Source organism: Hyperoodon ampullatus, assembly GCF_949752795.1.
Source record: "Hyperoodon ampullatus genome assembly, chromosome: 18".
In the NCBI taxonomy this organism is placed as follows: Eukaryota; Metazoa; Chordata; class Mammalia; order Artiodactyla; family Ziphiidae; genus Hyperoodon; species Hyperoodon ampullatus.
Genome location: NC_136931.1, coordinates 28,137,337 through 28,262,056, shown reverse-complemented (window position 1 = coordinate 28,262,056; position 124,720 = coordinate 28,137,337). Strand labels below are relative to the sequence as shown.

The 124,720-nt window shown below is 44.8% G+C and overlaps 3 protein-coding genes and 1 pseudogene across 4 annotated transcripts; 2 read left to right on the top strand and 2 right to left on the bottom strand.

Annotated features, from left to right (window-relative positions):
- Positions 1–12,694: 12,694 nt before the first annotated feature.
- RSPRY1 (ring finger and SPRY domain containing 1) lies at positions 12,695–44,400 on the top strand (the record flags this gene model as incomplete). The annotated part of the gene is made up of 14 exons (XM_079724180.1): positions 12,695–13,044; positions 17,425–17,477; positions 18,168–18,280; positions 19,308–19,434; positions 20,225–20,283; positions 22,183–22,249; positions 23,197–23,328; positions 24,228–24,343; positions 25,288–25,431; positions 30,403–30,514; positions 35,000–35,102; positions 35,454–35,606; positions 39,355–39,459; positions 44,002–44,400. The coding sequence occupies 14 exons, from the start codon at positions 12,695–12,697 to the stop codon at positions 44,096–44,098; spliced, it is 1,731 nt and encodes a 576-aa protein (XP_079580306.1). The 3' UTR covers positions 44,099–44,400.
- A 4,984-nt stretch (positions 44,401–49,384) lies between these two features.
- ARL2BP (ARF like GTPase 2 binding protein) lies at positions 49,385–54,849 on the top strand (the record flags this gene model as incomplete). The annotated part of the gene is made up of 6 exons (XM_079723513.1): positions 49,385–49,425; positions 50,162–50,223; positions 52,168–52,274; positions 53,470–53,555; positions 53,777–53,873; positions 54,748–54,849. Exons 1-6 carry the CDS (start codon positions 49,388–49,390, stop codon positions 54,847–54,849), a joined length of 492 nt encoding a protein of 163 aa, XP_079579639.1. The 5' UTR covers positions 49,385–49,387.
- Positions 54,850–58,110: 3,261 nt separating this feature from the next.
- PLLP (plasmolipin) lies at positions 58,111–79,783 on the bottom strand. The gene is made up of 4 exons (XM_079722981.1): positions 79,620–79,783; positions 62,350–62,523; positions 60,208–60,330; positions 58,111–59,077 (listed from the first exon to the last, which is right to left on the bottom strand). Exons 1-4 carry the CDS (start codon positions 79,752–79,754, stop codon positions 58,961–58,963), a joined length of 549 nt encoding a protein of 182 aa, XP_079579107.1. The 5' UTR covers positions 79,755–79,783; the 3' UTR covers positions 58,111–58,960.
- A 20,581-nt stretch (positions 79,784–100,364) lies between these two features.
- On the bottom strand, positions 100,365–100,594 carry LOC307066668 (heat shock factor-binding protein 1-like; annotated as a pseudogene). Its single transcript has one exon. The product of its transcript is annotated as a heat shock factor-binding protein 1-like (transcript).
- Between the last annotated feature and the right edge of the window lie 24,126 nt (positions 100,595–124,720).

The following is a 124,720-nucleotide window of genomic DNA, read 5'->3' as shown; positions in this document are numbered from 1 at the left end:
GGGCCGAGCGGCGATGTCACGTGACATGGTCTCTGAAAGATGATTGGCTTACAGGAAGAGGGATTGCCACCGAGGGAGGGGCGTTTCCTAGGGGACTGAGGGAGGGCCTGGGCGGTACGAAGCGGGGGTGGGCCCCGCACGTAATGGCAGCGCCGTGGCCTCGCGTCCATCTTTACCGCTCTCTCGGACCTGTCACAAAGGAGTTGCGCCGCCGCCGCCGCCGCCTCCTCCCTCGGGTGGGCCCGGGAGCTGGAGAAAGTCAGTGCCGCAGCCCAGTCACGCTGCTCCGGGAAGCGCCTGGGGACGCGGAGCGGGGGGAATCCCAGGGCTGGGGACGTCAGTGAGGGAGGGGAACAGCCGCCCGAGTCTGCGGCGGAGAGACCGGACTGGGGCCGGAGGAGGTTCCGAGAAGGGGCCTGGGAGGGGGTGGCGTTGGGCAGAGCCCAGGAAACAGGCCGGAGGTCCTCCAGCGAGGCCCGTGCTGAACGCGCCCGGAGAGGTTTCTGGAAGAGGGTGTTCCCCCTTTAGGGGGTTCTTGACCGAGGAGGTTGTTGGGGGTCGCCCTTCTGAGGAGGCCGCGGCTAAAGGGGCCCAGGTGAGAAGCAGGTAGCTCCTGGGAGGCTGCTGATATTTAGGAGTGCTCCTCAGGGGTGCCCAGGGTGGAGGAGGTAGGTGGGAGGACGCTTGGGGAGGGTTTCCTTTTGTGGAGTTTGAGGTTTAGGTGGCACGAGTGGGAGGTAGACCATAGCCGGGGAAGCTTAGACGTGCCTTAGGGTCAAGAGACGCCTCAGAGAGAGAGGCTAGGAGTTGGGAGCCAGAGCTAGCGGGTTCTACCTCGGAGGCCCCATGTGACAAATGGGTAAGGGCCTGGAGAGAGGGGATTTGCTGCGCGGTTCCGGGAAGAAAAGACCCCCATGCATAGGAAAGCCTGGGTGGGGAATAGTGAGAGGGAAGCGGGAATGGCAAGCGTTTTCCTCTCAAACACAGGATTCAGCCGCTTCTGGGCATAGTGGAGGTGGAGTGGGGGAAGTCTGTCCCACCAACACGCCCTGCGTGACTCTAGATCAGGCTTTTGTTCTACCTGCTACCTCAGTTTCCCTGTCTTTGAGGGCGGAGGTAGAGGCAGAAATGGTCCACTGAGACTCTGGCGTTCTATCCTGTATAGCTGTCTGAATGAGGTTGCTCCCCCTGGAGTGTTGTACTTTGAACTTCTGAAGGTTAGAAGTGTCTATTTAACTGACTGAATAGAGTCCCTTAGTTGTCCAGGCCCCTTACCTACCATCTCCTCCTCCTTAACCTCCTTGGGTCTCTTCTATAAAATAACACAGTGTGTGAAAGTACTTTACAGACTACAAGCTTTGTGAAAGTAAAGTATTGTGATTCTACCATCAAAGGGGTTGCTGTTGAGAAATGAAAGTGAAGGCACTTTCTAAACTGTAAAGCAGTATGTAGATGTAAGGGATTAGCATTAATACACTTGTTGATCACCTATGGAGTGCTGGGAGCCATATTGTACGGAAAGCTTCAAGGTTTACAGCTTTGTAGGTCATATAATCTTAAACCCATGATTTCAACCCCTGCTTAGATGCGGGTAGAGGGATTTCCAGTTTTGCTCCCAGAGTTTTAATTTACTTTGAACTTCTGATGGTACTGGCAGAAGGTAGCCCTATGATATAATCTTTTCCTTCGGGAATTTTTTTTCTGACAGCTGAAATTTTCTTGTAGTTAATTTGATCTCAATATTGTAAACTACCTCCCCTTTTCCCATATATATGTATTTGTGGCCTTTGGATGTCTACAGGTAGTGAATATCATGTTTCCTCCCTCGGTTGTGATTTTATAAATGAGACCTCCTCTTTTTTCCGTGAATACTATGCCTTCCTGTAGTAGCCCCAAACTATAGATTATGAGGCGCATTAGCAATTGCTTTTATATTTCTCTTCCACAGTGGTTTTTTCTACTTTTCACCATATATAGTTTGCATTTCCTGGGGTGACATCTTGCCTTGTAGCTCCCTCTGTGAGGTTATACATACTGTGCCCATGTCTGACATTTTCCTAATTTTTGGTTAGTTGCATTTGTTAGAGCTGGTTTAACAAATATTTAGTAATTTTTGATTTTTGAAGTTTTTTTTTTTAAACAAAAAGCCGACTTGAACTTCCTGTTTTTCTAACCTTATGTTCCATGAGTCTTTTTTGAAAAAATCACTGTGGTGATTTTGTGAGCTTTCTGGTTCCCAGGGTACATGTCGTCCAGACCTACTGCTTAAGGTCTGTGTCCTGCTTTTGCTGTTTTCATTATTTCTGTACTCCATGATTATTTTTACGTTATTGACTATAGGAAGTGTTCCAGCATACTCTATGTGGACTTTTTCTGCTTTGTCAGCAAAATAACTTTCCAGTTAGTAAATTGGCCAAGAATCAAGAGAAAATAAAAACTTAGCATTTTATGTAGTAGTATGTTATTCTGTAGTGAATAGGGGAAAACAACAACTTTGAGGTATGTTTTGGCAAGAGTATAATCAAAAAAAAATCTGTGTGTTCCTAAAGTGAATTTATTACAGTCTGTTTCAACTCATGAGCTTAATTCAGTCTATCAAGAATTGCCTATGCTTTTCCTAATAATGAAGTAATTTGTTATAATGAAATGAGAAGTCATTTTGCATTCTTTAAAATACAACTCTCTTGGACAATCTAGTACCCATATAGTTTGAAAAATTATTAGGAATTCTTGAGATGGTAATCACTATCACGCTACTTTTTTTTTTAATTAATTAATTTTTGGGGGCTGTGTTGGGTCTTCGTTGCGCACAGTCTTTTCTCTCTTAATTGCGGCAAGCGGGGGCTACTCTTCGTTGCAGGGTGTGGGCTTCTCATTGAGGTGGCTTCTCTTGCTGTGGAGCACAGGCTCTAGGCACGCGGGCTTCAGTAGTTGTGGCACGCGGGCTCTAGAGCACAGGCTCAGTAGTTGTGGCACGCAGGCTTAGTTGCTCCACGGCATGTGGGATCTTCCCGGACCAGGGATCGAACCTGTGTCCCCTGCATCCGCAGGCAGATTCTTAACCACTGCACCACCAGGGAAGTCTTACTATTATGCTACTTTAAATTGGAAATTTTCTGTTTTGTGGTAGGATTCTTGTAAAGTAAGATGTGACCGTCACAGGGTTGCAAAAGTAAGTGAAAAGTCATTAGACATCACAGACAGGAACAACAGTAATCTATTTCAAAAGAGTTATGGCCGGGGAAGGATGGGTAGTAAAGTATCTATTTAGCTTCTCTTCAAATATTTGGGCATTTTTCAAGGCATTTACCATTGAATTTGGAATGTTTTTTCCTGGTATGCAAATTAGAAAATTGAAGAACAGAACAGTTATGAAGTAGTAAATGTCATAATTTGGGCCACCAGCTTAGGAGGAGACTTTCACAACTTTTAGAAATGCAAAAAAGTGAATATGTTCCCTTTGGTTTATCTGTTCAATAAGTTGGCTTTTGATATAGTTTTCTTGCCAACCTTTATGATTAGAAAAAAAGTACATATTTGTTATATTTTACTCTCAGTGTCCCTTCCAGGAGGGAATGCTTGCTGGTTCAGTATGTAAAAACATGTTTAACTGTAGATAACTATGATATATACAAGGCTAAATGAGATAAAGTTATCTAATAAATAGTGATAAGCTCTTAGAGAATATTCCCCTTTCTCCCTCTCTAAGCTTTTGAAAACTAAGAATGCATTTGAGACAGCAAAGGATTGATGCACTCCTTAAGTTTGTTAAGGAATGAACCCTGTATGTAGCTTTTTTATTGCTTGAAATTATAGTTTCCAAGCATCATTTCATGTATATATATATATATATATATACATCAAGTAGAAGGTTTTGAAATACCTTACTTGGCAGGTTTATTATTACCTCAGTTTAATGTTTCAGTGTTAGTTTTTTTTTCTTACCCCTTCTACCTCCTGAAGAATTAAGTTTCCTCTTCTGAGCTCCTTTAATGCAATGATTCTCAAAATATGGCTCCTACCTGGCCCCTCTCCTTTTTTTCAGTTCTTATTGCTTCATAGTTGTTCATACCTACCTATGCCTAAAGGCTACTTATTAATAACCTGCCAAGTAAATTATTAAGGATTACTAAAACATAATATTCATAAACCAAAACTAGCACAACATTAGAGTTTATTGTTATCTCTAATACCTTTTTCTCCCAGGAAGTACTGTCATGGGAAACTTGGCACCAAAGCAAAGCTTCTTACATGTCATATGCAGAATGGGGATTCCTACAATATTCAGGAAGGGATGATGCTTATTTGGGATGCATCATCAGTATTGTCTCAAATTGATCTCGGTTTTTCATCGTGTTTCCTCTTTATTTTTCATTAAAGTTACTGTTAGCTTCATCTTTATCAATTTAATTTATGGACTTTCAGTTAACCTTTCACTGTGTGGTCAGGGATATTTGTACCAACAATATTTTGGCTTATTTAAGACATGAATATGTTGCAGTGCAAATATAAATCCTTCATTCCTCTTTTGCTAATGCTGATTTATACAGTCACCTAAAAACTTTCTCCTATGGAGATACTTGAATGTTACTAAGTTCCTTTTCCACTGGAAGAATGGTGGAGCGAGAGGCCTCCTCCTAGTGAACCTGACACTATATGCATGGGCTTCTGTGGCCGGTGCTATATTATGGGTTGGGCGCTCTGTGTTGTCTGTCCTTCATCCGTTTAAGAAGAGCATGAGGGACCTTTTTTCATCTTTGCTCTGTGCCTGGCATATAAGCATTAGATTCATATTTATTGAGTGATGTTGTCTCAGCTTCTCAAAGAGATAAATTTTTTTTACAGATTTTTTAAAACATTTTTATTGGAGTATAATTGCTTTACAATGGTGTGTTAGTTTCTGCTTTATAACAGAGTGAATCAGTTATACATATACATATATCCCCTTTACAGATTTTAGAATAAACTCACTTAAAATGCTTATTGAATACCTGTTAGGTTCTGGTAGGTATACAGTCGAGAGAGCAATTGAGTGTTTTCAGACACCACTTTAAGTGGATCTCATTAAGGAAAGTGTTGCTATTCATACTGTTTACACATTTTGTTTGCTTTTCTTAATAGCAAAGAGTTTCCTATAACAGAAAAATCCTTTTCCTTCAGATTTGTTAATCATGTATGTGTTTGAATGACACATCTATATTATTTCCTGTTATTTGGTCTCCTGGAAGTGAGAATCCCAAACAGCATGGAGTATTACATTTGTTTTTCTCCTCTGTATGGTAGCCATCATTAGCACTTACCTCAGTTCTTCCTTAGCATTTCCTTTTTTGGGTCCAAGGCACAGTTTTCAACCTTTGAGACCAGACAGGGATTATTCATTTCTCCTTTTTTTTTTTTCCCCCTCTCTTTTTTACTGTTATTTGCTTCTGGAAATCCCTTACTCTGTGCTAGCCGTAAATACTCCTTCTCTAACAGTTTAACCAGAAAAATTATCTACTTTTCCCTCAAAGATGTACTTTCTTAAACCAACTTCAGTGCATAAGAGAAATATCAGAATCATTCAGTGCTTTTCCCAGACAACTTGAAGGTTACAATCCAGGGGATAAGAATACTCTATGTGACTTAAACCTCAAGTGCCCAGTGCCACTGCAGACAGTTTTGGACACCTGGATGACATGTAAAAATATCTTATCAGAGCTGCCTTTCCTTTTGGGGGAAAAGTGAAGTTCCAACCAAATATTTCACAATCTTTCACTTCCCTTTCCCCTGAATATCAGATACCTTAGAGTCTAGAGACAAAAAATGCTCTTGTTAAAATGTCTTTAGGTGGTTTCTGTTTCGACTGGCAAGTGTTCTCTTGATATACAATACACCTTTCTTATCTACTTTGCTACCAAAGAATCTTGTTGCCCTCCAAGTTTTCCCCATTTAAATACAAGAAAATTGTGGTCATTGGGGTGTCCTGCAGGATATTTTAAAAGCAAATATATTTCTGGGTAAGTTTCCCTGTCTTGATAGGGTTTGAGTTATACAGGTATACGCACTAGACAAAGTTCAGCACATACATGGTTAAGACCTGTACATTTTATTACATATAAATATAACCTCAAAACGTATTGAAGTCCAGTTAGTGATATGCATACTGAATTTTTTAGGGGGAAGTATACTGATGCCTTTGAAATGCATCAAAAAAAAATAGGTGGATTGATGATGGATAGAGATATGTAGAGATGTGATAAAGCAAGTATAGTAATATGTAAATGGTAGAATCTAGGTGGTGGGTATATAGGTGTTCACTGTAAAATTCACCTTTGCTATATGTTTGAAATTTTTTATAATAAAATGTCGGAGGGGCATAATGAACATTACACTGGAAGCTATCACTTGTAATGCATTCCCTTTCTTAGGGGAAAAATCCAAAACATTTTCTAAGGAGAGAAAATCATTAATATTTCCAGTGTATTATATATTGTTATTGTTCATGCTATACAATTTAGCCTTTGGGTGGTGGATTGGAAACAAGTGCTGCATCCACTGTTTTGGAACAATGAGGTAAAGATGACAGCAATAGTAATTTTATGCCCAAAGTTTGGTTTTTCTTCCTATGGTCATTCATTTAACCTCTCCTGTCTTGGCAGCACAATCCTGAAGTCTTATTTTCAGAGAACAGAAAGTGTTCTTAAAGTCACTGAGCTGTATTATGATTGAATGCAAGCAAATATTTGAAGAGATGAATCATTGATTCCTGGACCATTTGTTAGAGAGGGTTAGGCCATTTGGCAGATGTCTCTGTGGTGAGCTGTTTATGATGGTAGAGGTCTGTGTTTTGAGAACCAGACCTCACTCCTTTAACACTAAACTTACTGAGAGCCCAAGTTTGTTTTTTCCCCCTCTCAGAGCGGCTTTAAAACATAAGAAATGTAAAATTAATAAATCATAAATGATATAGAAATGGAAAGAATAGTCTTTACTTTCTTTTTTCAAAGGGGGAGGATAAAAATAAATAATACTACACTTCAGAGAAGTAGATTTGCAAAGGAAATGTTTGTAATTATGCCCTTTTAGCAAAATAGTCATGAACAGTGTAATGATTTAAAAAGCATTACCATTTAGATGGTAAGAAAAGTATTTCTTTTTTTAAAATAAATTTATTTATTTTTACTTATTTATTATTTTTGGCTGTGTTGGGTCTTCGTTGCTGCCCGCAGGCTTTCCCTAGTTGCGGCGAGCGGGGGCTACTCTTCGTTGCGGGGCGCGGCTTCTCGTTGACGAACACAGGCTCTAGGCGCCCGGGCTTCAGTAGTTGTGGCTCGCAGGCTCTAGAACGCAGGCTCAGTAGTTGTGGCGCACGAGCTTAGTTCCTCTGCAGCATGTGGGATCTTCGTGGACCAGGGCTCGAACCTTTGTCCCCTGCATTGGCAGGTGGATTCTTAACCACTGTGCCACCAGGGAAGCCCAAGAAAAATATTTCTGCTAAGCAGTGGCATCCAGTGGTATCACTATCATGAAATCAGTTGATGATTGCCACAGCTGCAAATCTGATAATTGTATATATTTAAATTATGTGACTAGCTTTTTTTTTTTTTGGTTTCAAAACTGACTTGACCATCTAATGCTAAGTAGTCTTCAAACTTAAGGTGAAGTATATAGGTATTACAAATGTGTTGCCTTTACATAATCTCTAGTCTTATTCATTTTCCATTCCATTCAGTCTGTCAACCCTTGGATAACATTACCCATAAGCAGGGTACCGTCTAGGTCCAGTATGATGCTTCATAGGATGGATGTGATGGGAAATAATAGGGAGCTGTTTCATTGTGTTAGTATGTACCGTACATAATCACTAATGGATGTAACTGTTTTCTAATGGTTATTTTGGCTAACCTCTCCAAAAGACTATGTTCAGAGATAGTCTCAGTTCATTTTTCTGGAAAAGGAGATTAACTTTTTAGACCCCAGAAGAATCACCCTTTAGTGTTTCAATTTGTCCCTTCATTCAGTCCGGAAGTCCTGCCTACAGTGCCAGTTTCTGTGTTGGGTTCTATAGCACAGTGATTTCCAGACCTGGCCACCATCAGAATCACCTGGGGAGCTTTTAAGAAAACACTTGCTTGGGCCACATCCTAGAAATTCAGATGCTGGCTATTTGCAGTAGAACCAGGAATTTGGATTTTAAGAAGTACCTAAGTGACTCTAATGCCCATCACCTTCTGGATTATTAAGCTACAATCTTTTCCAAGGTTCTTTGTCTAAAAGTATAGTTAGGTAAAAATTATTTCAGTACAGGGTAGATGAGTTCTATAAAAGATGAGTTTGTTAGTTATCTTAGTGCTCTTATATAAGACAGATCTGATTCCAGAGCCCCCACCTCCCAGATTATCTGGTTACTTCTGATTAGCTACCTGCTCATTTTATAATAACATCTTGCATTTGGGGATCCATTTTACATGTTGGGCACTGTGCCATGTGTTTTACATGTACTATTTCATTTAATCCTCATAGAACTACTATGAGGTGTAAGAACTATTACTATATCCATGTTTTTTGTTTTGTTTTTTAAATTTATTTATTTGTTTGTTTATTTTTGGCTGCATTGGGTCTTCGTTGCTGCGTGCGGACTTTCTCTAGTTGTGGTGATATGGGGCTGCTCTTCGTTGTGGTGCGTGGGCTTCGCATTACAGTGCTTGTTGCAGAGCACAGGTTCTAGGTGCACAGGCTTTAGTAGTTACGGCGCACGGGCTTAGTTGCTCCGCGGCATGTGGGATCTTCGTGGACCAGGGCTCAAACCCGTGTCCCCTGCATTAGCAGGCAGATTCTTAACCACTGCGCCACCAGGGAAGCCCTCCATGTTTTAAAGTGTGTCAGTAGTCAGGATAATTAGAATGCATAGCTGGAAATATTGCAGGGCTGGGACCTGTGCCCAAACTGTGTGACTGCAAAGCCAGTGCCCTTGTACTGTAGGTGGCCTCTGGCATCCCGTACAAGATCTGTACACTGAATGTTACTGTCTTAAAACAATGGTCCTTGGAAAGTGGGCCACATAATGCTTTTTCGAATGAGATAAAATGAAGCTGTCTAAAGTGTAATTGTTTAGCTTCACCACCCAGTCTTTTGCCTAAGGTATTCACAATTTAGTCTCTGAGAAGTGTCATAAGTGACAGCCATTTCCAGATGAAAAGCTACATTTTTTAGTGCTGAATAAATCTGAAAGATCATACACTTTGTTCACTTATTTGTCCTGCTTTTGGCTGTAACCCTCAAGAGTACTCTGTATGCTCATTTCAGAAAAAAATTAAAGATAACAGCTCTTATTTTTTCCTTGTATGTTTCATAGTCTTTGCTTTGAAATGCCTCCTGGCTTCTCCCCCCTAATTAACTTATTTATACCTGGTCTTTACAGATAGTCCTTCAAAAAGAGTCTTTAGTTTTAAAATATTGAAAATATTTGTATTTTTTTACTCAGTTTCCTTCTCTGACAAATTTTGTAGTTGACATCATTTTCTAGGTCATTTAAGGAAAATGACTCTTTTGGAAAAAATTGACCTGAACTATACTTGAGTTCAATTTGGAAATAGAAAAAAAAAACAAAAACAAAACAAACAAACAAAAAACCCACTACATTTAATTCTCCTCACCTCCAAATTAGTCAGATTTTTAGAAATACCTGTATTATTGGATATCTTCCATTTGCTTTGAAATGTACTAAATGGAAATCTGCATGGATTTAATAATTCTACATTCAGTTTAAATAAGCCTTAGCAAAAATAATTTGGATAGAATAAAGTTTAAGACTTTGATGAGGACACGGGGAGGGGGAAGGGTAAGCTGGGACAAAGTGAGAGAGTGGCATGGACATATATACACTACCAAGTGTAAAATAGATAGCTAGTGGGAAGCAGCCGCATAGCACAGGGAGATCAGCTCGGTGCTTTGTGACCACCTAGAGGGATGGGATACGGAGGGTGGGAGGGAGACGCAAGAGGGAGGAGATACGGGGATATATGTACACATATAGCTGATTCACTTTGTTATACAGCAGAAACTAACACACCATTGTAAAGCAATTATACTCCAATAAAGATGTTTAAAAAAAATTTGAGATCCAACAAAATTCCTTCCTTTCTTTCTTTCTCTTTCTTATGTATTTATTTTTAAATTTAAAAATTTCATCCGGGCTTCCCTGGTGGCGCAGTGCTTGAGAGTCCGCCTGCCGATGCAGGGGACACGGGTTCGTGCCCCGGTCCGGGAAGATCCCACATGCCGCAGAGCGGCTGGGCCCGTGAGCCATGGCCGCTGAGCCTGCGTGTCCGGAGCCTGCGCTCCATGACGGGAGAGGCCACAGCAGTGAGAGGCCCACGTACCACAAAAAAAAAAAAAAAAAAAAATTCATCCATTTGGAATTTTCAAATATGGCTTGTGATAGGAATCTCATTCCCCTTACATGGATAGTTAGTTGTATCCTAACAGATCATGTATATATCATGACTCACACTTTTCCACTGGTTTTTCAGTGTCTGCAAACCTATTTTTAACCCACTGCTTTCCTCACAATCACTCCCAACATTGTTTCTTGTTAGTTATTCTAAATAGCTCTACAAGTGTTAGCATTAAACTGTAACTTTATAGGATCCCCTGTTCTCTCCCCTTCAGGGCTTTGTTTTCTGAGACTTAATCTCACCTTGACATCCTCAAATCATTGCCGATATTTTTAGTACCTGATTTGTCTCCCTTCCTCAGGTATGCCTTCTCCAATTTAATGTGTCATGTTGGATTGAATCTACTGTTTGCATGTCATGTCCATCCCAACTTCCATACTGATTGCATGGAAAGGTTCTGGAGCTTTAGAGAAGCCAGTGGAATTCCCTCCTGCTCTGATAACATTGAGAGCACCTCCCCAGGAGAAAGAGCGTTCATTCCCAAGTAGAGCTCCCTTGTATCAAATCTTGGACCACTACATTCTGCCATCCGCAAAGTATTAGCTGGTTTAGCTACAGATGTTTATAGACTATTGGTTAAGAAACTATATTAATCCAGAGTATGGATTTCTGTACAGCCTTAAACGAAATGAGGTCATTTTATATATACTGGTATAGAAAGATGTTAAGGGTGGGAAAGCAAATCATAGAAAATATGGTGATGTTCTAATTAATTTTTTTAAAACCAATTTGTAAGTACATAATAATGGTGTGGAAACAGATTCATGAAGCTTTTAGCAGGGGTTACCTCCGGGAAGGGAATGGGCTATGAAGAAAGCCTTTCAGAAAAGAGCAAAAGACCTTTGCAGCATTTAGGTCTTAAAACGAACATGTATTCACCTTTTATGTTTTTTTGGTTTTGTTTGCTTGTTTGTTTGGGCCGCATTTCGGCATGTGGGATCTTAGTTCCCTGACCAGGGATTGAACCTGTGCCCCCTGCAGTGGAAGCACAGAGTCTTAGCCACTGGACCACCAGCGAATTCTCTCTCACTTTTTATTTTTTAAAAATCACCAAATGTAAAATCGATAGCTAGTGGGAAGCAGCCGCATAGCACAGGGAGATCAGCTCAGTGTTTTGTGACCACCTAGAGGTGGGATAGGGAGGGTGGGAGGGAGACACAAGAGGGAGGAGATAGGGGGATATATGTATATGTATAGCTGATTCACTTTGTTATAAAGTAGAAACTAACACACCACTGTAAAGCAATTATACTCCAATAAAGATGTTAAAAAAAATCAATGGGGCTTCCCTGGTGGCGCAGTAGTTGAGAGTCCGCCTGCCGATGCAGGGGATGCGGGTTCGTGCCCCGGTCTGGGAAGATCCCACGTGCCGCGGAGCGGCTGGGCCCATGAGCCATGGCTGCTGAGCCTGCGCGTCCGGAGCCTGTGCTCCACAACGGGAGAGGCCACAACAGTGAGAGGCCCGCGTACCGCAAAAAAAAAAAAAAAAACACAAACCAGAACACTCTATCCTTTTATTATTATTGTTATAAAATGGGTGCTATCACGTTGGTATCATAACTTTTTTTCTGTCCTTTTTTTAACTTTTTATTTTATATTGGAGTATAGCAGATCAACAACATTGTTACAGTTTCAGGTGTACAGCAAAGCGACTCAGCCATACATATACTTGTAACCATCCTTCCCCATATAGACAAACATCTGTAATTAGATATTTTTATTTGAAACATATTAAAATTTCTCATACACTTAAATTAAGAAATGAGACAATTTTTTTTTAATCCACAAAAGGAGCCCTTAAAACAGTTGCACACATTCTTCTCATGTATTTCTGTATGGATATATATATTTTTTAAATCTATGGTAACTCCTGTGGTTTACAGGGATATAGTTTAGCAATCAACTTTATGTTATAATGATAGAAAGGAATCACTGGTTGTTAATTCTTACATAAAGACACCTCTTTGCGTCAGAAACCTATAAAAATAACCAAAGATGATTCTTCATTGTAATCCTAATATCTATAATATCAAACGAGGAAAGTTTGAGTAATTGAGTAGGCGAGAATCTTTTATTCATTTTCCTTTTCATTTTTTCTTTTAGAACTGCCACTGGATGACCAGGATTCCTTGTAATTGATAATGTTGGAGATCAACTCTGCAACTTTCTTCAGCATTCAGTTGTTAAAAACAAATAGGATGCAGGTTCCTCAAATCCAGATTATGACAACAGTACTTGGAAAACTGAAAACTATCTAAATGATTATCTTTGGTTGGGCTGTGTTCTTAGCGAGCAGAAGCCTTGGCCAGGGTCTGCTGTTGACTCTTGAGGAGCACATAGCCCGCTTCCTGGGGACTAGAGGTGCCACTGCTACCATGGGTAATTCCTGTATCTGCCGAGACGACAGTGGAGCAGAAGACAGCGTTGACACCCAGCAGCAGCAGGCCGATAACAGTGCAGTACCCACTGCTGACATGAGGAGCCAACCCCGGGACCCTGTTCGGCCACCAAGGAGGGGCCGAGGACCTCACGAGCCAAGGAGAAAGAAACAAAATGTAGACGGGCTAGTGCTGGACACACTGGCAGTCATACGGACTCTTGTAGATAAGTAAGTATCTGGCTCACGGTCACCTCCTATCTAATGAAAAGCCTTCTGCCAGGAACCATAACTTTTGGACTTCTTCCTTTCATTAGGATATATTTGCCAAGACTTGCTGCTCACAGGGCAAGGGGAGAATATTTTATTTCTCCTCTGATGGCAGAGTAAATTATAAGATGTGATGTTTTTACTTGCTAACATCTACACCGGTCGGGAAATGTGTAAACATTTCTGTAGCAGAAAACACTTTAAAGCTATGATCTTTATTGGGGAACGTAGTCAGTATGGAGTGAGTTTGTGTTGAAGTTACAAGAGGTAATGGTTTCACGAAGAACTCACTCTTATCTTGCTTGACTATCTACTCCACTGACCAGAGATTCAAGATGAATTGTTTTACCAAGAGCATAGCTGCATGCAACTTCCGTTGGCAATGGAAGGACTTAAGTCAAGGAGAGTTTTCATCCTCCTCCCTCTTTTTTATCCCTTAGTTGGCCCTCTTAGATCCATTTGGGAAGCTTTTAAATTAAAAGAAGCTGCAGGACACACCTGTACCTGTTTTGTTTTCCCCTCTGCTTTGTCTAAGTACGAAATCCCAGATTGAATAACAGTGAAATTAAAGGGCATTGTTCAAGTTGAAAAAAATATTTTAACTTAACCCTATAGCACAGTAGTTAGGAGTAAGTTTTAGAATCATGGTGGACAAAGGTTCAAATTCTAGGCCAGCCCCTTAACTAGCTACATGACACTGAGTAAATTACTTCTTTTAAGCCTCAGATTCCTCATCTATAAAAGGAGAATAATACCTTTCTTACAAGGATTATCATGATAAAATATATATAAAGCATCTAGTATGGTGCCTTGCATGTAACAATTGCTCAATAGAAGACAGTATTTTTTTAAAAGTTCTATCTGGGTTCTTTTTGCTTCAGGGTCAGCTAGTATTACATATTTAAGTATCTAAATATTTGATAATCACATTTATAAAAACACAGTGTTGTTTATTCCTGAGAAAGGATAGCATAAAGCAAGGTATGCCTGTGCATATTATTCTGAGGTATTTTTTTCCTCATAGAAATAAATTTATTTTGCACATTTTTCTATCTGCCATAGAGCATGCTGGGGGAAGGTAGTTCTTACAAATATTCACCATAACCAATTCAGAAAGGCCTTCCTAAGTTTACTAAAACCTGCCTTTGAAGTAGTTCTGGTACCTGAATTAATTTAATGTAATCTTTATATGTTTGTGGGAAATATCTCTTGAATATAAATCTATGCCATTTACATCCTCTAAATTCAAGCAAGGGTCTAGAAGCTGTTATGTAAAGTTTCTTAACGGTGACATTTAAAACGTGCTGTGAAATTGTAATGAAAAGTTGTCCTTCCCAGATAAGGAAGTAAACCACAGCAGTGTTATTTAAGCCCATTGGAAAAACAGGTACAGAATAGACTTTGCTGTATTTTTTAAAAGGGTGATTAAGAGAGTGTGGGGGCAAAGCAGGAGGAGCTTTATTTCCAAGCTTCAGGAAAATATTACAAATTATAAGAGAACTTGTTGCTAAAGCACATAATCTACTTATGTGAGGCAAGTAGTGTACACTTGATAACAGCCTAATTACCTTAAACCTGTTTGTACTGAATTATAGTTAAAACTCTTCTGAGAATGGGAAAATTAGGCAGATGCAGAGCAAGTATGAAGGGACATGTTGGAGAATATAATGGCAAAGCGGGGTTCAGACAGTTTGTAAACATAGTTACATAGCTTATTTTTTTTTAACTGCTAAAGAAAAGAATTTCTTAACCTGCGAAGTTTATAAGGCTATTAAAACTAAACGTAAAAGACAGGACAGATGGGCTTAGTAAGAATATATGTAAAAGGGTGTATGCAGATATTACAATGATAAAATGACCTATATTTATTGTTCTCCTCTCTCCTTGTTACTTAGGAGAGGATGACCTTGATTTGAGAGGACAGTACAGTTCTTAATGGCATAGTGAGAGACCTGCTATAGGAAATACACTTGAAATACACTTATTTTAAAATCATTTTGAAGTTTGATTATTTGTTTTTTTTTTTTTTTGGTAGTAACTTTACCCTCAGATTGCTAATGGTATTAATGTTATTCTCATGACTTTGGAATTTTAATTTGCAGGCTTCTCCTGACGGAAGTTTTTTTCCTCACACTGTGTGTGTGTGTGTGTGTGTGTTCCCTGTCTTTTTCTCCCTTTCTTTCTGTCACCTTTGTTGTCTCCATCTGGGTCTCAGGGACCTTCAGTCCACAGCTGAACCTAAAAGTGGTGGTTCTGAGTTCCCATCCCACTGTAAGAAGCCCAGGTCCTGCTGCATGGCTTTCTCTGCCTTTTTCTGTCACCAGAGACTTGCAGGTTTATACCGGTTGCAGCTCAGATTATCATTCAGAGCTTTGCAACTCCTTTCACTGAGAGCGGTACCCTGTTCCCACTTTATTTGGTGAGTTTGCTCCATCACTTGCACAGGTGGGGTTTTGGTCCCCATTACCTGCCTTGCAGGCATAAAGCTCCTGGTGACCTCTGTCTAGTTCTTGACCCAGAGCCCAGTAGTCTTATGACTTTAGCTTTTGTCTTCCACCGGAAGTTTCTGCTCTATTTCTGTTCCACAAAGAATTTTGTCGTGTTTTTTTGAGTGTAGGGATGTGTATGTCCTTTAAGTGTGTCTGTATAGAATTCAGGTGCTCATATTCCTTATTGGTCACTGACCTTGTCATATTTTTATTAGTTTGCCCTTCTTCCCTAATCCCATTGTCCTTTTTACCACCCACCTCCAAATATCAGTAGGTAATCATTCTACTGAATTTAAGGTATGTTCTTCCAATATGCCTGGCATATGTTTGTTTATGTCTGTATAGGAAGTTTATAAATATTGTTTTGTGTATGATTTTAAAATTTAACACAACAGAGAAGTCTCTTTGGTTTTAACTTCTCTCAACGTTATATTTGAGACCTATGTTGCTGTATATAAAGCTACAACTGCTTCTGACCGCTACAGAGTATTCCTTTGTATGCTCAAAAGTACTATATTTTGTTATCATATAATCTGGTGACAGTCACTTAGGTTACTACTTCTAAATTTTTTGTTCCTACAAATAGCATTGCAGCAAATAACCTCATATGCACCTGTGTAATAATTTATCTAGCATTGTTGAGTATATGCATACTTAATTTCATTATTGCCAGATTGCCCCAGAGCAATGTTTGTATCAGTTAGTTATATCATTTAAGACAATTCTTTTAAATAAGAATTTTCCCTTATTATGAAAAGGCAAAGGATGTGTCAAACACCGGCACCTAATGAGTACCTGAAATGAATTTAGTAATTCTCATATTGCAAGGTTATCCTGAGGATTAAAAGATTGAAGACAATAGTTTTTGTTTTTGTTTTTTTTCACAGTGAAACAGAGAGCCACAATAGGTAAACAAATAAGCAGTGAATATACTCCTTAAATAATTAGATTATCATTGTTTGATGGGAAATATTTCATTCATTATTAAAAGTTCCCCTAGGGCTTCCCTGGTGGCGCAGTGGATGAGAGTCCGCCTGACGATGCAGGGAACACGGGTTCGTGCCCCGGTCCAGGAAGATCCTACATGCCACAGAGCGGCTAGGCCCCTGAGCCATGGCCGCTGAGCCTGCGCGTCTGGAGGCTGTGCTCCGCAACGGGAGAGGCCACAACAGTGAGAGGCCCGCGTACTGAAAAAAAAAAAAAGTTCCCCTAAAGTACCTCTTTGGATTCCTGAGATCACAGTTTGAAAATTCACTGAATTAAGGGGAAAATGCCATTTTAGAGCAGTGACTAGAAGATTAAGTAGCTCCTTAATTAAGTTTGGTTTCTTTTTCTTCTAACACCATTTTATGAAGTTTAAGCACATAGTGATATTTACCAAAAGAACACTTAAAAATGAAGATGTTACGTAGGCCCTTGCTTCTGTAAGTCCTCATTTGGGATTGTCATCTCCCTTCCTGGTGATTCTTTGAGGTACATATGAGGAAGATGATGTTGGCCTCCCTGGCTTGTCTCTATTGGCATTGGGCCACTAGAGGTAAAGCTGAAAGTGTGCTCTGGGCTCCAGTATTAGTCTCATGCTTTGACTTCAGGCTACATGGTGGTCCTTTCATGTGCCCTTGTGCCCATTTTATTTGTGGGCCATCATAGACAGTAACCTTGGAAATGAGCACACGTGGTATGCGTTTGTCCTTATAGATTATAGTTCTGGTTGTCTCCTCCGTCTCTTTCTCTATGCTCACTCATGTACATTTCTTTCTCTTCCTACCCCCACACTTCCAGTTTGAACTTTTATTTGAAATTGTCATTTCTTATTTCTTCAAGTTTGATGTCTTGAATGTTTCTTTTTCAGTGATCAGGAACCTCCCTATTCAATGATTACATTGCACGAAATGGCAGAAACAGGTATTTTTAAAGTTTTTTAAAATACTTCCTAATTAATGATCATGAAGAAGTGTAGCCACTTTTTTTTTTTTTAATAAAAGACTTCAAAAATACTTAACACACATGATGAAGAAAAAAACCCTTAGTCTATGGAAATTTTCTTGTATAAGGACAATAATTAATAAGCACTGTATTTTATCCTGAGTATATGCTGCATATTTCAGTAATGGTTTTATCTCACGAAAATTATTAAAATAAAATTATTTTTGGCATTGACAGATCTTCGACTATAACTCTTCTAGAATGGGGAGGATAATTTTTTTGTCCCTCAATTTCCTAAATGTCATTCTGAAAATGGAGCCAACTGTTTCAGATACTTAATCTTCTTAGTTAAATCCTATGTCATAAATAAGATGCTGGAAACTATTTAATCATAATTTGAGAACCCAGAACCATAGCTTAAATTTTCTTCAAATAAAGATACCCCCAAATCACCAGACTCCTGTAAGTTAGGATTCTTTGTCTCTACTGTGATGACTAGCAATTGATGACCATGTCCATGCCAAATACTAGCTGCTTAAAAGCTATAGGATGTTTCTATTTTCCAAGAGTGTTTCTATTTTAATGTGAAGTCATCTTGTGTTGTAAGTTATATATTTTCACATTTTTAAAATATGGCTCCATCGTATAATCTTCTTGATTTGCTCCTAGATGAAGGATGGTTGGACGTTGTCCAGTCTTTAATTAGAGTTATTCCATTGGAAGATCCACTGGGACCAGCTGTTATAACATTATTACTAGATGAATGTCCATTGCCCACTAAAGTAAGTTAATACTTATCTTTTATGAAACTGACATCTACGCTTAAACACAGGATGAATGACCACAAAGAACATTTGATATAATGCATTTCTTTTTATATATTTTGGGTCTGTTTTATTTAATGTTAATTTCATTATGTAAACTTGTTTTTTATTACTAATAAATTGCTACATCCTCTTTCTGTCAATAGCTTACTCTAAAACTTTAGTTTAAAATTTTTAAAATGTTAAAAATGGCAGCATTTATATCTGAAATGGCAATCTTTGAAACTAGAAAAGAATGTTCAGTTGCTGAGCTGATTTTCTTATCTCTCTCCAAACAATTTCCTCATAACAAAAGTTTTTTAAACATTTTCTATTAAGAGAAAACACTGTTATAGCAAAAGCACTTTTGAGTCTTAAACATATTAAATATTGGCATAACTTTGATTATCCCTTATGTAGAACGAAAGTATCTAACTTTCATTGCCTTATTCCATATGGTCTATGGAATCCTTTTTTAAAAGTTTTGGATTCTGGCATCTTTCATTTGTTTAAGCCTCAGACATTTGGGCCTAATATGGAAAACATGGACAGAGGGAAAAGTCTTTGGCCTTGTCACTGGTGAATTGACCTTTGCCTAGTCTTTTAAAGTCTTTGCCTTTAAAATTCTGGTGATATTTGTTCTTGATTGATAAAAAAAAAAATTTGTAAGAAACTTTGTACTTCAGTATCACTAGGCCCTATTGTTATCAATCATACTGGCATTTGGGTGGATTTAGTCTGTTTAACGACTCGAGTATATAGCATATATTTGATACAACTGGTACATTTTGAATGAAATGGAATCTAGCAATTCATTTAAGAAAACCTTCAGGTTGATCAAATAATATTTCCCATCAATAATGGTATCCTGTGACTATATCATTTTTGTATGGTCATTCTGAGTTAATTTAACACGTGGTTATTGCTTCTGTGTCAAAGAATTACCTTGAGAAAAAAAACCTAAGTAATATATTTATCAAATCCGTTTGTACATTTTTGTTTTTAGGATGCACTCCAGAAATTGACTGAAATTCTCAACTTAAATGGAGAAGTAGCTTGCCAGGACTCAGGTCATCCTGCCAAACACAGGAACACATCTGCAGTCCTAGGCTGCTTGGCTGAGAAACTAGCAGGTAACTCTGGGAAGCTCCACCAAGGAAGATCTTAAGTTGTTTAACATCAAGGGGAAGATGGCACTGCAGGTCTTTGATCAAACCTGCTTTACCAGAAAAAAGTGTCTCTAAAAAAATAAAATAAAATTGAGCAACAGGGTCTAACTGGAAAAAAATTACTCAAGGCCACAGAGGTAAATGCAAACTAATTTAGCTTTGAGGACTTTCAGAGGGAAATTTAAAAGAAAAAGTTTTCCTTATTTGCTTTAAAATTAAAAATAAGAGAAAAGGCTAAGCTCATATGATAAAGATTGTATGTAATATACATATACACACACTTTATAAAGTTTAGCTAGGCAATAGAGACATATTCGGTAGGAGAAGAAGAAAAGGAACTTTAAATTGGAGCAATTCCTGAGAAGACAAGCAGATTTTTTACTTGTCTGTGAATGTTACCCATTTTAGGAAAGTTAACATCAAAGTATAGGTGAATAACCCAGCTAGTTGTGTCATTTATGGTGGAAGAAACAATGGATTAGAAATCAAAACATGGGTATTGGTTCAGCCTCTGCCATGTGCTCCCCAAGTGCCCTGGAGTAAGTCACTTCAGGAGTGTGTTTCAGGAGTGGGCTCAGTTGCTCACCTGTGAAATGGGGATAGTACTATTCCCTGCCTTAAGCAGGAGGCTTGAATAAGATAATGCACATGAGAGTACTTTGTAAAAGAGCTCTACAATTTTATTGGTATTAGTTACAAATTCAAAATAATGTAACACATTTAATTATATCCAGTGTTTGTTGTATTCATCTAGGTCCTGCAAGTATAGGTTTACTTAGCCCAGGAATACTGGAATATTTGCTACAGTGTCTGGTAAGTGAGACATCAAAGCTAGTTATTCTTAGTCATCTAGAATTGTGCATTTTTCTAAAATTGCCCACTTAGCCACTGGCACAGAGAATGGAATCAGCTATAAATTTTATTTGCAGGTGTTTCCTGAGTGTTTATCTATTCCTTCCTGTGTTTAAAAAGAAGTAAGGGCAGGATAGGAATTTCTTGCAAGCAAAAACAGCTGAGTTGGTCTGGTTTTAAATTTAGTCATAAGATAGGTGCTATGATTGGCTTTTTTTGTGTGCGTCCTTAGAGTCTGCCAAATGGTAGTAGGAACCTCCACAGTGGAAACAAAATTACACAGCATTCCAAGCCAGGAAACTGTGAGGTCAGATTCCCAGTGTATATAAATCTCTGTTCCTCCATCCCTCCCACCACTACTGCTCTTAAAACTATTGTTGAGTATTTGATATATCGTCTCTGAAGCTTGTGGTTTGCCAAGGCTGTGCTATCGGATCTCTCACACTGCTTGACTGCAGTCTTGACTGGTCTGTGTTTTTTAAAGTTATTTTTGCAGGCCTACTGTGCATTGGCCTTTTTTCAAAATCTGAAGGACCCTATTTTTCAGGACCTATATTATATGTACTTAAAACACTTAACACTATGCTAAGTAAGCACTGTAGGGATACAGAAGTAGTCTAACAGTCCTTTGCCCTCAAGCAGTTTCCTGGTTAGGGGAACAAAACTACTGAGACAAGATAATTAGCCTCCATTTTATGACAGGATATGATCAAGGGCAAAATAGCTTCCTTCAGACCAAGTGCCAAGGGTTCTGAGAAGGTGGTTGGGAGGTGGGAGAAATGGGTGGAGGGGGCTGGGAGTCAGGGGAGGCAGAGTTCCTGATGAAGGTGGGACCTCAGCTGGGTCACACCACAGGGCTAGGATTTGTTTGTGCACACAGGAGGAAGAAATGGGTTTCTTGGCTAAGGGCATATCACCGGCAGAAGCCCAGAGCCAAAAATGGCCATGTTCCCAGCATATTACGGAGAATTATCTGATCAGAAGACAGTGTTCAGAGACAGGAGGACATAGACTTAGTAGCCAGGTGGGGAGGGCTCAGGGCCTGAAAAACCAGACAGAGGGAATGAGAATGGATGTGGCAAGAAGCAGGGCGCTAAACAGGCTTTGCAGCAGGGAAGGGCAGTGGTTACATGAGCTCTGCAGAACCCAGTTGGGCACCAGAAAAGTGAGTGGAAATCATCTGTTGTTCTAGAGCTCTTTTGCAGGCACCTAGCATAGCTGTGGGGAAGGATGGCTGTGAGAAGATATGATGTTAAGCAGATAGACCTTCCTTCAAATGTGAACACATGTGACATGAACTTAAATGTAACTGAAAGAGCTCACTTGTTGCTCTCTCCCACCTACCATCAGCATTTGTAGAATTCCTTTCAGAGAACAGATTGAAAATGAAGCCATGAGTTGTTAATTTCATTATTTATAATTTTGGAACATGGTAGTGATGAATGGCTCCTTTTAGGGTTCTGAAGAAAAAACCATTTTTAGCTATATTTCTGGGCTTCTGTTTGGCTTGCTTAAAGGAATATAAGAATCAGCATGATTTTATTTAACAAAGCTTTAATATATAAATGTTACTAAGTAAAATAACATAGTACATTTAATAAGATACTTTTGAAATTTCCAGATCTATAAACGAACACAGTAACTTCAAGAAAATAATATAAGATTTTAAGAGACTCTATCTTGGTTTATTACTATCAATATTAGCAAATGGATAATCATGGACTTGAATGAGTAAAACTTCCTACTGCTCCCCAAAAAAATCTAGCACATATTGGGTAAGAAGAGGAAATTGATAACTTGCCGCCTCTGCAGGACAATGATTTTTTTTTTTTTTTTTTTTTACCTTTTGTTGTCTTTCAGAAATTACAGTCCCACCCCACAGTCATGCTTTTTGCACTTATCGCATTGGAAAAGTTTGCACAGACAAGTAGGTATAGTGACTTCTTACATTAATGATCTATATTGCTTGTTAAAAATCTTATTTTTCATAGTTACTGGATGAGCTGATGCTTTTGAACCCCATCAAACATGCATACATTCTGGGGAATTCCCTGGTGGCCTGGTGTTTAGGATTCTGGGCTTTCACTGCCGTGGCCCCAGGTTCAATCCCCGGTTGGGGAACTAAGATCCCTCAAGCTGTGTGGCACAGCCAAATAAATAAATAAGAAGCATGCATACATTCTGATTTATCTGGGTAAACATCTCAAAGCCAGTAAGATTTAACAGTGACAAAGGCAAGAGTTTTCTCACCTAAAGAATCAAAACTTGATGGTTCTGAAGAACCTAGGGGCAGGACAGGAATAAAGACGCAGACATAGAGAATGGACTTGAGGACATGGGGAGGGGGAAGGGTAAGCTGGGACGAAGTGAGAGAGTGGCATGGACATATATACACTACAAATGTAAAACAGATAGCTAGAGGGAAGCAGCCACATAGCACAGGGAGATCAGCTTCGTGCTTTGTGACCACCTAGAGGGGTGGGATAGGGAGGGTGGGAGGGAGATGCAAGAGGGAGGAGATATGGGGATATATGTATATGTATAGCTGATTCACTTTGTTATATAGCAGAAACTAACACACCATTGTAAAGCAATTATACTCCAATAAAGATGTTAAAAAAGAATATATATATATATATATATATATATATAAAGAATCAAAACTTGGTGACCGTGATTACCCACTTTTTATAGCTAAAAATTTAGTGATCACATTACTACTTTCTAGAAGATAGAGCTCTTGGGCTTTGTCATTATTATAGTTTCCAGATTCTCTAATTTAATTGTCTCTCCTCACTCTTTCCCTCCATTAATCTACCCAGCAAATCATCCTACTCTTTCATGGTTAATTTAAGGTTTATGTCTTCCCAACAGGTGAAAATAAATTGACTATATCTGAATCCAGTATTAGTGACCGGCTTGTCACATTAGAGTCCTGGGCTGATGATCCTGATTATCTGAAACGTCAAGTTGGTTTCTGTGCCCAGTGGAGCTTAGACAATCTCTGTAAGTAGGAGTTGTCCTTTATTAAAATGCCTGTTTTCATTTCCAAATCCACTTCTTAAGTAGGATCACAGGTCTTTATTTTGTGACAGTGAGTGTGAGTTTTTCCATATAAGTTCCTCTACTGGTGGGTTGGCTATATTCTAGCAGTAAAGTATCCTAGGGACTCTTCAGACTATTAGATGGAATGCTTCTAATTGCAGCACTCTCCTGTTCAAAAACTTTTACTGGTCCCCTGTTTCCTCCTGCATCCAGGCCATCAATCAGATGCCACTGTCTAATCAACTCTTTCCAACACAAACTCTTCTCACTGTCCTACAAGCAGTTCCCAATCATTCCTACCCCTGGGCATGTTCCCCTCACTTGGAATTCCCTCTTTACTCTTCTCTCTGTCCCAACTTTGCTCTTCAAAACTCAAGTCATGTCTTACCTATACCGTGAGAGTTGCTCCCAACTTTTCTTTTTCTCCTCCAAGGGTTGCAAGAACTAAAACTATTTACTGCTCTGTCCTCACTCCCCCTCCCACGGGTAGCGCTGTGCTAAAGCACAGTTGGACATCTGACCCCTCTGCTCCTACTGCAGCATTATGGGGAGCAGCTCAGTGCCCAGCCTGTGTAGTGCCAGTTAAAGAATAATTCTGAAAAAGTACCATTTGGATTTTGCTGCATGCAAAATAATGACTATAGGGAACAGAAATATAAACCTAGCAGTGCTGTCTTTACTAGCATTTGCTTAATTAATCTTCATATGGCAGTGTAGCAGCAAAGCTAAGGTTATAAGTCTACCAATTCTGCCATTTATGAGCACCTCCACTTCTTAACTAGAATGGCAACTAGCGATGACAGTAGCTTTTTTCTCCACAACAGCCTGCCTTAGAAATGTGCCCACTTTTTCTTTTGCAGTTTTAAAAGAAGGTAGGCAGCTGACCTATGAGAAAGTGGACTTGAATAGCATTAAGGCCATGCTAAATAGCAACGATGTCAGCGAGTACCTGAAGATCTCGCCTCATGGCTTGGAGGTAAAGCTTCCATAGACGGACCATTCTGGGGATAAAATCTTGTCCTCATTTTTCTGCACTGGTTCTGAACAAAAGCAATCCTTGCAAAATAGATGGAAATTTTCTACATACTCAAAGAATGTTTAGAGGTAGAAGTGGTGGGAGAGAGCGTGTTTGGGATATTATTTACTCTTTCATATCTAACATGGTCCTATACATATAGTACAAGCTGTAATGTTTATTGACTGGTTTAAATATGTCTGATTTTCATCTCTGCCATTTTATGCAGTTAAAGGTACAAAGACTAGTGTTTCTAAAAGAGGCCCTTCCTTTTTTAAATCCCTGCATAACCAATTGTATTCAGTCTAGAGCTTCACCTTCTCCCTGTATGTTGAAAATGTTGCTGATTTGGGGGTGAAGGTTAATGAAAGAGCCGCTTATATACAGGAAGGTACCGTTAGGCACTAGACATGTCAAGATTAAAGAGCCGTTTGAAGAATGGCTGCAAATAGTTTCTTTGATCTTACATCTTGCCAAATGCTTTACGTAGTTTTCTGCTTTAGATTATTTTTAGGTACTCCATCTTATACACTTCAGTATCCTTCTCTCCCTCATCTCCCTCCCTAACAAGTACAGGTTAAGGCAATGTTTATGCATTTGGAAAAGATTCTACTATAAGAGCAAAGCTCTGTAAGTACTTAAAAATGAAGCCAATAGCCTTCACTAATTCTTACTTTGAGGTCTTCCAGTCCTTTCAATATGGAACTCCCTGGAAATTAAACTATAAAATAGAGTGTCCTTCCTTCGGTTTTGTACTTTTTGTCACTGAGAATGCACAGGGAAGAAGACAGTAGTCCACCAGAAGCTTTAATGAGGAAGAATAGATTCTACCTTCAGAGCAGTTGGTTATCTCTGGTGGTCTTCAGGCATTGATGGTGGACTGCCATGCTCTTTTATTTTGCCAGGCTCGCTGTGATGCCTCTTCTTTTGAAAGTGTGCGCTGCACCTTTTGTGTGGATGCTGGGGTGTGGTACTATGAAGTAACAGTGGTCACTTCTGGTGTCATGCAGATCGGCTGGGCCACACGAGACAGCAAATTTCTCAATCATGTGAGTACCTTGGAGACCTGAGCGGATGAGAGCAGCAGCAGTTTTTTTGGCGAGTGGGTGGCGGATACTCATTTTTCAGATAGTTTTGCACAATAATCGTTCCTTGGGCTGAATCACATGGTGCCAAATCCCTAACAGTGGTTTTCTAAACTGATTTAGAAATAGGAAAACACAGGTGAAATTGCCCCTCAGCTGTTTTTTTCCCCTCAAATTTTAAGTTCATGTTAATCTTCCACCCAGAGTTTAGATGTGTTCTTTTTCCTTTTTTTTTTTTAAATTAATTTATTTATTTTGGTTTTGGCTGCATTGGGTCTTTGTTGCTGTGCGTGGGCTTTTCTCTAGTTGCAGCGGGGGGGCGCTACTCTTCGTTGGGGTGGCTCCTCTTGCTGTGGAGCACGGACTCTAGGCATGCGGGCTTCAGTAGTTGTGGCGCACGGGCTTCAATAGTTGTGGCTCACAGGCTCTAGAGTGCAGGCGCAGTAGCTGTGGCGCGCAGGCTTAGTTGCTCCATGGCATGTGGGATCTTCCCGGACCAGGGGTCGAACCCGTGTCCCCTGCGCTGGCAGGCAGATTCTTGACCACCACGCCACCAGGGAAGCCCCTCTTTTTCTTTTTAGGCTCTGCTCCAGCCCCAGCCACATCTTTGGCTCAGTTTTGTTTTGTTTTTGTTTTGCGGTACGCGGGCTTCTCACTGCTGTGGCCTCTCCCGTTGCGGAGCACAGGCTCCGGACGTGCAGGCTCAGCGGCCATGGCTCACGGGCCCAGCCGCTCCGCGGCATGTGGGATCTTCCCAGACCGGGGCACGAACCTGCGTCCCCTGCATCGGCAGGCGGACTCGCAACCACTGCGCCACCAGGGAAGCCCCTGGCTCAGTTTTTATATTGGGTCCAGTGATGGTTTTTACCTTGCGTTTAAGCTTTAGGAACTTTGTAGGAATGCTATTCCTTTCATAAAATACTAAATGTTGTCTTGACTCCTCTTACTTTACTTTTACCTTGTAATTAGTAGGCACATTTGTTTTCAATATTCCGTATTTATCTTTTGCTATACAACGCTGTAATTTATAAGGGAAAATTAAGTCCACTAGAGGAAGCAGAATTGGGCTGCCTCTACCTGGGTGTGAGAGGTTGGGGTTCTTCGCTTTCCTACAAATGTTAATTTCTTGCCATTTTATACCCTTCTAATGCCCAACCCAAACGGCTTTCTTCTCATAGTCATATTATAAGCTGTTTAGAATTAATCCAGTTTTGATCAGGAATATTTTGTGGACATATGATTTTTACCCTTTGAGCTGGGAAAAGTCCCTTAGATTTTTTTTTTTATGTTAATCTAAATAATAGCCTCCCATCCCATATGTAAGGTCCTGGGATGGGTTTTAGAAGTGATCCAACAAAATCAAACTAAACTTGCCTCCCATAAAGCTAGTTTCTAAAGTGCCCTTTCAACAAGGCAGTACAGCATCCTGGAATTGTTCATGGCATTTTACTAAACTCCTTGCTGGAAAGAGACAAATTGGAGGAAGAGGGCCCAGGGAGAGGTCAGGTCTGGATTTTTGTCCAGGATGGAAAACTGGACCCCAGTCTGCCATTGCTTTGTTGGGAACCTTCCCTGATGCAGCGCCTCCTAGTCCTCTAGGCCTTATTTAAAACCTGGAAGAATGGGGCTTTTTGTGGCACCATGTAGTCAGAAGTAAGTGGGTCTGGAGAACAATGCCAGTTAGTCTTTTAGTGCCCAACTTGGGCACTAATTTAAAGAAGACAGTATCAGTTACACTGACAGCCTGCCCCAAATGATGTCCTCAAGATGATTTTTTAGGACTTAAAAAAAAAAATCTTAATTTCCAGAGCACCTTCATTTTAGAGCCTATCATCCAATTCCCACAACAGTCTTTACTGTCACAGTTTCCATTTCACAGATAAGAAAACTGAGACTAAGACTGGGACAAAAAGAAACTAGGCCTAGAATTCAGTCCCCTTCCTATTCTACAATAGTTGTGTTCTTTGCATTTGAAAATGGAGAGAGTCTCAGAGAAGTAGCTAGTCTCATTCGGAAGTAAAGATTTGTTTTCGAACTAGAAGAAATGTGGATTCCTCTCGGGAGAAAGCTTGGATATAAAATGTGCCTCTCCTAATTTGGCAGCACACTACAGGTCTGAATGTAGTATATTTGAGACTGAATGTTGCAGATTGTTTTTTTTTTAATGGCCAATGAAGCTGGATCATTTTATCTGATGGATGAAACTAATTTCTGCCGTATAGTTGCAAAAACTTTGGCTTCTCAAGTTAAGAGGCTTAACATACTATCTTCCTACCCTCCAGATTGCTTGATAGACTTAATTTCTTTCTTTAAAAAACAAAAATGAAACACTTTTCCCTGATTCAAGTATTGGTTGGTTAGAAATTGGTGAAGTCTGATGTATCTTTCCCCAAATGTAGGATTTTAATGATGTTGCCATACTTAGAACTTTGCTTCACATGGACATTGTTCTGGTGATTCTGAATCTTTTTGCCTGTACAGATAGGGTGTGGTTTTATGGAATAAGTCACTCCTAGAATACACGCAGTTTCTAAAACTTTGAAGTCTGTTCATAGACTTATTTTAACTCCTACTGCTTGGGCTTCGGTTTTGAAAAGATGATCAAAGTGTTGGGCTTGGACATAGATCATTAATCTGAGAAGCTAAAGGATAGTTCTTGTTCAGGTCACTTAGAGAATAGTTATCTTGTATATGTTTATGGGGGTTTGGGAGGAGCAAGTCTCCAAGGGTGCATTTTGACTTATCTAAAATATCTTTTGCCTTTTCATGAGCATCTACCATGTGACAGGTCTTTCACATACTCATCTCTAATCTTTTTGAGAGTTTGGGAAGGTATTATTCTCCCATTTAAAGATGAGAATGAAGTTCAAAGAAATTAATTTAGAAACTTGCCCAAAGTCACCTAGCCTCCAACTGCTGGCGAAGAATTCAAACCCTGGTCAAGGCAGCCTGTGCTTCTTTCCCTGTTGAAGCCTCTTGCCATGGAGAAAATGACTCTGCTCTGCTATCTTAAACAGAAAAAGAATGACTTGGAAGCCTATTGGGGGCTCCCAGACTATTGAGGGGTTTGGGAACCAGACAGGCTCCAAGGCAGCATCAGAGGCCAAGACACAGGAAGTACAACAGCCAGTGTTTTAGGGACCAGGATGCCAACACTGCTGCCACAAGGGTCCTAACCATTCCTCCATGTGGGGTTACAGACACTAGGTGTCTGATGGGAGGGTCCGGTTGGCCAAGGTCACATCTTACCCCTCCATCTCCAGAGCAGGAGGCAGGACACTGTATCTTCATTACATTCCCCATAGCAGGAAGTGGTAGGGATACTGGACAGCAGAAGAAAGGATGGTGTCCACCACATAGGGAAGGAGTCAATATATTCCCTAAACAACAAACTATGGATAAATGCTTTTTTGTTGTTTGTTTTTAGTAATGTTGCCATTACTAAAGTATACGTGACCAGAACATACAGATCAAAATAATCACCCCAAGTACCAAGCTAGCTACACTGTTCTCTCATTTATCTGCCTCAGCTGATGGAGACCATAGTTACAGTTCTGCTGGGAATGTTTTCACGTTGAAAGAGGGTGTAGTACATCTGGACTGCTCTTTGGTATGTGAGCTCAAAGGGCTTTTTAAGGTGTATCTCTGCTTAGCAGAGGCACCTACTTCTTAGCCTGTAGAAGTTGATCTGTGGTTAAAATGATTAGAGTTCCCCCTCTGTCTCCAAATGCCACTTTACTGTGAAATTCATCCAGGCATAGAAGACATTGCATGGTAAAGTCTTCTCTTAACCAATTCTTGGTGGCTGGGAATCTTCTAGGAATTTCTTTCAAGTGTTCAGTGGAGGACTTCCTAGGACATTAGAAAGGAAAGATAGAAAAGAATTGCTTGCCTTTTGCCTATGCCCCAACACCCCACAAATAAAAAGTAAGTTTTTACTTATCTGTTCAGGCTTTGAAAGGAATAGCAAGGTGTTTTTTCTAATGGACTGGTGAATATCTTCTCGGCCTTATGCTGAGAACTTATGCAAGTTCATTTAACTCTTGAGTAGTCTGAATAGTGCATTCAGAAGCTAATTCAGAAGCCTCACTTTGGAGAACACTCATCCGAATTCAGTATGTTGTGGTCCGAGTAGTCAAGGAGCATCTTGGAGCCCTTTTTCCAATCTGTCTCCTCACTGCATTGTCACATAGAATAAGCAGACCATCACCAGGATCTGAGATCTTACTTGGATTCAGCCCACATTTTCAATGCCTTTCTCCACTATAATCTTTCACCATTGAGCCTTAAAGATAGCAGTTGTCTGATACGCATGTTTCCTCTGTATTTTCTATTTTCTTCTTATAAGTGCTCAAAATAATTTCTTAAGATCCCACCTACCCTTTTATGTTAACAATAAAATAATTGTGAAATAATTAAAAGGCAGTAAGTAATAAAAGAAGCTGCCAAGGACCTGTGTGATGTTCAAATATCTCAGAATACCTATTAGCTGATTACCCACTATAACCTTCTGTTGTCTCCAGTTTTGAAATCTCTGAGCATTTGGGTGTTTTGAAGTGTACTACATGAAAGAAAGGTGTTTGCCCACACCAGCCTTGGAATCAGAAAATTCCAAGGTCCAAACTTGACTTTTTTAGTAACATGTCCTTGGGCAAGCTGGTTGACTTCTCTGAGCCTTATTTCCTCTTAAGATGGAATATAATACCACCAGCCTCAAGGTGGTTCATGAGAATTAAATGAACTAACAGACGTGAAACTTGGGAAAAATTTGTTGGTGAAGTCACACTCTATTCTGACTCTGTGTCAGAATTTTGGTATCTTCCAAGAACTGTAGGCTCTCTCCCTTCATCCAAAATGCTTAGAATTCTAGCCACCAGGTTAATGGAACACAGCAGGCAGAGCCTTGCTAATCTTCTGGGCCCTCTCTCCCTCCAGGAAGGCTACGGCATTGGGGACGACGAATACTCCTGTGCATACGATGGCTGCCGGCAGCTGATTTGGTACAACGCCAGAAGTAAGCCTCACCAACACCCCTGCTGGAAAGAAGGTATTCATTCCTCTCCATCATGAATTTATTAATTAGGTTAAGACATCTGGTTATGATGAGGCATTTATTACGTTAGGCTTTAAAATCTTTTAATGGAAAAAGAGTAAATGTGAAAAGGGATATTAGCTTTTGTATCCCCTACCATAGATGTGAACCGTACGCTCCTGATATTCACCTCTGATGGAGCCCTTCCTTTAGCAAAACATTTCAGACTATAAAATTCTTAATTTAGTGGGAAAATGATCATCTTAAGATTAATATGAATTCTAGTTTCCTCTCTGGGTATATGTCTTAAATCAAAGCAGCCGTGGAGATACTGAGGACACTGAAATTATAATGCCAATAAAATAAGGTTATTTTCAGAGAATTGGCACTAGTCAGTGGACACATTCCAGGGCTCTCTAGGGCAGCTTTTAAAGATGACTTGAGTACTGTTAGTCTCAAACACTTTTGCCCAGCCTCATTTCTCCAGACATTGGGCTCAGGATGCTGCAGGGCCAGGACTCTCAATCAAAGCTCTAGGATTTTAGCAAGAATATATCTTATCAACAGTATGATCTTTTTTGCCCCATTCAGTTTTTGTTTCCAACTGCTTTGCAATATCCAATGCCCTAGACCCATGAAAACATTTATTAATGAAAGATTCAAACAGCATAGTTAGAGCCACAGTTGATTTGTTAAACACTTATACCAAAAAATTTAAGGTGAGTGTTTACCCCCAACTAAATACAGTGAAAACAGGGCTTCCCTGCTTCAGCACCACTGCACCGGAGGGTAGTATTCTCAAGGGGCCTCCTGGTGCACTGCCTTGTTCTGAAGCTATAGAGTCATATGGTAGGGGATGAAACCTCTGGAAAAATTTTATTCCCAGCACTGGAGCTAGATGGGGGATATAGCCCAGTTTCTTCTCCAAGCTGCCCTCTCTCTGTTTCCTGCCGCAATCAGCATTATAGATGTAAACTGAATTTTCAGGCATGCTAAGAGAGCAGGAATTTGACCCTTGCTGTGAGGGGACAGCTCCTCTTAATTAACTAATAGCGTGGAAAGGGAAAAAACCTGCAAAGCCCACATAAGCCCTCATTTTAAGGGTTTGCAAGTTAAAGGAACATAACACTTCTTCATTTTTTTTAAAATACTTTTCTGATATTTTTTTGTTGTCGTCGTAAATTTATTTATTTTTGTCTGCATTGGGTCTTCGTTGCTGCGCACGGGCTTTCTCTAGTTGCGGTGAGCGGGGGCTACTCTTCATTGCGGTGCGCAGCCTTCTCATTGTGGTGGCTCCTCTTGTTGCGGAGCATGGACTCTAAGCACGTGGGCTTCAGTAGTTGTGGCACGTGGGCTCAGTAGTTGTGGCCCGTGGGCTCTAGACTGCAGACTCAGTAGTTGTGGCACACTGGTTTAGTTGCTCTGCGGCATGTGCGATGTTCCCTGACCAGGGATCAAGCCCACGTCCCCAGCATTGGCAGGCGGATTCTTAACCACTGCGCCACCAGGGAAGTCCCAACACTTCTTCATTTAACAAAGCATAAGATAGAGGTACTGTCTGCAAAGACTGTCTTGTTTGTTTTTTAAATGATTTTTTAAAAGATTTCTTAAGTTTATTATAAAATTTGGAAAATAGGGGTAAAAAGCAAAATGAAACCAAAATCTCATGTAATTCCTCCATCCAGAGATTTCTTTAAAACACAATCTGGTGTGTATATATAGATATGTATTTTTTTAATTAATTTACCTTTAAAATTTTTTTTAAATTTTTATTGGAGTATAGTTGATTTACAATGTTGTATTAATTTCAGATGTACAGCAAAGCAAATCAGTTATACATATACATATATCCACTCTTTTTTAGATTCTTTTCCCATATAGGCCATTAGAGAGTACTGAGTAGAGTTCCCTGTGCTATACAGTAGGTCCTTATTAGTTATCTATTTTATATATAGTAGTGTGTATGTGTCAATCCCAATCTCCCAATTTGTCCCTCCCCCCACCCTTATCCCCTGGTAACCAGAAGTTTGTTTTCTACATCTATAACTCTATTTCTGTTTTGTAGATAAGTTCATTTGTACCCTTACTTTAGACTCCACATATAAGCGATATCATGTGATATTTGTCTTTCTCTGTCTGACTTACATCACTCAGTATGACAATCTCTAGGTCCATCCATGTTGCTGCAAATGGCATTATTTCATTCTTTTTTATGGCTGAGTAATATTCCATTGTATATATGCACCACATCTTTTTTATCCATTCCTCTCTTGATGGACATTTAGGTTGCTTCCATGTCCTGACTATTGTAAATAGAGCTGCAGTGAACATTGGGATGCATGTATCTTCTCAAATTATGGTTTTCTCCTGATATGCCCAGGAGTGGGATTGCTGGATCATATGGTAGCTCTATTTTTAGTTTTTTAAGGAACCTCCATACTGTTCTTCATAGTGGCTGTACCAATTTACATTCCCACCAATTTACATGTACCAATTTACATTCCCACATTCCCACCAAAAGTGTAGGAAGATTCCCTTTTCTCCCCACCCTCTCCAACATTTATTGTTTGTATATTTTTTGATGATGGCCGTTCTAACTGGTGTGAGTTGATACTTCATTGAAGTTTTGATTTGCATTTCTCTAATAATTAGTGATGTTGAGCATCTTTTTTTTTTTTTTTTTTTTTTTTTGCGGTACGCGGGCCTCTCACTGTTGTGGCCTCTCCCGTTGCGGAGCACAGGCTCCGGACGCGCAGGCTCAGTGGCCATGGCTCACGGGCCCAGCCGCTCCGCAGCATGTGGGATCTTCCCGGACCGGGGCACAAACCCGTGTCCCCTGCATCGGCAGGCAGACTCTCAACCACTGTGCCATCAGGGAAGCCCAAAGCATCTTTTCATATGCTTTTTAGCCATATGTATGTCTTCTTTGGAGAAATGTCTATTTAGATCTTCCACCCATTTTTTAATTGGGTTGTTTGTTTTTTTGATATTGAGCTGCATGAGCTGTTTGTATATTTCGGAGATTAATCCCTTGTTGGTTGCTTTGTTTGCAAATATTTTCTCCCATTCTGAGGGTTGTCTTTTCATTTTGTTTATGGTTTCCTTTGCTGTGCAAGAGCTTTTAAGTTTAATTAGGTCCCATTTGTTTGTTTTTATTTTCATTACTCTAGGAGGTGGATCAAAAAAGATCTTGCTGCGATTTATGTGAAAAAGTGTTCTGCCTGTGTTTTCCCCTAAGAGTTTTATAGTATCCGGTATTACATTTAGGTCTTCAATCTATTTTGAGTTTATTTTTGTGTATGGTGTATATTTTTTGTTGTTACACTTACTATGCCTTGAACAGCTTTCCAGGTTATTAAATAACATTGTTTTTAATGGCTTTTCAATATTCCATTATATAATAGTACTATATTAATCAATGCCTCAAGGTTAGACAGTTACATTTTTGTCTTTTAAAATTATTATATAAAAAAATTATAAACCATTCTGGATTTTCTCAGGATAAATCCTTAGAAGTGAATGTTCTCTGGCAAAGGGTATACAGAATTTCAAGGCTTTTGCCATATATTGCCAGATTTTCTTCCAGTACCACTGAGGGTCAGTTTTTCTTGTGATCACTTTATAATTTCATGTATTTATCTTTGACAATTTATTTATTTATTTTTATAAATTTATTTTTTATTTATTTATTTTTGGCTGCATTGGGTCTTTTTTGCTGCACTCAGGCTTTCTCTAGTTGCGGTGAGCGGGGGCTACTCTTCATTGTGGTGCATGCACTTCTCATTGCGATGGCTTCCTTGTTGCAGAGCAAGGGCTCTAGGCACATAGGCTTCAGTAGTTGTGGCACGTGGGCTCTTCCCAAGCCAGGGATCGAACCCGTATCCCCTGCGTTGGCAGACAGATTCTTAACCACTGCGCCACCAGGGAAGTCCCTTTGACATTTTAAAAAGCAAAAACTTTATGAGTGAATATGAATGCTTTAAAAAAAAAAAACATGTTTGGGGGCAGTTGTTATGTCAGACAGTTTTGTTTTGTTTTGTTTTGTTTTTTTGGCTGTGCCTCACAGCTTGCAGGATCTTAGTTCCTGGACCAGGGATTGAACCCTTTCCCTCGGCAGTGAAAGCACAGAGTCCTAACCACTGGACTGCAAGGGAATTCCCTCTCAGAGAGTTTTAACTCTCACCAGAGAGGCAAAAAAGTTCATGATTTTGATCTTACCATATTTTACTGATCCCAAAATGCACATTTTCGCCACATTTTCACATCTTTGAAATTGGGATGCATCTTACAATTGATGACTTTTCATAGATTAATTGGCAGCATTTTCCTCTTAATGGTACATCCAAATATTGATGTAAACGGGTCAGATCAGTTGCAGGAGAAGCAAAAACGATGAATATGTTGACTACAGGGCTATAAAAACAGACTTAATACAGTGACATTAAAACCCTGAGACAGCAGAATCTCCATATCCTAACAGTGTTTCACTTTATCCTCTAGGAGACACAGTAGGATTTCTGTTAGACTTGAATGAAAAGCAAATGATTTTCTTTTTAAATGGCAACCAGCTGCCTCCTGAGAAGCAAGTCTTTTCATCTACTGTGTAAGTACCTTCTCTCAGTCAAAAATTTGAGCAGATGCATGGAATGTACTTTTCTCCAGAAAAGAAAAACAAAAGAACTGTCCATTTATGTAGTAAGTTGTGATGAGAAATCACTGTATTTCAAGTAATTGGAGGCCCATTTGATCTTACCTAAAACCCTCCCAGAGTTTGATATAGGAAGATAAGAGCAGGATGTTCTCTGGTTCACAGTCCTGTCTAGGTTAATAAACAGAATGTCACCCTTCTTTCTGCCCAGGTATGACTTATTCCCACTTTCTGAATACCACTTTGTGTATGAGCTTTACTTTGTTTTTATGAATTCTCTTGACCTCTGTTCATTTTCATTTGTAGATCTGGATTTTTTGCTGCAGCTAGTTTCATGTCATATCAACAATGTGAGTTCAATTTTGGAGGAAAACCATTCAAATATCCACCATCTATGAAATTTAGCACTTTTAATGACTACGCCTTCCTAACAGCTGAAGAGAAAATCATTTTGCCTAGGTAAGGAATCTGCAGTCAAAGGGACCACACTGGCCATGGCATAACCAGTGCTGGGCCTTTATGGTCTTAAAGGTATCTATAACATAATGTTGTAATCCTAGCTCCTGTTCTGGCTCAAAACGCAGGTTTGTAACGAGCCCTTCTGCGCTATACTTCACCTTGGACTCAGTGTCCCAAGGCTTGAGAGTGGCTCAGTCAACAGTTTCCAGATGAACTAGAAAATGTCACACAGTGACGACAGCCCTGCCTGCAGTGGCAGAGCCTCCATAATATCCCAGGAACAGAAGGGCCACTTGTATCCCAGCTCAGAGATCTGAAGTTCATTCTTAGAACTTCCCTTCACCTTGTCTCGGTGCCTGACAGGAATTCTGAACTTCAGATTCCTCTTAGTGAAAGTGTGAAGTAACACCTTTCTCATCTGTCACACCCCATCATTTTTTTTATGTAGCCTGTCTTCTTGGATGCGGCCCATAAACAAGTCTGCCTTCTCACATACACCCTGAAAGGTAAAATTGATCCATCTAAGAGTTCCCCTGGAGGCTGGCCTTGGTTAAAACTGCTTCAGCATTTAGTTAACCACCCCTGCAGAATTAAACTTTCCAAAAGTCAGATGGCAATAGGCACCAACTGTCGGAAGGTCTTCTTTTATGGGCAGCTTCTCTTGGTACCACATCACTTTGGCGCCCAAAGTGCAGCCTGCCTTGAATAAGAACAGCAGAGTTACAAGCTTGGGCAGTCCTATAATACACTAGACTTTGTTTTTTGTGACAGTGACACCAAGACAGGAGTTGTTGGAGACTGACTGGCCTCCTTAATGCGAAGGGGTCCTTTTTTACTCATAGGAATAGTATTCTTTTCTGACTTCAGGGTAGGAGATCATGGTCCTGTTTCTATCTGGCATTTTGTAAATTGTTATATATTGTAAATCCTCTCTATCTCTTCTTCTATTCATTCTTTTTTTTTCTTCTTAAACTTTTTATTATGGAAAACTTCAGATACACACAAAAGAAAAAAAGAATAGTACAATAAAGCACCGTGTACCCACCTCTCAGCTACAGAAGTCATCTACTCACGACCACCTGCTTCTCTTACAGTTTTCCCTCATCTCTGTTAATAGCTCCATTGTCATTCCAGTTTCCCTGGCTGTAATCCTAGAGTATCCTTGACAAGGCAGGGTATGACTTTCTGCCATTTCCACGACAGATCCCTCAGCAAATCCTGTGGGCTGTGCCTTCAGTATATATCCCAAATCCAACTACTTGTCCCTCTCCCTGCTACCACCATGGTTGAAGCCTCCATCATTTTTCACCTGGATTGTTCTTGCCCTGCCCTTAAACTGTAGTCTCCCTATTCCTGCCTTAACCCGCTTTGGTGTATTCAGCACAACCTCCAGAATGATTTTGTTACAACATAAATCAGATCATGCACTTCTGTGCTGAAAAGACTCTAGTGGCTTCCTCTCACTTAAGGTAAAAGCTTAAATCCTAGCAGACTCTTTTGTCCCCTCCTCTCCTCCATTACTTCTCTGACCTCCGACCCTCTCCCATATGCTCCTGCTCTTTCAGCCATCCTGGCCTCCTTGCTGCTCCTGAAACATACCAGGTCTACTATTGTAGCCCCAGGGCCTTTGCACTAGAATGTTCTGCTGTCGCAGTGCTTCCTGCTACTAGAATGTTCTGATGTGTGTTTTCCAGTACCACTGAGCAGTTAACTCGATTCTGACACTGTCTACCTGGAGATAGCATCAGATCCCACTGGTGAAGGGCTCAGTCCTGCAAAGACTGCCCTTTTCTCCCACTTTAGATGCCAGTCACAAGTCCAGGTTATGACCAACTGGCTGTAAATTGGAGGCTCCCATGACCTCCTCCTTGGGTTTGATTAATTTGCTAGAGCTACCACCACAGAACTCAGGAAAGCAGTTTACTTCTTACTAGGTTACCGGTTTATTATAATAGTATATAACTCAGGAGCAGGCTATCTGTGCATGCCAATCTCCCTGCCTCTCACTTGTTCACCAGCCCTGAAACTCTTTGAACCTTGTCCTTTTGGGTTGGTAGGGAGGCTTCATTACACAGGCCTGGTTCATTAAATTATTGGCCTTTGATGATTGAACTCAGTCTCCAGCCCACTTCCCATCCCAGGAGGTGGGGCAGAGGAGAGAGGAGGGAACTGAAAAGTTCCAACCTTCTAATCACCTGGTTGGTTCCCAGTCCCATCCTTAGGTACCTAGGGGGCTTTTTTTTTTTTTTTTTTTTTTTTTTTTTATTTATTTATTTTGCATTACGCAGGCCTCTCACTGTTGTGGCCTCTCCCGTTGCGGAGCACAGGCTCCGGACGCACAGGCTCAGCGGCCATGGCTCACGGGCCCAGCCGCTCTGTGGCATGTGGGATCTTCCCGGACCGGGGCATGAACCCATGTCCCCTGCATCGGCAGGCGGACTCTCAACCACTGCGCCACCAGGGAAGCCCCCTAGGGGGCTTTTTAAAAGCCGCCTCATTAACAGAACAAAAGACCTTTCTAGCTCTCTTAACTTATGAATCATCGAGGGTTTTAGGAATCTGTGCCAGGAATGCAGATGTAAACAAAATATATTTTTTATCGTAAATCACAATTTCTCTCCAAGATGCCCGCAAGGCTCACTCTCTCACTCCCTTCATGTCTTCACTTAAATGTCATCTTAGTGAGACCTTCCCTAGCTGCCGTATTTAAAATTATAACTCCCTGCCTCTCACATACACACTCCTTATTCTTCTCCCTGCTTTATTTTTCTTCACACTACTCATTAGCATTTAAAATTCTGCATATCTTACTTTTTAATATGATTTATTGTCTGTTTTCCCCCCACTGGAGTGTAAACTCTCTGAAGGCAGGGATATTTTTTTAGTCCTCTCTTCACTGCTGAATCTCCAAAGCTTGGAACAGTGCCTGGCACATAATAAGGCCTTATGTGAATTGAACGAATGTTTCCTGTTTCTCTTGGCCATCCATCAGGCTGTACCTTCAGCAGAGCAGTTCTGCATGTCTGCCTCTCCAGTCCAAGCTGAGTGAAAGTATAATGCGAGGGTTCTAACCCGATGTGTCTGGACTTCCAGGGTGACTATGATGATCTATCATAAACACCTTGAAAATTGTGTGTGTGCATTTTTCTTGGGAAATGCTCTATGCGTTTCCTCAAAATCTTAGAGATGTGTGACTTAAAACGTTAAAAAGGGACTTCCCTGGTGGTCCAGTGGGTAAGACTCTGCACTCCCAATGCAGGGTGCCTGGGTTCAGTCCCTGGTCAGGTAACTAGATCCTGCATGCATGCTGTAACCAAGAATTCTGAGTGCCGAAACTAAGACCCAGCACAGCCGAGATAGACAAGATAGATAGATAGATGATAGATAGATAGATAAACAAAAAAAAATTTTTTTTAATTTGCTGGTAAAATAAAAAGAGCACTGGACTTAGAACCAAGACTTAAATTTGATTCCTGAATCTGTTTACTGTGTCTGACCTATACAAATCATTTCCTGCCCTTTTCTTTGTAAAATGGGAATGACCATGCCTCCTTCATTCTCTATTTTAGAAAATCATTGAAAGATTGAAATGAGATGTGTTGTGTGAAAACTTTACTGAACAAAGCTTAGGGAATACATGGTAGACTCACACGTACAGAGCATTTTCAAGGCACTTCTTATGCATCACTGCTAACAGGCCCCATTTATTTGTTGACAAAATAAGTTTCAAACTGTGTTTTCTACTCAGGCACAGGCGTCTTGCTCTGTTGAAGCAAGTTAGTATCCGGGAAAACTGCTGCTCCCTGTGTTGCGATGAGGTAGCAGACACACAATTGAAGCCATGTGGACACAGGTAAGAGGGTTTGTTTGGTCATTTCCTCTTTTGTACATTATATTAGACAAAGTTTCATCCTGTTCCTGAATTGCTTTTTACAGTGTTACCAGTTCCATAGCTGTTCATCAAGGTTGATAATATCCAAAGTGGGCTGAATGAGGAATTAGAGTTTGCCAAGTAGTACATGGCTGTCTTCCAGAAAGTACCTGAAATAGAAGAAGCTGCTTGATATGGAAGGCCTGTTTTTGTTTTACTTAATTTACTCAACACTATAGATTAAACATAGTTTTTATTCATAAAATGTAAAAGGTTTAATGCTAATTATGAGCCTCTTGGGAAATCCCTTTTAATTTTAGAGCCTTCTCATTTACTTATTATTCACCCTCCTAAGCATTGAGATGGCAGCACCTCCCTGCCATCTAACCAAATTTCAGTTGTCTGAGATAAGGGCAGCCTGGATCCTATAGAACAGAGTGTCTAAAACATCAGCAAGAGCAGCAAGTAAGACAGTCCCTAAAAAGGCCATCCCAGCTAAGGTTAGAAACGGGAAGAGGAGTTGGGCAGTGTGCTGGCCTTGGCCTAACCCAGGCGTGTGTGCTGATTGTATATGAGCAATACCTATGCTGATGTTCCAGGCTAGCTCCCTGCAATTCATCACACCCCATACCCTGCCTTGCTCTTATTCTTGACATAGCTTTAGCTAGCAGGTCGCCTACGGGTCCAGAGCCTGGAATGATGGACCCCAGTTTTTCTCCCCCAGGTCTGACTCAGCCTGAGCCCCTGACTCTGCCTCTGTACATTTGCCATCTTATGAAATGGGTTGTTATCTAATCATCTGGTAAGGGACATACATGCAGTGAGTTTATCTCATTTCACCACTAGCTATACCAGTCTCTCTTCTGAAGGAAAGGCACAGTGACTCCAGCTGTGATTATTCCTCTGTATCAACTCTCTAGCCCAGAATGCCTGAGGATCTGGGCTTATTTATCTCTGAGCTTTCTGGCCCTTCTTGGTGGTTTTGTGCATAATAAGGGCTCATGAAAGAGGGCTGAAATCTAAAAACTTAGAACCGGGTATCTTAAGTATGACCACAGTCTCCTTACTAGATATATCCAAAACAGAGTTGGAAGAGGAAATAAAAGAATTATAAGAAAATTTAGCTCCACTTTCAGCAACAACAATTTTAGAAGGGTAGAGGTTAAGAAGAGAAATCTGGCTAAATGGAATGACATGAGCCAACCCCTAGAAGAGACTGAAAATCTAAGCATTCCTGTTACCATAGAAGAAATTGAGATGATTATCAAAGCTACCTTTGCGGGCTTCCCTGGTGGCACAGTGGTTGAGAGTCCGCCTGCCGATGCAGGGGACATGGGTTCGTGCCCCAGTCCGGAAAGATCCCACATGCCGCGGAGCGGCTGGGCCCGTGAGCCGTGGCCACTGAGCCTGCGCGTCCGGAGCCTGTGCTCCGCAACGGGAGAGGCCACAGCAGTGAGAGGCCTGCGTACTGCAAAAAAAAAAAAAAAAAAAAAAAAAAGCTACCTTTGCCTCCGCCGCTAAAAGCACTAAGCCCAGATGGTTTCACAGGTGAATTCTTTCAAACTTTCAGGGAATAGATAGATTCTATTTAAACTTCTCCAGACCACAGAGATAATAGGAAAACTACAGTATTCTTTTTACAAAGCCTGCATCATAATCATATGAAAAGCTGACAAAACACAAAAAAAGGGCTTCCCTGGTGGCGCAGTGGTTGAGAGTCCGCCTGCCAATGCAGGGCACACGGGTTCGTGCCCCGGTCCGGGAAGATCCCACATGCCGCGGAGCGGCTGGGCCTGTGAGCCGTGGCCGCTGAGCCTGCGCATCCGGAGCCTGTGCTCCGCAACGGGAGAGGCCACAACGGTGAGAGGCCCGCGTACCACGCAAAAAAAAAAAAAAAAAAAAAAACACAAAAAAAGAAAACTTACGTGGGACTTCCCTCATGGTCCAGTGGTTAAGACTTTGCCTTCCAATGTAGGGGGTGTGGGTTTGATCCGGGTCCAGAAGCTAAGATCCCACATGCCTCACGGCCAAAAAACCAGAACGTAAGACAGAAACAATATTGTAACAGATCCAATAAAGACTTTAAAAATGGTCCACATCAAAAAAAATCTTTAAAAAAAAAGGAAAGAAAACTTATGAATATAAAACTAAAAATCCTAAATAAATTATTACCAAATAGGACCCAGCAACGCAACCAATGGGGCTTACTTCAGGAATGTAAGGTTAGTACAATATAGGAAATCAATTCATATAATTTCCCAAATAGGCCAAGGGACAGTGGAGCAGAGAATTAACACTTTCTCCAAAAATGCTGAAAAGGTATTTGTTAAAATTCAGTATCCATCCCAAATGGATAGAATACTGCAAAACAGAAATGGATGTAGGGAATAAAATAGTATAAAATAAGAATGGATGGATACTTCCTTAGCAATATAAAAGATGTATATATCTCAGCCGAACACTAGCATCTTTTTAATGGTGTCACACTGGAAGCATTGCAAGAGATGCTGGGGACAAGACAAGGATACCTGCTATCAGCACTGTGACTTGCATTGTATAAGCTAAAACAGTTAGACAAGAAAGAGAAAAGGGATTAAAACTGGAAAAAGGAGCAAAATCATCATTTGGAGATAATAGATTACATAGGTAGATATCAGGAGAATTGACTAAAAGCCTATTAGAATCATTGTGACAATTGAATAAGCTAGCTGGTTACAAAAAATAACTTAAAACAATAGCTTTCTATATATAAATAACAACTAATTAGAACAAATATTTGAAGGTCCCGTTTACAATAGACAAAAAAAAAAGCTTAAGAATACATTCCAAGAAATATATGGTGCCTACCTGAAGAAAACTTTTAAACTACCAAGGAATGTAAAGAAGACTTGAATAACTGGATCTGGTCTTGGATAGCAAGACCTCTTAGTGTCGTAAACGTGACAGTTTTCCCTAAACTCTAAGTTTAATTTGGTCCATATAAAAAGGACAACATGGGGCTTCCCTGGTGGCGCAATGGTTGAGAGTCCGCCTGCCGATGCAGGGGACACAGGTTCGTGCCCTGGTCTGGGAAGATCCTACATGCCGCGGAGCAGCTAGGCCCATGAGCCATGGCTGCTGAGCCTGCGCGTCCAGAGCCTGTGCTCCGCGACGGGAGAGGCCACAACAGTGAGAGGCCCACGTACCGAAAGAAAAAAAAAGGACAACATGGGTTCTCGGGGTTTTTTTTTTTCCTTCTGGAAATAGAAATGCTAACTTAAAAGTTTATGATACTAAGGCAAGAAAATTCTGAAAAAGAAGAGTTATGGAGAGGACCAACCCTACCTACCACATCTTAAAATATGTTAAAATAAATGTTAAATTTGCAACAACATGGGTGGACCTGGAAGGTATTATGCTTAGTGAAATAAGTCAGACAAAGAAAGACGAATACTGTATGTTATCACTTATATGTGGCATCTAAAATAAAACAAACGAGTGAATATAACAAAACAGAAACAGACTTACAGATATAGAGAACAAACTAGCAGTTACCAGTGGGGAGAGGGCGGGGGCTAGATAGGGGCAGGGGATTAAGAGGTACGAACTACTATGTATAAAATAAATTAGCTGCGAGGATATATTGCCCAGCACAGGGACTATAGCCAATATCTTTTTTTTTTAATGTATTTATTTATTTATTTTTGGCTGCATCCGGTCTTAATTGAGGCACGCGGGATCTTTCATTGTGGCACACAGGCTTCTCTCTAGCTGTGGCGTGTGGGCTCCAGAATGTGAGGGCTCAGTGGTTGCAGTGCACGGGGGCTCTCTAGTTGTGGGGCGTGGGCTCAGTAGTTGCGGCGCTAGGGCTTAGTTGCCCCGCGGCATGTGGGATCTTAGTTCCCCAACCAGGGATCAAACCTGCGTCCCTTGCACTGGAAGGCAGATTCTTAACCACTGGACCACCAGGGAAGTCCCTAGCTTTAATTGGAGTATAATTTATAAAAAATTTTAATCACTATGTTGTACGCCTGAAACTAATACAGTAATGTAAATCAACTATACTTAAAGAAAGGTTAATAGTTTTGTCCCAGTATATGAAAAGAATGACACAACAATGGAACAGAAGCCCAGAAATAGAACCGATTACAAAGAAAAATTTAACATATGATAAAGGCGTTATGTCAAATCTGTGGTGAGAGAAGGAGTATTCAGCAAATGATATTGGGATAGACGGCTAGCTGTCTGGGAAAAAGTAGCATTGTATCTCTACCTACATATACACATCTGTATGTATAGGCTATGTACATATAGACTTTCTGGAAGAATGCACATGAACTTTTAACTTATTCCTCAGAAGAGGAAGATTGAGGATCAGAAATGGAAGAGAGACTTGCTGTTTATATATTTACTTTTTGGTTTAGCCATGTGCGATTATTACCCTTTCAGTTAACATGCTTGTTAACATTTTAGGTGGAGTCAGCAGATCGTCAGTCTGACCTTCTGAAGCACTGACCTAACTGGCATTTATGTCTTTCTCCTCAGTGACCTGTGCATGGATTGTGCCTTGCAGCTGGAGACCTGCCCATTGTGTCGTAAAGAAATAGTGTCTAGAGTAAGACAGATTTCTCATATTTCATGACACACGTGAAGAGGCATCATGGACTTACTTCTACTCAATTCCAGCAAATGTTGAAAAGAAAAACAAAGAAAAAAAATCTCTAATCCGTTGTACGCACATTGAAACTTATAGCCATGGCCAGATTTTTTGCTAAAAAACGATAGTTTGTCAAAGACAAAATTCTCCCAGAATCTAACCCAACTTGCCAGCCCTGAGAAATTCCTTTTAAGGCCAAGGAAAGCTGAATGCTAACAGCTAGGCCTGCGGTACTTCCATGAGAAACAGTAGGAGACAATGCCCTCCTGAGCGCTGAAACCACACCGGATTTCTCCAGGTTGGGTTCATTTGATTGTTTAACACAGGATGTTTTGTCTCATATTCTAAAGTTTTTATTTTGGGCAAAAGTCATTATGGAGAAGTAAATGACAGCGTTTCTGGGTTAAGCATAACTTCCCATTGGTCAGAGAGCCACCGGTGTGTTAAGCATGGATATTGCAAGACTTGAAGCTATGAAACTAGAATCACACAGGTCAATACTACAAGCAACATGGAGGGCCTGAAAGAAGGTGCACAGACTGTAGGGAAAAACCCAAATTTTTGATATTTCAGTGATTCCAAAGAACATTCTAGTTTTTTTTAACTGCAGAAAATTGGTGGTATTTTCACATTCATGGTGTTTTTATCCAATTTCAGTACCCACATTTTGTGAGGAAAAAATGTTTTAACAATGCAGGAGGCATTCTTAAATTAATCGCAATGTTAGACTGGAGAAAATTTGGTATTTAGGGTATTTTTAAGCTACCATCAAATGAGGTCTCTCTGTTTTTTGTTTAAAAAAATTTTTTTAAATCAGTATTGTTTTTGGAAGTAATATACTTTGCAACTGTTGAACCAGTAGTCTCAAAAACTCTTAGAGGTCAGTCTGAGAGCACGTATTCCTATTGTTTAAAATAAATACATGTTTTTGAATAGTAAATTCAATCATGGATTGTTGACTACGTCTTCATCCAAAGTGTTATTCCCTCTCAGGGTCTCTGGTGAAGACCTTCAAGAGTTTGGTTTTTTCTCCCAGAAAATTGGAAGGTAGAATTGTAAATTCATAGAACTTATTTTATAATGGTGTACCTCAGCAGCTGCCTTTCAATTTATGCCAAGTCCTTACTGAGTTTATACTTGAATAGTAAATATTTCTTCTGAGTTTTACAGTGTCTTAAATTCAGTGCACACTTTTTTCTTCCTTTCCCACCCTTTATTGTTTGTAGTTTATTAAATTGTCCTATTACAGAGCTGATTTCCTTCCTGGCCGTACTTGTTGGGGTGCTGGATTTTTTCCATGTCTTTAGTCTTCCATAAATTCAAAAAAATATATAAATATATATATATATATGTTCTCTTCTTTAGCTTGTGGTGAATACAGTAATTTGCATTGAAGAAATAAAACATTTGTTGCCTTTTTTGACTAAGATTTCACAACTTTCATTGGTGCCTGCTGCTAAGCTTCCAAGATATTATACTCTCAGGTTTATACTTTCCGGGGTAGGACAGAATCAAGTATTAGAGTTAAGAAACAAGGTTAATCACTTATTCATCCAGCAAACCTTTATTGGACACCTAGTATATTCTGGGCACTGCACCTATATGGTATACAAAACAGATCTGTTCATGGCGCTAACATCTGGTAGTGGGGAGAAAATTATTTTTTCCTTATTGTAATAAATTTTTGGTGCCCTGAAAGAAAATAGGGTGCCTTTGAGAAAGAACAAGGGGAACCTAATTTAGATGAGGGGAAAGGGAGAAAACTCACTGAAGGAGTAATATTAGTAAAAACTTAGAGGAGGGACTTCCCTGGTATCACAGTGGTTAAGAATCCGCCTGCCAGTGCAGGGGACACGGGTTCGAGCCCTGGTCCAGGAAGATACCACATACCACGGAGCAACTAAGCCCGTGCACCACAACTACTGAAGCCTGCGCTCCTAGAGCCCGTGCTCCACAACAAGAGAGGCCACCGCAATGAGAAGCCCGCGCACCGCAACAAAGAGTAGCCCCCACTCGCTGCAACTAGAGAAAGCCTGCGCGCAGCAACGAAGACCCAACGCAGCCAAAAATAAATTAATTAAAAATAAAGAAATAAAAAGAAATCATAAATCCATTAAAAAAAAAACTTAAAGGAGGAAGTAGGACCTAGGGATATAGCCAGGCAGAGAGACTGAGGACAGGCTTCTAGGACTGGGTAGCTAGGTGAACACATTATATAGGTAAAGGCCTTAACTAAGGAGGAAAGGAGCTCAGTAGGCCCCAGGATCAGATGGAAGTCCCCTGAACTAGTAAGGCAGGAACTGAGTGGGTAGAAAAGCATGCTCCAAGGTTGGAGAGGTCTGGGAACTGCTCGTGAAGGCCATGTTCAGGATTTTGTATTTTATTCTAAGTGCGATAGAAAGCAAAGGAGTTTAAGTATGGAAATATGCCTTGATAAATAAGTTTAAAATATGGCTCTGGCTTCTATTTGGAGAATGGAATTGGAGTGGGGTTGGAAGTGGGGCAGGGCGCCACAGTATAGAGAACAAGCAAAAAATGGAAATAATATGACCAGTAGGGAGACTTTGAAGTAGTCCAGCAGAGAGGTAAAAGTGGTCTGTAAATTCAGTGGAGAGAGAAAAAAGTAGATGGAAAAATAGGTAATTAGTAGTAATTTCTCCAATGAGTCACTGGGGAAATGACCCCGGGGTTCCAGCCAAAAAGATTTTAAGAATTGCTGTGTTTTTTGAATGATACTGATAGAGCAGGATAAAGTCATGGTGCCATTTGCAGAATGCCAGAGAATGATGATTCAGTCACAGAAACCAAAACAATTTCATTAGCAGAAAATGACTTTTGCATGAATTTCAACCATCTTGATTATATAACCAAGAAAACTAAGTAAGATAAGCAGTTTCCAAGATTGTCCATTTTCTTGCTATTTAGTCACATAAAACAATTCTTAATGCCAACCCAAAATGAAGAAATTATTATTAATGGAAAATATTTCATATATACAGGTGAATTTTCTATTTTTCTACAAAAAGTCTGCCATTCTGTTTTCAGCAGAAAAACATCATGTTCTGATTTCCAGGAATATTATTTGACAACTTGGGGATTGGGACCATACATAACTTGATGGTTAGGCTCTTAGGAGTGGGGTGGACCCAGGTTCCAACCCCACTATGCCGCCTATTACCTGTATGCAAGTACTTCTACGCCTTAGTTTCCTAATCTGTAAAATGGAGATAATACTTTTTAGAGTTTTGGGGTTTTTTCTCATAGGGTTTCAAGTATTTTAAAAGGAAACAATGTGTTTTTAAATGTGTAGCACAGTATCTGGCACATGCCTGAATAGGTGGGTACCTATTATTCTTTATTCCCATTTGTTCTTAGAGCCAGAGATGAGGTGGACTAAAGAGGGCCACAATCTGGGTGGGCTCTATGTTTGCTTGAAAAATTGAATGCAGTGGAAGGGATACTGAGCCAGTTTCCGGTCCCAGGCCATTGAGTGACTGGCAGCTTCCACGTCCCGTCTCTTGAAATACTTGCTCTTGGACCTAGCTGCCATGGTGTGAGAAAACCCAAGCATCCATGGGAAGACCTATGTGGAGAGGAACGGTGACCACCCCCCACCTCCCAGGTCCTCTGTTCAACATCCACAACTGAGCTACCCCAGCCAATACTGATTTGCCAGCCACATGAGTAAGCTTCTTGGAAGAGGCTTCTCTAGCCTCATTCCAGCTGCCCTAACTGATGCCAAGTGGAACAGAGACTAGCTGTCCCTACCAAGTCCTGTCCAAATTGCAGACTAGAGAGCAAAATAATTGAGTTTTTTTAGCCAATAAGTTTTCTGGTGGCTTGTAACAGCATTAGATAACCAGAATAGATGAAATCAAGTTTCCTCCACTGCTCTGATCCCATATATGTATCAGCAGTAGAACGTGTGGGCAAGTTCATTTAGTCCAGCAGAAGTAAGTGTGGTTTATAGAGAAAGTAGGTCATGAGGAAATTGCTGAGTTTGCCTTGAGCTGTGTGACCAGTGTTTGACTTACAGAACTCGGTCCAGTTATTCAGCAAACCTTTCTGGATGCCTGCCTTCTACTTGGTGGTAAGCAGAGGTAGTATCTCTGAGAATTGATCTCACCCTGGACACAACTGTGTCATGGTAACCATTTTTAGTTCCACATCCCACTGATATATAATTTATGTCCATTCAAAAATGTCAATTTATTCAGGCTGGCCATCTGACCCACACATCAAACTTAAGCCGTACCTAAAATTCCTCTAGACATGTACCAGACATTTGGCCAAAAAATAAAATGCAACCGAAGCGACACAATGTCTAGTGATCCAATCAGGAGAAAACAGATCTAGGGTATCCTTTTGCAAAATTCGTCAGTTTTGGAGGGGGACTTTTCCTGGAGCAAAGTCACCTGATATAGTTGCTCAAAGTGGTTCTGTTAACTTTTATCTTGCCTAATTACCCAAGAAACCAGTTAGTGCCGAATAATCTTCTTGATGTGAATATTATATTTATGATGTAAATTACAAGACCTCCACTTCTTGCGGTGGGGCGATCCTTCCACGAGAGGGAGTAACTGTCTCGCAAATCAGAGGTCTTCATTATCTGGCTCAAAAGCTAAGGGATTGGCTCTCAAGAGATTTTCGATTTACAGTGCTCTTAAAACCCGCTTTAAACGACTTAAGCTTCATCTTAAATCTTGTAATTCATTCCAAGTTGCAAGTGAGGAAATCGAGCCTCTTTCTGGGCTTGGATTCCTTCCTCTTCAAAATGGGGACGACGTCAGATTTAATCGCCCCACAGAGTGAGTATACGTCAGAGAGCCCCTGACCTGCTCAAAGAGGTCCAACTTCCGTTCGCGACCCTCCATCCCTTTCCCTCACTTCCTCTCTCTATCTTTGCCCCGCCCCTGGCGTTTGGCAACACACGCCTGTGATTGGCTGCTGAGAGCCCCGAGACGGCGGAAGGGTCGCGGAGGCCTTGGTGACGGGAGGCGGGGGGCGCGGGAAAGGACGCCGGGACCCCGAGGCGGCAGCGGCTGCTTTAGTGAGGCCCGGCCGGCGCGTGGCAGCAGCCAGGGAGCCTGAGGCCGGGGCATCGTGCACAGGCGCTACTCGGTTGGGCCGTGAACCGGCCGAGGCCTCGGCTGCAAGGCCTTCCCGATGCCGGGTGGGGCTCTGCGGGGCAGAGCGGAGGCTGCGCCCGGGCCTCGGGCGGGGTAGAAGCCCGGCGGGCCCGCTGCCCCGCGCGCGGTGGATGGGGCGGCGGCGATGGACGCCCTAGAGGAAGAGAGCTTCGCGCTGTCCTTGTGAGTGACGCCGCCCGAGTCCTGGAGGCTGAAGGCCGGGGCTGCCGGCGCTTGGCCTCGGCCTCTGCCTCCACCCTGCGAAACCAGTGTCCCCGGTGTGGGTGGGAGACCAACAAGACCCCGCCCCAGTTCCCGCGGTCGATTCTGCCGCCGCGGCGACCGCGGGGTTCAGGCCTGTAGAACAGGAGTGCAGTGCGGTGTCATGCGATGATACACGCCTCTGTCACAATGCCCCCCGCCTCCAATCCTTGGTCGTCAGCAAAATCTGGCGAGTTTGAGCTGCAGAGGCCCGACCACGGGCCAGAAGACCCTCCACCACCACTACCCCCAGGGACTCTAATTGCCCCCCTCCCCCGGCCAGTGTCTTAACAGCACCAAGTTTACGCCCGCCCCAGCAGATTGGTGTGGGGTGGTAGCGAAAATGCGGTGAGTAGAACCCCAAGGAAATAAATGCGAGGAGCCTTAAGATGTCCTCAGTGAGCCTTTGCTCCTTTTATTTGTCCCTGTTGTAAGTCCTTGGGTCGTATCATGTTTTATGAAAGTGGAGCCATTGCATTCAACTTTGATGTCACAGATGTGTCAAATGTGTTTTCTTCTGTGCGGCATTGCTGAATTAGACAGTAATCATTAATTTTTGAAGCTAGTTGATGGGAAGTTCATTTGAAAATGTCCATAATACATTTTGAAAAAAAAAGGAATTATCTGAAACAGCTCCTAATCCAGGCATATTTTTCAGCTCTTCCGCCTGTGATGCAGAATTTGATGCTGTGGTTGGATATTTAGAAGACATTATCATGGGTAAGCTTCCTTGCCTGTGCTTTTTAGGTTTTAGGCCTTTGCTTTTAAGGATGTTGAAATCCATTTGGAGAGTTAATTTTCAAAAAGAGAGAAAACATGAAGCTGCACGTAATGTTTAATGTAACGTACTGTAATACAAAGTAAGCCTTACTGTGCTTTGCTTTACAGGCTACAGCCCCTACTTCTTTAAGTAACTAGTAACCATAGATTCAGTCCCCTGAAGGGACTTATTCAGGTAATGGGGCACCTTGAAGTTATGGGGCTCTTGGCAAAACTTCAGAAAATATTAACCTAGTTTATTTCAGAGAGTAAAATCAATTTTTAGTCTTGAGTTTTAATATTTTGTGACATAAAGCACAGTGTAATACTGTAGCCATTGGGACTTTCCTGGAGGCGCAGTGGTTAAGAGTTTGTCTACCAGTGCATGGAACACGGGTTCGAGCCCTGGTCCAGGAAGATCCCACATGCCGCAGAGCAACTAAGCCCGTGTGCAACAACTCCTGAGCCTGCAAGCCACAGCTACTGAAGCCTGCCTCCTAGAGCCCGTGCTCTGCAACAAGAGAAGCCACCGCGATGAGAAGCCCACGCACCGCAAGGAAGAGTAGCCCCCAGCTTGTCACAACCAGAGAAAGCCTGCACATAGCAGCAAAGACCCAACGCAGCCAAAAATTAATTAATTAATTAATTTAAAAATACCATAGCCATAGCACACATGTCCATGAGGAACAAGATGTCATACTTCAGCTGGGTTCTGAGTTCGAATTTGTGGATTCATTTTGGCATCCATAAGTCCTGCTAAGTAATAAGCAGTAATAGGCACCAACCATTTAAGACAAATATGTGGGAGAGAAAAATTTGAGAAAATGTCTGTTGACTTTAAGTTTTCTGAGAATTAGGAAAAGAACACTGTTGTTTGGTGTTACTAGCTGTATTTCTTAGTCTTGTTTAGTGAAAAATCATTGACCAAGTTTTTATACCTTCGGATCCTGTAAAGGTTCATACACTTAACTCCTAAATGCAAATGTATCACTGTTAAGATCCCATGTGGATCTGAGGATTTCTGGGGAATGCTCAGGAATACTTTCTTTTGGCCTCTATGAGTAACCTGTGTGCTGTGGGAAAGCCCAGGGTATTTATTCCAAAGTCTAGGTCATTTATGAAGCTTTCCTTTTATTTTTAGAAGTTATATTCTATTTGGTTGTTAAAATACCCTAAATACCGTAAACCTTAATGTTTGCTCTGAACCAATCTCTATACGTGAATTCTCATCTAAATTCCACCTAGCAAATCTTATAGGATACTCTGATCATCCTCATTTTTCCAATGAAGAAACTGGGGCTTAGAGAAATTAAGTAACAGGCCGAAGGTCACACAGTTGTAAGTGGCTGAGGTGGGACTTGAACCCAGGTAGTCTAGCCTCTATCAGAGCCCATCCATTTAATCACTACACTGTTTACACCACTGCTGCTGAAATTATATTAAGAGAACCCCTTGTGGAGTTCCCAAGCCACCCTGGTTAAAGTGGACTAGAGGGGGCTTCCCTGGTGGCACAGTGGTTGAGAGTCCGCCTGCCGATGCAGGGGATACGGGTTCGTGCCCCGGTCGGGGAGGATCCCACATGCCGCGGAGCGGCTGGGCCCGTGAGCCATGGCTGCTGAGCCTGCACGTCCGGAGCCTGTGCTCCGCAACGGGAGAGGCCGCAACAGTGAGGCCCGCGTACCGCAAAAAAAAAAAAAAAAAGTGGACTAGAGGGTAGTGGTGGTTGCACAGCACCGTGAAGGCTCTTCATGCCACGAAACTGTACGGTTAACACCTTCAGCTTTCCCCTCCTAGAGACTGGCCATCCATAAAGCAGTTCTGCTGACATTTCTTCCTGCCTGTTTATAAATCAGAATGGTTTTTAGTCTCCACTAAAAAGAGTACATTTTTCCTATTGCGGTTCAGATGATGAGTTCCAGTTATTACAGAGGAATTTCATGGACAAGTACTACCAGGAGTTTGAAGACACAGAAGAGAATAAGCTCACCTACACACCTATTTTTAATGAATATGTAAGTGGATTCCTGTTTCTCTTACTGGAGATTAGGATTTCTTTAAATTATGAATTTAGGATCAAATGATGTTGAAACCTGCTCAACTTTTAAAATCTGCCATCAGCACCCTGCCAGGAAGCCTAATTAGAATCTGATTTAGTCTTCATCTCCTGTTGTTTTCCTGTGCACAGTTCTTGGGGCTGTTTTCCAAATACTTAATGACTTTGTCTTCTGTTTTAAAACATGTTTGGCTTTATCATAATCCTGCTTTCAGTTACAGTATGTACTTACATACTTTTGACCTTTTGGCTTTCACACACTATTTTTTCCTACTACATAATCCAGTCAGGTATGCACGACTGTTAGATAAAAGTGAAAACCGGGCTTCCCTGGTGGCGTAGTGGTTGAGAGTCTGCCTGCCGATGCAGGAGACACGGGTTCGTGCCCCGGTCCGGGAAGATCCCACATGCCGTGGAGCGGCTAGGCCCGTGAGCCACGGCCGTTGAGCCTGCGTGTCCGGAGGCTGTGCTCCGCAACGGGAGAGGCCCGCGTACTGCAAAAAAAAAAAAAAAAAAAAGTGAAAACCAAGACCAAGATCACTAACTAGTTGGTGGCAAAACCAAGACTAGAACCCAGGAACCTCGACTCTTGACCCCTTGGGTCTTTGCACTATGCCAAGGCCTCATGCGGCCTCCTGTTATGATCTCATCTGTCCGAGAAGAGGTTTGAGCCTCCAGGACTTTCTTCCCTTAACACAGAAGTGTGGCAGAGTCGATGAAGGTTTCTTAAGCCAAGCCTCGGCTTTTAAGGAACCTGCGATTACCTCCAACTGTATGCTTTTTTATATGTTCTTTCCGCACAGATTCCGTCTACCCAGGCAGAAAAGCCCCCACTTACGTCACTCCTCACTTCCTGCCGTGGGGAGTGGGAGCCCTTCTGCTCCCTATCCCTACCCACCTTGGAGCATTCCTCTTGTTACATCGTAGTTACCTGCAAATGCCTCTCCCACGGGCGGGCCAGGGCACAGGGGGTGTGCTCACTGAGGACAGGAGCTGGCTTTGGGTTCTCTTTGGTGCCCCCAGCACTCGGCGGGGAGCCAGGCACACAGAATAGGCTCTTAGGAAATGTTTTCAAAGGGCTGGAGGACAGGCTTTCTGAAGAGGAGCTTTGTTTTCTTAAAGCACAGTCTGACCAAGATCCTTTCCACTGTTAGATTTCTTTGGTAGAAAAGTATATAGAAGAACAGCTGTTGGAGCGGATTCCTGGATTTAACATGGCGGCTTTCACTACAACTTTACAGTGAGTTGAGCTTGACTCTGCTTTTTTACGTCTTTTTACCCTTCTCCTCCTCAACTCTGAAAGAAGACCCTCCCCCTTGTTTTCCTCAGTGCTTGAATATCAAGCTTTAGAGCACTTGGTTAGGTCCTGGGTGGGAGGCCCTCCAGACCTTTGAGGGAAATCTCAAAGAGACAGTCTGTATCATCATTCATTCATGAAGCGGCCACCCTTTTCTTTTGCAGGCACCATAAAGATGAAGTGGCTGGTGACATTTTCGACATGCTGCTCACGTTTACGGATTTTCTGGCTTTTAAAGAAATGTTTCTGGACTATAGAGCAGTAAGTTCCTCTTGTCTGTTTAGTCACAGTGAACTGCTTAGAAAGTTCCAAGTAGACCTGTCGAGCACAAACCACCCCCTGTGCTCCTCTCTGTAAGACTGGCCAGTATCAGCCCAGCAGTGAGTGACGTGTCAGCAGAGCGAGCTGCTGTCCTCTGCTGGCCGGGGCCTGGGACCCTTACAAGGAATTACATTCTCATGGTTTTGGTGAAACAGGTCCCAGGCACCTTATAGGATTCCCAAATAATCAAAAGGACAAAGCCAAAAAGCAGGTCTAATTGCCTTGCTTTTCTTGGAATGCAGGTTCTTAATAGGAAAAAGAAATGTTTTTTGGTGAAGAGAGGTCTTTTTTTTGTTTCTTTGGCTGCGCCTCATGGCATGTGGGATCTTAGTTCCCCAACCAAGGGACCAGGGATCGAACCCGTGCCCCCTGCAGTGGAAGCGTGGAGTCTTAACCACTCGACTGCCAGAGAAGTCCCCAAGAGGTGCATTTTTTTTTTTTTTTTTCCCCTCCGGTATGCGGGCCTCTCACTGTTGTGGCCTCTCCCATTGCGGAGCACAGGCTCCGGACACGCAGGCTCAGCGGCCATGGCTCACGGGCCTAGCCGCTTCGCGGCATGTGGGATCTTCCCGGACCGGGGCACGAACCCATGTCCCCTGAATCGGCAGGCGGACTCTCAACCACTGCGCCACCAGGGAAGCCCAAGAGGTGCATTTTTAAAGAGTGACCAGCTCTGAATAAAAATGCAAAATCACATACTCCCTCTTCCTGTGTGCTCCCTGGTGGCCCACCCTGAACACCTCCTTCCCCGTTATGAGCTAGAAAGGACTTTTTTTTGTCTCTTGCCTCTTAAAGTTGCTCTCTTCTCATGTAGGAAAAAGAAGGCCGGGGACTGGACTTAAGCAGCGGTTTAGTGGTGACTTCATTGTGCAAATCATCTTCTATGACAGCTTCCCAGAACAATCTGCGGCCCTAGGTCCCACCTCCAGGTAATGGGATCTTTCTAGACATCACCAGCCCAATAGACTGGGAGAGGCTTTGGCTGATGATGTCAGAAGAATACATCTTGGAATGACTGACTCTGTTCTGCAACTCTTCGTTAATGTTAAGTATTGATGGGTCAGAAGAAAATGACCTGACCTTCCTGGGACACGTTGTTGTCTTCAGTAACCCTAGTACTCCTCCCTGAGTAGACACCTCTTTCAGGAGCTTCTGAGTCTGGCTCCTGCACCAAGCCCAAGTCCAGCATTCCACCTGGGGGGGGGGGCACTTCCCCAGCATACGTGTTGGTGTGTCCATGTTGGAAGAACCCACCATCACCAACTCTCTTGGCCCAGCAGGCCTTGCATGTCCCACCAGACTTTTTGTGCACTCACAGCTTTTTATATGGGTCAGAGTTTCAGTCCTGCAGCCTCAGTGGGCTTTTTGACTGGGAGTATTTATCTAGGGTTTAACTCAAGCTAGGTGCCCATCTCAAGATTTCTGAAACTCCTACTATCACAGATAGTCTTGGCTGTAGGAATCGACTTAGAGAGTTGTCCTTTACCTAAAAAGGTACTTGTGAAAATCAGTTCCTAGTCTTACATGTACAGTCCTTGTATCACTTCACTGTCTTCTCCTGGTCCTGATGTAGTCCCATTGTTTCTATAACTCGTTTATATGTTTTTGAAAACATATTTTTATAGATGAATACTCAGGCTAACCTAGTGGATATAATCTTGGAACTTCCATGATTACCCACGTAAAGATCAAAGTATTATATTGCTGTGTGCTTTTTAGCTGTTAGTGCTATGAAAGCAAAAATGCTTTCTATGTTGGTGTTCCTATTTTACTGGGCACCAATGAATGTATGCTGGAAGTAGTCTAAAAGGTTTCCTTTTCTTAGAACATGTTAGAGTTTGTGCAGGTTTGCTTAAAACCCTTTCTATGGGTCTTGCCTGGTGGCGCAGTGGTTGAGAGTCTGCCTGCTGATGCAGGGGACACGGGTTCGTGCCCCGGTCCGGGAAGATCCCACATGCCATGGAGCGGCTAGGCCCGTGAGCCATGGCCGCTGAGCCTGCACATCCGGAGCCTGTGCTCCACAACGGGAGAGGCCACAACAGTGAGAGAGGCCCGCGTACCGCAAAAAAAAAAACCTTTCTCTGTAAAACAGCTCCTTAGGTTTTCTGTTGGGGTGGGGGCTCTGCACTTCCTTCTTGCTGTCAAAATAATCCCACCAAGATCGTGTTCCACTGGTCCAGCTCAGTAGGAGATAGCAAACAGCTTTACCGGTCATCTGTCTGCTTGGATTTAGTACACTGGTTTAGTACAATGTTTGATAGAACATTACTGACCAGAAAACATGTATGTCACCTCTCTAGAAAGAAAAACTATAGTAGTTCAATTCCCAATGTGTACCTTAGTTGTTTTTTTGTTGTTGTTTTTATTTTTAAAGTAAAAATAAGAATCTCTACTGACTTTTCACTTGGCTGTTCTGGTTTTAAAAGATGAGCTAGCTGTAGGCTGTGCGTTTTTCTGTACCAACGTGGCGCTTATTAAATACTTGCGTACCATGAGTAAAATTTCAGGTGTTTTGAAAAAAAAAAAAACCATCATTCTAAATGAGTCATCCCTTCTTTACTATTGCTGCTGCCATCAGGTTATCAGTACTTTGGTCTTTCAAGACGAAGGCTTTTTAAAACACTTCCTCTCCTGGCCTTGCCTACCCTTCTTGCTCTTTTTATAAACGGGACTGCCCATCGCAGGCCAGGCATGTTGGAAGCACTTGATGAAGAATCCCTCTATTCAGTCTGGCTGAGAAAAGGCAGGTGGACAAATCCAAAGATGAAATTATGAAAAGTGAACAAAAAAAGGCAAATGGTTCTTTTTCATCCTTTTCCACTCAGAAAAAAAGCAGGCAAGTCTGTTGTAGCTTCATTAGAAAACAGGCATTAGAAAACATTAGAAAACAGGCTTTCTGATTTTTTTTTAAAACAAACTAGAACTCTCTCCGTCTGCTCAGGAACTTAGGTCATCATGTGCCACCTTCAGAGGGGCTCAGGGATGGTTGGGATGAGAAGGCCCCACGTGCAGGCCCAGCCTCAGGAGACATTTGCCTCCTCCTATTGCTTAGGCCTCCACAGCCATGGGAAGCACTGTTCACCCAAACTGCAGGGCCAGGGGCTAACGACTGGGGGATGCATTGGCCTGAACCAACAGGTAGTTGTTTGACAAAGTGTGTTAACATCTCCACCAAAATAGGCTGTGTTTTAGGTTGTCAGAAACCTGGTAAGACTTGCCAAGGATTTTGTTTTCTCTTAAGCCTCAAAAGAAAATCGGTTGGGCTTCCTCAAAACTATCCTCTTATGGCTTAATTCTAGAATGACTATTATTTGTCATTCAGTCTTGAGACACTGGAGAGTAAAAAGGGATGCTGTTAATTGTGACACCAGGACAACAGGCACAAACTAGGCCTGGGACCCAACTGGGACATGGGTATCAGACTTAGTCCTCCCCCACCACCCTTTGCAATGGAATAGCTCATCTGCAACTGTTTGAATCTAGTTACATTTTAATCGTTCCCAGTTTTTTAAGACAGGACCAAGGGGTGCCCAGAAATGCCTGTGGCTTATTATTCAGAGCATGTTGTGCTGTGGTGAGAAAATAAGTTCAGAAGGGCTCCCCCTCTTTGCTGCTCCCCCCTCTCTACCGTCTGTAACAGCTCCGCGCATCAGGCACTTGGATTATCTGATCTCTGAACTTCACAAACTGTCAAGGTAAGCAACATTATGGCAATCTTAAGTTCATCAAGATGACTAAATGATTTACTGTTAAACTGAGACCCTTTTCAGAATAAAAAGGGGTGCTATTAAATTTGTGCCATGACAAGCGGCATAAACGGGACTGTCCCAGCAAAGCAGGCAGGAAGTTGGTCATCCTACCTCAGGTCACAGAAGTGGCTGGTGGTGCCGCGTGACTCCAGGACTGGAACTGCCTTTAAATAGGCATTTGGAACCTTTGTACAGTTGTCCCTTGGTATCTGTGGGGCACTGGTCCCAGGACCCCTGGGGATACCAAAACCCACAGATGCTCAAGTCCCTTATGTAAAATGGCGAGTATTTTGAATACAGCTGACCCTGCATATCAGCTGATTGGTTGAATCCTCAGATGTGAAACCCACGGATGTGGAGGGCTGACTACTGACTTATGCTGCAGCTTTCCTGGAGTTTATAAGAATCTATAACCGTGATTCCCCAACATCTTTTCCAAATAAGTTCTTTCATCTTTATTTTTGTAAAAAAACAAAACCAACAAAGTCGCCACCAAGCACAGGACAACTCACTCGCAAGGCCTTGCTTTCCCTCCCTCCCTCATTTCCCAGGTGCCTGACTAACAGTGTCAAGGAGGCAGTAGGCATTGATGTTAGCTTTTCCCAAAGGGAAAACTACAAACAAGGGCTTGGGAAAGGGAGGGAAACCTGGATAAGCTTTTCATCATTGAGAAGTCACTTAAAACTGGTTTGTTTAAAATAACTGGTATGTCTGAAATGTAGGAAAGGAAGACCATGCTGTCAGCATCATAACCCTCTTTCGACATGTTTCCCTACAAGTGACATGGTGGCTTGGGGGAGGGTCAGACCAGGATTATGTTTTAAGGAATCAGAACAGTTTCATGAATTTGCTCAGCTTCCCAGAACAAAAACAGAGATAAATAATTGCTGCTTGTTAGGCATATTCTATGGTGGGCTGCAAGTCTGGAGTCATTGTTAGTGTATTTAGTGCCAATGAGAAGGCTGGGTTCCAGCCTTGGACACCGAAGTCCTAAAGACAAAGCAGAGAGTCCTGTATCCCCCATCACCTTCTGCTGAATATGGAGGATGGAGAGGTCTTGGCTGTTGGCCTCTCTCCAGCCCATGCGCCTGCCAGAGGAAGGATCCTGATTCCTTGGGAGTGTGGGGTGAGCCCAAGGAGTCTGATGAGCAGAGAAGAGCAAGTGTAGTCCCTTCCGGGCTGACTCCATGCAGGGCTCAGGCTTCAGGCTTGTGGGGCCACCTGCACAGGGACCAGGCTACAGCCTTCAGGCCCAGGGTGGCCCATGGCACCAGTGGTTTAGGCATAGCCGCCAGCCATCTGACTGGTGGCTGCATTGCTGCCTACTCCTCGCCAGATCTGGAAGCTGAAGAAAGCGCTCACTCCATAGGCAATCATCACTAAACACGAAAAGAACTGAAAGAGAAGACAGCAGAGGTGAGTCTGTCTGCAGCACGGCACATGGGGCTGGGGGCTATGACAGTGATACAAGCACCAGGAAGGTAGATGCAGACAGTGAAACCCGGGGCCCCTCAATTAACCAGAATGAGCTGCTCTGGAGCCACACCACCTCCTCCTTAACCATACACCCACTTAACCACCGTGGGGGCTGATGGGTACCAGGTTCTGGGGTGCCAACTTTATATTCTAGTGGGGAACCATTAACCACACGAGCAAGGTGTGTCTTAGACTGAGAGGGATAACTGGACAATGTGCTAAGAGTCACCAAGGGGTAGGAGCTACTTTATAGACACATTTCAGGGATTTAGTTTTAAAAAGGCAATGTTCAGCTACCCTAGGAGTTTTCTGGAATCAATTCATAGGTATCCCTACACTAGCACCTAAGGCCACGTTCAGAATTTCCATGTCTCTATCCTGGTGACTGAGTTCACAGATTTCAAAACCATCCTCACCAGAAAGAATGAGGAAACCCAAGTCCTGGTCTAACTCCCGCCCTACCCAGGACTCAGTTTAGGCGTGTCCCTTCACCTCTCAGCCTCAGTTTCCTGGTCTGTCAGAAGGACTGGCAGTCCCTGTCCCCCTCCCCACTGAGGGAGTGGAAGGACACTGAGGAAGTGCCTGCAGGGGCTCGTGGGTGAGGCGTGCCGGGTATGGAGGGGATTCTGGTACTTCACTGGCTACCCGACGTGGAGCCCGAGTTTGAGCTGCATGGGAGAGCCTGAGGATCTCCCAAATGGTTTAAACCGAAAGGTTTTTGTGCGTGCCTTTCTCGAGGGGGGAGGATAGAGCGCTTTTAACAGATTCTCCAAGGGGACATATGACCCTAAATCATTGCAGCACGACTGATTTACAGTAAAGTTAACCCAGACTTCATTTGTGCCACCCAAGTATTTCCCAAGCATTCTGGTTCCTCAGGGTTTTGCTGTTAATTATGGAAAACTGTGAGCCCACTGAGAGGAGGGTAATTCAGCATGTGGCAGGTGCCTGGCCTGGGACCAGGGAGCAGTGAGAGTCCAGGGCCCCAGACCTTGCTTTGGCCCGTCTCCCCTGTAACTGCCAAGGGTGCCCCAGGGAACCATACTCACGGAGGCAGCTGCACGCTGGTTGTACTGCCTGGTGCCCTTCAGGGACGTCAGTTCAACCGAAGCAGAGCAACTGATGAAGGCCGTGATGTAGAGTACGGTGGCGCCCACATTAAATATCATTAACTGGGGGTAGGTGGGGGAGAGAACAGTCTTAAGACATGAGACACTTCCGGTAACTGTGGAACCTCCTGGTCCCCACGAGCACATCCATTTAGTAGCCAGAACAGGGGCTGCGGCTCAAGGATGGGGATGGAGACACGTGGGTCTTTCCCACTAAAAAGGCCTCAAGAGACAGCGGTCTACACAGGGTCAGCCTGAAGGCCATATGAGCAGGGAACGTAAACATACCAAAGGCTGAGAGATGGGGTGTGTGTGGAGGGGCTGCTAAAGCGACCTGGTCAGGACAGCAACAGTTCCACGAGGCAAAACCCATTCCTGATGGCAAGAGACCAAACCAAGCCTGTCTCTGAGTGCACCAGCTGAAGAACCCGGGGCCTGCTTGTGTTGGCTCCCAGCCAGGCCCAGCCCTCCCTGTTGCCCCTGAGGACTTGGCTTTGAGGCTGGCCCGTGGGGCGGGGGCGTGGGGGGTGGTGCCTCACGTCCCTCTCTGCCCTCAGTGGTAAGAACCTATGTCTGCCTTTCGGCCACATCCTAGGCTCTAGGCCCCATGTCAAATGCCAGGGTGAGGACCCCTAAGCCAGGCTGGCAAGGAAGGGTCCTGGGCTGACAATCCCATTCCCCCAACGCTTGGCCCCCGGAGCCAGTTGACACTTAGCAGAGATCGCAAATTGGTGGCCTTCAGGCATGTTTGGCTCATCCCACAGATTTTTTAAAAATATTACGAACATTTTAAATTTGATTTCATACGAAAACTTTAAGATTTCATATAAAGCTTTCAATCTTAAAATATCAAGATTTGGCACCTGTATTCCCACTAACAACAGAGCTGAGTAGAGGCGGCTTCCTATTGACAGATGGGTGCGGGTTCTCCACAACCCCTCCTGACCTGTTTGACTCACGCCTCTTACCTGCGCCCGGAAGGGGGCTTGTACCCCCTATCCCAGAAAAGCCCAATTTGGCAATCATAATTCAGCCTCCTATAGGAGGGTGAGACACTGCCTTGCCATCATGGCCTGGGAAAGGCCACATCAGCAGCTGTGGCTGGGCCCCAGGTCTGTGCTAAGAGACACCAAGGCCCCTCCATCTCCGGGGATGTCTTTCTTCAAGGCTCCTAGGACACGAGGCAGGGGCTGGACCCTAGCCAGGAAGTCAGGCCACCCCCTCCTCATGCCAGGATCTCCCCTCCAAGCCCAGTGCCCGCCGCAAACACCACCTGGCTCCTGCCAGTGATGTCAAGATCTAACAAACCCCGTCTGTCTTGAGGATGACTCACGTTTCCTCAGCTTCAAAAGTCATTGAATTGCAAACAATGCTGCCTAGTCCCAGCTTTGCTTGTCTTACAATCATGTGCCTCTCTTGCCTCTCTCTGCTCACTGAAAGCCTCAGACCCCAGCTGCAGGGGTTTTCCGGGTCAGAGAAGAAAGCCCTAGCAGCTTTCTCTGTGTCTGGCCAGGGTACTTCCTATGGACACTCACAGCTCTGTGTCCTAAGAAGACTGACCCGGGCAACCCGGGACACCATCCTCTGCCAGGCTGCAGGGGCCTCACCCTGCAGACAGCGGGGTGCGGCGGGGGGGGCCTGTGAGCTGGCACGTTGAGCCCAGCCCATCCTGCACACACCGGGCCCAGCCTCGGTGGCTCCTGCCAGCTCAGCCCAACCTCCAGGCCCAGGGCTGCCCGTCAGAACCCACAGATTCAAATCCCGACTACCCCCCAAAAGGAAAAATACTTTCAAGATCCCAAATGGCCTCCGGTCTCTCCATTCAACAGCCCCTCACTTCTACTCCCTTCGTGGGAGAAAGTCAAGCCTAAGTCCTCCTGGATTCATGGCTCTCAGTGCTCAGAAAAACTGGACACCTGAACCACCAATCCTCCCTCCCCCACCCAGAGCTACAGGCCAGCGAGGACTTCAGCCAACCCCCACCTGCCACTTCTCATTTAGGGAAGGCTGCATTGTCACAGCTACACCCAGAGGCAGAGGGGTCAGCCTGGACCCACCCCCAGGGTTCCTACCCAGACTCACCACCAGCGGCCAAGGCACCATGTATAGCTTCAAGTGCAGCTGAAACAGGTAGAGGATGAAGAAGACGATTGTCACCAGCCAGAGGAAGACAGCGACAAACATCACCCAGCCATAGGCTGGGTACAGGTGGTACGGGGTGTCGGCAATCAGGGCCCACACCAGCAGCCCCAGCACCTGGAGGGAGCGAGACAGGGCCAGCGTCTCCCAGAGCCCCCAGCACTCAGGCCGGAGGCCACAGACCAGAGGCTTCCAGGCCTTTGCCGTGGGGTGCCCTCTGCAGGACACATTTCTCATTAGCCCAAGAAAAATTTATTTGGCACCTACTGCATACCAACACATACCAAGCCCTTGCCTAGTAACATACTCCTTTCAGATCTCAGCTGAAATGTTATGTGCTCCAGGGCACCTTCCCTGCTCCTCCAGTCTGGGTTCCAGAACTCTCTTCTGTGCTCACATGGCCCCCCAGGCACCCACCACCCAAGACTGTAATTCTGTTTCCTTCCCCAGACTGGAAGCCACAGCAGCAGTGCCTTCCACCCTGCTGCCTCCAGGGTGAGACCCCTGCAGCCCCGGAGGGGTGGTGTCCCAGGCTTGCCCAGTTCCCCACGGGCAAGACAATGACTGTCCCATTCATAGGTGCATCTCAGCACCCAGTACAGGACCCGAGCTTGGTCAGGGGCTTACTAAAAGCCTCTGAAAGAAAGATGAAGTCACCAGCACATCCCTGAGGGAGGGACACACAATCACAGAGTCCCAGAGGTACGGTGACCTCTGCCTGGTGCCCTACCAAGCCCCTTCCACACTCAGCTTCTCCGACTCTCCTAATTGCCCCTCAATACAGGTGTTACCATCCCCGCCTTACAGGTGAAACTGGGCCTCAGAAAAGAAAAAGGACCTATCACGCCATTCCTATGTGGCAGGGTGGGCCCCAACATCCCTGTAGTGTGTGTAGCGGCTGACAGCATGGCCTCCGGAGCCGACTGCCTGACTTAAAATGCACTCCCCTTACCAGCTGTGTGACACTGGGTAAGCTCACAACCACTCTGTGCTCTGGACACATCACCTGTCACATGAGTATAAAGAGCATACCTACCTCAGGTTCAGGACCCATGGGGGTTTGTATACATAAACGAACAATTCCAGCTGGGGACACTGTGCTGCAGGGAATTCTACACGGGTAGGTTGGCTGAACCCCCCTCAGTGGCCTCGTGGGGAACTTGGCAGGGTGGTACCTCACCTGTGGCCATCCTAGCCTCCCCCAAGCCTCTCCTGGCCCCTTCCCTGCTGGCTGAGACCCCATAGGCCAGGACGTCCTCCTTCACCACAAGGGCATTCATTCTCCAGAATCCCAGGCCGGCAGCAGGCCTCGGGACCGGCCGCTGAGGGAGGGAGGATCTACCGGGGGGCTGTGGAGAAAGGCTGCTTTGCTGATGAAGACAAAGAAAGCTGTCACTCTTCTTCCCGTGGGCAGTGTGTGACACCAAGGCTCCCAGTGACCTTGCCACCGTCTCGAGGATGAGCCAACCATCAGTCAGATCGCAGGGAAGTGGCTCAGGAACGAAACCCACCTCTGCTGCTGGTTTGGGGGACAGAAAGTCCCCCCGCCGCAAGCTCCTAGACCAGACACGGGAGAGCTGTCACTCACCCCAGAGCAGCCAGAGTGGGGGCCTGCCAGGCACCCCACCGAAGCACCCCTGCCAAGGACCAAAAGGGAAGTTTCTGTATCGATCCCCCTACACCTGTGGGGTCAGGGCAGGAATGAGCCTAGCTGAGGCCGGGCGTCCAGCAGCCCCTGTGACGACTTTCCTTTCTCCCCACCACCTGGAAGTGAGAGGTGGAGCCCTGGGCTTGGGAGTCGGGAGCTGGGCTCTCATCCTGCCTGGGCTATGGGACACTAGGCAAGTGCCTTCCCGCTCTGTGCGGCTCACCAGGGCAACTCTAGTCCGCCTGCTAGAACGCAGGCCCCCGAGGAATCCTTTGGTCATCGTTGTGTCTCCAGTGCCCGGCAGTGCCTGGCGCATAGACCTGCTCGATAAACACATGCTCGGAAATAACTGGCCTCAGTTTCCTTATCCAGGAAACAAGAGGTCAGACCCCCGCCCCCCACAGGTGCTGTGTGTCACAAGAGGACGCAGGGGTGAATCGGTGAATGTGCTCCGGGCCCTGCCTCCCTCCACCCAGGGGTGGGAGTGGGAGACTCAGGAAAGTGCCCACTCCCCTCTCTCCAGATTTTTGCACCTGCTCCTCCTCCCGATCCGGGGTGTGGGGGATGAGACCCCAGGGACGCCCCCCCCGCACTGCACCCTGCCAGCCTCCCCTGCCCCACCTCTAGCCTCTAGCGCTCTCCTCTAGCCACCAAGAGGCTGGGTGGCCCATGGGGCCCAGTTTGCAGGCGAGGAAGGTGGGACAGGTAGCAGGGCCTTGAGGGCAGTCACACCGCTGGGGGCAGAGCCCTTACCCATGAGGACCCAGAGTGCGGGTGTCTCAGCACAGCCCCCCAACCACCCATCCTCAGGACACCCTGCCTGAAACAGACACATCAGCGGGGCCAAGAGCCCCCAGGGCTGGGGGAGGTCACTGTTACAAAGGAGAACAGACACTCCCGAAGCAGCAGGGCGCAGGACCCTCCCAGGGGAGGACTGAGCATGTCAGGGGCAGACAATTATCTCCTCACTTAAAGCAGGGTCCTTACAGGCCTCCATGCCACCGTGTTGCCTGGTTCCAACTATCTGAAAGGAAGTTAGAAAATGCGGTGAACTGAAAAATCAAGAAAGGATCGATCTGGGTTTACACTAATGTACACTTATCAGTTGTTGGTGTATTACTCATGGGCTTGGTCACAATAACCACATAATGCCCTCCAGCTGTGTGCCAGGCCTCAGGTAAGCACCTTCCCTTTTATTTCACTGACTTCCCCCTAACCCTCTCATTAGTCAGTATTATGTATTATCCCCATTTTCCAAACAGGAGCTCAGAGGAAAATGAGTCATCGACGGTCACCCGTGGGTAAGGGGCAGGGCAGGACTTGAACCCAGATCTGTTGTTCTCTGGAACCTGGGCTACTGAGAGTTACTTAGTGATGTATAAAAAATGAGGACACTTCGCTGGCCCCGAGGAGCGAGGCCCCCCAGGCATCCAGGCGCTCCGGTCTCTGCCTCGCCCTCCTGCCCAGCCCTGATTTCCGGATCAGCAAGCACAGCCTCTGAGAGACAAAGCTGCTGGATAAGCAGTGGGAATTTCTGGTGTTCCTTCTGGCCTTGCTGCCCTGGCCCTGTGCCCAGGGAGCCGCCTGGGTTTCTGCCCTCCCCCATCTCAACCAGACAGACTGGTTTTTCCCGTCCCCTCACCCCCAGCCCAGGACAGGGCACCCCTACATGCATGTGTTGACCCTCTGCTGGCCTGGGTGGCCCTGCATGGGGAGCTGGGCCCAGGCCTCATCTCCAGAAGCTGCAGGAGCCGCTGGACCCCTCCCTCCTGCTGTGGACCCACAGTCTAGCTGGAAGAGGCCAGAGGACTTGTCTTATAGTCCAGTACAGAACAGTAAACCCCACTGTGCAGGGGGAGGGCAGTAGGATGACGAGCGTGGAGAGCAAGGCAGGAGGCCCCACCGCTGCCAGCTGCACGCAGGGCTTCACCCAGGCCCTCTTGCAATTCTGACACCCTCTCTGACCACAGGCCTTGCCGTGTGCATCCCTCTGGGTTCACTCATTCAACAAATCTCTGTTGAGCACCTACCACTGTGTGTGTGAGCCAAAACATGAAAAGCCCTGCTCTCCTGGTGGGGGGCAGCGGGGCGGGTAGCAGATAAAAACCCAATACATGAGGGAAACACAGGATATGTGCTGTGGGGGAAAATCCAGCTGAGAAGGATAAGAAGGCCAAGAAAGATCTCACTGGGACATGTGAGCATGCGAGAGGTGAAGGGAGGGAGCCGTGTGACGAACAGCAGAACTCTGTGCCTTTACCTCTGGGGGTCCCTGTCTCTTGCCTACGTGTTCATCTGTCCCCATGTTTCTCCACTGGGGTCTACACATATATCTGTGTGTCTTACTCTTTTTTTTTTTTTTTTTTTTTTTTTGCTGTACGCGGGCCTCTCACTGCCGTGGCCTCTCCCGTTGCAGAGCACAGGCTCCGGACGCGCAGGCTCAGCAGCCATGGCTCACGGGCCCAGCCGCTCCGCGGCACGTGGGATCCTCCCGGACCGGGGCACGAACCCGTGTCCCCTGCATCGGCAGGCGGACTCTCAACCACTGCGCCACCAGGGAAGCCCTGTGTGTCTTACTCTTAAAGACAGACACACACACATACACATACATACACAGAACCAAACCTCATCCCCTTGGTCCTTCCAAACTCTCTGAGACCCCAGCAACACCTCCTCAGGCATGCACTGCAGATAAACAAAGAGAAAGGTCTGGAAATCTTGAAGGAAAAAAACAAACCCTGTCTTCCTGAAAACCTAAAGATTTCTGATTAGGGATTTTCTCTTTAAATGATGGCTGTCAAAAAGGTCACATTCACACATGCCCCAGGACCTTTGCACCTTCAAACAAAAATTTCTCAAGGACTGGATAACAGAGATATTTTTGTTAAAAGCATCTGCAGGGCCAGAGAGGAGAGGGATTAGTCACAAATGCCTGACCAAGAGGCATTCCTCAGTTAGGGTGGGCCCCAATCCAGGGACTGGAGTTCTTATAAGAGGGAAACTGGACAAAGAGACACACAGAGGGAGAACACCATGTGAAGATGGAGGCAGAGATTACAGTGATGTGTCTCCAAGCCAAGGAACAACAAAGGATTGCTGGCAACCACCAGAAGCTAGGAGAGAGGCATGGAACAGACTCTCCTTCAAAGCCTCCAGAAGGAACCAACCTTGCCAGCACCTTGATTTTGGTCTTCTAATACTGTGAGACAATAAATTTTTGTTTTATTTTTTTATTTTTGGCCACACCACGTGTCATGTGGGATCTTAGTTCACTGACTAGGGATCAAACCCATGCCCCCCTGCAGTGGAAGCATGGAGTCTTAACCACTGGACCTCCAGGGAAGTCCCTCTGTTTTTTGTGTTTGTTTGTTTTTTGCGGTACACGGGCCTCTCACTGTTGTGGCCTCTCCCGTTGCGGAGCACAGGCTCCGGACGCGCAGGCTCAGCGGCCATGGCTCACGGGCCGCTCCGCGGCATGTGGAATCTTCCTGGACCAGGGCATGAACCCGTGTCCCCTGCATCGGCAGGTGGACCCTCAAGCACTGAGCCACCAGGGAAGCCCCTTTTTAGGCAACCTAGTTTGTGGCATTTTGTTATGGCAGCTGTAGGAAACGAATACATCTTTCTTAGCTACTCTTTAAGTCTACAAATGGCTGTTATGATCTGATTTAACTGGGGGATGTTGGCATTAACTCTAATGGAAAGGTGGCCTATTAACTCCCTGGGTTCAAGCTCTGGCCCTGCCAACTTACTAGCTGTGTGACCTCGGGCAAGTTGCTGAACCTCTCTGTGCCTCAGTGTCCTTATATTCAAAATGTGCCTACCTCACAGGGTAGATGTAAATGAAGTAATATATGTAAGGTAAAGTACTTAGACCAATGCCCAACATAGACTTAACACTCTCTGTGCTCTAATGTTATCACTCTGAGAGGTTAGAACATGGGTTTCCCAATCCATTCTCTGTGGCTGGTTTCCTGCAGTAGTAATAGTGTATGCAGTTCCTAGGGGTGTGAGGCCTTAGAGAGGTAATGCATCTAATAAGCACCAGGCACAGTTCCTGGCAGATAAGGGCCCTCAGCCAGTGGGGCCCCCGCCCACCTTTCAGATAAGGCAGCTGGGCTTATCCAAAGAAAGGGAGGTACGCAGGTGGTAGGAAGCAGAACCCAGTCCAGCCCCCCGACTAGGACACCTCCTGCAGCTACACTCCCTCCACTCCTAACAGGCTAAGGGTCCCTGAGCAGATCCCTTCACCCCCTTTAGACCTCAGTCTTCCCCCCTGTACAATGGGAGCAAGGGAGGTCTGCTCAGTGTTCTCCAAGGATCCCCTAAGTCTGAGGCCTGACACTCCTCAACACAGGGCTCCTCCAGGGGGGCCCACAGCCTTCCCTCCCTTGTACTTACTGGAGGGACCCCACCAATCCCATGAGCACTTGGCTAACTCCTCTCCCGCCCAAAGATGGTCACGCCAACTCTCCTTTTAATCCTCTCCACCTCCTGGGCTGAGTTAGACCCTTGTAGATTTGCCGTGTGGTCTTAGAAGAGGCACCTAACCTTTCTGGTTTGTTTCTTCATCTGACACGTGAGGGGGTTGGACAAGTACACCTCTCCTGGTCACCTCATAGGTGTGTCATGCAAGTAAAATACTGTAAAGGAAAAAGTGAAAAGTTGTAGAAGTTGTGAGTGGCTAGGAGGGCTGTTACACAGCTTAGAGGGAGTAAACCCCAGACCGCAGCGTCCACGCGGAGCACAAAACCTCAGTGCCTGGAGGCTGACATTAGGGTTTCAAACTCAGCAGCCGCCAAGGCACACAGGTCACAGAAGTGACTAAGGTGGGCCAGGGGAGGTCTGTGGAGCTGAGAGCAGCCTGCTGGTGTCTGAGGGAACGCAGGCCAGAAGTTCAGCCAGAACTTCTGACTTTTTTTTTTTTCCGGCCGCACCATGCAGCATGCCAGATTTTAGTTCCCCAACCAGGGATTGAACACATGCCCCCTGCACTGGAAGCTCAGAGTCTTAACCACTGGACCACCAGGGCAGTCCCAAGAACTTCTGATTTTTCAGGAGACGTTAGAAATCCAAATTTCTACATGAAATCTTCAGCTTTTTAAACATTGGCAATGAAACCAAATGTTTTAGAAACAATCTGAGGGCAGGGCCCATCCAACAGCCCCCAGGACTCCCTTCTCCCCACTGCATCATCCAGAAAACTGAGGCCCAGGGGACCACGTGAACCCTTCCCGGGGTTCCCCCTCACAGGGACACATCTGGGCAGCTGAGGACACTCAGAACTTGGCCTGACCAGGCCCATACTCCACCCCCGCCCTGGCCCTTCTCCCTACAGTGAAAGGGACTTTATGGGGACAAAAAGCCACCCATTGTGTCCCAGGAGACAAAGGCGCAGGGGACAGAGGCTCCGGGTGCCTGCGTGGCCACAACAACTCCACACACCACCTCCTTCCCCCCTGTGCAGAGGGGCCGGGCTCTAGGGAAAGTCTCCTTGGAATTCCCGCTCTGTACACTATGAGCCTTCGAGAATCCTAGGCCATCACACCCCAGCTCTACAGGAGGTGCGAGGGCAGATTCAGAACCCAGTCTGAGCCAAGTGACCCGGTCTGGGGTGGTATTTAACTCGGCCAAGCCTCCCTTTTGTTACCTGAAAAGCAGGCACGTGAGTTACCAAATCGAGTCACTGAAGAAACTCTCCCGAGGGCCCGCTCTCTGCCAGGCACTGTTATAGGCCCCGAAGTGCAGTGGGGAGCCCGGCAACCAGGGTCCCCACCCACGAGCACCCCACTCCCAGCCTGGGCTGCCAGGGAGGAGGAGGAGGATGGGAACACTGGCTCAGGGCCTGGTTCGCCTCCAGGGCTCTCCAAATGCAGCCTTTATCACACTGCTTGTTATTCCTGAGTCCCCGAGTCCCAGAACTAGAGATGAAAGTGACTTCTGCCCCCATGGCCCCGCCGCCCCCAGAGCCCCTCATGAGGACCTCCGGCCCCTGTGTGCAGCCTGCATGTCAAGGAGCCCACTGCCACCACTCTTCCTTTGGGGTCTCTCTCAGGGTTCTAGAAAAATCTTCCCAACATGAAGCTCAAGCTGCCTCCTGCCTACCCCCTTGCTGGTTCCCTTTCTGTACTCTGGGGCCAGAGACTAAGCAGGTCCCCTCTACAGAGAGGCATCCCCAAGGCATCCGCCAGGCCTTCCCTGGCTCCCAGAGCCAGCAGCAATGCACCCCCTGGGTGAGGTTCCAGAAATTAAGACCTGCTCACCTTCCTCCCTTTCCTCCCTTGGGGGTGTCCTGGTCCTCCCCAGAAAGTCAACCTGTGCCTCCCCAGCACTAAGACCCTTACAGCGACACAGAACTTTCCCAGGAAGGCCTTAGTCCCCTTGAAAGCCCAGGTCAAGTCCAAATCCAGCCCCCGCCAGTGCTTCACTCCCAGGAAGCCCAACTCTCTCAAGTAAAGCACTTGGCCCATTTCACGGATGAGGAAACCAAAGCTCTCAGAAGAGATGGACGTGGCCCAAGGTCATGCACGGTAAGGGTGGGGACAGTTCTGTGACCCAGTAGATAGAGATGCCCAGAAGAGAACAGAACTCCAAATTCCAGGAGGTAGGGACACTCCCTGGAGACTAATTTGTTTGCAGGGAGCATCACTGCCCTGGAGGCGGGAGCAGAGAAGGGGCAGGGGCAGTCCTTGGACCCTGGGTGGAGAGGGGTGACAGAGTCTTAGGCTCTCAGCACCCCAGGCGGGTCCCCGTCGGGCCATCGGCCCTCCAGAGAGAGCTGGCTGCTGGGAGCGTATGAACTTCATTAGCCCCATGAGGCCTGGCCTCTCTACCTGCTGAGGAACAGGGCTGGGGGGAGGGGCAGCCTAAAGTGAGGGTCTTCCTTATTCCCTGGACTTCCTTCCTCAGACACCAGCTCTAGTCCTGACTCTGTCACTAATGTTTGGGGTGACACTGAGCAAGCCCCACCCCATCTAAACTTCGAGGACAGACAAGTGACCCCATCTGGCTAATCTCATACAGGCTGGCAGATCATCTGGTATCTGACCTCTCCGCTCCTAACTGAATGAAGCTCAGACATCCCAGAACAGCCCCAGGTCTGTTCCCTAGCAGCTGGGCCCTGCCTGACCTTCAGCCCTGGCCTTCCAGCTCTCACCTCTCCGTGAGACCCTGTGGTACCACCCTGTCCTCCCACCCCTTGGGCAAACAGGAGGGGCCAACTCAGCCCAACAGCAAAGGACCAGTTTATATCCAGGGCTGGGCTCACTGGATGCCAAGGAAAACAGGCTCTCCCCCCAACACTCAGGTTCCAAATCGCCATGGGGGCCAGGGCAGGACCCCCTGCAGCTCCCTCAGACCATCTAAGAGCAGGAAATCAGGGCATAATCCTCACTGAATTCCACCACAAACTCATCAGCTGATAAGGAGTAACCAACAACACCTGGCCCTGATACTCCAACAGAAACTGAGAGCATCCACCACACATGGACAGCTCCGCGGCCTTTACCTCTTTCCACTTACAGATGGTTAAGAAAAGGTCACCCAGCCAGTAACACTGAACTCAAAGCCATTGCTTGCTGCTCTGTGATCCTGGGAAAGTGCCTTCCCCTCTTTGGGCCTGAGGGAGACTTCAAGTGCCATCTTCAAAGCTTTGGCTGTACCCATAAATGACCTGTCCTATTTTTTTACCCACTATTTTCATTTATTTGAAAGATTTTTTTGATAAGTTATTTTATTTTTTAAATGCATATATATATGACATGATAGGTAACAAAATGGTGTTTTTAGCATGTCTCCCTCTTCCCCGATACTCAATTTCTTCCCTGGGGGCAACCAAGAGTGATTTCTCAAGTGTCTTGCCAAAGACTACCTAGGCATGCACACACATACACTTCAGATAGGCGAGTGTGTATATTTATATAGCCTGCGTGTATTTCTCCCAGACAAATGACAGTATTCTACACACACAGGTTTTCACCTTGCATTTTCCACTTAACCATACAGCCTGGAGATTGTCCATCATTACATACATACAGAGCTGCCTTATTGTTTTCGTTGAGGGGTAAGAAGTTATCTTTTTACTAACTGTATCATATGCCACTGCATAAATGTATCATAATTTATTTAACTAGTCCTCATTGATGAGTGTGGATTTATCACACAAATAAGAATTTTAAAAAGAAGCTTCTAAATCACTAAAAAGTAGAAAACCTGCATTATCTACCACAATAGAAGCTAACTATAAAATTAAATACAACAAAAATTAACAATATTAATACATCCCAGATAGATACAGTTGTCTTCCCAGGATCCAGAGCTCCAGATTTAAATTTAAAAAGTGGGGGGCTTCCCTGGTGGCGCAGTGGTTGGGAGTCCGCCTGCCGATGCAGGCGACACGGGTTCGTGCCCCGGTCTGGGAGGATCCCACATGCCGCGGAGCGGCTGGGCCCGTGAGCCATGGCCGCTGAGCCTGCGCGTCTGGAGCCTGCGCTCCGCAACGGGAGAGGCCACAACAGTGAGAGGCCCGCGTACAGCACAAAAAAAAAAAAAAAGTGTGGGGGGCTTCCCTGGTGGCGCAGCGGTTGAGAGTCCGCCTGCCGACTCAGGGGACGCAGGTTCGTGCCCCGGTCCGGGAAGATCCCACATGCTGCGGAGCGGCTAGGCCCGTGAGCCATGGCCGCTGAGCCTGAGAGGCCGGAGCCTGTGCTCCGCAACGGGAGAGGCCATAACAGTGAGAGGCCCGCGTACTGCAAAAAAAAAAAAAAAAAAAGTGTTGGGAAGGCACTAAAGACACTTTAGCACCCAAATGAGGCTGTCTCCTCCAGCAATCTTCTGGGACTGTGATTGACTGTGGATGATGCAACACTTTCCAAGCCCTACATGGGAGAATTTCTTTATTACCTCTAGGTGGGAAAGTCCTAACTCTGACACAGTTTCCAGAAGCCAGAAAGAAAAAACGAAAAGGAAAGAAAACAAGAAATTCGGCAACATAAAAATAAGTCTTTCTGACCAAAAACAAAACAAAACAAACAAGCAAAAAAAAAACACCATAAAAAAACAAAACAAAACAAAATACCCTGAGCAAAGTCAAAAAACAAACTAGGAAAAAAATATTTGCAAGTAATCTAGCACTCCTAGCAATTGATAGGACAAAGGCCAACAATTTAATAAAATGTGGAAAGAAGCAAACATACAAGGAAATGCAAATGGCTCTAAAAAGTGAGGTTCTTTAACCTCACTCATAAGAGAAATGCAAAACAATGCTACCCTGACCTGCCATTTCGCCTGTCAGATGGGAGCTGTAGGGAACAGGCACTCTATGAGAAGGCTCCCTGAGGGGCACAAATGTTACCCCTATGGAGGGCATCTGACAATCTGTAACAAAATCGCTAACACACATAACCTGAGCCAGCGGTCCCCCTTCCAGAAATGTACCATATAGATGTGCTCAGTGGCTTGGGCGAGATCATTCACCGTGACACAGTGTGGAACAGCAAGAGTGGAAACCCAAGTGTCTGTCAACAAAAGGACAGGCCACACAACTCACACCACAGCTGCGGGATGGGCTGCTACAGAAGACGCAAGAGAAGTGATCACGCTTCAGGTACTGAGACGAAAAGACCTCCATGACACACTTTTAAGTGAAAAAGGAAAAGTGCAGAAGGATGTGGATAGACTATAGCCCTGGAGTAAAGTGGGGAGAGGTGGGGATCTATAGCCACATTTGCAGATCTCCTTAAAGAAAGCCTAAAATGCTACACAGGAAACGGAGAAGAATGGGCATGGGGGAGGTCAACTCGAAGCAAATGGGACAGAGATTTTTCACTGTGTTCTTTCCCACTCTTTCTTATTCTAGACTGTTGTAAATACATCGCCTGTTAAAGAAATTAAGGAAATAAAAGATTAAAAAGAGAAAGATACGTGTAGCTCTATGTGCAATGATATAGAACATCCCTAGGTGTATTGCCAAGGGGGTAAAAGCGTGGCAGGGCACAGGCAGAGTGCGCCTACCTGTGTTTTGAGAGGGGCTATGTGTAGAAATAACTGCACTGACTCACCCTGGAATGCCACACCCATGATGCCTCGGGCAAGGGCGGGGGATGGGGGTGTGAGGAGTGACCCGACTGGGATGAGAGATTACATTTTCATTGATAACGCTTTGGACTGCTGGAACATTTTTGCCGTATGTCTGTATAATTTTTTCAAAGAATAAAAACAGGCCCATCAACAGAGAAATGGCTAAATGAGCTAGGGCCCTACCGTGACAGCCTGGGATAGCCCGAAACAGGAAGGAGGCAGACAGCTCTGCATAACATGAAGAGATGCAGGTGCCCTGGGTGTGAGAAAAGCAACCCAACAAAGGATACAGAATAAAACCATCAATGTTTTTTAAAATGCACAGGAAAAACAACTAGAAACACCCCAACACAGCAGTTCCCTTGGGGAGAGGGGTAGGGGATCCAAGAATAACTTTAGCCTTATCTGTAATAGGTTTTTTCTTTTTAAGGATAATGTGTCCATATATTGTTACATAATTATACATTGATTCCAAACACTCGACACTCTCCTAGCCACAAAGTGGGGCGGGTAGGCGGAGCTAACAGTACAGGCATTGTTTTGCTGGGTACAGTGGAGTAGGAAGGAAGGTGGGGAGCATGCAGGGCGGGGAATGCTGCCCTAAGGAGGCTGAACCCATGAAACTCAGTGCTATGGAAAACCCTGTGAGTCCCCAACACCGTGATTCCAATATGGCCAACCTCTGCTCACACCTCGCAGATCCCCACAGCCTTGTCTAGCCAACCTAAAGAGTTGACTTTCAGCCTCTGCCCTGCCCCCAACCTGAAAAGGGGCCGCCATGCCTTATGGGGCGGGAGAGAGAGTCAGGACTACCACAAGGAAAAACTTTCTCACACTCCCAGGTGCACAAAGATGGAGCAGGTAGCCTTTAGAGGGACTGAGCTCCCTGTCCCTGGAAGAATGCAAGCTCATGTTGAGGACACACCGAGGGGCTTTTGGGAGCAAGTGTAAGAGCCCTAGGATTCTATGACCCTGTGAATCCTAACTGCCCTTCGTTCTAACATATACAGTGCTAAGCCCTTTGCAGGCATCAGCTTCCGTATTCCTCACAATCCCACCATCACCATTTCACAGACAAGGAAACTGAGGCTCAGGGATATTAGGGAACTTGCCCAAGATGACAGAGCCAGGATTTGAACCCAAGGCTCTCTGCTTCCACCAATACTCTCACCACCACCCATGGATCACTGTGATCAAGTGGCAGGTGAGGCTTCTGATCTGTTTATTCACCTGCCAACTGGGAATCATGTGACCACCCCCAATCCCAGGAGATAGGGCAAGAAGGAAGGATAAAAGGTGCCAAACACAGCTGCCCTACCAACACAGGCCATTCATATGGTTTCTATGTCCTGAGCCTCAAGGATGCCTTCTGACCGCTGGGCCTTTTACGAGGTATTCCAAGGTTCCCCTGCTCTGCACCTCCTTACTACCCCTTCCACGTAACGAAACCCTTCAGGGCCCACTTCCATCAGGAAGCCTTCCCTAGTGGCCCTGGCTCCTGGTGAGTTCCCCTTCCTGAATTTCCTCTCCTTCCCATCCAAAGCACCCTACCTCCCACGTGTGATGAATTGGGAGATTGGGATTGACATATATACACTAATATGTATAAAATAGATAACTAATAAGAACCTGCTGTATTAAAAAAAAAAAAAAAGCTTCCAGGTTTTTAATGACCAAGAGCTGTCTCTAGATCAAACTTGCCTGCTTCCATTTTTATTTTATTTTATTTTTTTTTGTGTGGTATGTGGGCCTCTCACTGTTGTGGCCCCTCCCGTTGCGGAGCACAGGCTCCGGACGCGCAGGCCCAGCGGCCATAGCTCACGGGCCCAGCCGCTCCGCGGCACGTGGGATCCTCCCAGACCGGGGCACGAACCCGCGTCCCCTGCATCGGCAGGCGGACTCTCAACCTCTGCGCCACCAGGGAAGCCCCCTGCTTCCATTTTTAGATGCCATCTGCATAAATTCATGTTTCCCTTTTTGCCTAGGCTGCTAGGAAACTCAACAAAGAATCGACAGCCTTAAACTTGTGACAGATTCCAGGTCTCCTTTTAGCTCTCTTTAAGTCAATCCCTACCCAACCCACACATACACCACCAACTTTTAAAAATATATTACGTTAACTCTTCCATCATATGTGACTTGATATCATATTCCATCTCATGTTCTTTCTGGAGCTAGATGGGGTGGGGGAGCGATAAATCAGTGAACACTGAGGTTGGTTCTTCAGGACACATTTAATACTAAAATAAACAAAGAACACATCTCCTTCTCAAGAAGCTGGGGCCTTTCTACCTCCCCTTCCCACTGCCCTCCTCCCACATCTGGAACTCTTCACCAGATCCTGGGAAACAAAAGGGTCTGATGGAGAATTAGCTTTCACCTTCCCATGTACTGCCTCCTCCAGGCAGCCTTCCCTGATCCCTCCACAGGTAGCTCATCCTTTGAGCTCACAGACAAAGAGCTTCTGGACAGCAGGCCCTGAGCCTGGGGTCTCCATCACTCCCACAACAGCACCACACCCAGTGCCCAGATGAGTGTGGTAACAGAGCACGGATCAGAAAAGTCAGGCCACTCAGGGCTTAGATCCCAGCTCTATCACTCTGTGAGCTCTTGGGCAAACAACTGACCCCTGAGCCTCAGTTTCCTCACCTGTAAAGTGAAGGAGAATAAGAGAATATGAAGATCTTGGCAGAAGGCCTGGAGCTTAGTTTGCACCTGAGTGATGGGAGCTATGATGGCTTCCCAGAAGACGGGGTGCCTGTTGAGTGAAACCCTCCTTGTCTCAGACCCAGTGGAACTGTCCGTTGCCAGAGAAACAGTTCAGGAAGCAGCTTCTCCCACAAGCCAATTGGTGAAGGCACTAAAAGGTGCAGAACTTCAGAACTCTGACGGGAGACCCTTGTCCCCCTTCCCCCGGGCCCCAAAAGCACTGCAGGGGGTGCAGAAGAAGGCCATCCCACTCACACTCAGTCCCTGGGAGTCTAAGTGCCAAGCTCCACCACAGCTCTCCAGGCCAGTCCTGCATTCCACGGACACCTCAGTGTCTACATTTGCACGATGGGACCCAGATGCTCAGCCCACGGGGACCCCCAAATCAGACACCCAAGCCTCTGCCACAGGAAGCTACCCCAGTCCTTGCAGGCACAGCAGGGCCTTCCTCTAGTTCCCCTTATTCCAAGTTTCATTGTTCAAATGCAAAAGGGGCTGATGCTCAGGTCCTGTCCGCCGGGAGCTAACCCTGGGGACCCACCAGGCAGCCTCATCCTGCTCAGCCCAGTAGGGATCCCTCTGCTGTTCCAAACCCCCTAAGGCTGCGAACAGAATATGGTCACCACTTCTCGCAAGGTATTCAAGCCTTCTGCTTCTGGCCACCCAGAAACAAGTGCTTCAGCTCCAGTGTAGGGGAGCAAAACTTGCCACCCCAAAATTCATCTCTTGGCATAATTTTAAACTGCTGATCTAAGAAACAGCAGACATGGGAAAAACTGAAAACCAAAGTTTCTTACCCTTTTGTAAGAAGCGTTTACACGTGTAAGGGAAATCTCCATCTGTAAGGGTGTCTCCCTCACAGTACGAAGAGGTTGACCAAATCTCTAGAAACATATCATTGGAAAAAGTAACGACTTAAATCTGAATCACAATTGTTTACTGTGCTTTTCCTGCTCACCTCCCATAACTGGCTCCCCATCCTCAACAACCTCTTGTGTCTTTAGCTGAAGATGGTATTTAAGGGGAGGGACTTGGCCATTTTGTGAGTTTCTCAGTTTTTATGGGTCTTTCCCATGTGTACATGTGATTAAACTTTGATCTTCTCCTGTTAATCTCACTCTTAGACCAGCCAGAAGAACTAGACGGGTAGAGGAAAATTTCTTCCTCCCCTACAATGGCTAAACGAACCTGCTGGCTACTCTCCCCACTTCCCTTCCACTTCCCCAGCCCCAAGGCTTGCTCTGCACAGTGGCCCGCCCTTTGAACACCCTTTCCCTACCTCTGCCTCAGATTTCAGTGAAGTCCCTGCTCAAGCCACCTGTCCTCCATGAGCCTCCCTGGACTCAGAATTGATCATCCCTCTCCTCTGCCCTTTCTCACCCCTGGGACTGGGACTCCCTTCCTGCTTGGCTTCTGTACCCTTCACAACCACCCGGGAGCCTAGCGCTCAGCAGTGCTCCGGACAGGCTTTTCCTACTTGCAGATTTAAATTAGTCCTCTGTCGGGACCTCTCCCCCGCCCCGCCCCTCCCCTTCACAAAGAATCTGCCAGACTGCTCAGAGAGAAGTTAAAAATGTAGATTTCTGGGCTGTAGTGACTGAGATTCCAATTTCACATTTTTCCCGGGGGTGGGGACCAAGATCTACATTTTAAACCTCCGAGAGAGTCTGAGGCTGAGGCGGGGGAGGGGCCCCACAGGAAGAGATTTGAGGAATTCTGAAAGAGAGACGGCACTGGCCCAGGAGGAAGAATGCTCACCTGCGGTAAGGAGGGAGGTTTGGTCTCGGACCCTGCCTTCAGTCCTAAACCTGGCAGCCTTGCTAGGACCCAGCAGTGGGACAGCAGGAGGTGCCCTAATGCAAAATGGATCTTGGCCCACCTCCAATTCCCCCCATGTCCTCTGAAAACGCACCAAGCCCCTCCCACAGGGCAGCCCCCCAGCTTCCCGACTCGCACCAGAGGGTACCATGGGGAGAAAGCTAACACCCTCAAGCCTGAAATTGGTGTGTGGGGAGAGGGGTGTTCCCACCGATCGGCCTCGGCTGGGGTCTACAAAGGGTATTGGATATAGAGGTGTCCTGCCTCTGGCTTCCCACAAATCCCTCCCCCAGCGTTGGGCGCGGTATCTCGGCCCCAAGGGGCCCGTCAAACCGGCCAGAAACCGGCTGGTTACCCAGTGGAAGCCAGAAGGGCCGGGCTCCCGCGCGGGGGCCCATAGGGCCCTGCCGAAGGGTCTGTGCTGGACCGGATGTGCCCACTCGGTTAGACGAGGAGTGTTCTGGGGTGCAGCCACGGGGAGCCGCTGGGAGCTTGGCAGAGGGTCAGATGAGAGTGAACTTTGCCTCAGGCTGGGTGCTGGAGGGCTGCGGGCTTAGTCCTGGCAGAGGGAGAGCCAGAGACAGGGAAACAGAGCGAGAGAGTGGCGCGCGGTGATTGTGGCTTTTGTGAGAGCTTCTGTGGGTGACCTTTTGGTGACCATTTGGGAGGGAGTGATGGGGCGCTGAGGTGGGCACTCTGACATTGGTGCACCTTGTGCGTGCTCAAAGAGACGGCAACTAGGACGTCTCGGGGTGAGAGGGTTCCAGGGTGATCTCGGGGGCGTCCGTCCTAGAGGCGCCCCCGAGGAAGGCACGGCGCATCCGGGCGCATGTGAACTTGGGCTGGGGGTGTGCGAGAAGCAAGGAAAAAGGGCAGCTCTGGAGCCCCCGACCCCTCCTGGCCCCCCGGGACACCCCGCCACCCCCCGGACCCGGACCCCAGGCTCCAAGCGCGCGCTCACCAACTGCAGCAGCATGAGCGCCCCGAGGCTGGAGCGCACGAAGCCCAGGTCTGGGCGCAGCGCCGAAACCGCGGCGCCGCCTCCCTGCGCCGGGCTGCTGGTCCGCGTGCTCACTTTAGAAGGGAATTCAGCCATGGCGGCTCCGCTCGCCTCCACAGGTTGCTCCCGCCGCCGTCGCCGCCCCTCCCCGCGGCGGGTGCCGGCTTCTGCGCGGCTCCTCCGAGGAGACTCGCGATCGCGATACGTCTCCCAGGGCTACGCGCGGCGTCTGGGCGAGCGGTTGGGAGCCGCCAGGTGCGGCCGGAATCCCGGCCCCGCCCTCGCCATGAAACCCTCCCCTTTAACCCTTCGCACACCGCCTGCCGGTGCATCCCGGAGCCACACCAAGTTGCCATCTCTTTGACGCGGAAACTGAGGCCGTGGTCAATGAGATGGCCCCACCAGAACCAGCCTAGATAGCCGCCCGTTTCTCTCCCTGGGAAAGGCTCCTGCTGACAATATCCCCCACATTCGCGGCAGCTTCGACCGCTCCTTCGCTCCCTCCTCACCCTTAGCTTCCGAGCCTCGGGATAAACTGGCGGCCGCTAGCAGAGCGGTCAACCACCGGCTCCCTGCCGAATGCCTCTCTGGCGCTGTGTGCCCTTGGGCGAGCCCTTGCCCCTCTCTGAAGTCTCCCCGTAAAGCGGGATCGGCATCTCTGTGCAGAGACTCCCAAGGAGTCCCGGGTGACAGAGCATCCTGGAGGGGAGGGTCTGGATAAATTGTGGGTGTGCGTGGAAGGGGGAGGCCCTTTTATGACTCAGTTGATGTGGTTTTCTCTTCTGAACTGATTGAGCAGTAACTTAGAAGATCGCTGAGCCTCAGTTTCCTCGTCTGCAATATAGGGATATAAATGGACCTCACTCCACAGAGCCACTGTGCAAAATAAATGAAATACTGCACGGAAAGCTCCTGCCACGCCAGGGGTGGGGGGTGGCTGTGAAGGTGTCAGAAGGTGGAAGATGATGTTGGACTTCCGGTTTCTTTGCTCCACTTGCACCCTGAAACACACACACACACACACACACACACACACACACACATCCCTCAGGCCATATCGACCTGCACGGATAATTGATTCATTTATTCATCAACCAATGATTGCTGAGACCTTACTATATGTCAGACCCTGTCCCAGGCCATGTGAATACAGCAAGCAAAAAACCACCCAAGGGCTTCTTGGATCCCACTTTCTACTGGGGGTAACAAGCAATAAACTGGAGAGAAAAAATAAGTTCAGGTAGTGACAAATCCTGTAACTAAAATAAAACAGGGAATTCCCTGGCGGTCCAGTGGTTAGGACTCAGCACTTTCACTGCTGGGGGCGGGTTCGATCCTTGGTCATGGAAATAAGATGCCACATGGTGTGGCCAAAACATAAATAAATAAAACAGAGGAGTGTGACAGAGATGACCAGGAGGCAACTTTTAGACAGAGTGGTCAAAGATGACCTCTCAGAGAAGGTGACCTTTGATATTTACTCAACTGAAGGTTCAATGCCCACTCCCCACCCCCAATGCACCTGAGACCCTCTTCTCCACCCCACACATACAGCAGATACTAAGGGAATGAGGAGTGCTTCTTGGTAGCTGCAAAATCATTACCCAGAGCCCAGCCTCTCTGCAGACTGTGTGAGCCCAAGTGCAGAACAAAGCTGTTGGGTAAACCCTTAATTTTACAGTGTCACGGAAAACAGTAAGATGATTGTTTCTGAGGCAGATTCTAAAACAGTAGGGTGTTTTGGTTTTGGTTTGAATTTTGTGTTTTTGGTTAATCCCACTTTCATTCCTTTCAAATGGCAGCAAGCAAGACTCAATCACTATATTGTTTTTTCCTTAGACCTTTTCTTCCAAACCAACTTCACTCGCCCCCAGTCAGAAAAAGTGGGAAGGAACCTGTTCCCAGGCTGGAACCTGGTGCCCACCCAGAGCTCCCACTGTCACCCTGGGTTCTTGGGATGTGGTGGTGGGGAGGACAGAGCCAGCTGGGGATGAGGAGGAGAGGGTCTGTCCGTTCCCAGAGCTAGTCCTCCTCGGGTCTGTGCAGGCCATCTCCACACAGATCACCTGCAGCACCTGTCCTGTCTCACCTCTCCTTAATTCTACGAAGGCTCCCTACTCTGGCCAAGCCCCTACTGTGTACTGGGCCTGCTGTACCTTGGGATGGGGATGGAGCATACTGGTGAGGCTGTGGGGTTCTGGCACTGAGCAGATGTTTTGTGTGCACCTTGGGTGCGCCAGGCACTGGGGACAGCCCTGAAAGCCATCCAAGCAGAGACCCTACCCTCAGGGAATCTGATGGGGGAGACCGCCTCTAGATATACAAATGCACAGATAAATAGATAATTACAGATTGTGATGATATTACTACAAGAAAAAGCAAGATGCCATGGGAAAGAATAATTGAGATTTGGGGGTGTCGTTTAGATAGCTGGGTCAGGGAAAGTGTAAACATTTAAGCAGAGACTTGAAGGATGCCTAAGAATCAGACAGGAAAAGAGCATTCCAGGCTGAGAAAACTACCATACATGCAAAGGCCCTGAGGCAGGAAAGACTTTGGAGTCTTTGAGGAGGGACATAAAGTTATAAACTCAAGGGACTGGGGAGAGATGAAGTTCAAGAGGAAGCCAGGGGCCAGGTCACCTGGGTCTTAAACCCTTGGTAAGAGAGTGTTGTGGCCTCGTCTTATGGCATGCGGGATCTTAGTTGCCCTACCAGAGACTGAACCCGTGCCCCCGGCAGTGGACGCATGCAAGTCCTAACCACTGGATCGCCAGAGAATTCTTGGATTTTATTATTTAAAAATAGACCATTAGGGCTTCCCTGGTGGCGCAGTGGTTGAGAGTCCGCCTGCTGATGCAGGGGACACGGATTCGTGCCCCGGTCCGGGAAGATCCCACATGCCGCGGAGCGGCTGGGCCCGTGAGCCATGGCCGCTGAGCCTGCGCGTCCGGAACCTGTGCTCTGCAACGGAAGAGGCCACAACAGTGAGAGGCCCGTGTACAAAAAAAAAAAAAAAAAAATAGACCATTAGAGGGCAGTTACACTGTTTGATTTCCAATTTTAAAAAATTCACAGAAAGATTCCTCTGGAGGTCATCCAACAATTTCCAGAAGCCAGCTTTGGGCGGTGCTGATTATAATCAGCAAATATTGATTGAACACTTTTCCAGCTGGCCCTATGCTTGGTGCTGGTTAGTTTTGGTTTCTTTATTTTTAATTGCCCAATTAACTCATTAGTTTATTTCATTGCACATCACACACATCTCCAAACCTGCACCCTCACCTCTAGCTAATCACTGAGAAGAGTTTAGAGTATCCAATCAGATCTTTTCTTTCTTCTTTTTTTTCACTACCATACAATATATGGAAATATAGAGGCTTACTTTGTTTGTAACTTTTAAACATTTTTACAAAAAAATGGGATTATACTGTATACATTGAAACTTGATTTTTTCACTTAACATATCTTGGAAATTTCTCCATGACAACACCTGAAGACTGACCTAATTCTTTTTATATGTCGTATAATATTTCATGGAATGGCTATTATGTTATCCCTTCCCTTATTGGTAAAAAGGTAAGTGGTTTCCAACAGTTCCTCATTACAAGTCAGATTGAAACAGGAGGGAAGGGGGCAGGGCACAACCTTTAAAAGAATGACATAGCCAATGAGGATATGACAAAAACTGGTTAGAACTGATCAGTCCCAAGATGGCGGAAGATTTAACTTCCAGTAGACCCTGACCCTCATTATACACTCATTATAATCATTAGCATATGCTAAACGACACACCCACAGGAGCCAGAACAATTCCGAGGCTAACCATAAAAGGCCAATAAGTGGGAGGTGGCCCAAATCCTGGAAATCCCTGCCCCTTCTCCAAAATAGTTGGAATAATCCTCCCACTTGTTGGCCTATGAAATTACACAGCCCATGAAAACTAACCACTCCGTATTTTGGAGCTGCTCTTGCCTTTTGAGACAGACCGCATTCTGTCTATGGAATGTGTATCTCTCTAAATAAATACACTTCTTACCTATCACTTTACCTCTCCCTGAATTCCTTCTGCGCTGAGACATAAAGAACCTGAGCTTCGTTAAGTCCTGAAACCAGGTGTGTGATCTCAAAAGACAGTAGGTTCAAGTCCCAGCCCATGGGTTCAAGTCCTAATCTGAGTTTTGGCTGGGTTCGAATCCCATCTGAGTTATGAGGTTTCAATATTATATAAGCCTTCTTATTTATGTGTCTCTGCACACACATGAATCCAGTCTTCAAAGCAGAACCACTGGATTGAGGGTATTTGCATGTTTTTTTTTTAATAGATGCTTCCAAATTGCTCCAAAAGACCATATTTGTTGACATCCCCATTAAGAGTAAGTGAGTTTATGGGACTTCCCTTGTGGTCCAGTGGTTAAGAATCCGCCTTCTAATGCAGGGGATGTGGGTTTGAACCCTAGTCTGGGAACTAAGATTCCCACATGCCGTTGGGTAACTAAGCCTGTGCACAACAGCTAAGACCCAAGTCAGCCAAAAATAATAAAAAAATAAATATTAAAAAAAAAAAGAGTAAGTGAGCTTAACTATGTACCTGCCCCTATGGTTATATGTAGTGAGCTTAAAAAAAAAGTCTCATTGTTTCCATTTGTATTTCCTAATATTTAGCTAGTGTGGCTGAATATTGGCCTTTCATGTTTCCTTTTCTGTGAATTTAAGTTTTGAATCATTTGCCTTTGTGTAGTGAAGAATTACATTTGCCCAAAGGGTGGTCTGGCCATTTTTCCTCAGTTTCTGAGAGGTAATCTCTAAAACTTTGGACCGTCATGCCTGATAGAAATACCTTTGTTTAGGGTGGAGGCACTGTCCATCAGCTCAAGTAGCTCCACCTGGAGGAGTTGGACACTGAGATCAACCGTGGCCAGGTGATGAAATCCCAAGAAGGGCTCTGGCCACCAAGGCAGCTGGTGAGTTTACCTGGTTGGCAGTACTCCATGTGTACTGTCACACATCAGTGCTGGGTAAGTAATGCATGGAGTCCGTGACTCCCTGGGGAGAGGACAATGGACATTCCACTTTCGGAACTTAAAAGTCACCCTTTAAAATAGTATACAATTCAGTGGTTTTAGTGTATTCACTATAATGAATCATCACCACCGTCTAACTCCAGAACATTTCCATCACCGCCTGATTTTAATCTGTGTTCTTTATCTGTAATGTACTGTAACTGTGAGTATAACAGCTTGCAGCACATTCTGTGAGGCCTTCTAGCTAATGAATTATTGAACCTGAGGGTGGTTTTGGGAACCCCCCCAAACCCTGCAGTTGCGTCAGAAGTGACAGCGGTCTTGTGGAGTACTGTACTCCCTCCACTGTTGCAGCCCAGTTTGTGTTTGGTTTTTTTTTTTTAATTTTTGGAGCTCCTTTTATATTTTGGAGCTCCTCTCCCCATTGTCACTTTTGTATGTTGCTATTGTTTTCTCCTACTTTGTTTCTCCCACTCTGTGGCATTTTGATAAATGTGACAGTCATGTAACCACGACCAAAATTAAAATATAGAACATTTTGATCACCCCAAAAAGTTCCTTTGTGACCTCCACCCTGGCCCCAGGCAACCGCTGACCTGTTTTCTGTCATTGTTGTTTTGCCTTTTCCAGAATGTTATATAGAATCTTACATGATATACTTGTGGCAGGCCAAGATGTTCCATCCTAATCCCTGGAACCTGTGAACATTACCTGTTATGGAAATAGGGATTTTGCAAATGTGATTAAAGACTTCGAGATGAGGAGATTATCCTGGATTATCTGAGTGGGCCCTAAATGTAACTGCAGATGTCCTTATAAGAGGGAGGCAGAGGGAGATTTGATGGCAGTAATGTGAGCACAGAAATAGAGATTGACAGGATGCAGTCAGGAGCCAAGGAATGCCGGTAGCTTTTAGAAGTGGAAGAGGCAAAGAACAAATTCTCCCTAGAGCCTCCAGAAGCAAGCAGCCTTGCTGACACTTTGATTTAGCCCCTTAAGGCTCATTTTAGACTCCAGATCTACAATAGAATAAATGTGTTGTTTTAGACCACTGAATTTGTGATAATTTGTCACAGCAGCAAGAGGAAACTTATACAGTAGTCTTTTGTGAAAAGCTCTTTTATGTAACATAAAGCTTTTGAAATTCATCTGATGAAATAAAATTCATATTTTATGGCAAGACAAGACAAATTTAAACATAAAATGTTTTTTCGTATGTTTCTCCTCCCTCCCTTTTAGTGTGTATTGTGTGTCTGCATTATCTCTATAGGAGATAACATTCCTTCTTAATCTTGTAAGGGGTCACAGTGACCCGCTACTTGCTTTGTACATGCAGATTTGGATTGTGTAAACTGTCAATACGTCATGTGATGCATAACCCTTTGTCTCAAAAATGTATATAACTCTGCTTTGACCTCTAACAGGTGGAACAGTCAGTCCTCAGAGCTTTTGGAAAGGCTATCTGCCTGGTTATATCCTCAGATTGGCTTGGATGAAATTTTCTATTTCTTTCTTAGATTGACTATTAATTAATTTTTCATTGACACATCTATGTTGATGAGCATACAGGTAGATTGTTTCCTTTTATTAAGGAATGTATTCCATTGTATTGATATACCACAATTTCTTTGTCCTTTCACTGGTGGATGAACATCTGGGTTCTTTCCAGTTTGGATGGCTATGAATAAAACTGCTACGAACATTCACATGCAGGTTTTTTGTGTGAACATATGTTTTTATTTCTCTTGGGTATGTACCTAGGAGTAGAATTTCTGGATCATGTGGTATGTGTATCATTAACTTTATATGACATTGCAAAACTGTTTTCGAAAGTGGCTGCACCATTTTTCCAAAGAGGCTGTTCACCAACTGGTTTTACTCATTTGTAAAGGGCAGTGACTTACCCAGGGTCACCTACTGAATTAGAGGCAACAGCAGAACTAGCATCTACATCTTCTCATCCCCAGCAGTGACCCTGAGAGAGGCAGTCCTGCCTGAGAATCCCCCCCCCATTTCCAGCCTCCCCATCTGCTTCTGCTCCTTCTTACCCTCTCTTCTGTCATCCAGCCCCAGCAGGAGGTGGAGGCCAGAGCAGCTTTCAATCTATTGCCATCTCCACCCCAGCCCAGAATGTAAAACAGAGGTGGGAAAGGCTTGGGAATGCGGATCATTGACAAGAATCCCCTTTAAGATCTGAAGGCAGTGCATCCCCCTGGAAAAGACCTTTGTATGGGATGTGAGATGATTTTTGATGGCCCAGGGGTAGTCATCAAATACTTCAAATGCTTCATTAGGAGTACTTTGTTTTTAACTTCACTTTCAATCTGATTATGCCAAGGAGAAAGCCTTTTTTGGTGCTAATATGTCTTTAACATCTAATTTTGTTAATCTCCTTTTTTTTTTTTGGCCGCCCTGAGCAGCTTGCGGGATCTTAATTCCCCGACCAGGGATCGAACCCATGTCCCCTGCAGTGGAAGTGCGAGGTCTTAAGGACTGGACTGCCAGGGAAGTCTTCGTAAGTTTCTTCAAAAAACACATTTATTACAGCTTAAATGAGTCCACTTAAAGAAAATATTTAATTTTCAAAAAGTGTGTAAAACCCCTTACACAGTCAAATGATTTTTGACAAAGGTGTCAAGACCATTCACTGGGGAAAGGACAGTCTTTTAACAAATGGTGTTGGGAAAACTGGATATCCACATACAGAAAATGAAATTGGACCCTTGCTTTATACTATATATGAAAATTAACTCAAAATGGATCAAAGACTTAAACATAAGACCTAGAACTATAAAACTCATAGAAGGAAACATAGGGGAAAAAGCTTCGTGGGCTTCCCTGGTGGTGCAGTGGTTAAGAATCTGCCTGCCTATGCAGCGGACACAAGTTCGAGCCCTGGTCCGGGAAGATCCCACATGCTGAGGAGCAATAAGCCTGTGCACCACAACTATTGCGTGAGTCTTCACTCTAGAGCCTGAGCTCTAGAGCCCGCGAGCCACAACTACTGAAGCCTGCACTCTAGAGCCCGTGCTCCGCAACACAGAGAAGCCACCGCGATGAGAAGCCCGTGCACCGCAACGAATAGTAGCCCCCGCTTGATGCAACTAGAGAAAGCCCACCCGCAGCAACGAAGACCCAACGTAGCCAAAAGAAGAAAAGCTTCATGATGTTGGGTTTGGCAATGATTTCTAGGATTTGACACCAAAAACACAAGCAACAAAAGTGAAAATAGATAAATTGGATTACATCAAAATGAAAACTTTCTGCATCAAAGGACACAGTTAAATAGAGTGAAAAGGCAACCTAAGGGAGAAAATATTTACCAATCATATATCTAAATCTAAAAAGAGGCTAACTTCCAGAACATATAAAGAACCCCTACAACTCAATAACAATAACAACAAAACTGATTTTAAAAATGCCCAAAGGGGGCTTCCCTGGTGGCGCAGTGGTTGAGAGTCCACCTGCCGGTGCAGGGGACATGGGTTCGTGCCCCGGTCTGGGAGGATCCCACATGCCGCGGAGTGGCTGGGCCCGTGAGCCATGGCCGCTGAGCCTGCGCGTCCGGAGCCTGTGCTCCGCAACCGGAGAGGCCACAACAGTGAGAGGCCCACATACCGCAAAAAAAAAAAAAAAAAAAATGGCCAAAGGACTTGAATAGACATTTCTCCAAAGAAGATATACAAATGGCCAACAAGCATAGAATCAACACCACTAAGGAAATGCAAATCAAAACCACAGTGAGATATCACCCCACATTTATTAGGATGGCTGCTATCAAAAAACAAAAGAGGGACTTCCTTGGTGGTCCAGTGGTTAAGAATCCACCTCCCAATGCAGGGGAAGTGGGTTCGATCCCTGGTCAGGGAACTAACCCGTGTGCCACAACTAGAGAGAAGCCTGTGCACTGCAACTAAGACCCGACGAAGCCAAATAAATAAACAAACAAATAAATAAATAAAAGAAAGAAAGAAAAAGCAAAGCAGTCAAACCCATAGAAAGAGAAAATGGAATGTTGATTGCCAGGGACTTCAGGAAGAGAGGAATGGGGAGTTATGGTTTGATGGGACAGAGTTTCAGTTGGAGAAGATGAAAAAATTCTGGAGATGGAATGTGGTGATGGTTGCATAACAGTGAATGCCATAGAACCGTACACTTACAAATGGTAAATTTTGTTATATGTATCTTATCACAATTAAAGAAAAAAAATTTAAGTGTACAGGGAATTCCCTAGTGGGCCAGTGGTTAGGACTGCCAAGGGCCCAGGTGTGATCCCTGGTCGGGGAACTAAGATCCCACATGTTGCGCAGCCAAAAATAATAATAATAATAATAACTAAATAATTAAAAATATTTTTTTAGGTGAACAGTGATATGTAGATAGGGGAAAATAGGGTAATAAATGCCTGAAGTTTGGGGAAGAGTGATCTTGTCCAATGCCCTCTTGGCACTGGTGGAACGTCTGTCCATCTCAGAGACAGACAAGAGTTAGCTCAAGATGTACATGAGCAATGTGACCAGGGGCCAGGTGGCTCCTCTTGTCACTCACTGTGCATCCCCCTGGGGGTGCATCCAAGGAGCAGGCTGCAACTGGGTGCGCATGAAGATCACAGAGCAACAGCTTTAGGGAGAGGGGCTCTATTACTTCTAGGCAAACGCCTGTCTATGCAATGCCGCCAGGCCTGAACCTCCCGGGGTAGGAGAAGACCTGAGGCCTTCAGGGTGGAGGTGCCATTTGAACAGAGCCTTGAAAAGAGCCACTTGAGAAGGAGGTGTTCTAGGTGGATGTACAAGAGCGAAGGGTGGGCATGCAGAGTGGTGTGGGCTGATGGCCTTTGTGAGCAAGTCTCTGTGTTGAGACGCAGCCGAAGTATGGACAGAGTGGGTGGGATGCTGGCATGAGTCTGCCAACCTCTGGGCCAGTTACTGATTTGCCCAGAATGAGGCATAGGTTGGACACACGGTTTGGTCATTTTCCCTGCCTGGTCCCTTCAGCCCATTAGGATGGGGACAGAGTTTGTGTGGGATGGGAGGTCAGAGCTCCAGAGAGAGGACATCAAGGTTAACTATTTGTTCAGGGATCCACAACCCATGTTCCTGAGAGAGATGGCCAGGCCAGGGCTTGGGTGGACTGACTCCATCCTGTCCAGGTGCCAGATGCATGAGGAGGTCTGGAGTGGCATTTCCAGGACTTCCTGCCCCCTGGCCCTCCCCATACTGTTGTATCATTCATTCATTATTCAACCTGTACTCAGTTAGCTCCTTCTCCACATTTTTGTGTCCTAGGCCCTGGGAATTCATGGGCAAATGAGACTTGCAATCTCTGCCTTTTTGAAGAGCACAGCCTCAGGGGCAGGAAGACACCTAGAGAGGCCATTCCAATTCCAGTGCTTTGAGGGATCAGCCCGGGAGTTGTGGGAACACAGAGGAAGCCAAAATACCTAGTCAAAGGAAAGAAGCATCAGGGAAGGCTTCCTGGAGGAGGTGACATATGAGAAGCAACCACGAGAAGAAGGAACACTGTCAGTTTCTTCAGCCTCCCTTCCAAAGGTGCAAGATCCAGCTATAGCCATAGGGGCATCAACACTCTCCCTCACCCCACTCCGGCCCAGGGCCCTGCTTCTGGGAGCTGCCCCCATCTTCTATCCTCCCTGGGCCCTTCCCACCCATGCTCACAGTTCCAGGACCCTTCCTGAAACCTCTTCTCCAGGACACCAAGCTTCACCGTCTCCATCACCCCCACCACTGCCCTGAGTTTTCTTTTTCTCCTCCTTTGCCCAACAGGAAATTGGCATATCCTAATTATATACGATGTTCTGTAGATGCTGTAGTTAAGTACCCATCTGTAGATGGGCCATCCTTCTATTCTCCTCCTGGATGTTGAGAACGTTTTTTTAAAGGATACATTTTTAAAGTAAAATGCAAAAAAAATTGTGCAGTGGAAACAGTATGGCAGTTCCTCAAAGAAATAAAAATAGAATTACCATATGATCCAGAGATTCCACTTTTTGGTATACTATGTGCAAGAGAATTGAAAGCAGGATCTCGAAGAAATATTTATACAGCCATGCTCATAGCAGCATTATTCACAATAGTTAAAACATGGAAGCAACCCACGTGTTTACTGATGGGTGAATGGATAGCAAAATGTAGTATATATGTACAATGGAATATTATTCAGCCTTAAAAAGGAAGGAAATTCTGACACATGCTACAACATGGATAAACCTTGAAGACATCCTAAATGAAATTGGTCAGTCACAAAAGGACAAGTATTATACGATTCCACTTATATGAGGTACTTAGAGTAATCAAATGAATAAAGATAGGGAATTCCCTGGTGGTCCAGTGGTTAGCACTCCATGATTTCACTGCCGGGCTGCACAGGTTCAATCCCTGGTTGGGGAACTAACTAAGATCCTGCAAGCTGCGTGGTGTGGCCAAAAAAAAAAAAAAAAAAAAGAGAAAGTAGAATGGTGGTTGCCAGGGGTTGGGGGAGGAGGGAATGGAGAGTTATTGTTTAATGGGTATAGAGTCTCAGTTTTGCAAGATGAAAAGAGTTCTGGAGATGGATGGTGGTGATGTTTGTACAACAATATGTGTAGTTAATACCAGTGAACTGTGTAGTACACACACATATATGTATATATATATATACGTACATATCTCTCACAATCAGGAATGCTGAAATGAATTTGCTAATAAATGCAAAACTGGCCTCTACCAAGGATGGAATCAATTCCATTTACCAGACAAGATTTGTTTGCATACTTACGAACTGAATTTTAAACAATTTAAAATAATATATCATATTTAACCCAATATATTCAAAATATTATCATTTAAACATGTAATCAATATAAACATTATTATTGAGATATTTTGCATTCTTTTTTTCATACCAAGATTGCAAAACATCTCAAGTGCTCGGTAGCTACACGTGGTTAGTGGCTTCTGTATTAGACAGCACAGCTGTAGACAACACATAATATTCCTTTGAAAGAACATCCAGGAATCTTTTTGCCTTTTCCAAAGCCTTCTCCAATTTTTCCTGACAGTTTTTTAATTAAAAAAGAATTACCCAAGTAATCTATGTTCATTATACAAATATCAAATGCAGGTAACTGATGAGAAAAATTCACAATAAATGCCACCATCCAGAGATAATCACAGATCCAGATTTTTTATGGCCTCTGAGACTTTAATAGACACATTTTGTTATATATTTTTAAATAAATAATTTTATATACAATATAAATGTGTAAACAATGTAGTTATATATTTTACAGTTTATATGTTTTGTTATATATAATCTATGAAATTGTATTATTTTTAAGAGTTTTAAACTTTTCAGAATAGTTTCAGATTTACAGAATTATTGCAAAGAGTACAGAGAGTTCACTTATACCCCACACGCAGTTTCCTCTGTTATTAATATCTTGCATTAGTAGTGTTACTGAACCAAACTTGTGTCTGCTCACCTGTGTGCAGTAAAGCCAATCTACTGACCCTGGGTTGTGGTGAAGGAAAGTGCAGCGTTTATTGCAGGGCGCCAAGCAAGGAGTCCAGAGCAGCTAATGCTCAGAAAGCCTGAACTTCCCCAATGGGTTTCATTGAGGCAGTTTTAAAGGCAAAGTGAGGATTGGGTGTCCCAGGTTATGCAATCAGCTCGTGCACAATTCTCTGACTGGTTTATGGTGAGGTAACAGGGTGGTGTCACAGGGGCTAACATTATCAATCCTTAGGTGCCAGTAGGTCTGGGGGCTACATGCTCATGATCATCAAGTAGTTAATTTCTTCCATTTGGTGGTGGTTTTAGCATCAGTAAAACAACTCAGGAAATGTGTACCAGATACTATTATCTATGTACTTCAGAGAGGAGCTAAAGCAGAGGATATGGGGGAGGGGTCTGTCCTGGGAAGACCCCTTAGAGTCCTGCTCAGTTATAGTATGGTATATTTATCAGAATTAATGAGCCAACATTGATACATTACTATTAAAGTCCATACCTCATTCAGATTTTTTCAGTTTTTCCCTAATGTCCTTTTACTGTTCCAGGATCCTATCCAGGATACCAGATTATATTTACTAGTGATGTCTTTTCTTAGGCTTATCTGTGACAGTTTCTTAGACTTTCCTTGTGTTTGATGACCTTGCTAGTTTTGAGAGGCACTACTCAGGTATTTTGTAGAATGCTCTTAAATTGGGATTGGTCAGATGTGTCTCATGATTAGACTCAGAATAATTGTGTGGGGCCAAGTGCCATTTAAGGGCACATCAAATCAATCTGACAAACTATCAATCTGACTTATCACTATTGATGTTGACCTTGATCACCCGGTGAAATCATATTTATTTTTGACTAGAGAATATATGCACATGGTACAAAAATTTAAATATACAAGTCTCCCTCTCACCCTGCCTCTTCCCCCCTCAAACACACACAGGCTGCCTCACCAAAGATAATTACCTCCAATTTCTGGAACCTGTGAATATATTACTTTACATGATTAAAGGGATTTTGCAGATATGGCTAAATTAAGTATTTTGAGACAGGGGAGATTACTCTGGATTATCAGGATGGACCCAGTGTAAATACAAGCATCTTTATAATGAAACCAAGTTCCCCTAAAACCAAGTTCCTCTACCAAGTTTATGATTGACCTCTCTATTCAACACCTGTTCCCCTGAAGACTGAGGAGTATCAAAAGAAAGGAGGAATTGAAACTGTACAGGACCCTCTGGGGCCTTCTCAAGTACAAAGGCCTTTCTGTACTCCCCATCTGTTTGTGGGAAAAAGGTTTCCGCCTCTAAGACCTTCTCTGAGTTCCAAAGGGCAGATTCAATTAGTAATTAGAGTGAGGGAATACAGAAAGAATCCATAGTGCAGCCATGGGGCCTGCTCCTGGTTCCTCCTGGTTCCTCCCGGGGGGATGTAAGGAAAACCTGACATACATCTCTGAGTTCTTCTATAGGAACTAAGGCCCCTGCCCAGGCAGAGGATGGTAACTTCAGGCTCAGTACAAGCACTGGGACCCCAGACTGGTTGGAACCGGAAGGCTGATGATTGAGATTCTTAGAACACCACCCTGTTACCTCACCGCCAACTAGAGGAAGGTTACACACCCTGTAGCCCTCCCCCACCAAATTTATGTATAAAACCTTCTTCCCTGAAACCCATGGGGGAGTTCCGGCCTTTTGAGCACAAGCCACGCGTTCTCCTTGCATGGCCCTGGCAATAAATCTTTCTCTGCTCCAAACTCTGATGTTCAGGTGTGTTTGGCCTCACTGTGCTTTGGGCACACAAACTTGCGTTAGGTGAGAATAAGAGGTTAGACAGGAGGGTCAGAGTCAGAGAAGGCATCATGAAGACAGAAGCAGAAGGTGGAGTGATGTGGGGATATGAGCCAAGGAATGTGGTGGTCTTTAGAAGCTGGAAAAGGAAAGGAAATGGATGTCCCCTAGAGACTCCAGAAGGAACACAGTGTTGACCTCCAGAACTATAAGATAATAAATGGTGTGGTTTTAAGTCTCTTAAGTTAGTAGTAATTTGTTACAGCAGCAATAAGAAACAGGAACTGTCAAATCCCTTTACCAGTTTTTCTGCCAGTGAATGTCCAGCCTCATCTTGAATGCCTCCAATGATGGGGATATCACTGTCTCCACAGGCACCCTGTTTTCTTTCCAGCAAACTCTTTCTTCTGTGGAAACCTTCCTTCGTGGTAACCTCTCACCCATTGCATGCCCACCTCAAGCCCCAGTTCTCGGAGCAAGGATCAACAGCCACAACCTAAATCCCTTGTACACATGAGGGTTTTATAGACATAAATTATCTCTTCTCCAGGTTTAACATCCTCCAGCTTTGCCCTTGGCCAGTTTACAAAAAGGTATAAAAGCCAACTTTCTCTTGATGAGGCTTCAGCTAAACACTTGTGGAATGAGATCCCATTGCCCGTGTCTTCCCATCCATGGAGGAGCCCATGGCAAAGTCCATAACCGAGCACACCCCCTTCCAAAAAGAATCATGTAGACCCCCTCCTCACTTCCCCCAGGGGCTCAACAATAGTCTCGACCCTTTCGATAGTATTTGTCATTAAAAATAATGTCAAAACTTCAGGTTCCGAGCGTTGGCAAGTGACTAGAATTTAATAATATAGTTTCATTTCCATAGTATTTATTTTTATGGTTATTTTCTATTGATGGCAAGAGAAACTAATTTTCATTTTCTGTTCAGGCTAGAGTTTCCATTTAAAACATATAAGTAGTAAAAAGACTGAACCAGTTTAAGGATAACGGTAAATCTTGGCAATGCGGGTGGTTATTGATTGCGGATGACGAGGGGCTGTGTGGTTGGATCTGGAGCTACCAGGGACCTCAAAAATCATTTGGATAATTCCCAAACCGCATCGCACCATACAGTGCACTAAAAAAGACGCCACAAACGTTGATCCAAGAGTCAGGATGGCCGAGCGGTCTAAGGCGCTGCGTTCAGGTCGCAGTCTCCCCTGGAGGCGTGGGTTCGAATCCCACTTCTGACAATCTTCCCATTTTTTTTTTTTTCTCTTTTTCCGTTCCAGGGTCTAAGGAGAGTGTCTTTGCGGTTTCAGATCAGATCTTTCTCTTTTACATTCCAAAAGTCAAATAAATATCATTAAGAAAAAAACACCTTTTAAGAAGGAAATACTTGTTTCGTAAAAAGATTAATAGTATTACCTATTTGATGTGCCACTTCAGGTGAAAAGCAAAAAAAAAAAAAGAAAAACGACAAGTTTGTCAGAAGTGGGATTCGAACCCACGCCTCCAGGGGAGACTGCGACCTGAACGCAGCGCCTTAGACCGCTCGGCCATCCTGACTACTGGTAGAAGTTTTTATAGCAATCCCCTTCAAAATGGCTCTAGTGTGCGCATGCGTAGCGAACCACGGGCACTGTCTCGTTCTCCTCCCTGCGTTGGGAGGAGCTAGATACTGACGTTGGCTCGAAGGGGAGGAGCGAGACGGAACGAGAAGGTGCAGAACTAGGCGCCTGGGCAGCGGCAGAGGGCGCGCGCGGTGTGGTGGACACTGAACGGCGGAGAGACCGAGGACTATCACTTCGACCCGTGTGCGTTCGTGCCGCCGACAGGCATTCATTCTGCATTCATGCATTTACTATTCACATCAGCTTTGATTCTTGCATATCTGTAAGTACCCTTGCATTTCTGCATACATGCCCTCTTGCCTGTTGCGCGAGAAACAGTCAAGTCCGCACACTCGCACAGGCTTATAGATCTCTGCTGGCGCCCGAACCAGGTGAAGCCCGGATATAGCAGGGTCTCTTGGCACGCGTACATTCGTCAAAACTGCAACTTCACATTTGTATGTGTGTTTAACTCATTTACTCAGGCTCCGAGTTACACCGAGTCCTGCAGCGGCACAGCCGGATCCACCCTTTTTCCTGACCGTGTTCCTAGTTCGCAACCTTGCTTGGCACACAGTACGCGTGCAGGGAATGACCGTGGATTAATCCGTCCCTCGCCTCCTCCTTCCCGCAGTGCGTCATTTCGTGATTCACGTCTCCTCCCTAACCCCAGACTTACCCACGCACTGGTTCTGCCCAGGGACCAGAAGACCTCAGGTCGCGAGGGTACCTTTCAACACGGGATTTCGGGGAGGCTTGCATACAAAACAGAATTTCCGCCCTTAAGACACATTCAAGCCTGGGACGAAGGGAGAAAGATAAGAAATACGTGAAAGGTAAAATGGCAACAAAAAAAAAAAAAAAAGAAAGAAAAGAAAAGGTTAAAGGTGCTGCTAAGTGCAAGAAAGAGGATGTCAGGAAACTTGCAAGAGACTTTGAAATAGGCCAAGAAAGATAACTGGGTGTCCTGTCTGGGGCACCAGTCCTGGCTGGCTGATTCTCAAGGGCCTGCACCTTTCATTACTTCTACATACAAATGATTCTTATTCACGGAAATGCAAGTGGATTTTGTTGGAGTGGAATGCAATTAATTATTGCCCTGTGGATATTGACCATTTTTACATCTGTATTATAAATCCATTTGTGATTGCCAATATATGTGTGTCCTTTGAGTCGGTTGTAACGTCTTACTGGTTTCCCCACAAATTACTGAGTTAGATGAAATCTTTGACTTGTGTTCATTTTATAATTATGTGAGAATCACGATTTTACCTTAAAAAAAAAGTCTCTTTTAATAGTGATCAAGGGTGACTAGGGGGACTTCCCTGGTGACGCAGTGGTTAAAATCTGCCTGCCAATGCAGGGAACATGGGTTCGATCACTGGTGGAGGAAGATCCCACATGCGGTGGAGCCCGTGAGCCACAACTACTGAGCTCGCATGATGCTACTATTGAAGCCCAAGCGCTCTAGGGCCCACGTGCTGCAACTGCTGCAGCCTGCGCGCCTAGAGCCTGTGGTCCCCAATAAGAGGCGCCACTGAAATGAGAAGCCCGCGCACCCCAACGAAGAGTGGCTCCCTGCTCACCACAACTAGAGAAAGCCTGTGCAGCAACAAAGACCCAACGCAGCCTCCCCACCAAAAAAAAAAAAAAAGTGACTAGGGGCTCCCACCATAAAAAATGGTACTGATGGACCTAGTGGCAGGGCAAGAATAAAGATACAGACGTAGAGAACGGACTTGAGGACACAGTGGGGAAGGGGAAGCTGGGACGAAGTGAGAGGCTAGCACTGACATATATACGCTACCAAATGTAAAACAGATAGCTACAGCTCGGTGCTTTGTGATGACCTAGAGGGGTGGGATAGGGAGGGGAGATGGGGTTATGGGGATATATCTTATAGCTGATTCACTTTGTTGTACAGCAGAAACTAACACAACATTGTAAAGCAATTATACTCCAATAAAGATGTATGAAAAGAAAAAAGAGTGACTAGGGTCTCTCATAGGAAGGGTGGTCAGGGAGGGCCACTCTCAGAGGAGGTGACAATGAGTTCCAAAGGGAGAGACAAGCACAGTCAAAGCCGGGAGTAGCAGTGTTCCAGGTGGGAGGCATAGCCAGTGCAAAGGTCCTGAGGCAGGGAGGGGCTGTGGTCTGTTGGAGGGGCAGCAAGGCCAATGGGGCAAGGGTATGGGTGGCAGGAGGCTGAAGTCCACATCACACATGGCTGGGATGCCAGGAAGAGGAGTTTGGCTTTTCTTCTGTGTGTGTTGGAGTCATTGGAGTGTTTAAAAGCAGGCGAGTGACATGATTCAGTTGGCCTTTCAAAATGGTCCCTTTGGCTGCTGTAGGAGAAAGGACATGAGAGACGAGAGAAAAATCAAGAGTCCAGGGAGAAGGCCATGGAAAGGAGGATGAGAGATGATGGTGGCTGGACCAGGGGAGTGGAGATGCAAAAGGTGGTCAAGTTCAAGATTCAAGATGTGTTTTGGAGGTATAACGAACAAGCCCTGCTGGCTGGCTGGTGTGTGTGTGTGTGTGTGTGTGTGTGTGTGCACGCGCGTGCACGTGAATGTGGAGAGAGGGGATGCAGGGATGCAGCAGAAAGTCACCAAGATCACAGAGGTTATCCGATGCTCACAACTTCCCTTTGAGATCAGTGCTGTGGGCAGGAGCTGCTCCCTACTCCTACTCCAGGGATCTCAGGCTCACACAGGCTGAGTGATTTGCCAACATCCTCTTTGGGGCAGAAGCCCTGTGCTCTCCACCTCTGGAACCCTCCCCTCATGCCTTACACCACCAACCTTTCTATGGGCCCATCATTTTAGAGGTAAGAAAACAGTGGCAAGCCCAGAGCTGGAGCCCAAGCCGGACCCTCTCTGCCTGCTCCCCTCCTGGCCTGGCTGGGAGAAAGTGCTCATTGGATGGAGCTGCTGAGGCCCCACTCAGCCCTACCTCCTGCGTTTGGGTGGATGGTCAGCTGTCCTCCCCTGACACCTTTCAGGTGCCAGATTTGTGGCTTGGGGGAAGCCATTTCAGGATCCCATTCCAGCTTCAGACCCCCAAGACCAAAAATGGGAAAGGACCACTATTCCTGTTTGTTCCATTTCCCCCTTTTCAGCAGCCTAGACACCAACAATGGATCCTCGAGGCACAGACCTCACTCATTTTCCACTCTGGGCATTTGTCCAGGTCAGGAGAGGAAAGTCCCCTGAGCTCAGCCTGGAAAGTCTACCAGCAACTGGGGAAGTCCCGGCACGGCCCTGCTCAGCCCTAATAGGGACCAATGTAGTCAGTCCCCGTGGGGACCTGGTGCTCAGCCAGCCCAGGGGCCTGAAAGGGGGAATCCTAGCATCTCTGTGACCTTGGCACACATACCCACCTCTGCTTGGGAAAAGAGTGGCAGGAAGCTGAGTTTTAGCAAATGTCTCCTTTACATCCATTATTTCACTTAACGTTCATAACATCACCACAACACCGAATATCATTACCTCCATTTACAGATGAGGAAAATGAGGCGCAGAGAGGCCAAAGTAACTTACCCAGAGTCACACAGATGAAAAGTGGAACCTGATTTTTCTGGCCTAATACTCTTTTTTTCAATACTCCTTCTTGAGAACTATTCTGAGCCTAGAACTGTGATAGGTACTTTATTTACATTGTTTCTTTTTAAAAGCAAACGCCATGAGGGCTTGCCAACTAAGGTGGCAGGCTGGATTTGGAAACGTTAATTTTAGTTCTGTTTTCATTATTGGAGGAGACTTAAAAGAAAGGGTAGGCTTTTCCCAGCAAGCCAGTCCAAGTGGCAAGGCCAAGTTTTTGTGCCTCAGGCTCTGATTTTCTTGGCCAAGGTTCAGGGACAGAAGCCATCAGGCGCCAGTAGTGAATCCCTGCCAAGGCCTGGTTTGCGCATCTTGATCCACTGAGGGCGGACCTCAGGGGTGAAGCGGATGAAGCAGGTGTGGATCTCTAATGGGGTGGGATAGGAACAGCTTGGTCCCTCTGGAGCCAGAGTCAAAGACCCCAGGTCCCCCCTTGATGTGGAGAGTTGGGCAACCCAGTTCCCCGATTTTGAATGGATCATGTGGACAGTGGTGACCAGAATGGACCAAAGGCCAGAAGCTCACTTTCAAGTTCTGTAGACTGCTTATCATGCCCCCAAGGCCTTTGATCACCCTAGAAAGAGAACCCCAGGAATGGGGGAGACTCTGTAGCATGCCACTCTGAGAAGCAAGCGGTGTAGAGCCCATTTTGACTTGAGGCAGCATGGCTGAGCATCTCAGCGTGTGGATTCCAGAACCACCTGAGTTTAAATCTTGTTTCTGCTAGTTCTGTGACCATCAGGAGTTATTTAGCCTCTCTGTCCCTCTGTTCCTCAGTTTCCCAATCTGTAAAATGAATTTAGGAATAGTATCTGCCTCAAAGGGTTGTATAGATTGAAGAGTTAATACACTTAGAGTTCCTGGAATAGAATAATGCTTTAAATGTTAGCCTAGAAAAATAAAGCAATGTACCATTTCTTTCTTTTCCCCCCCCCCAAGAACTGCCAAAGTATTAGTGTTTAATAGCACAACTGACCAAGGTCCAAGATATGAAGTTACCGTGCTCAGGAAACGTGGGGGGCACAGGAGGGAAATCACTCTATAAATTAACTCTATAGTATATGGTAAGAAGAATGCACACTTTATAATATAAAACCTGTCTACACATAGTAGTTGCAAAAAACCATCGTCTTCTCTTGGCTTGTAAAAAGGTTGTTCCAGATTCCAGTGCAGATGAGCAACCTTCAACTCTTCTGTGTGGCAGGGATCTGTCTTCACCATCCAGCTCTTCCACTTCAGTCTGCGTCATGAGGTCTGTGATATTTTTCTCCAGGTCATCAATGCGACTGCCCATGCCATCAATTCTTCCAATGATCTGGTCGGACATGGTCTGAAATTTATCTTGCATCTGTTGCAGGGGTGTCTGCACCTCCGAAGTGAGATCCTGCACGGCCTTGGGGTCAGTCTCGGCCATCTCCCCAGTTCCCAGCTTGGCGGTGCTGTCTCAGACCATCACCTACATTGCTGTTTGTTCCCAGTGTACCATTTCTTGCACCTGCTGAATATTGTGGAGCAAGTTCCCACCTGTCAAACTGGCTTTGCAGAAGTAGTGTCTATAGGGCCATCCCGACAACCGTAGTATCCTGACTGCCCCCTTTGAGCCAGCCTTGCTCCCCTCTCCAGCCTCATCTCCCACTTCCAGCTCCCTGCTCGCATCTTTCTGTTCCTTCAATCCACAAAGCACATTCCTCCTCAGGGCCTTTGCGCTTTCTGTTTCCTCCATGCAGAGCCATTTTCCCCCAGCTCATGCAGGGCTGGCTCCTTTCATCATCCCCAGGTCAGCCCCAGGGTGAAAATAGCCCCTCACCCCACCTCCCACTCACTTTCAATCTGGCCTCCTTCTGACAGATGCAAAGTTACTGTGCTTATTCACTGGCTTATTTGATGATCACGTTTCTCTCCCACTAGCCTCTGTGCTCTTGTGAAGTCAGGAACCGTGGCCAGGTATTCCCAGCAGATAGCACAGTACCTGTCACGTAGCAGAAACTTGATACATAAGTACTGCATGAGTGGATGAATGGACAAATGGATGGATGGACGGATGGGCGGGTCAATTCCCTGGGCTCTTCAAGTCAGTTTTCTGTCCGTCTCAGGTGGAGCTCAGGAAGCCTCCTCAGGTGAGGCCATTTATGACCCCTTGCCTTCCCCTGAGGCTTCAGCTCTGACTCACACGCCCAGCTCTCTGCATTGACACATCAGTTCCTTTTGCCCATCTGGGGCTCAGGGACCTCCAGACCTCTCGCAGGCCCCATCTGCTCTGCCTCTTTTGGCTAAAACGTTTTGGTGTTCTGCTTAGGGCTCCACCAGCCCAGGGCTTTCTCTCAGGGTGGGCTGAGTACTCAGTGCGGGGGTGAAGGCGGACGTGGTGTCTGAGGTCTAGGGATAACTCAGGTTATTACCCTGGTTCCCTCCCTGTGACCACAGCCCTGTCGACGGAGTAAAGTACTGCTGCACCAATTGCTACACAGGGCTGCCCTGAGTCCCCACCGCCACCTGGCCCCTCCCCACTCCCGATTCCTGCAGTCCACCAACCTCCCGGCTGGCTCCAGCACAAAGGCTGTCGTCCGTCGTCATGGGCAGGTGCGATGCAAGTCGTTAAAGATATTAAACATTTCTGCAGGACCACATTACGGCTTTCCTCTTTGACCTGATGCTCCACTGCTCTTTGGGAGCCCCTTCTGATTCAATCCCACCCCTGCTCCGGCCACCTCCCACTCCCACCACTCACGCCTCCCTCTCCCGCTCCCCATCCCGCTCTTCTGGTACCAGCTCCCTGATTTTCCATTGGAAACAACCCCTCCCCCACTCTCTGTCCAGGCAGGTCACGTGAAGCAGACTCTACTCTCCTACCATTTTGGGGGGACATGGCCTTGTGACTCAGGTCTGACCAATCAGTCAGTTCCATTCACCTAGCTACACAGTGATTGGTTCAGAAATGAACACATGATTCCAGTTGGTCCAATGGGAGTTTCGCGAGAGGGAACTCTTGGAGAAGAGAAAGTGGGTGTGGTTTTCAGGTGGCTGAGCCGGTGAAGTCTGAGGCTGGTGGTGGCTGTCATTGCTATGCCATCCAGAGCCTGCTTGAGAAGAGCTGGAAAATACAGAAAGTCAGAACTCTATTGACATCGATATTATTTGAACACTTGGATTTAGTTGTGCCTGAAACCATCCGCCCCTGGTCTTTTCAGTTTCATGAGCCAATGCCCTTTTTTGGGGGGGCGGGTATGCGGGCTTCTCACTGTTGTGGCCTCTTCCGTTGCAGAGCACAGGCTCCAGACGCGCAGGCCCAGCGGTCATGGCTCACGGGCCCAGCCGCTCCACGGCACGTGGGATCTTCCCGGAACGGGGCACGAACCCGTGTCCCTTGCATCGGCAGGCGGACTCTCAACCACTGTGCCACCAGGGAAGCCCTATACACGGATTTTTGACTGTAGGGAAGGTTAGTACCCCTAACCTCCATGTCGTTCAAGGGTCAGCTCTATTTTCTTATTAATTTTTAATATTGATATGTTAAAGTGATAGTACTTTGGCTATGTTGTGTTAAAACATATTGTTAAAATGAATGTCATCTGTTTCTATTTACTTTTTCGATGTTGCTAGTAGAAAATGTTACTTGTGTATGTGGCTTGTGTTATGCTTCTGTTGGACAGTGCTGGCCTTGATGACCCACCTATAAAATATCAGGAATCAAGAGATCAGAGCCTACCCAAATAATGATGCATCCCCACCAGAAACGCACTCCAAAGATACCAAGGAGGAGAAGGCTTCCTGAGGAAGGTGGGCACAAAAGATTAGCTCTGCTTTGCAGGGGTTGAGAGGAAGGGGAAGGCATTCCCGGTCAGGGCACAGCATGAGCAAAGGCCTGAACGTGGGACTAACAGGAGAGGGGTCTGAGGAGAAACGAGGGTGGAATAAGGGAGCCTTGAGGGTTAAGATGGGCTCTCAAGGGAATTTCCTGGTGGTCCAGTGGTTAAGACTCTCCACTGCCAATGCAGGGGGTGCGGGTTCAATCTCTTGTCGGGGAACTAAGATCCCACATGCCATGCAGCGTGGCCGAAAGATTAAAAAAAAAAAGATGGGCCGTCGACTTCACCCATCAAACTGGGGCTTCCAAGGAGGGAGAGAAGGGCCCTAATTCTGGGGAGGGACAGGAACCAGAATCTGCAGGCCTTTCCCACCAGCATGGAGCCACTCAGAGTTTCAGCATTTCCTTTGGAAATTCTCTCATCCTCAAATAGCTCCCAGTTTCCCTCTGATCTTTAGATTATGCCTAATGCTTTCTGTTTTCTCTAGCCCTGTTTCCTGCAGTCCCTTTCTGTGGCTGCTGGCATCCAGCTCCTAGAAAACATACTCATGTCCTTGGACCTCAACAGAGGACATGCCAGCAGGGGCCTGGAAAGGTGACAGGTGGACTCACTGAGTCCCAATAGGGCATCACTGAGTAGTACAAAATCAGGGTGCTCTGTCCCCCAGCCAGAGACATCCTGGGGGAGCCATGTCCCCCCAGTTCACCTTCTGCAATGCAAAAGAAAAAAAGCCATGAAAATTACTTTTCATTCGGAAAAAAAAGAGCATTACTGATGTCTCGTTTGTTCTCCAAAGGTTTCCACAGAGATATAGAGCAAGTATCTTAGTTTATCAAGCTCCCCACAAAAATGAGACAGAGTCTGATGCAATATTTTACTAGGTCAGGCGGTCGCAAAAAGTTTGTGCTGCTGAAGGGCCTCAGCATCTTAACAGCCCTCAGCTGGCCATTGGACAACCCCTTCCTGGGGAAGCTGACCCCCAGCCTGGGTCAGCTCCCCTGTCTGCACCAGAGCCCTCAGCATGGCACACGTGAGTGAGCGAGCGAGCGAGCGAGCGAGCGAGGGAGGGAGGGAGGGAGGGAGGGAGGGAGGGAGAGAGAGAGAGAGAGAGAGAGAGAGTGTGTGTGTGTGTGTGTGTGTGTGTGTGTGTGTGTGTGTGTGTGTGTGTGTTTTTCTCAGGCCACTGAGAATCACCACTGATCCCCAGCGCCTGGCATCTTGTAGGTAGGCACCCTGGAAATATTTGTTAATTGAGCAAATGAATGAATCCTAAATTCAGAGTTTAACCCCCCAGGTATTTGCAGCACCCCAAATAAGGACCTCAGTCCTTGTGCTCGAATCTTCGAAATTACATTTCAGGGAACGCAAGTCTCTCCTAGTTAACATCAGGCTGCGGAAGAGAGGAACCTTCCTCTCTCCACCTTCCTACTCAGCCTCCTGGTTGAGTGCCCACTCCACCCCAGCCCTGAGGACCCCAAGTAGGTGTGGGAGCAGGAGGGCGTTCTCATGAGGTTCATCCCAGTCTCTGGTGCGTTAAGAAGCCACATTTATAGGAGAGCTTCAAGTCAGACTGAACGTACATGTTTCCATGCTCTTGAGTGTTACTGAGTCTGAGCTCATCGTGCTGCTCACCACATGACAGGCCAATAAATTAAGAGACGAGCTGTTGGGGGAAGGGATAATGACTTTATTTGGAAAGCCAGCAGATGGAGAAGTTGGTGAACTAGTGTCCCAAAGAACCAACTTCCTCAAGTTAGGACTCAGGCTTCTTTTATACCAAAAGGGGAAGGGGTAAAGTCCTGGTTCCAGCCAGACTCTAGAGGGGTGGTGGTAATTTCTCCCTCCCTGCAGTCATTCACAGGTGGGCCTGGTCAGGATGGTTCCTGCGAGCTAAACAAAGGTACTTTAGCTTACCACTCATTTTCTGGGAGGCAGGATTCCCAGAGGTGGGCCATTATGTATACTTTAAGCTTATAGGCAACATCCCTTTGGTGATTAACTTCAAATACAAAGGTCCTTCCTTATTGCATGAGGACTACTGGGGGAAACTGAGGCAAGGGATTTGGAAACATTCTACAAATGGAGCAACTGGAGAAGATGAAGGTCACCGGGGTTGGAGTGAGGGTTAGGGCTGGGCTTCCACCTAGGGTTGGAGTTTTTATCTCCCAGCCGAGGCGCCCTTCAAGATATCTGTGCATGTAAACCTCAGGAGGTGGGAGTGGTGAACCGCGAGGTTCTTCACCAAAATTCCATGAGGCACCGGGGCTTCAAGGGGAGAACAGGAGCCTTAGAATTCTGCTGCCTTGGAATCTTGGCCAGAGGGGAAGGGTGGGGAGGTGGGAGGCCCAGCTGTGGCTGGGGGCAGGTGGCATCCGCTGGCACAAAATGTGGTCTAGAAAACAGCAGCTGGAATTCAATTGGGCAGAGAGGGCAGAGCTTCTGTGGACAGCTCAGCTGAGAGGGGGACTGTGGCCTCTCTGAGGGGTGGGCTCTGACAGAGGGTATGAGGGGAGTTGGGTGGGGACAGGGCATGTCCCAGTGTGTGTGTCTGTGGGTGTGTAGAAGCGTGTGTCTCTGGGAGTGAGGACGTGTGTGTCTGATGTGTGCACGTGTGTGATTAAATGTGTGAGTGTGTATGCTGGTTTAGAGATGGCTGTGTGTCTGAGGGAGTGTGGGCACCCCACCGGGCCAGTGTGTGTATATGTATGTGGGGCATTTTTGTGTGGCTGAGTTAGTCATGTGTGTGTGCTGTGTGTGAATGTGTTTTATGTGTACGTGTGACAAGGGATGGGGCAAAGAAGCACTGTAAACTCGGGATGGAGCCATTTAGAGCTTACACCATTGGAAACCTGTGGAAATTTGAAGACTTGAGGGCAGGAGAGCCAAGTTCAAATCCCAACTTTGCCACGTTTCAGCTGTGTCCTCAATAGTCTCTCCTTCTTTCCAAGCCTCAGTTTCCTCATCTGTAGAATGGGCATCATTACCCTCACTGCCTCCCAGGGCTGACCTACTCTGGGCAGATGCCAAGGTAACTCAGCCCCCTCTGGGGAGAGGAAATGAGAAAAGAGTTTCCATTCTCTGTACTCTTGGAATTTCTTACCAAGAGCATGTATGATTTTTATGGTGGAGATGTTAGGAAAAGGCATCTGTGCTCTGGAAACCTTTACCACCTTTCTCAGTCTGGCTGGGGTGATGCTTGTGGTTCTGCGGACAGCTGACCATGGTGGACACGGCTGGGTGTGAGGTTATTTGCCAGGGTCAGATCCTCAGACCAGGCAGGCTCTGGGTGGTCTCCCTCTCCCCAGGAGCCAGCTAGGGATGTCACTGCCTAACTTGGAGAAGACAGGAATGCTGCTTCTCGGAAGCCTCCCGACTTGCGTTCTTGGCCAAGAAGAATCGGGCCCAGCCTGGTACCCGGAGAAACAGGACAAAATCACCTGCAGAAATAGACTTAAGGGTTAAATGAAATGGAAACTTGCCTTTCACAACGTCTGTTTTCTTTTCCCTCCTTTTATTTTTATTTTTTTAGGCCCCCCTCCTCCCCACAATGGATCACAAAAAGCTATTATCAGAGGTTATGTCTGGGGAGGGAAAGGGAAGGATTTCACTTTTCATTTTGTACCTTTCAAAGTAAAGTTTGAATTTTGGAACCATATCCTTTTTTCCTCTTTGTGCTCCTGCTTCCTCCTCTCGCTGGTGTCAGGAAGTCTCTGGCCAGAGAGCCTGCCACTGGGGATTTTCTTCTTCGAAGCTCAGTGTGTGAAAAGGAAATAAAAACTGCAGTCACTGTTATATAATTTTAAAAATCCTGAAATGCTGGCTTCCAAAACTTAATTTTCTTTTTTTCGCATTACATATTAAAAAAAAATTTTAACAGGCATTACATTTACGTAATTTGACTTTCAAAAGGTACAAAAGGGGCTTCCCTGGTGGTACAGTGGTTGAGAGTCCGCCTGCCGATTCAGGGGACATGGGTTCGTGCCCCAGTCCGGGAAGATCCCACGTGCCGCGGAGCGGCTGGGCCCGTGAGCCATGGCCGCTGAGCCTGCGCGTCTGGAGCCTGTGCTCCGCAACGGGAAGGCCACAACAGTGAGAGGCCCGCGTACCACAAAAAAAAAAAAAAAAAAAAAAAGACTTCAAAAGGTACAAAAGAATAAGCAGTGAAACACTTTCCTCTCATCCCTGACCCCAGTTTCCTTCCCCAGAGGCAACCCCTGTTCCCAGTTCCTCATGCAGCCCTCCAGGACATCTTTGCACGCACAAGCAGATACATACAGTTATTTCCTCTCCTTCCCCTCCTGATGCTGTAGTTTCCTATACACTCTGCTCCGTTCCTCCCCCGACCCCACCATTTAACAATATATCTTGGTGGTTGTTTGCAAGAGTACACGAATGCCTATAGAATCTGGTCATTTTACAGAAGGGGAAACTGAGGCCCAGAGAGCTCTAGAACCCCGTCTTGCCTCACAGTCTGGGGAGCGTTCCTCAAATTGGAGGGTGAAATCATCAGGGATGAACTGTTTCCACTCAGAGATATTATTTTAAACAAATTCACTGAGTGAAATAGGGCTTAGACCAAGATTTGTTTAAGAGCCCTTGGTTCTCAGAGGAAGAGAGGAAATCACAGCTTCCCAAGTACACACTAGAAAACAGCACCGGCCTTCCCCGGGGGTCATCTGCGAGACAATGCCTGCCCCTGTCACAGATCACTGCCTCCCAGCCCAAACTGGGACCAAATCTACTGAGCCCCCTTCCAGTACTGCCACAACAGCTGTGTAGCATTGGGTAGGTCACCTTCCCTCTCTGGGCCTCCAGGTTCAGCTTCCCCAAGGAGCTCCTCTCTACGCCTCACCAGCTGGAATTTGTTGCTGCCTTTCTGGGTTCCCACAACTTGTGATTTACAACCATCCTTCCCCGGTCCCCACCACTTCCTCCTTTCACTCAAATAATCTTTAATTAATTGAGCATTTACAATGTTCTGGGTCTGTGCCAAGCAGTCTTCATGCACTGAAGTTTCAAAACAACACTGAGGGGAAGGGAGAAACTGGACACATTTTACGCATTTTACAGATAAGGAAACTGAGGCTTAGGGAGGTCAAGGAAGTACCCTGTGTTACACAGCTAGTTAGCATTGGAGACAGAAATCATACCAGGCCGGCTCTGCCGACCGCACGGTCCCTAATGTGACCTACCACTCTCTTGGGTGTTGATATTCAAGTGTAAGCCTAGACAGCTTCACATCAACCCCCAAAGAGGCTGGGCCCAGAGAGGAAAAGCAGAGTGCCCAAAGGCACACAGCCACCAGGGCAGAGCAGAAAATGGAACATTTCCTTCGGTCTTTTGGATATTTATCATGTACAGGGTGCCAGGGGCAGGGAGGTGAATAGAACACCTACAGTTTGCCCCCAGGTTGCTCACAGATCTTCTGATCCATACGGTGGTCTAAGCCAGGCGTTGAGCCGTAGCTATGTGCCAGGCACTGTGCGGCTCACGCATATTTTCTTCACAGCGGCGACCCATTGAGGAAAGGCACTTGACCCATTTTACAGATGGGGGAACTGAGGCTCAGAAGGTGTGGAAGCCCTGGAGCTGGATCTCTGGCCTGACCCCAGCCTGTTGTCCTAACCATCCCAGTGCTCTGCCTCCCAGGCTTGGGAATGCACAGCACTGAGAATGAATGGGGGGCGGTGTTGCATGATACCTAGTAACAGTTATTATTATCAGTGGGGTGTTGTAACTGGATGACCCTTCTCCCCGGGCCTGGACAAGAGGAGTGGGGGTTTGGATGGAGGGGTCTGGACATTTCCTGGGCCTTCATCACCCAAGAGAAAGCAGCCAGGCACCATCCGTAGACAGGAAGGTGACTCAGACTTTGGGACAAGTCCAGCCTGAGATCCCAGAACCTCAGGCTGACCCAACTAGCAGCTCCCGGTCTCTCTCCCATAGAGTGTGGAGAAAAGGTCCCCAGGTGATTTCTCTGCCAGGGAGAGATGGGGCTTTCAGCAGCTGAGGAACAGAGAAAAATCTCACTCCTGAGAGAGACCAGAGAAGGGCAGTGATTTATCCAAAGTCCCGCAGAAAGTTGGAGGCTGAGGCCAGCCCTATATGGAACACTGAACAACTCTTGGAGAGGTCTGTTGTGTGCGAGGCTGGCGACATCAAGATGGACAAAGCCCACGCCCTCCCTGGAAATGTTCATGGCTCAGTGGGAAGTGACGTCATGACTGGGCAAAGACCTTGTGGCATGTCCACCCCATGGTGGAAGGAAGTGGCAGCCTGGTGGCCCAGAGGAGGATGCCATGCAATTCTGTCTAGTGGGGGAGAGAGGAGGAGAGGGAACATATCAGGGAAAGCACTTGTGTGGGCACAGAAGGGTACATTTTGCCAGGTGGAGAAGGGAGGAAGCATTCCAGAAGGAGGGAACGGCATGACCAAAAGCTCAGAGGTGGGATCGTGCCCAGGGACTGTGAGAGGCAGTAGAATGTATGAGTTGAAGGCTGAGATTTTTTTTTTTTTTTTTTTTGCGGTACTGGGGCCTCTCACTGTTGTGGCCTCTCCCGTTGCGGAGCACAGGCTCCGGATGCGCAGGCTCAGCAGCCATGGCTCACAGGCCTAGCCGCTCCGCGGCATGTGGGATCTTCCCGGACCGGGGCACGAACCTGCGTCCCCTGCATCGGCAGGTGGACTCTCAACCACTGCGCCACCAGGGAAGCCCAGAAGGCCGAGATTTTGGACTCAGACTACTTAGGTTTGAACCCTGGCTCTGTCACTTACAGCTGTGGACCTTGGCAAGCATTCTAAACTCCTGGTGCCTGTTTCCTTCTCTGTAAAATGGGGCAAACAGTAGTACCCACCTCAAAGCGTTTTTATGAGGATTAAATAAATTAGTCCACATAAAAGAGAGCGAGGCACATATTCTCAACGTCTATTAACAACGCTGTAATTGGGTTCAGGGAGAATTCCAGTGTGGTGGTCTAGTGCTCTTCCCTCTGCTCTTGGGGCTCCAAGAAACCTTCTCCTCACCTCACCCAGTGTTCAAGATCCCTGATGGGTAGCCTGGAGAGGGGGAGATTCTGGGAATAGGCCTAGTGGAGCCTTTGGAAAGTCCCAGCTGTCGATTGGGATGCAACCGCAGGGGTTAGGACATGAGAGGAGGGGATCCTCTGGGAAGGTGGGAGTATAGGAAGGGGGGCTGCTCCAGATGGAGCAGAGAGACAGCCCCCAACCCCACGCAGGGGCCCTCTTGCCTAAGGGCTCCGGAAAGCTCTTACGGGACTGGTCAGCTGCAGAGGGAGGTCACAGATTTACGGCCATTTGTAAACACAGAAAGAATTTGCCTGGGCCTCCCAGGCAGGGACATGGAATATCCAGAAACAACTGGAGTGGGGAAGAGTGGGGGAGGGCAGAGCAGCACTGGGGCTGCCTTGAGCAGTTCAGCCCCCTCCTCTGGTCTGGGGCAGGCAGGAGGCCTCCGGAGTCACCAGCCCACCTTGACCAGCTGGCGGGGGATATGGTGCCAGAAGAGGCAGCTGCCTTCCCAAGACGACTCGAGGGTCAGTGGAAGAGCCCCACTTGAGCCAGTTTCTTGGAGGAACAGGATATGCTCATGACTTCTCAGGTGGGGTATGTCATAGGGACACACAGGAAACAGGACTTGAGGAGATGGGAGTGTCTCTAAGGATGCCTTGGGGGTCCTCCCCACTCAGGAACAGGAACTCCTGTTTCCTGTGCCAGGCACTCTGCCATCTTTGTGGTTCAGCTTCTCTCTGGGTCTCTGTGTCTTTTTCTGTGGCTGCTCAGTCTCCCTAGGTCAACCGTGGCACCCTGTCCCTCACATCCCTCACTGCTGTGGCCCCTGCTCACTGCTGTACCACAGAAGCCAAGGAGGTCTTGGCTTCTGTGCCCCTCTCTTCTCCATGTCAGAAGCACAGTGCGGGGAGAGGGGCTGACAGCCCCACACTCTCCGAGAGGGGTGTTTTCCCAAAATTTGGCTTTTCAACTGAGTGATTTAACATCTAATTGAGTTATTTATTATAAGGTAAATAAATACTAAATTTGTTTTTGAATCAGTATTACATGTTATCTTAGTCAGCTGGGCTGCTGTTACAAAATAATGTGAACCGGGTGGCTTACCAACAACAGAAGTTTATTTCTCACAGTTTTAGAGGCTGAAAGTGCAAGATCACGGTGCCAGCATGGTCCATTCTGGTGAGGACCCTCTTCCGGGCTGTAGACTGCTGACTTCTCATTTTATCCTCCCATGGTGGAAAAAGGGAGTGAACTAGCTTTCAGGCTTCTTATAAGGACGCTCATCCCATTCATGAGGGCTCCACCCTCAGGACCTAAGTATCTCCCTAAGGCCCTGCCTCCAACATCACACTGGGGATTAGATTTTAGCATATGAATTTTGGGGGGACACAAACATTCAGTCCATAACACACGTACATGGTATAACAGTAAAAAACAAGCCTCTCTCCCTGTCCCCTGACCCCCAGTTACTTTTCCCAGAGGTAACTACTCTTGCCTGTTTCTTCAACAATAACTTCAATGTTGATTTGTGATTTGAGAGTTTCTGTGATGCTGATGAAATGTCCCAAGAGAAAGCAGTAGGAAAGCAGGACCATGAAATGCCCAGAAAACATAGTTAGAGGGAAGAGTCTTTTCTCTGGGCCACTTTCCTGTCTAAACAATGGTGAAAGCTCCCATTCATGCATCCCATTTGGGCCTCTCTTCCTGGTGTGAGAATTTGACTGTGATTCTGCTCTGTGGGCTTTAAAATCTGATGAGATATGTTATTCCTCCATTCCAGAGCATGCCTGGGGCAGGTCTGGGGTGGCTACCATTGGCTCTAGATTTAACCCCTGGTCCCAACACTTGCTGCCTTAGTGATAGGTTACCAGTTTTTAGTATATCTTTCCAGAAAGATCCAAAGACTTTACGCATATATGTACATATAGCCCCAGTTCCCCTTTTTACTACAATTAGGATAGTATACTGGACAAGTGATTTAGATCACTCTCACCACTTCTCTTTAACATTGTACTAGAGTGGTAGCCAGTGCAAAAAGTCAAGAAATAAAAGGCATAAGAATTAGAAAGGAAAAAAAAAAAAGCTATCATTACTCATGACATGATTGAGTACAGAGAACTTTCCAAAAGAATCTACACACTAGCTCTTGGAATTGATAAGGAAATTTAGCAGGGTTTCTGCACCCAAGGTTACTTATATTTTGATAAACAAGCAACATACAAATAGATACTTAAATTTAAAGATGAGATGATTAAAAATTTTTAACGGAAAATTTTAAATGTTATACAGTACCATACATAATTTGAAACCTACAAAGAAATCTGATAAAAGTTGTACAAGACCTCTACATTGAAAACCGCAAACTATTTGTGAAAAAAATTTACAGAAAAGCTAAATGAATGGAGGAATATACCATGACCATAGATTGAAAGACTCAGGATTATAAAGAGTCTACTTCTCATTTCTTCAAATTGATCTATAGATTTAAGGCAATTCCAGTAGAAAAAAATCCAAGTTTTTTTTTACATATATATAGAATGTCTTTATTCTTGAAAGAAAGATACATGTTTGAAATATTTAAGAATGTAGTGTCATCACTGAGTATAACTTCCTCTCACTGAAAGAATACTCTACCTAAAATTTCTTTCATATAGCATGTGACAAACATCTATGTATATAATGCAGGAAGAAACCCTTACATGCAGATGGAAAGGAAGATACATCCTGTCCCTGTTTGAAAGCTAGGCTTTTCCCACCTTCAAAGCAGCTTTAAAAACACTAGTGCTGGGCTTCCCTGGTGGCGCAGTGGTTGGGAGTCTGCCTGCCAATGCAGGGGACAGGGGTTCGTGCCCCTGTCTGGGAGGATCCCACATGCCGTGGAGCGGCTGGGCCCATGAGCCATGGCCGCTGAGCCTGCGCTTCCGGAGCCTGTGCTCCGCAGCCGGAGAGGCCACAACAGTGAGAGGCCCACTTACCACAAAAAAATAATAAATAAATAAAAACACTAGTGCTACAGGTCTGTTATACAATTCACTACATGCATGACCCAATGAGTATAGCTTCCTTTCACTGAAAGAACGCTGTGCCTAAAATTTCTTTCATGTAGCCTGTGAGAAACATCTATATAAATCTAATGTGGGAAGAGTCTTCACAAGGACACAGAAAGGAAGATACCTCCTTTTCCTGTTTGAAAGCTAGGCTTTTTGCAGCTTCATGGTAGCCTTGGAAACAATAGTGCTACAGTTTTGTTATACAATCATTGCATGCATGACTTACTGAGTATTAAAAAAAAAAAGAATAGAGTGTCATGATGACTATAATTTACTTGCAAATTATTATTCTTTTGTTTTTTCTTTTTTAATGTTATTGTAATAATGTTTTTCCATAATCATTTGTGACTTTTTCTTCTCTAAATGCTTAATAATAAACTAATTTTTTTAAATTAAAAAAAATTATTGAGGTATAATTGACATACAGCATTATATTTCAGGTGTAGAACATAATGATTCAATATTTGTATATACTGTGAAATGATCACCACAATAAATCTAGTTAACATCTGTCACCATGCATAGTTACAATTTTTTGGTGTGTGTGATGAGAACTTTTAAGATTGATTGACTCTCTTAGCAGCTTTCACATATGCAATACAGTGTTACTAACTGTAGTCATGCTGTACATTGGATCCCCATGACTTTTGATTTTATAACTGGAAGTTTGTACCTTTTGACCCCCTTGACCCATTTTGCCCACCCCTACCTGCCACCTCTGGCAACCAGTTCCTTGTATTCATAAACTTGTTTTTTATTTTTAATTCCACATGTAAGTGACATTTAAAAGTATTTGTCTTTCTCTGACTTATTTCACTTAACATGAGGCCCTCAAGGCAAGACTTCATTCTTCGTAATGTATTTTTTTTGTTTTTGTTTTTGTTTGGCCATGCAGCATGTGGGACCTTAGTTCCCTGACCAGGGATTGAACCGTGCCCCCTGCAGTGGAAGCATGGAGTCTCAAGCACTGGACCACCAGGGAAGTCCCTGTAATGTGGTTTGAAATCAAGGATCATAATGCCTTCAGCTTTGCTCTCCTTTCTCAAGATTGTTTTGGCTATTTGAGGTCTTTTGTAGTCCCATACAAATTTTAGGATTGTTTGTTCCCAGGATAGTTTTTTTTTTTTTTTTTTTTTTTTTCTGGTACGCGGGCCTCTCACTGTTGTGGCCTCTCCCGTTGCGGAGCACAGGCTCCGGAGGTGCAGGCTCAGCGGCCATGGCTCACAGGCCCAGCCACTCCGCAGCATGTGGGATCTTCCCGGACCGGGGAATGAAGCAGTGTCCCCTGCATCAGCAGTCAGACTCTCAACCACTGCGCCACCAGGGAAGCCCCCTAGGATAGTTTTTATTACATGCAGATTCTAAAATTTCTTTGGAGAGGCAGAAGGCTAAGAATGGCCAAAGCAATCTTGAGGAAGGAAAGCAAAGTTGAACAACTAGCCCATCAGATTCAAGACTTACTATAAAGCTGCTGTGCTTAAAAAACAAAACAAACAAACAAGCAAAACCCCAAACATGTCGTATCAATCAATTATCCAAATGGAAAAAAAAAAGGAATATTGACCCCGTATCTCAAGCTACGTATATAAAATCAATTTCAGATTGATTGTTGATCTAAATATGAGAGGTAAAACAATAAATACTTTAGAAGAAAGCAAGAAAATATCTTCATGACCGAGATGTAGGAGATCTCAACTGGGGATATCAAAAAATGCTAACCATAAGAAAAAAAATTGTTAAATTAGACTACATTAAAGCAAAAATTTGTGTTTGTCAAAAGACACTGTTAAGAAAGTGAAAAGTCAAGTCAGAGAGTGGTAATAAAAAACCCCTCTTGTCCAGAATATATAAGGAACTCCCACAAAAATCAATAAGAAAATGACAGAATACTTAGGGGGAAAAAGGGGCAAAAATACTTGAACCAGCATTTCACAAAGAGAATTTCCGAATGGCCAAAGAAACAAAACAAAGCAAACTTGAACTGGTGTTCAATTTCATGAATCATTAGGGGCTGCAAATTAAAACCATTATGAGTTACTACTACATATTCATCAGAATGGCTAAAAAAAAATTAGAGCTAGTGCCAAGTGCCAGCAAGGATGTAACGCAACCAGAAATTTCATCACTGCTGATGGAGATGTAAATTGCTATAAGACCTGGGAAAATTCTGTGGCAGTATTTACTAAAGCAGAATATATACATACCCTATGACCTAAGAGAAATGTTTACTTATATCCACCAAATGACATATACAAGAATGTCCATAGCAGCAGTATTTATAATAGCTCCAAACTGAAGCTACCCAAATGTTTATTAACAGTAGGATGAATAAATAAATTATATATTCTTTTTGTTGTTTTTGTTTGCACACATTTTACTTTTCAGTGTACAATTCAATAATTTTTAGTAAAAGTACAAAGTTGTGCAACCATCACCACAATTAAATTGTAGAACAGTCCCTTACTCCAAAAGACACCTCATGCTTATTTACAGTCACTCCTCTTTCCCCATCCCTAGCCCCAGTCAACTACTAAATCTAATTACTCTCTCTCTGTAGATGAGCCTTTTCTGGACATCTCCCCTAAAGGGAATCATCCAATATGTGGCCCTTTATGTCTGGCTGCTCTCACTTAGCATAGTGTTTCTGAGATTCATCCATGTTTTAATGTGTATCAGTACTTCATTCCTTTTTATGGCTGAATAGTATTCTGTTGTATGTGTATAATACATTTTGTTCATTCATCCATCAGTGGAGATTTGGGTTGATTCCACTTTTGGGCTATTATGAATAATGCCGGTCTGAATATTCATATTTAAGTCTTTGTGTGGACATATGTTTTCCTTTCTCTTGGGGAAATGTGTTCCTAGGAGTGAATTGCTGGGTCATATATAAAATTTATACTTCTTAAGAAACTGCCAAACTGTTTTCCAAACTAAATGTACCATTTTGCATTTCCACTGATTTATTGAGGGCTCTAGTTTCGTCCTTACTAACACTTGTTATTATCTTTTTTTTTTTTTTTGCGGTACGTGGGCCTCTCACTGTTGTGGTGTCTCCCGTTGCGGAGCACAGGCTCCGGACGCGCAGGCTCAGTGGCCATGGCTCACGGGCCCAGCCGCTCGACGGCATGTGGGATCTTCCCGGACCGGGGCACGAACCCGTGTCCCCTGCATCGGCAGGCGGACTCTTAACCACTGCGCCACCAGGGAAGCCCTCTTTGCCTATTTTTAAATTGGATTACTTGTCGTGTTCTGTAAAAGGTTCTTTGTATTTTGGGTACACATCTTTAAGCAGATAGGTAATTTGCAAATATTTTATTGTAGTGATTAGATTTTCTTAATGGTGATTCATACAGTTTTACATTTTGATGAAATTCAATTTATTAACTTAAAATTTTATGGATCACGCTTTTGCTGTTGCATCTAAGAAACTGCTGCCGACTCTTTCGAGTCGAGCCTCCACAAGGGTCCTCCTGCCCCATGTTGCTTGCACCAATAGAACGAGACCAAGTTTGGTTTTAAAGCAAAGGAAAGTTTTATTCTTTGGTCAAATCAAAGAATTGACAGGTGCAAGCTCTGGCTCTAGAGTACGCGCTACCCCCTTCCAGCAAGGCCGTGGGCGGGGCCGCTTTACAGGGCTCTTGTCAAGTGGAGAGGGGGCGGGGTTCCTGCAGGTCTGGCGCAGGCATGTTGCTCACGCTCCAGATCGCAGTGCCAGGTGCAGCGTTCCTGGCACACGGCCCTGCCAAGTTGGGGTGCTGGGCTTAGTGGTTCTGCGATGGAAACTCTAATCCGTGGTATTAGGTGCAAGGCCTCTGTACCTGGTCCCCTACAGGCAAGGGAAAGTAGACTAAGCACAGAAGAAATTAGACCTTATCACCTAGATTCAATCTTATTTTTCCCTGGACCCCAGTGGGCTTTGCCGGTGACAAAAGCTTTGCCTAATCCAAGGTCACAAAGATTTCGTCCTAAGAGTTTTATAGTTTTAACTCTACATTTAGGTCTCTGATCCATTTTGAGTTAAATTTTGTGAATGGTGTGATGTAGGGGGTCCAGCTTCATTCTTCTGTGTAGGTATCTCGTTGTCTCTTGGCTCCTTGGTTGCAAATCAATTAACCATAAATGTAAGCGTTTATTTCTGTGTCGTTGGTCTATACGTCTATCCTTATTCAGTCCCACATTCTCTTTATTACTGTAGTTTATAGTAAGTTTTGAAATTGGGAAGTTACATCCTCTAACTTTGTTATTCTTTTTCAAGATTGTTTTTGTTATTCAAGGCCCTTTGCCTTTTAATATAAACTTTAGAAACAGCTAGTCAATCTCTGTGGAAAAGAAAAAGACTTGCTTGAATTTTTTTTTTAATTGGGGTATAGTTGTTTTACAATGTTGTGTTAGTTTCTACTGTACAGCAAAGTGAAGTAGAGTTCCCTGTGCTATACAGCAGGTTCTCGTTAGTTATCTATTTTATACATGTTAGTGTATATATGTCAATCCCAGTTCATCCCCCCCCAACTTGCTTGGATTTTGGTAAGGATCGAGTTGGATCTGTTGATCAAATAGAAGAGAATTTCCTGTAGATAATGAGTCTTCCAATCCATAGACACAGAATGTCTCTCTGTTTATTTAGATTTCTATTACTCTCGGCAAAGACATAATTTTCACTTTTCAAACCTTGCCCCACATTGGTTAAATTTATTGCAAAGTATTTTATTCTTTTGATACTGTTGTGAATGGAACTGTTCATTTTTGGATTGTTCATAAGTGTACAGAAATACAGGTGATTTTTGTGTATTGATCTTCTCTCTACAATCAACTGTACTACTGTTGTTTCTACTAGGGTTTTGTGGTTCTGTTTGTTTATTTGTTTTTGTTTTTGTAATCCCCTGAGAATTTTCTGTACATAGGATCATGACATGTGCAAATACGGATAGTTTACTTCTTCCCTTTCGGTATGGATGCCTCTTATTTCTCTTTGTTGCTCCAATAAATTATTGACTTAAAGTGACTAGAGCAGAAATCCTTGTCTTGCTCCAGATCTCAGGGGGAAAGCATTTGGTTTTTCACCATTAAGTATGTGTTGGCTGTGGGTTTTTCATAGATGCCCTTTATCAGATTGAGGAAGTTCCTTTCCACTTTTAGTTAGTTGAGTATTTTTTATCATTAAAGGATATGGGGGCTTCCCCAGTGGTGCAGTGGTTGAGAGTCCGCCTGCCGATGCAGGGGACACGGGTTCGTGCCCCAGTCCGGGAGGATCCCACATGCCGCAGAGCGGCTAGGCCCGTGAGCCACGGCCGCTTGGCCTGCGCGTCTGGAGCCTGTGCTCTGCAGTGGGAGAGGCCACAACAGTGAGGGGCCCGTGTTCCGCAAAAAAAAAAAAAAAAAAGGGTATGGGATTTTGTCAAATTCTTTTTCTGGGTCTATTGAGATGATCATGTGGTTTTTGTCCTTTATTCTATTAATATGGTGTATTACATTGATTGTTTTTTGTATGTTCAACTAACCATGTATTCTGGAGATAAATTCCACTTGATCATAGTTAATCCTTTTTACATTTTGCTGGATTTTGGTTTGCTCATTTTTTATTTAATAGAATTTTTGCATTTAGATTCATAAGGGATGTTGGTTTTCCTAGTTTTGTTTGTTTTTGTTTTCCTTAGTTTTCTTTTTTGTGATCACTTTTTCTGGTTTGGGTATCTGAGTAATATTGGCCTCCCAGTGTTACTGACCCAGGTACTTGGACTCTTCAATCAAGAGAAATTGATAAGAGGCCAGATGAGAAATTCAGGCAAGGCTTTATTGGGCTCTGGCTGCAGCAGGAGGGAGTGAAAACAAGAAACAGGTGCCCTTGCTTGCTCTCTGAGGAGAGCAGGCTGATTCCTAAAATGGGGTGAGTGTAAGGGGTGGATTGGTGGGTTGGGCTGGAGGGATGGCTTAGGTGGGCTGCCCACCCCCTTGGTGGTGCTGTGTGCAGGGATCACACAGAGTACCCTGCTTTTGCTCTTGGCACCTCAGAAACGGCAGCTGGTTTTGGCCTTTTTGTATCTTATTCATAATTTGCCCTACCCACACATGCATGAAGTTATTTTTAGTCCCTTATAGTTTCTTTGTATTCTCGAGTAGACATTTATCCAGGTGCAAGCACTCCAGTGAAGGGTCCCAGGTGCTGGGTCCCAAGTCCCAGCCTATCTCAATAGAATAAGTTGGGAAGTATTCCCTCCTATTTTTGCAAGAGTTTGAGAAGGATTGGTGTTAATTCCTCCTTAAAGTTTTGTCAGAATTCACTAGTGAAGCTGTCTGGGCTTGGCCTCTTCTTTGTGGGAAAATTTTGATTACTAATCCAATCTTTTGGTCTGTTATATATCTGTTCAGACTTTCTATTTCTTTCTTAGTCAGTTTTGGTAGTTTCTGTCTTTCTAGGAATTTGTCCATTTCATCTAGTTTATCTAATTTGTTGTCATACAGTTGCTCATAATATTTTCTAGGTAGTCATATCTCCTGTTTCATTCCTGATTTTGTTAATTTGTGTCTTCTTTTCTCCTTAGTCAGTCTAACTAAAGGTTTGTCAGTTTTGTTAATATTTTCAAAGAACCAACATTTGGTTTCATTGATTTTCTCTGTTGTTTTTCTATTTATTTCCACTTTAATCTGTACTATTTCATCCCTGCAGCTTGCTTTGGATTTAGTTTGATCTTTTCTTAAATTAGTTTCTCATGATGGAAGTTTAGGTTATTTGAGATCGTTCTCCTTTTTAAATATAGGCATTTAGAGCTGTAAACTTCCCTCTATGCACTGTCTTAGCTGTATCCCCTAAGTTTTGATGTGTTGTGTTTTTGTTTTTATTCAACTCAAAGTACTTTCTAATTTCATCTGTGATTTCTTTTTTACTCACTGGTTATTTAGGAGTTTGTTGTTTAATTTTCATATATTTCTGAATTTCCAAAAATTCCTTCTGTTATTTTATTCAATTGTGGTTGGAAAACATACTTTGGATCATTTCAGTCTTTTAAAATTTATTGAGGCTTGTTTTATGGCTTAACATATGGTATATCCTGAAGAATGTTCTATGTACACTTGAGAAGAATGTTTATTCTGCTATTGTTGGGTTAGAATGTTCTATAGATGTCGGTAAGGTCCAGTTTTTTTTATAGTGTTGTTCAAGTCTTCTATATTCTTATTGATCTTCTACCTATTTATATTAATTATTGAAAATGGGACACTGAAGTCTCTATTATTGTTGAATTATCCCTTGGATTCTGTCAATTTTTGATTCATGTATTTTGGAGTACTGTTAGGTGAATATATGTTTATAATGGTTGTCTTCCTGATTGATTGACACTTTTATCACTATAAAATATCCTTATTTGACTTTAGTAACAAATTTTGTCTTAAAGTCTATTTTACCTGATATTAATATAGATACCCTAGTTCTCTTTTGCATTTATACCTCTATTTGCATGATATATCTTTTTCATCCTTTTACTTTCAACCTATATGTATCTTTGGCTCACAAGTGTGTATCCTGCAACTTTGCTGAAATCGTTAGTGTTTTTGGGTTTTTTTGTGTGGAATCTTTAGGGTTTTCTACGTATAAGACCATGTTGTCTGTGAACAGAGATAATTTTACTTCTTTCTACTTTGGAAATGTTTTATTTCTTTTTCTTGTCTAATTGCTCTGGGTAGGACTTTCAGCACTATGTTGAATAGAAATGGTGAAAGCTTAATTTTTATGTTTTGAGGTGTGGATCTCTTTGGGTCTATCCTACTTCAGTTCGTTGAACTTCTAGGATGTGTAGATTAATGTTTTCCTCAAGCTTGGGAAGATTTTAGTTATTTTTTCTTCAAATATATTGTCTGCTCCTTTCTCTCCTCTCCTTTTTTTCCCAATTATTTATTATTTTTATGTTTGGCTGCGTTGGGTCTTCATTGCTGCATGCAGGCTTTCTCTTGTTGCAGTGAGTGGGGGCTACTTTTCATTGCTGTGCATGGGTTTCTCATTGTGGTGGCTTCTCTTGTTGTGGAGCATGGGCTCTAGGTGCCTGGGCTTCAGTAGTTGTGGTTCACGGGCTCTAGAGCGCAGGCTCAGTAGTTGTGGCTCACGGTAGTAGTTGCTCCATGGCATGTGGGATCTTCCTGGACCATGGCTCAAACCTGTGTCCCCTGCATTGACAGGCAGATTCTTAACCACTGCACCACCTGGGAAGCCCTCTCTCCTCTCCTTCTGAAATGCCCATTGAACATATGTTGTTACTATTGATGGTGTCCCACAGATTTCTGAAATTCTGTTCATTTTTTTTCTTGCATTATTCAGATTGGATAACATACTGATCTGTCCGTAAGTTCACTGATTCTTTATTCTGCCAGCTCAATTTTGATTCTGAGCCCCTCTAGTGAAATTTCATTTTAGTTATTACACTTTTCAGATCCTACTGGTTCTTCTTTTTTTAAAAAAAATAATTTCTTTGTCTTCATAATTATTTTCTATTTGATAAGTCTTTGTCCCAATATTTTCCTTTAATTCTTTAAACATGGTCTCTTTTAGTTCTTTGAATATGTTTACAATAGCTGCTTTGAAAACTTTGTCTTCTAATTCTAACATCTGGATCCCCCCAAAGAAAATTTCTATTGACTGTTTTGTTCCTTAGGTATGGGTCACTTTTTTTGTTTGTTTATTTGCGTGTCTTGTAATTTTTTGTTAATAGCTAGCTGTTTTAGATCATATATTGCACCAACTCTGGATTCTGTTACCCTTTCCCCACCACTGGGGCTGTTTATTGTTGTTTGTTTCTTTTTTTGGTGACTTGTCTGGACTAATTCTATAGATTTTGTTTCCCCCAGAGCGTGTGGCTGCTGATGTCTCTGCTCAGTTATTTTTTATTCTTGTTTTTTATTTTTAAACCTGGTACTAGGGTCAGCATTCCTTGATTGTTAGCCAATGGTTGTTCAGAAGTTGTGTTTAAACATCTTGAGCCAGTAAGGCTTCTACCCTTTGCTGAATGATCTGTTTGTGTTTTCGGGGTGCAGCTAGTTTACAAGTCTACTCCAGATTTTAACTCCTGTGTTTTCAAGGCCAAATATTAAGCTCATGTTGAGTAGCTCACTAGAACCTTCTCCAATATCTTCTGAGATGTGTACAGACTTTCACATGCACATAGCCTGCCAGACTATCAGAGATAAGTAGAATCTTACTGAGAAGAACTTTGACTGTCTTATTCCCCAGACCTCCCTGTTAAACTTCTGGCTGGTCTGTTGGTCTATTGCTTTTCCCAGCCAGTATTGAGACCTCAGACTAGCTTTGATATTTGCCTCTCTGATTGTGTGGCACTGAGACCACTATTGTTTTCGATAATGCCTCTGGGCATGGAATTTTCTGCACTCTGAGTCAATAAAGCCACCCCTTTCTATACTATGAAGCTGAGGGGAGGAGAAAGATGGGCATAGCCTCAGGCTGAACACCACAGACTCATACTCTTCTTACTAGGGTTCAGTAGATTTCTTGAGTAAACATTCCTCAATTTCTTGTATGATGTATTAGTTATTTATTACTTCTCTATCAAATTATCACAAATTTAGTGGCTTAAAATTATAAAAATGTATTATCTTACAGTTCTGTGGGTCAGAAATATAAAACGGATCTCATTAAAATCAAGGTGTCAACAGGGCTGCCTTCCTTCTGGAGGCCCTAGAGGAGAATCCATTTCTTTGCCTTTTCCAGCTTCTAGAGGCTGCCTGCCTGCATTCCATGGCTTGTGGTCCTCTTCCATCTTCAAAGCCAGTAATGGACCAGTCAAGTCTTTCTTACACTGCTTCCATCTTCCACATTTAAGGAACCATTGCAATTACACTGGGCCTACTCAGATAACTCAGGATTGTCTCTTTATTTTATGGTCAGCTGATTAACAAGCTTAATTCCATCCTCAGTCTTAATTCCCCCTTGCCATATAACAACATATTCAGAGGTTCCAGGATTAGGACATGAACATCTTTGGGAAACCATTATTCTGCCTACCACATATGATTTTGATAAATTTCCAGTTTTCAAATGGTTGCTTTTGGCCATTTTGCATAGTTTTATCATCGTACTTTTCGGGTGAGCGTTTTCAGAGGTTCTCAGTCATTCTGGAAGTCCCACCCCTATATGATAAATTCTTACAATGGAATGCTATAAAGGAATGAGAATGAGTGAGCTGAAAAAAGGCAACAACATGGCTGAATCTCATAAACACAGTTTTGAATGAAAGAAGTCAGACACAAAAGAATGATTTCTACATGATTCAAATAGAAAAACTGGTCTAGACATTAGGAGTCAGAATTGTGGCTTCCCTTGAGGAGGTAGTGATTGGAAGAGGTCATGAGGGGGCTTATAGGTGCTTATAATCTTCTGATTTATTTTTTACTTTTTGTTTTGAAGTAATTTCAAACTTACAGCAATCTTGCAAAAATAGTAGAAAAATTCCTGTATCCCCATCACCCTAATTCATGGTTAACATTTTGTCACTTATTTTTTTAAAATCATTCTCCCTTTCCAGATAAGGGGTACAGACCCATGCAGTAAATACAGCATACCTGGGGCAGTAACTACCTGGAACTCAGAATAAAAGAATGCAAAAGGAGGGTCTCTTTCCTTCATGGTTCCTCCTGAAGGATCCTTTCCTCAAACAGGCAGGGAATCAATACTATTGACCAGGGAATCAATACTAATTTAGGTCATCCTCCTACCTGAAGGCTTCTGGGGATTCCAGATGCCCTTAGCTCCCCCTCTACTTCTCTGTAGTCCCCCTTTTTTGAATAGATCACCAGGCATCAGGGAAAACAAATCACAAGCCACTACCTCTTGTCTAGGAACTGTGAATTGGGGTTTTCCTGGGCCAGTCATGTCACCTCTCCAGCTCAGACTTCCCCCATCTGTGAAATGAGCAATGGCCATTCATGCCCTTTCAACTCCAAAGGGCTGTTGTGAGGATCATTTGGAGCAGAAAACAAGCAGATCTTTGATTCCCCAACAACATGGCAGTGGCAAGCGTTAACTAATCCCCGTTTCACAGAATTGGATCCTGAGCCCCAGGAGCATGAGGCTTGGTAGTCAAGCTCTTACTGCCAGTTGGAAGTGGAGCCATGCCAGAGTCCCAGTCTTAGGGCATAGCCACGCTAGTCACACCCTGCAGGCTTTAAGGTACCTCTTGTTTTTATGGAACATTGAAAAACCAAATTGGAAACCCACAAAACATATCAAATGGCAGAAGAGATAAATGGAATGTTAGAATTGTTTGCTTTTCTAAGGGATTTCTTCCTAGAAAAAAGCAAATGTGGTTTTACAATGGGACTTCCTCTCTGAATCCAGGCCAGAGCAAGCTATTCATTCAGGATAAGGTGCTGGAGATTGAATCATCTTTTTCTTGTCTGCTCACTGGAAGCCCTTGGAGACTTCCACCATTTGCAAAGACTAGCTGACTCTTCATCAAGCCTGTTTCCTTTTCTTCTTGGGCAGTCAGCTAGATAGTTTCTCAGCCTTCCCTGTGGTTAAGTGAGGCCATGTGTCTGAATTCTGGTCAATGGAATGTTAGCAGAGCTGATGCCCCCCAACATCCAGGCCTGGACCATAAAATCCTCCCATGCTTCATGCCCTGCTCTATTTTCCCTTCCTTGGCTTCCTGCAGA

Bases quoted from the DNA above. Each gene is read 5' to 3' on its own strand.
- PLLP (XM_079722981.1), bottom strand. From the start codon at position 79,754: ATGGCTGAATTCCCTTCTAAAGTGAGCACGCGGACCAGCAGCCCGGCG. The intron at 62,524-79,619 runs GTGAGCGCGCGC...CGCTCCCTCCAG, and splicing joins CGCTCATGCTGCTGCAGTTG to GTGCTGGGGCTGCTGGTGTG. The intron at 60,331-62,349 runs GTGAGTCTGGGT...ACCTACCCCCAG, and splicing joins TGGTGCCTTGGCCGCTGGTG to TTAATGATATTTAATGTGGG.